The following is a 144,179-nucleotide window of genomic DNA, read 5'->3' as shown; positions in this document are numbered from 1 at the left end:
CTGGCTCAGAAGTTCATGCCACCCACACTTCAAAGGGCCAACACCTGCAACTTTCTGCCTGAGAGCTTTTTGAAGTTTCTGGTAGCTGCTCTGCATACATACACGACACACCAGAAGTATCAGGAAATTAATGCCCCCAGAAAAAAGCTCTTAGCCAATGATGAGAGGAGTTGGTCATCCTCCTGTCCTATTGATCCTCAAATATGACAGTTCTGAGGCATAGTCTACACTGTTTCCCTGCACCTCTTTACCCTGAAAGGATTGGGCACTGTTTACCTACAACGGGTCACTCACTTGATGATTCATTTTTATTGTTTTCTTACCTTCCCCTGCCTCACTTTCTTGTTCCTCTGCTAATATTTCCTGGGATTATCACCTAAAACAGCTACCTGCCCTCAAATCTTTGTTTTGGGGCAAGTTTCCCAGGAAGTCTGAAGTGAGACACTGCTCCTTCAAAACCCCATTCAAACTCCTCCTTCCTCAGAAAGACTTCTCCACTCTCCCTCACAGTTGGCTGCTCCCTCCTCTGCCCATAGTCTGGGGCACACTCCTTGAAGTTCATATGGCTCATATTGCCAGGCTGTGGTCAGTTTACACATCGGGTGTATAGGGTTTCTATTGCCGCTGTAATGAATGACCACACAGAGGCTTAAAGCAACACCCACTTCTTATCTCACAGTTCTGTAGGTCAGAAGTCCAGGCAGAGCATGGCTCAGCTGGATCCCTTGCTTCAAGTCTCACAAAGCTGCAATCAAGGCACTGGCAGGTCTTTATTCCCTTCTGGAGAGCCCGGGGATAGATTGACGTCTAAGTCCAATCAGGTTGTTGGCCAAGTTGTTTCTCATGGTGGTAGGACTGGGGTCCCAGTTTCCTTTCTGGTCATCACCCAAGAGCCAGTCTTTGCTCCTTTGAGAGACTTCTTGGGTTACTCAGGCTTTCCAACTACCCCACCTCGTCCCCCCCAGTGCAGTAAAGTAGGTCAGATCTTCCTTACAGCTTCAACCTCTCCTACTTCTTCTGCTATGTCTCTCTGATTCCAGTGAGAGAAAGTTCCCTGCTTATAAGGCTTTACATGATTAGATTAGGCTCAGATGATCCAAGACAATCCTGTTTCAAGATCCTTACCCTTAATTCCATCCACAGTCTCTTTCGTCTTGAAATGTAACATATTTACAAATTGCAGGGATTTGGAAGTGGACATCTTTGGGGGCCGTTCTGCTTACCACATCGTCTTCCCCCACTCTGTCAGTTACCTTCTTCTTAAAGAAAATTCAGTGGCTTAAACCAATAACTATTTTGTGTCCTTATGATTCCATAGCTGGGACTGGGTTAGGCTCAACATTTCTTCTGCTGCGGTGCCAGTGAGACAAAGCCTCAGAGTCCCACAACAGGAAGCCATGCTGAAAAGTCTTCCTCTCCTCCCTCCCTGCCTCACCTTCCCTACTTCCTCCTTTGGGCTTTCTGTGATCTCCTCTCAAAGAAAAGGCTTAAACTTGTGTCTTTATCTTAGGGCTTAGACCTAATGCTTTCCTTATTGTTCCTGTTACTTGCTGGCGTTGTCTTCTCACCATGTTTCTCCCTGCTCTCAATCTATCTGGAAGTATGTCACCTTTGCAAAATGTTTTCTGTTCTCATCCAAAACACAATCAGATCCCATTCCTGCCTTACCTGATGGCCCAGACCCCAGGCCTTCTTATGATCAAAAGTCAGTCTTTCTAACTACATCTGTCCTGCTTCAGCCGTGTGTGTCCTCACAGTTTGAGAAAAATAGTCCAATCACCTAAATAAACTTTATGCTAGGCTATAGACTTTCATTTCCTACTTTTTTCTATTACATTCTGTAACTTCCTTTCCCACCCCCACCCCCAAACTCCTGGCCTGAGCCTGAAAGGACTGGCTGGTAATTTCTGTTCCTTGATGAAGAAAGCCCTGTTTACAGCCAGAGTTTCCTCTTCTGTTACGTAAGGATCCAGCAGCCATTTCTTCCTGATGCTGTACAAGCAGTTTACATCAAGCTGTGTCTACATACAGCGAAAGAACAATTGCAGAAAGCTTAACCACTGAGCCACCCAGGAGCCCTTACAAGTTTGGGTTTTGTTTTGCTTTTTGGCACGTAGAAGTGAGGACATTCTGTGTTTAGACTATGGCTGTGCAGAGGGACTCTGATCCTAAGCTTTCTGCAATTGTAGATCTTACCATAGAAATGGTAACTATGTTGGGACTGTTGTGCCCAAGATTGCGAATCTGAGAAACCACCAAGGAGCCGACACCTATGCAAGCGCATGAGGGTTTATTAGCAAGCTCGAGCTTGGGTCCAAGTATACCCGACACAGCGGTGCAGGGACTTGGACCCCCAAGGTGGGTTACAGCTGGGTTTTTTATAGGCTGGTCTAGGGGATTTTCAGAAGGGGTGGAGGAATTTCTCAAGTTCTGTTTACATTCTGATATGGGGCTTAAGGGCATTGAGCTCTGTTCTCATTCTAATATGGGACTTTCTACCACGGGCTTAGGCTCTGTTGTCTTTCTGATATGGGATTCCTTGCGAGGACATTGAGGACATTCTGCAGTTTTTCCTATAAAGTTCAGCTCTTATTCACAGGGGCCTAAGATGGCTGTACTTATGCTAATGCTACACCTGAGGTGGAATGGCCTTGATTTTTCTCGGCCTCCACAGGGACACCTGGTTAAGCATCTGCCTTTGGCTCAGGTCATGATCCTGGGATACTGGGATCAAGTCTCAGATTAGAAAAAGAGATCAGATTTGTGGTCCCTAGAGGCTGGGACTGGAGAGTGAGAAAATTGGAAGAAGGTGGTCAAACCGTACACATTTCCGGTTATAAGATAAGTCAGTACTGAGGATGTAATGTACAACATGATGACTGTACTTACCACTGCTGTAGGATACATGGGAAAGCTCATAAGAGACTAAATCTGTAAAAATTCTCATCAAGAGCAAAAAAAAATTTTTTATAACTATATGAAATGAGTGGGTGTTAGCAAAACTTTCTTGGTAATTATTTCACAATATATGTAAATCAAGTTATTATGTTGTACTCCTTAAAGTTGCACAGTGTTATATGTTAATTATATCTCAATAAAACACAAAGTTAGGATTAAAGAGCCATGATTTAAAACCTTAAGGGGGGGATGAGTGAAATAGGTGATGGGGATTAAGTAGTGCACTTGTCATAATGAGAACTGGGTGTGATGTATGGAAGTGCTGAATCACTATATTGTACAAGTGAGACCAATATAAAAGTATATGTTGACTAGATTGGAATTAAATTTTTAAAATAAATAAATAGGGGCGCCTGAGTGGCTCAGTCAGTTGAGCAGCCAACTCCAGATTTCGGCTCAGGGCATGATCTCAGGGTCAGGGGATCAAGCCCCACATCAGGCTCTGCACTCACCAGGGAGTCTGCTTGAGATTCTTTCTCTCTGCCCCCTAAAATAAATAAATAAATCTTTTTAATAAATAAACAAATAAATAAAATCCTTAAAATAGTAATAATAATAAATCACTGAGGAGAGAATTATGGTTGGTTAATTTTTTTCTTTGTATTTTCTTTTATTTCTTGGAATTTTACAATGGTCATGTTTTACCTTTATGATCAGAGGAACAATAAGGGGATTTCTTTAAAAGATTAATTGTCCAATCAGCCTGTTTAATACCTAATATGGAATAAAAATCCTATCTTAGATTAATCAGCCTCTTCCCTTTCCAAAGTGGTTAACCTGAGGCCATCTGGTTATTTAGTGGCTGACTAGGGCGTCTAATTCCTGGGATGACCCAATACATTGGTCATTCTTAACGTGGAAACCCCAGAAACTAACTCTGAGAGGAAGACTCAGAGTAATAGTTATGTGGGAGGTGATCCCAGGAAGCCCAGGGGGAGGACAGGGGGAGGAAATGGGAAACCGCCAATCAAGTGAATTACCAAGGGACTACCATTGGGAGAGACAGAGTTATGTCTGCAGGGGAGTAAATGGATGAACTTTTTTTTTAAAAGATTTTATTTATTTATTTTTAATTTTTAAAAAATTTTATTTATTTATTCATGAGAGACACAGAGAGAGAGAGGTAGAGACACAGGCAGAGGGAGAAGCAGGCTCCATGCAGGGAGCTCGTCGTGGGAGTCGATCACGAGACTCCAGGATCACGCCATGAGCCAAAGGCAGGCACTTAACCACTGAGCCACTCAGGCGTCCCTTAAGATTTTATTTTAAACTAATCTCTACACCTGTTAAGGGGCTCAAACTTACAACCCTGCATGGTTTTCTGCATGGATTTTGTTTTGTTTTTTTAAGTTTTCATTTATCTTTTTGAGGGAGAGTGAAAGCGAGATCACAGATTGAGAGGGAGAACCAGATACCTTGCTGAGCGGAAAGCCTGATGCGGGGCTCGATCCCAGGACTCTGAGATCATGACCTGAGCCAAAGGCAGAGGCTCAACCGACTGAACCATCCAGGTGCCCTTCTGCATGGATTTTGATTTTCAAATTGTCCTTCAAGGTCCAAAAGAACTTGTTATACAGGAAGAAGGGGAGGAAGTTTGTGAAACTTCTTTCAAATATTAAATACTCTATAAAGTATTGTATAATTCTGTCTTTAAGTATACTAAAATAGTGTATAAAATAATAATCGTAACTAGTATACCTACTATTATAACTAGTATATCTACTATTATAAGAACTCTTTTTCTTACTTCATTTCCCATAAAACCAATTAGCCAAAATACAACTTACTCCCAAATCAAAACAACTTTTTTGGGTATTGGCTGATTAAAAAAAATTTTTTTTAAATATTCAGTAGAAATGCTTTATTTGAGCCTGTGGGAAAAGACATTTGATTGATCTAGATCGTTGCCTTGCTCTGAGGAAAATGTTGTCACTCATCCAGAAAGTGTGTGTCTCTTCTCTGGGGACCAGGGCTCCACCAGGGCAGAGGCCTGAAGCACCACAAAGGGGTTGCCTTAAGGCAGCATCAGAGGATAAAGTAGTTACAGGTGAGGGCAACCAGGATGACAAAACAACTTGCTGTCTACGTAAATGTGTCGGAGATAGGAATGTACAGTGGAATCTTTTCTCAAGTAAAAAAATAAATAAATGTCAACATAGCACAATCACATCGTTACCTGTCTTATAGATGGAAAAGCAAATGTCACATTTCTCTGACATAAAAACATGAAACTGGCCTAAAGTTTTCTGAGTAGTTTTGCAACACTGCCAGGTGTTTGCCCTTCTTCCAGGATATTAAACTGGCCCCCATCCATTACTGACCTTTAAACTGAAAGCATAATGTGGACTGTTTGTTAGAAATTGGTGATAGTGAAAATACAACATCGAAGTGGTGACATTTCTGTTTTACAATTTTAGGGGGGTGATTTCCCTTTCATATAGCTCTGTATTTCATAATCAATTTAATGGCAAGTTAAAATTATTTGGAATGAAAAAGTCATAAATTTGTATTTTAATTTTTTTTAAAGATTTTTATTTATTTATTTGGCAGAGAGAGAGTGTGCACGCATAAGCAGGGGGAGGGGCAGAGGGAGAGGGAGAAGCAGGCTTCCTGAGAAGTAGAGAGCCCAATGTGGGTCTCAATCCCAGGACCCTGGGATCATGACCTGAGCCCAAGGCAGGCACTTAACAGACTGAGCCGCCCAGGTGCTGCCAAATTTGGATTTTAATCAGATCATATTCTCTGATTTTTTGGGGGTGGTAAAACAAATGCCAAGAATGCCAAGAGTCTATAATGTATTTTAGATTTTTTTTTTTTTTTTTTTTTTAGCAATCTCTACACCCAACATGGGGCTTGAACTCACAATCCCAAGATCAAGAGTTGCATGCCCTTCCAACTGAGCCTGCTCAGTGCCCTAAGAATGCCAAGAGTTCTATAATAGAAACTGAATCTATTTCTCACCCCAAGTCTGAAATTCTCAGTCTTCTCCCCAAGAGGTAACCATTTCTTGTTTTAGACTATGGTCTCTAAAATATCCCATGAGCACATAAGCATGCTATAGCTTCAAAAATTTTAAACAAACACAAACTTTCTAACACCTGTGGTTTCAGAGTATCTTTTTTTCCAAATATTCTCTTTTTTCCTTCTTTTTAAAAATATCCATTCTTTCTTATGTAGAAGAAAAATCTTGGAACTCATTTTCTAAATGACTTGCATTTCAATACACTCTCTTGAAAGTGACAAGGAAACATGGGAAACCAAGACTGGTTTTAGATGTTTTATTATGAATAAATAAGTTAGCAAGTGTTTGTTCATGAAAGCACCTACATGTGCTCCGGCCTTCATGAGCTGTATGTGTAGAAAACTCAAGGAACGGAAGATGTGAGGAATCAACAAAAGGCATATTTTGTAATGACTGCTATGAACATTGGTAGCATTAACATGTGCCTCTTAGTAATAATATTCTGTTGGGACTTCAATGACACTATTGGGGATTATGAGGCATAACAATGTAAATAGTGCTCTTTAACAGGGAAATGCAAATTAAAATAACAAGGAACTATGATTTCAGAGCCATTAGGTTGGCAAAGTTTTCTAGTCCAATCATCTGTGGTAAGAGTGGGGAATTCAGGGGCATCTGGGTGGCTCAGTGGTTGAGCGTTTGCCTTTGGCTCAGGCCATGATCCCAGGGTTCTGGGATCAAGTCCCGCATCAGGTTCCCTGCAGGGAGCCTGCTTCTCCCTCTGCCTGTGTCTCTGCCTCTCTCTCTCTCTATGTCTCTCATGAATAAATAAATAAAATCTTAAAAAAAAAAAAAAAAGAGTGGAGAATCAGAAATGGGGGCTTTCATCTCTGGCCTATGGAAGTGAAAATTGGAATAATTATAATAGGGGGCAATTTTGTAATACTTTAGTAATGTTAATGTGTACATCACCTCAACTCAACAAACACACTTTTATGTATATACCCAAGCGAGTTTTTCACCAATGTGGGTCAGCCATCTCTAAGTAAGCCTGTTCATTGATTGCAGTATTGCTTATGATTGTAAAGTGATGGGATACTATAGAGCAGTTAAGGAATTAATGTATGAATTGGAGCTACATTTTTTCCAGCATGGATAAAGTATCAAAAATATAATGGTGAATGAAAAAAATCAAGCTGCAAAAACACATGTAAAAATCTAACACCATTTAAGTACATTTGTGAGCCATACAATCAATGCTTTGTTTTGTTTTGGATACATATGCTCCACTGTCAGATCCACCCTCCAGCCTTCTCCACCACGCTCTGGCCCTGGGACACTTTGAGAACTTCATTAGGGGGGCACTTGGGTAGTTCAGTCGGGTAAGTAATCAAATAAAATATTAAGTTCCTTTGGCTCAGGTCATGATCCCAAGGTCCTGGGATTGAGTCCCACATCGGGCTCCCTGCTCAGCGTGGAGTCTGCCTCTGTCTTTCCCTCTGCCCCTCCCTTTGCTTGTTCTCTCCCTCACTCTCAAATAAATAAAATCTTGAAAAACAAAAAAACAGTTCTTTAGGGAGCTCTCTTCCTGTTGCTTTAGTTGGGTTCATCCAATTGGAGGCACCAATAGGAGTCTGAGGGGAGGAGGAGAAGGAGGCTGGGGATTAACTCTGTCGACCTACTGCCTGCTGCCTCCTTAGCAGGCTGCATTTGTTCACTGAACACCAGAGCTGCCATCAGGTAGCCAGCTCCTGGGACGGCAGGTCTATCTCGGTACTTCTACAAGTCCCTCCAAGTCTTTTTTTTTTTTTTTTTAATTTTATTTATGATAGTCACACACAGAGAGAGAGGCAGAGACACAGGCAGAGGGAGAAGCAGGCTCCATGCACCGGGAGCCCGACGTGGGATTCGATCCCGGGTCTCCAGGATCATGCCCTGGGCCAAAGGCAGGCACCAAACCACTGCGCCACCCAGGGATCACCCCCCCCCCAAGTCTTAACATGATGATGACTCCCTTCAGTTGCTACCCCCGAGGTACTTCACCATCCCATGTGAGTTTTCTCATCACAGTCTACACATTTGCCAATAGAACCTTTATTAGACTACCTCAGTTAGCTTATTGCATGTGCCTGCCACGGTCCTGAATGAGGCACGTATTTATGTGGAAAGATTTAAAACTATGCCTGCTAATGTTATACACTCAGTTCAGGAGACAGGTCTACTCTGCAAAGGGAAGTAAAATTAAGGATGGAGGAGTAGAGGAGGGGAGAACTTTAGCTCTACAAAGTTTTTTTAAAATAAAATTTAAAAAATCACAGCAAAAGCTATTATGTGTAAGTACTTTATATCAGTGAAATCTGGGTGATTAATACATGAGTGTTGTATGACATTTTGACCTAAGTATTTCTAAAGATGTTTTCTTTTTTCTTTTTTTAAAGATTTTATTTATTTATTCATGAGACACAGAGAGAGGCAGAAATACAGGCAGAGGGAGAAGCAGGGCCCATGCAGGGAGCCTGAAGCAGGACTTGATCCCGGGTCCCCCGGGATCATGCCCTGGGCCCAAGGCGGCGCTAAACCGCTGAGCCACCCGCACTGCCCCAAGATATTTTCTTTTAATAACAAGCTTTAGAAAATGAGATGCTTCTTCAAAGAGATCTACACAAGAGCGTTAACATGAGGTTCATGCTGAACCTGATGGGACATTCTTCTCCCTCACCCTGGAATCTCTCTTCTCCAGTATTTCTTCCAAAGACTCAAGAAAAATTCTGCACAATTGGATGAGAACATTCCATCCTCTTTGCTTGAAGGTTATGAGACAGTGCAGAAGTGCAATTAAAATGAACACACATGACGAAAACAAGATAAAATCAGCCCCCGTTCAACTCTGGAAGGCATCATGGTGGGTGACAGCCAGTGTGTTAACACGACATCATTTAGGGATGCCTGGCTGGCTCAGTGGGTAGAGCATCTGAGGGTTGTGAGTTCCAGCCCCAGGTTGAGTGTAGAGATTACTTAATAAAGTCTTGGGGATCCCTGGGTGGCTCAGCGGTTTAGCATCTGCCTTTGGCCCAGGGCGTGATCCTGGAGTCCCGGGATCGAGTCCCACATCGGGCTCCCTGCATGGAGCCTGCTTCTCCCTCTGCCTGTGTCTCTGCCTCTCTCTCTGTGTGTCTCTCATGGATAAATAAATAAATAAAATATTTAAAAATACATAAAAATTAAAAAAAATAAAGTCTTAAGGGGCACCTGGGTGGCTCAGTCAATTGAGCATCTGCCTTTTAATTTCAGCTCAGGCCACGGTCTCAGGGTTGTGAGATGGAGCCCTGAGAGATGTGGAATGTGAGATGGAGAAGCAGGAGTCTGCTTCTCCCTTTTCTTCTGTCTCTCTGACCTTCCCTATCCCTTGTGTGTACTCTCTCTCGCTCTCTAAAAATAAATAAATAAAATCTTTTAAAAAATAAAATAAAATCTTTAAAAAAAGACAGATCATTTGTATTGTCTGATCTCTACAAAGTAGTCCTAACCACAGCCTGAACTCATGTTGCTAAGGAAGTTGCTTGTATAGCCAAAATAGACACAAAACAATATCGAAAGTTACACAATTGGTCAACTTCCCTGAGAAAAACATTTATAACTCTCAAAAATTTAGAGCTCAGAGTCAAAGGCTGTGTTGCCTTGCCTTTAAGTACGCGTGGTTGTAGTTTTAAGGTTTTTAAATATTTGTATTGCTTTCCATAGTATTTACGCAAGTTAATTTATTGCTGTGAAAAAGTAAACAACGCGAAGTGTAGAGTTGACAGGACAAGTCCTCTTGTCTGTTCCAGTCCCACCCAAGCCTCTCCCTTCCTCAGAAATAAACACTGCAAAAAAAAAAAAAAAAAAAAAGAAAGAAAGAAAGAGAAAGAAAGAAAGAAGAAAGAAAGAAAGGAAGAAAGAAAGAAAGAAAGAAAGAAAGAAAGAAAGAAAGAAAGAAAGAAAGAAGGAAAGAAAGAATCACTGCTATTAACGTGGTGTGTTTTTTTCCTGGGCCATTTTCCATGTGTGTATATTATCTCTAATATTAAAGCTTTGGTATCACTCTTGGTCTTTTACAACTTGATTTTCTCATCTAATATATAAGAGCTAGTGGCACTGGTTGATACATGAGACGAGTGTAATTCAAATGCCTTACTTAATTCCCATTAAAAACAAAAAACAAACAAACAAAAACCTCTAAGAGGCATACACCATCATTTCCCCCATTTTACAAAAGGGGAAGTGGAAACATAGAAAACCTACCTGAGGGCAGCCCTGGTGGCTCAGCGGGTTTGGCACCGCCTTCGGTCCAGGGCGCGATCCTGGAGACCCTGGATGGGGTCCCCACGTCGGGCTCCCGGTGCATGGAGCCTGCTTCTCCCTCTGCCTGTGTCTCTGCCTCTCTCTCTGTGTGTGTGTCTCTATGAACAAATAAATAAAATGTTTAAAAAAAAAAAAGAAGAAGAAGAAAAAGAAAACCTACCTGAGCCCAGACAGCCAGGCAATGTGAGCGCCATAATTTGAGTCCAGGCAGGCAGTGTTAAAGCCCTCATTGGGTACCTCTGTGCTATACTGCCTTTATCTTTATAAGATCTTGTTATGTCACTCCACCTAGGTCTTCCTAAGTCTTTTTAGTTTTTTTAATTTATTTATGATAGTCACAGAAAGAGAGAGGCAGAGACACAGGCAGAGGGAGAAGCAGGCTCCATGCACCGGGAGCCCGACGTGGGATTCAATCCCGGGTCTCCAGGATCGTGCCCTGGGCCAAAGGCAGGCACCAAACCGCTGCGCCACCCAGGGATCCCCCTAAGTCTTTTTAGATACTGCATGGTTTCCAATGGAATGGATTAACCATAGTTTATCTAACCATTCTCTGATGCCAAAGATTTGTGTTCTTTCCAGTATTTTGTGACTCTTGCCTTTTCTTGTACATACATGGGTAACTATTTCTTCAGGCTAAAATCGGAATGCAGAGTACGTCTACTTAATGTTTTGACATATGCCACCAAATTGTCTTCAGAAAGTGCTCTGCCAATTTTATTTTATTATTTATTTACTTACTTACTTATTTTTATTGTGACAAGTATACTCTTTAATCCCCAGTACCTATTTCATCTATCCCCCAGTCCACTTTCCGTTTGGTAAACATCAGTTTGTTCTCTATAGTTAAGAATCTATTTATTGGTTTGTCTCTCTTTCTTTTTTCCCTTTGTTTTATTTCCTAAATTCCACAGATGAGTGAAATCATATGGTATTTATCTTTCTCTTATTTTGCATAGCATTATACTCTCTAGCTTTATCCATGTTATTGCAAATGGCAAGACTTTATTCTTTTTATGGCTGGATAATATTCCTTTTTTTTTAAAAAAGATTTTATTCATTTATTCATGAAAGACACAGAAAGAGAGAGGCAGAGACACAGACAGAGGGAGAAGCAGACTCCATGCAGGAAGCCCGATATGGGATCAATACTAGGACTCCAGGATCACTCCCTGAGCCAAAGGCAGACACTTAACTGCTGAGCCACCCAGGCATCCCTGGATAATATTCTAAAGAAGATGTGAATATTATCCAATATATATATTTCCCACATCTTTTTTACTTATTCATCTATCGATGGACACTTAGACTGCTTCCATAATTTGGCTATTGTAAGTAATGCTGCTATAAACATAGGGGTGCATGTATTCTTTTGAATTAGTTTTTTTGTATTCTTTGGGTAAATACTTGGTAGTGGGACTGCTGGATCATAGGGTAGTTCTATTTTTAGCTTCTTGAGGAACCTCCATACTATTTTCACAGTAGCTGTACCATTTTGCATTTCCCACAACAGTGCACAAGGGTTCCTTTTTCTCCACATCCTTACCAACTCTTGTTGTTTCTTGTGTTTTCTATTTTAGCCATTCTGACAGATATGAGGTAATATCTCATTGTAGTGGTTTTGATTTGTATTTCCCTGGTGATGAATGATGTTGAACATCTTTTCATGTGTCTGTTGGCCATGGTAACGTCCTCTTTGGAGAAATGTCTGTTCATAACATCTGTCCATTTTTTAACTGTATTATTTGTTTTTTGGGTGTTGAGTTGTATAAGTTCCTTATATATTTTGGATATTAACCCTTTATCAGATCTCATTTGCAAATATCTTCTCCCATTTAGTAGATTATCTTTTAGCTTTGTTGACTATTTCCTTTGCTGTGCAGAAGCTTTTTATTTTGATGTAGTCCCAATGGTTTATTTTTGTTTTGTTCCCCTTACCTCAGGAGACATATCTAGAAAAATGTTGCTATAGCCAATATCAGGACAAATTACTGCCTGTGATCTCCTATAGGATTTTTTATGGTTCCAGATCTCACACTAAAGTCTTTAATCCATTTTGAGTTGTTTTTTTTTTTTTTGTATAGTAAGAAAGTGGTATAGTTTCATTCTTTTGCATATAGCTATCCAGTTTTCCCAGCACCATTTGAAGAGGAACTGCCAATTTTACAAGTACATATCCACATAGGTACTCTACCAATTTTACAAGTATTTATCCTCACAGACCCTGGGCACTATTAGCCTTCTACAATTTTTAAGAGAATTCATACCTTCACAAAGTCTGGATATTACCAATATTAATATTAGTAGTTTCCTAAACTGTTAGACAATAATAAAATTTCATTAGTGGTCGTAGTTTTTATTTTCTTCATTTTTAGTGACATTAAGATCTTTTTATATGTTTATTGAACATTTTAATTTTGACTTTCTATAAGTTGCTGTTATCTTTTTTTAAAGATGTTTTTATTTATTTTAGAGAGAAAGAGAGCACAGTGGGGAGGGGCAAAGGAAGAGGAGAGAGAGAATGTTAAGCAGGTTCCACACTCAGCTTAGAGCCTGACGTGGGGCTCAATCTCAAGACCCTGAGAACAGGATCTGTGCCAAAATCAAGAATTGGACACTTAACTGACTGTGCCACCCAGGCACCCCTGCCGTTATCTTTGTCCACCTTTTTATTAGATTGTTTTCTTTTTCTAATTGATTTGTGTGATATACATAACAATCAAAATTTTTGTCCTACTATACGTACTGCAATTTTTTTCTCCCAGTCTATCCTTTGCCTTTTACATTTATTTTTGGTATCTTTTGACTCAAGAAGTATTTCATATTTATAAAGACAAGTTCATCAGTCTTCTTTTAGTTTCTGAGGTCTTCCTCACTCTCGACTTTTAGTATATGTGCTGCCGAAGCAAGCACTACTTTCGACTTTTAGAAAAAAAGAAAGGAAAAAGAAAAAAATAATAAACATGTAATATGTGGTTATTGCACTATGGATAAGGCAAAAGTAAAAACAAAGTTATAATCCTATCCTCCAGATACAAACCAAAAAATGTTAATGTTTTGGGTATTTCCTATTAATATTATAAATTAGGGGCACCTGGGTGGCTCAGTGGTTGAGACTGTGCCTTTGGCTCAGGTTGTGATCTTGGGGTCCTGGGATTGAGTCTCTCATTGGGCTCCCCTATAGGGAGTCTTAAATAAAATCTTTAAAAATCTTTAAAAAAAAATCTAAACATTTAAAACAAAATATTTAATTAATTATTTAAAAAAAAAGATTTTATTTATTTATTCATGAGAGACACAGAGGGAGAAGCAGAGACATAGGCAGAGGGAGAAGCAGGCTCCATGCAGGAAGCTCGATGTGGGACTCGATCCCAGGACTGCAGGATCACGCCCTGGGCCGAAGGCAGACGCTCAACCACTGAGCCACCCAGGGATCCCAAATGTTTAGATATTTTAAATTAATACCCCATTAACATTATAAATTATTTTTTTATAAAGAAAAACGGGTTTTTTAAATAAAAATGTTCTGGTGTTACTATCTTTTAATGTTTAATGTTTTAAGATACTCAAGACTGTAGGGTAACTAATATATATCAAGGAAAACACTGAGTCCTTGCCAATCTGGGCTGGAGAAATATAAAGGGGACATTTTTAAGCCATTGGTAGAATTTACCTTTTCAATTTCAAGGTGAGAGGGAGAATCTTGAGGAACATAGGCAACTACATTTGTTGGAAAGATGCCTTTGCCTCCATTAGGACCCTCTACCCCCAGACATCTCCGTTACCCTTAGTGTTGTAAGTGGGTAACCAAGGCCCCTAAACTCCACCCGCCACCCCTCCATCACAGGCTCCATCTGAGCACTTATGCCTCATACATCATCTGGAACTGTCTGAGCCCCCAATTCTCCTGAGTCTCATTTGCTGTCTTGCTTCAGGCACTAAGGAGGCTGGGCATAGTTTCCATTGTTTTCAGAGGGGACTTGCACTGAGTTCCTGAGGCTGTTAGAAAAATATATGACTTTGTAGCACTAAGAGATGGGGGACATTTTTAGGGGGAAAATGTATTTTAGAAGTATCTTCTCTCTCAAGTCCAATCAGCACACAAACCTCATTATGACAAAGTAAACATTCATTGCTCCATTACCACATGTTTTCACATTCTTGATGCCTTCCAACAAAAGCAGTATGTTTAAAAGAACAGCTTAATTTCCTTCTTTTCACCTAAAATCACTTATAGTACAGGACAACTTCTCTGCTGGTGAATTTCACTGGCGTGTGTTAAGCACTACTATTCCAATACACATGTGTTCACTTCTGTCTCTGCATGTGATCTCTCTCTGGCTATTACGTCAGCCATGCTTTAATTCATGTATGCTGCCAATTCATTGGGAAGTCTAGGTAGAGGGGTACTGAAAATTCTATTTTCAGGGCTCAGTTCTTTGAGTGGCCAACTCTTGATTCTGGCTCAAGTCATGATCTCAGAGTCCTGGAACTGAGCCCCATGTTGGGCTCTGTGCTCAGTACCGAGTCGGCTTGGGTCTCTTGCTTCCTCTCCCTTTGCCCCTCCCCCTCCTGCTTGCATTCTTTCTCTCTAAATTTTTAAAAATTTTTAAAAAGAGAGAGAATTCTATTTTATCCAATCAGATTTTCAACCATGCTTTTTTGAGTGTCCTTCTCCCTTCCTGAATGATACCTACAGCAAAAGCTATTAGTACCTTGATCCTATGGCTCTCACCTTTCACACCAAGTGCTTTTTGATGCAAGCACTTGGAATTTCCATCTGAGCTAACTCCTAGGAGGGCACGTCTGAAGGCAGCCCTCAACCAGTGACAGATGGGAATTGGTGGATGAATATCCCAGGGGTCTTCCTCCTCAGTAGGACAACTCTGAGGTATGCTCTTCATGCTCCCCCAGAAGTCCCTGTGGGAATGAGCGCCAGTTTCCCGTTCTTTACTAACATATCCATGGCTTCCCTCCTTTCTACGTGTTGCTTCCCTACTCCCGTACAGGGGCTTCCTGGGATCCTCTCCCAAATAAATTGTGTGCATGTCCTTGTGTTTTGGTCTGCTTCTATTGGAAGCCTACAGCAATACTTATAAATTCATACTCAGCATTTAACCATAGCTGGCTGGGTGGGCACCTGACTATGCCACTTGGATTCTCTTTATGGGATTTTCATATTGGAACACAGAGGCTATTGTTTAGTGTTTGTAAGAGGCTGGGGCTCTCACATGTGAATTCAGGAGCTCTGCGGGGTCATGGTGTGCACAAGTGTGCAGACGCAAAGAAAACCAGTCTGGGGAGTGGGAGTGAGGGGGGTGAGAGAGATAAGAGGTTGCGCAAGAGAATCAGAGATGAGAGATGGCTTCCTGTTCTGGGCTCCCTCCCTTTCCTGTAGCCCTCCTACATCCACTCCTGGTCTGTGAATTATGTCTATAGAAGTATAAGAAATTCCCCCTCTTCTCTCAAAATAGCTTAAATAACTTGTTACAAACTATCAAACAATGGGTTAACATAGAAGTTCATCAAAAAGTTAGACACACCCTCTCACAGAGCTGGAAATCTACACCTAGAACTCTCCCACTCCTCACACCCTCCACCCTTCCCAGCCTCCTTCTCTGCTATTGGGACTTCTGAGGAGTCTCTGCCTTTTGACCTCCTCTTGTGTTACTGGCTTCCTGGGAGGGCTCCTTCAGGTAAGGTCTGCCACTGGTGGGCCCCCAGAGTTGGGGGGCTTTGTTGATAGGGTACATGTGATAATTTTGGAGTGCTGCGTAATTTCATCTGAACACTTTATGCCATGGAAGACTGACTTAAGGCAGGGGCAATCATGTTTCCCTTCAGCCTCCAGGCCCTACGCTCTCTCTGGGTGAAGCATCTCCTTGTTAGACACCTACTTGGGAAGCCCTTGGTATAGACCTCTACCATATTTTGGGCTCTCTCATAAGAGAGATCCCTTGAGGTTCTCTTTCATGCCCTCAGGCTAAGGGAAACGGGGATAAGTAAAAGTCTTCCTACCCTCTCCTTTTGAGGCATGCTACAGTATGGTCACTGCTTATATAGTATAGTCTGCCTTGTGAAGCCTCCCTGTTTCAGAATTGTCAATTCAAGAAGCACTGATCTCTAAGTTCATGAGAACTCTCAAATTCCAGGGGTCATATCTTAACTCTCCCAAGAGTCATAAACGACCACACCGATTGTTTGATACCCACCCCACCCCACCCTCCACCCAACCTGTTCCTCTTCTCATCTCAGCTAATGGCAATTCCATCATTCCAATTGCTTGGACCAAAACCCTTCTTGACTCTTCTCTTTTCCCATAACCCATATCCAATATGAGAGCAAATCTTGTCACTCCCACCTTCAAGATATATCCAGAATCCAGCCACTTCTAACTACCTTTGCTGTTATCATCATCTCCTAAGTCACTGTAATGTCCTTCTAACACATCTTCCTTACTCCTGTATCAGTTATCCATTGTCATCATGAAGATGCATGAAGAAACAGCCATAAAACCTTAGTGGCATACAACAATGATGCATCTGGAGTTAACTAGGGATCAGCTAGGTGGCTCTTATTCATGCCTGGTGGTTAGCTGGTTGGGTTGACTGCCATTACTTTGGACTCATTCAATCAGCCAAAGCAAGTAATAGGATTAAGCTCAGAGTCAGAGTGCGTGATCTATTCCAAGTTACCTGGCTGAAATCAAACCAAATGGCAGGGAAATGCATGCTACCTCTTGCTGGGAGTAGCAGCAATGTGACATGGCAAAGAATGTGTGGATAAGAGAAATGAGGAACTGGGGCCTCTAATGCAAGCAGCCTCCCACATCTCTGTCTTGTGACTATTCCATTGGCATATCACTTCTCTGCTTAAAACCTTCCCACAGTTATAAAACTCTTGGGAAAAAATCAGAGGAAAAGCTTCAGGCACTGGGTTTGGTAATGATTTCTTAAATATAACACCAAAAGCACAGCCAATAAAAGTAAAAATAGACAAATTGAACTCCATTAAGATTAAAGACTTCTGGGCACCAAAGGATACCATCAACAGCAGTGAAAAGGCAACCTATGGAATGAGAGAAAATATTTGCAAATCATATATATCTGGCAAGAGGCTAATATTCCATAATATATAAAGAATCCCTGAAACTCAACAAGAAAACAAACAACCCAACTCAAAAATGGGCAAAGGACTTGAATAAACATTTCTCCAAAGAAAATATACAAATGACCAACAAGAACATGAAAAAGATGTTCAACATCAGCAATCCCTAGGGAAATGCAAATCAAACCACTGTGAGATACCACCTTATAACCATTAGGATGGCTACAAAACAAAACCAAACCCCAGAAAATAGCAAGTATTGACAAGGATGTAGAGAAACTGGAACACTTATGCATTGTTAGTGGGAATGTAAAATAATGCAGTCACTGTGGAAAACAGTATAGTGATTTCTAAAACAAATTAAATAGAATTACCATGTGATCTAGCAATTCCACTTCTGGATATATAGCCAAAATTTTTTTAAAAATAACTGTATATTCATCTTCATAGCAGTACTATTCACAATAGCCAAAAGATGGAAGCAACCTAAATGTCTATCAATGGATGAAGAGATAAACCTTAGTGTGGTCTACCCATACAATGGAATGATATTCTGCCTTAAAAAGAAAGGAAATTCAGATATATGCTACAATGTATAAAAATAAGTCTGGAGGATATTATGCTCAGTGAAATAAGCAGTCACAAAAAAAAAGATAAATACTATCTGATTCCACTTATATGAGGTACCTAGAGTAGCCAAAATTATAAAAACATAAAGTAGAAGGGTGGTTGCCAGGGGCTGGAGGAGCAGGGCCAGTGGGGAATGTAGAGTTTCATTTTTACAACACAAAAGAGTTCTGGGAGTTGGTTACTCAACACTGTGACTGGGCTTCACACTATTGAACTGTACATTTGAAAATGGTTACAAGGTAAATGTTGTGTTATGTATATTTTACCACAATGAAAACCAAACCTTCCTTTGACACCCAGAACCTTTTCCTTATCCTCCCTCTATCACCTGCGCCATCTCCTCCAACACTGCTTTCCCACATTACCTCCTCTCGGTTCCTAGGCTGTACCAGGCAGTCCAGAGGCAGGCATGTGCCTGGAAGGTTCTTGCCTGGAATGCTCTTGCTTTAGAGAGCTGCATGCTCACTCCTTCACCTACTTCAGGTCTTCTCAAGTGTCACCTTCTCCGTGAGTCTTACCTGCAAATGTTTATCTAAAATGTCAGCCCCTGCCTTCTCCTGCTTTAGTTGTTCCCACCAAGCTTTATCTCCATCTTACATTCCACACATTTTACTTACTGTCTTATCTTATTTTCTGTTTTCCCAGTAGACTTCCAGTTAGGCAAGAGATTCCCAGAGGGCAGGGATTATTGTCTGGGTTTTGTTTTGTTTTGCTTTGTTTTTCCTGTTGAATTCCCAGAGTTTAAAGCATTGTATCATGCACCGGTAGGAACCTGTGTGTGTTCAACGTTCTCCAAAGAAATAGAATATATAAAATCTACATAATTGCAGGGCACCTGGGTAGCTCAGTGGGTGAGCATCTGCCTTTGACTTGGGTAGTGACCTTGGGGTCCGGGAATCAAGTCCCGCATCAGGCTATACCTTTATCTGTGTCTATAGCTATCTTAGTCCATTGGGACTGCTGCTATAACAAACTACTTAGACTGGGTGACTTAGAAACAACAGACATTCATTTCTCACACTTCTAGAGGCTGGGAAGTCCAGAATTAAGGTGCTGGCAGATTTGGTGACTGATGAGAACCCACTTCCTGGTTCATAGGCAGCTGTCTTCTCACTGTGTCCCAACAAGGCACAAGGGGCAAGGGAGCTTCCTAAGGCTCTCTTTTATAAGGACGCATGAAGGTTCTACCCTCATGACCTAATCACTTCCCAAAAGCCCCACCTCCTTAAAACCATCATTTTGAGGGCTAGGATTTCAGCATATGACTTTTGGAGGGATGCAAAGATTCAGCAAGACAGCCTCACACGTGGTCTTTCATTTGTCCTTTTTTTTTTAAGATTTTATTTACTTATTTATGAGAGACACACACACACAGAGAGGCAGAGACACAGGCAGAGGGAGAAGCAGGCCCCATGCAGGGAGCCCGACGTGGGACTCGATCCTGGATCTCCAGGATCATGCCCTGGGCCAAAGGTGGCGCCAAACCACTGAGCCATCCCGGCTGCCCCTCATTTGTCCTTAAATCAAGGAGTGATCTGCCAAAGTCAGGACAATTACTGGACCCAGTGTGGCTCATTCCAGTACAGGACGGTACCCAAACTTATGACACATTGGACTAGGATACTTGGCTCTTTGGCTAGCAGGGCAAATGCAACAGCTCTTGGACAGCAAGGTCCCCAAATGTCCCAGATGCAAAGCACTTGGCATCCCCAGACAACTTCACACAACAGCTGACATCCCAAGTCCAGACCACTTGGCACCAATCGATGCCATAGGAGGGAGGGGTGTTTCTCCATTTGATTAGAATCTATGGCATGTCCACAAAAGCTCTGGACCTAGCATACCTTCCTTGAGCTATGAAAGGAAAGGAGGACTGCCCGCCTTTCTGTTTGCTAGTTTTTCCTTTCCCTAATAAGGCTGATTCCTTAGCCCATTCTGTATGAGATTGTAGAATTGGTTCCTACCCTTTATATGACAGATGTCAACCCTGCAAGATCCCACCCTGGCAAGGTAGTAGCTTTGTAAACATGTACAGCTGCTTTTATCACTCAAGATCAACTAAATAGGCCCAAACACTAGAAATTTTTACACGCTGCGGACCTCGTTATATTAGGGGAAACCTATGAGCTCCTTCTCAGAATAGCATTTTTATAAGCGTAAAATGAAATGCATACATTTACAAAGGAACTCTCATAGTGGAAGAGCGAAATCAAAATATTAAGAAAACAAGTCTGTGATATAATAATGTATTTGTTTCCATGTTAATACATTCAACAACAAGATATGGCAATGGGTCTAATGACCACAGTAATCCAAAATAGTAACAAGAGTAATCTTTTCCTCCAGATTTTGCTCTCTCCCAGTCCTCACCTTTATGATCTCTAATGGTTTTCTCAGAAAAGAATCCCTTTACCTGGTTTCTCATGTTTGAAAAGAGTCTGTCTTCTCTAGTAACAGCAATAGTTCGTTTTCCCATTACCAGAATGCAAATAGTTTAAAACCCATTGTTAGGGCCACTAGGAAGTCATCGAATTCCCACGGCCCTATACTGGAACGACCATATGAGCAAATGCTAGCTAAGATGTTAGATGGTAGCACCGTAAGTTATATCCTTCTCAGAGGCATTGACATTGTACTAGAGTTGTTTCTACGTGTATTTAGAATGGAGATTTATTTCTTTTTTCTTTTTTTTTTTAATTTTTTATTTATTTATGATAGTCACAGAGAGAGAGAGAGAGGCAGAGACACAGGCAGAGGGAGAAGCAGGCTCCATGCACCAGGAGCCCGACGTGGGATTCGATCCCGGGTCTCCAGGATCGCGCCCTGGGCTAAAGGCAGGCGCCAAACCACTGCGCCACCCAGGGATCCCTGGAGATTTATTTCTAAATTTTATTCCATACATGTTCACTAGAATAGCTAAGATCACAAAGGTTGACAAAACCAATTGTTGACAAGGATGTAAAGCAATTGGAACTCTTGTACATTGCTGGTAGGAATGCAAAACGGAAGAGCTGCTTTAGAAAATAGTGGGGCAGCTTTTCATACAGTTGAATGAAAACTTACCATGGTGAAACATACCTACCCTATGATTTATATTCCTATTCCTAGATAATAACTCAAGAGGAAGAAGATGTGTTCACATTAAGACCTATGTGGGAATGCTTCTAGCAGCACAATTTTAAAGAGCTAAAAACTAGAAACAAACCAAATGTCAACTAACTAATAAGTGAATAGTATGGTATATCCTTCTTATGGAGCAACACTCAGCCATAAAAAGGAATGAACTGCTAATAAAACGTAAATGAATCTCAAAAGCATTATGCTAAATGAATAAACTAAGACGTAAAATAGCATACACAGTCTGAATCCACTTATTAGAAATTCTAGAAGAGGCAAAACTGTATAGACAGAAAACTAATCAGTAGTTGATGAAGGGTCAGAATGTTTTGGGGTAGTGGAAATGTTCTACATCTTGATTGTGGTGCAGTTAAACTCTTTGTCAGACAGTTGAGCTACATTGCACAACGATGTGGGGTAGAATCGGAGTGGAGGTGTTAATTCTGAAAATTGATAAGAAGAGTTTATAGATCTGCAGAGATAGGGCCTCTATGTGGGATGGCTACAAGTATGTGATGGGTTTGGGCCCCTAGGTGCTACCAAGGGACCTTGGCAAAGAGCCCCCACCCAAATGAAGGGAGAAAACAATAGAGGAATTAAGTAGAATTTAATTCATTTCTTCCAACAGATCAGATGGCAAGATATCTTTCTGAGTTCTGAGTACACCCTGGGTATTGTTACTATCCTTAGGGAGCGAGGAGGGAACTGTTCACCAAAAGTCTGGGATTGGACTTCTCCACTCCTGAAGCCAATACAGATTGAATCCAATTTAATTTCATTTAGGAGTGTAAAGGAAGGTGACAGTTCTTGAGTTTGATTCACATGGAACAAATTCATACAGATTTATATATATGAACATAAAATCATATTAATAGAGGGCTATTAGGGAAAATGGGATATCCAAAGAAAAGGACACAACTAAAGGTGGTTTTGACACTGAGGAGGGTGGTGGGAGAATGCCCTGGCAGTAACAGGGCTCCTAGCTCCCCTGGGAGCTTACTAAAGGCTGGTGCTTCTCACCCTGCTTTCTTAAAAAAGACTCATTTCCTTGGGTTTAGAGACTTTTCAGGGAAGCGTACTTTGGTGGTCTGTCGTGTAGGAAATGGAAAGTCAGCTTGAGCATCATGTCCAAATTTGCAAAGACCATCATTTGCCAATGTGTTTGGAAGAGTTGCCTTATCTATGAAAGGCAGCCAGGGGAAGATAACAGTGTATTACATCAATATAAATAAAGGCTCTCCTCTTCTAAATAAATGCCCTAAATTCCATTTGCAGCTCACCCAATCTTGGGAGTTAGCAGTTGCATGCTAATGTGATGATTGAGAGCATCCAATTAGGAAGGAACCCTACCAACCCAAAAAGTGTCTTTTCAAGGTAAACCAGAGAGATGGACGATTATGTTAACATCAGTTTACTATACATGTTTATGACATCAGTAGAACCATCTCCTTACATAATAGCATGGCTTCATGACAGCTGAGGAAGGCACTTGCATATATAAACATGGAACTGTGAGGATAATAAGAGTATAATGTTGAGGATCTTTAATGATCAATTAAGAATGGATTAAGAGTTTCTGAAGTGTCTAAGGTTTGTTCTAGCCCAGGATAATCTATCCGGATGGAGGGGGACTTAGAAGAATGTCTTAGTCTGCTTGGGCTGTCATAACAAAATACCATAGACTGGGTGGCTCAAACAACAGAAATCTGTTTTCTCACAGTTCTTGAGTCTGGAAGTCTGAGATCAGGATCCTAACATGGTCAAGTTCTGGTGATAACTCTCTTCCTGGCTTACAGATGGCCGCCTTCTCACTGTGTCCTGACAGTGTCTTTCCTCGGTGCTTGTGTATGGACAGAAAGGCATCCTTCTTCCTCTTCTTATAATTCTATTAGATCAGGATCAATTCCATGAGATCAGGACTCCACCCTTTTGACCTCACTTAACTTATTTGCCTCCTAAAACCCTACCTCTATGGCTATCTCTACAGCCATATAAGGAGTCAAGACTCCTTTAGGCATTTGTGGGGGGACACATCACTCCTAGCAAAGAACACACAGTCTGTCCCTCCCCTCGCCTTGGAACTTTCAGTTTAACCACCATAGAATGTGTTATGCATGCAGCGGTGGCAATTGGTAAGGAGGATGGGATCTATAGCTCAGAAAGAGAAGGGCTAAAGAACTCAACATAAGCTTTCTGGAGTTGGGACTCTCTTGGGACTGTCGAGCCTATCTGCAAATTTTCTAAACCCTGAATCCAATCTGGTACTTTCTTGCTCAATGGCTTCCAGTTGCTCTGAAGATGTCCAGAAAGCAGACCCCCAAATCCACTTCCAAGCCTCTTCTCTTGCCACAGTGTGATGGAATCCTACTGAGCTTCTTTCAGAGGACACTCTTTCATCTCCAACCTATGCCCATGCAGTTCCTTCTACCTGAAAGATTTACCCACCCAATACCTCATTCTCATCCCCTTACCTTCTGCTTATGCCTGTTAGCTCCTCCCATCTTTGAGATCTCAGTTTAGAAGACACTTCCTCCAGAAAACTTCAGACTATCCTCCCCAGGGCTGGCTATGTGGTTTTCATGTTTATTGTACACCATGGTAGAGAAAACAATACCATGAACTCCCTCTCACCCATCATCACTCAACTTCATTGGATGATGGAATATCATCAAATATTCCATCAGGGCTCAAATGCCCTTCATTGTCTCATAAATAATTTAAATAGTTTGTTTGAATCAAGATCCAGAGTTCACACTTGGCAAAATAATACTGAAATTTTGTACCAAATTAAGATACATGATATGCATTGACTGCTCACCCCTTACCACATTGATCAAACCACATGCTTTCATACACCCCAGGCCACACACCTGAAATGCAAACTCACAGTTCACATTCATATTTGCACAGCTAACCCCAACCACAAACTATTACTTTGTCCCCTCAAAACTAACTCACCCAAAAATATTGACAGCCCAGACGTACCACCAATGTGGTCATAATCAGCACAAATTGGCCACATCATAGAACTCTCCAAGAGCAGGAAAATAGCGTGCTTTAAAGGAAAAGATTGTGCGATGCTGCAGTTGGCTACTCCAGGCTCATCCAGCAGAGCCTTTAAGTGCATCTCAGGCAGTTTAAAATAAACCAGATGAAATGTGAAAGTGTTCCCTGTGAGACATACCAAACCATAGGCTGGATCTAAGTTTAGGTGGATTCCAAGATCTTCCTCCTCTGAAGATCCTCCAAAATTAGCTTCTCTGTTACTTAGGAAATCTGTCTTGCTCCTGAGCACAAATACGCTTTGATATGATTCCAACAGAAAAAGGCATTACTGCCTGAAAGAAAACAAAAACAAGAACAGGGCTCTTAGTGAGGGACATGGGTAATATACTATCTGGAATTACTTTCTTTGCTTTTTAGAATATATGCAATGCTCCACTACCCCCATTTCTGTGTTCCTTGCTGAAAACACAGAGGATGGGGGCTTCACCACTGCAAACTGGGGAGTGTTAGGAGGAGGGAGTACAAGCCATGTTCCCTGTTCTGCTTTGTAACACAGAATGTGTCACAGAAAGAAATGCTGGGAAACAGAGAGGAAATAGAGGAGGATTTATATTTCCATGCTGGCAGTTGATCACATTCGGTCTTATTCAGCAAGGCTGCTTCGGTGCCTGTTGCCATGGAAACCAGACATGATTAAGTAGTTTATTGAATGCAGCTTCCATGGACCAACATTCTAAAGCTGGGGCAGGTTTTCATCCTCATGCCAGGTGTTATAAAGCTACCAGGGTGTTTTCTTCTGATAGGTGTGTTTTTAATTGCACTGCCCATGAACATCCAAAACATTTGAAATAAAATAGCCAAGTGCACAAATCTAATATTTGCAGTATTTCAATTATTTTGTCGGGAATGAGATAACTTGGTATATTGGCCAGCAGACAGCTGGAATTGTAAAATTTTAGATGTGTACATGTTGCATTTTGCATCACAATGTAAAGAACCCTGCAAGATCACCAAAGCTATTCCTGATTCGCCATCTTCTCTTAATCCTAATGGTCCTGGTTCAGAAAAACATTCATTATGATAGTGGTTTCTTTGTAACCTTTCCAAATGCTTCACACTCCTCACTTGTTCAAACTGGATAAGTTCTCTGGTGCAAGTCTGGCCAGACATTTTGTCTCCCTAACCACCCAATGAGGTGTAGCAACACTGGTTTCCTCCTCACATCCTGCCTGCTTAGTTACTCATATGACACACATGGATGGGAAGCACACAGTTAGATCCTGTGTATCTGGGATTCTTTCCAGAAATACTCAGCAGCGGTCAGTTGTGTAGAAATCAGCACACAGTGAACAACAAGGTAAGAGCTGGGGCAAGGCCATCTCAAAGGCCTGCGTGCAAATCTGGGCTTTGCCTCTAGAAGTTGGGTGACTGGTTTCCCTTCCCATAACTGCGTCGTGATTACTGGAATGCATGGCCTAGATTCCTCCTCGGGCCAAAGGACTCTCCCAGCTGCTGGAAGCGTTATCAGCTGACAGCCAAATCTCTCTCCAGGAACTATCTTCTCCTGAAAAGGGCCAGCTCTCACAGAGCCCTCCTTCCTCCCTGGGCATTCCACAAATAATGTCTCCTTTTCCGGGGGTGAAGAACGGGATTGGTATGAAGGCCTGGTCATCTCATTCCCACTCACCTTACTCCAACTCAAGATATTCTGAAGAGTCCTCCCAGCAACAGACTCTCCCACAGAGTTGGCCAAAACTCTTGTTGAAATGTCTTTGTAGTCCAGCTCTTCCCTCTCCTTGACCTTACCTCCTTCCCTTCCCATCCAATGGTGCTGCTCACAAGGATACTCACTCATAAGTGGGCATGTGAATGTCTATCTCAGAATCTGCTTCTGAAATAAAAATCTGCAACAAACCCAAATTTCCTTTGAGAAGTTCCTTCTCTTACTTTTGTGGTGCAATTTGGGAGTGATTTATTCCATACTCAACATTGGGCTTAAGGCATTTGGAAAAGCCCATCTGCTCCTCCATTCCCAGGCCACACTGATGTCTGAATTAGAGCAATGAAACCGTGAGAAGAGGTCTGATGAAGACACCTGAAAATGAAGATTTCCTAATTTTCTGGAAGGTCTACCAGAAGACATGTGAATGAGGAAGTGCGTGGTCTTTGAGTTGTCGACAAGCATCTAAAGATGAGAGATGCTTGCTGAGATTACAGCCAACATGGGAAAGTGGAGCTGAGAAATAATGACAAGATTTGAACCACTGGCTCAAACCACATCTGCACCAGGTCACATCTAAAGTCAGCCTACCTGTGCATTTCTCAACCTGCAAACCAAAGAATTCACTCTATTGTCTAAGTCAGTTTCAAGTTCCCCAACTATAAAATGGCACTAATGACTCTAGAACCTTCCTCAAGTAGTTTTGGAGAATAAATTATCAATGGACCCAGCACATCGGAAGTGTCCCATGGATGTTAGTGATTCATATGGATTTCCAAACCCAGAGCTGATTTACCTGATGGAAGCATGGGTTCCTCAAAGGAACAAAGGTCTTTACTGGACAATGTGTGGGGCTTCCTTTCAACCAGTTCAAAGCTTAATCCAGAGCTAAGATTTTTGACTTACATAATGGCATTTTTAAAAACTGAAATCTCAGGGGAAATCATAGATACATACATACACAATAATCCTCAAAATGTACAGGGCACTTGCTGTGTGCCAGGTACCATGATCAGCACTTTACTTTTAGGTTATATGTGTACTTGTATTATGTATGAATTCACTGATACCTCCCAACAACCCTATTATTATCACTTGTACAATTCTTCCTGGGAAACCTCTTGAATAAATTCACAATAGCCCAGAGAATAGTAGGATTTGATGCATATCACTATTTACTCTGAATGATGGACATTGTGAAGGCAGTTGAGGGTCACAAGACTTTTTAATTTTTATTTATTTATTTATTTACTTATTTATATAGATTGTATTTATTTTTATTTATTTATTCATGAGAGACACAGAGAGGCAGAGACACAGGCAGAGGAAGAAGCAGGCTCCTTGTGGGGAGCCCAAAGCAGGACTTGATTCCAAGACCCCGGGGTCATAACCTGAGCTGAAGGCAGACACTGAACCACTGGGCCACTGAGCCCTGCTTTTTTTTAAAAAACAGGAAATAGAATATATGTAGCAGAAATAGCCTAAAGTAATAGCTACTCGTGCACATGCACACACACACACACACACACACACACAAACACTTATTTCAGAGCTTTAGCTGGGTCTCTGTGGGACTGAGAGCAGTTGTTGAGAAATATAGCAGCTCAGTCATAGACCTCTTTCATATTCCAAACAAGCCTGAGAAAACAATTTGAAAGAGGGAAGGGGAAGGGAAGGCAGATTAAGAAAAGGAAGGAAGAAATGTAACCTTATATAGAAATATGAAATTTTATATTCACTGGGGAGAGAGAAATATGCCAATTATAGGGTGTGTAGGAAAATATTTTATTTCCTTCTTTTGGGTTTACACTAAGAATTTACATAGGTCATTGGGAGACTCTGTGTTTGTGAGTGTATGCGCCTTCAGGTCCCTGATGGGCAATTAGGGAATAAAGAGTTCTATCTACAACTACACTGGTAGGGAGATTTGGAGTTCAGCATTAGGACTTAAGGACCCCTGTCCCTGCTGGACTCTTGGAAGGGACTTAGAATACCAATACCTTCAAGAACCATCCTGACCCAGCACCGGGGTGGCTCAGTGGTTAAACAACTGCCTTCAGCTCAGGTTGTGATCCCAGGGTCCTGGGATCAAGTCCTGCATCGGGCTCCCTGCAGGGAACCTACTTCCCCTTCTGTCTGTGTCTCTGCCTCTCTCTCTGTGTCTCTCATGAATGAATAAATAAAATCTTAAAACAAAAAAAAAAGAACCATTCTGACAGCCATGCCCCCAAAGTATTGACCCAGACGCAATAAATCGGTCTCAGAAACATCAACCACTCATGGAGGGACAATGATGAGGACCCAAGACTAAGTCAAGTTTGAGCAGAAGAGCTATGCATGGCAGTGAAAGAGTCTTTCACAGAGTGGAAGTTGATTTGGTGGGTACAGATTTCAGAACTGGGGTGTGCCAACAAGAAGTCTCAGTGAAGAACTGAACTCTTGCTAAAGTTCTTCCTTGAACAATTCTTGCACAGCTTCATCCGAAATCACGTCTTTCCTGTCATCTGGGAATGACAGGAAAGCTTTCCTTTCCTATCACTCAGTTTTCCCCAACATTGTGGTGAGATTTGACATACCTGCGGATCTTGTAAACTGCGGCAATCAGGGGACACGGGACCTGGGGAGACCTGTACAAGAGCGTGATAGTCCAAAGCAGAGAAAGAAAGGAAGGGCACCTCAAGACTGGGGTGGGGGGTGTTGGTAGGGTCCATGATGGATGTCAGGAAACTTTTATGTGCTCAAAGAACATTCTGGTTGTTACAGGTCCAGAAAACTGACCCTTGAGTTGCAAATGGGGTCAAATAAACTTTTTCCTTAATAGAGAGTAGTCAAAATCCATTCCAAATATTTCTCTACAGAATTGAAAATATTTGTTCAATATTTCCTGTGGTGCAAATGTGAAATCATGTTAGTGGTTGATCAAGGTTGTCAGAACTATGTATTTCTTAGAGAAATTCAGTAACAATGGACCACTATCTGTGGAGGATTCCTTATGCAAGTACCTAAGGTCCATGAAATACAAGCACATTTTCTGGTGGATGCTGCTGCATGGCAGGACATCTGGGTAGCAAGAAAAGAGAGTGGAGTGGGATGGGAAGCCAAGAGCTTCAACCAGCAGAGTAACCTCTGGCCCATCTCCTTGGCCTTCTTGGAGCCTCAGATCTCTCTTTAAAAGGAGAGGTTTGCAAATTCCACAATTAGAGATCCATTCTTTTGACTTAAAATGTTTCCTCTTACTAAAATACACGTACCCCTAAGAGTGTTGTCAGAAACCAGAATCAGGTATTTAGGCTAACATGAATTTATCCTAGAATAGGCATCAGTAGATGAGAAGGGAGAATTGGAGGAGGTCACCAAGTTTGAGAAAGACCACCTTAAGGGGAGGGCAGACAGGCCAGCATACGGTTTTGACAAAAGCTAAGAGGAGAAAAATGAAGTTTTGACAGTGTCACTTTGTCAAAGTGAGAGGAAAGTAGAATCTGTACACATGCCACCACATTATGAGTTGAGTTTTACTAAATATTTGTTCCACTGATAAACAGCTGCTAGCTGAGCTGGTTAAAACCCCAGAGTGCCAAATCATCATCCAGGGAGAATTAATTCCTTTCTTTCAGTTTCCCCACTTAAAATGTGTGTCGGTCGATTTTTTTTTTTTAAGATTTTATTTATTTGACACAGAGAGAGAGAGAGCACAAGCAGGGGAAGCAGCAAGCAGCAGGTAGAGGGGAAACCAAGCCCCACCCTGAGCAAGAAGATTCCAGGACCCTGAGGACATGCCTTGAGCAGAGGCAGACCGTTAACCAGCCGAGCCACCCAGGCACCCTGGTGATCACTTTCTAATTACATCATTTATTGAGAATGCAAGAAACTTCTACTCTGTTTTATCAACTCCAAAATAAAAGATTAATCAATGACTAAAAAAAGAAAAGGCGACATCAGAGGAGATAAAAAAAATCCCTTCGGTTCCTTCCAGCTCTGATTTTGGTTGTGTGTCTTGCCTTGCATCCAGAAAGTGGAGGTATTTCAAAGAGGCCCATACCCACAGAAACCAATTAAAGGAGAAGGAATGCACCGTGCTCAGGGCTAACCGATTTGGCTGACTCATTGAGAGCAGAAAATGCACTGTATCACTATTTGTTGAGCAGTAAAAGGAGAGCTGTAAAATAAATAAATACATAAATAAAAATAAGTTTAAAAAAGAGCTGTGTCTTGTCACTTGAGGAATCACAAAATTTCTCCCAGAAGTTCAGCAAACACTGTTAAATCAAGATGAAACTCTTATTTTCTACATACAAGTTCAGCTGGTCAGTTCAGCGAGGGCTCAGTATAAACAACTCCCTTCAGAAGCAGCCAACAAAATAGTCTTAACAAATATAGCATGCTTGGATAGTTTAGGACAATCTCTTAATCCAATCATCTGATCCTTACAGTTCACAAAACAAAACAAAAATGCTTCTTTTGATATTACTGAAGATTTTTAATTGGGTCTTGGGGCGCCTGGGTGGCTAAGTTGGTTAAGTGGCCAACTCTTGATTTTGGCTCAAGTTGTGATCTTGAGGTCCTGGGCTCGAGCCCTATGTCAGGCTCCATGCTTAGTATACAGTCCTCTTGAAATTCTCTCCCTCTCCCTCTGTCCCTCCTTGTGCTCACGTGAGCTCAATATCTTTCTTTTTCTCTCTTAGATATATGAATAAATCTTTAAAAATCCTTCTTTAAAATTGACTTCTAAAAACATAGGGACTGTAATAAAGTGGCAGGAGAAAATACAAAAGTGGTGTTTTTGTCCTGAAATAAGCTTTCTTCCTCAAAGAAACAAATATAAACAACTGGGCACATTTCCTCCTCAGGGTTTCCTGAAGGACAGATGGACCTAGGACCTTTGACCCTTATGTATCTGGTGACTCACTCTCTATATGTAAAAACTTTTCAGTTGTTGAAAGAAGATTGGCCAATACAGCCCTATTCTCTGCAAAATAGGTTTCTTCCCAGAGAATTTTATCTATCCACTCACTTTTCTATGATTTATTTTGAAGCACTTGAAACAATTTTTGGCTCCTTGGGGAGATGATCTGAATTCACTTAACAGAGAAGAGGCTACACTTTCCAGATCTGTAACTTGACAAAGGGGATTTATGGCTTTTATGAATGCTGGAAAGTAGGAGCTTCCGTGGGTTAAATTCCACTGATAACTTGCTGGTGATTTGTATCCAACATTTAGTGATTTATTAACAAAACAGAAGAGGAGCTGTTTAAGGTATTAGAACAGAATTCAAATCCTGAGTCAGTCCTAGCAAAGGACAACTCCCGGTTGCGTAATTTTTAGATCTGTTGTCAGTTCAGTGCCTATAACACAGTCTTGCTGTAGACATAAAAGTAAGACAGACACTGTGCTTTAAAAGGTCTATTTCCTTAATGCTAATGTTCTCTATGGATGTAAGAATGTTAAAGTGCCAGAAGCTCATCTGGAGTTTCACTCATGCACTCACCCAGAAGAGGTTAAGCCAAGTTGAAACCTTCTCGTACCCCCATTTCACAAGACTTCGGTCTTAGAGGAGGAAAAAGAGAACAGTAAACTCCAATGAGAAACACAGGAAATGAGACTTGTGAGAAAATTCTCCCAGTCTCTGCATGTTAAGTTGAATGCAGCTGTGTCGTTGAAGGCCAAGACCGCAGCAAAACAGGAACTGCTTAGCTAAACACTTTCCACTGAAGTGGTCTCAAGAATGCCCTTATTTTTGGTTTCAGACACTGATTCACATTATGAATTTTTAGCTATGGATACTGTTGGATGTGATTGGTCACATCCAGCAGGAACCTGGTTAGGATAGAAGTACTTCATTGCTTATGTTGCCTTTGATTTCTTTCAAATCTAAAAAGGTTCCAGGGTGCCTGGGTCGCTCAGTTGGTTAAGCACCTGCCTTCAGCTCAGATCATGATCCCAGGATCCTGGAATCGAGCCTTCCTGCCACCCTGGGTGTTGGGCTCCTGCTCAGTGGGGAGTCTGCTTCTCCCTCTCTCCCTGCCCTTCCCCCTGCTGGTGCTCTCCCCCTGTCTCTCAAATAAATAAATAAAATCTTTTAAGAAATCTAACAAGATTCCTTAAAAGTTTCTCAATGTCATTATTTGTGGGAAAATTGGCAGTTTAACCATGGGAATAACTGTAATGATGGTGGGGGAAGAGGACAGAGCTAAGAGAATAAGAGGAACAAAGAGGCTTATTTCGGATAGAATGATTCAGGAGGCTTCTCTGAGTGAACAATAATTTAGCTAAGATCCAAAGGAAGAAACAAAAGAGCTAGCATAAGAGTATGGGAAGAGCTTTCATGAAGCAGGAGCAGCATGTACAAAGGCCTTGAGGCTGGACAGGCGGGTGTAGTGAGCTGGAGAGAGTGGTATGAAACAAGCTCAGGGAGGTAGGTGGGTCCTATAGCAGCTTAAAGGGCACAACAAGTTTTTATTTAATTCTAAGTGTGGTAGAAATCCACTGAAGGATGTTAAACAGATCTGATATATAAGATCAACCTATTTTCTGTGTAGAGAATGGGTTTCATAGGACAAGGAGATTGGGTGGTAATGGAAGTGGGCAGGTTTGAAATGGGCTTTAGAGATAAAATCAATAGCCCTTTTGATGAATTGGATACAGAGAGGGAAAGCATGAATCAAGATGTACTAAAGTTTCTCACCAGGAAGACTAAAGGAGTGGTACCATTTACAAAACAGGTAAGGCTTAGGGGTGGGGCAACAGGTTTGGGAAGTGAGGAGCCAAGAGCTGCAGGAGACACCGTGATATCTGTAAGATTCTCTAGTGGGAATTTCAGGGATGCAGTTGATATAGGAGTCTTGAGTTCCAGAAAGAGATCAAGGCTGGAGGTATTAACATGGACATTGTTGGTATCCACATGGTATCAGAGCCATGGGATTGGATAGGGTTATGTGGAAAGACAAGAGAGAAGATTACCAAATGTAGAGGTTGGAGAGTGGAAAAAGAACTTACATAGATGGCAAACAAGGAGAAATCTATCTCCCAGGGACCAGGAGGAGAGTATTTCCGGAAACCGTGGGGTGGTCAACTGGCTCAGTGATGCTTAGAGATCAGTAAATACAAAAACAGAAAAATATCCATCAGATTGGGCAACAAGGAGGTTGTTGTTAACCGTGATGAAAGCAGGTTCGATGAAATGATGGGGGCAAAAGCCAGGCCGGAGGGAATGGGGGCGGGGAAGACATTAAGACAGCATGTGGAGGGCGTTCTTCCAAGAAATTTGGCTCTGATGAAAGTAGTTGAAAAGATCTTTGCTTCCATACATGTTGTGCAAAAACAAAGCTCTAAGATTCTTTTCATATTAGTCTGGTTTTCCCTTCCTGTTTTGATTGCAAAGTCCTCTTTGCTTCAATTTTCAATTAGCACTAACTGGAAAATCACCTCCTTTCATCCCAGCACGAAACCTGGACATTATTGTCCTGTAAAGTAACTACTAATTACATTGGCAAAAGTAAACTTCCTGAAGGACTGTGCCCTTGCTGAATAAAGATATCATTTAGGCAGCCCTGATTTCTTGTTGGAAGCTGAAAATATTTATCTTCATAAAACCAAATAATTATTCAGAAGAAATAGTTCCTTTTATAGTTCAGCCAAGAAATTGAAAATGACCTTTAAGGGCAGAGACAGCTTGTCTCCTATTGTTAGTGCAATAATAACTTTGGAAGAGGAGGAATTGGTCTGTCATGCTCACTTCTGTCTCACCCCTTTACTTCGGCAAGATGTGTCAGGGACTATCAGCCCTCAAATCTCTCTACACCTTTCCCAGCTCCTAGACAGAAATTATTGTTCGAGTTTTCCTTAAAATGCTCCTGGCTTCAATATTATATACATCCTTTGTGTCTTCTTTTCCTCTCTCAACTATCTTTTCCTTAGTTCAACTGAGCTCAGTTTCCAAGATGGCTCCCAATGATCCTGCCTCCTAGCACTTATCCCCTCTCTCACTGAAAAGGGCTGATGTCTGTGACCAATAGGATATTACAGAAATGACAGAGGATGCCTTCTGTAGCTAGGTCACAAAAAGCAGTATGGCCTCCACCTGGCTCCCTCTTGGACTGCCTACTCTGGGAAAAGGCAGCCACCGTGTCATAACTATAAAGCAATTCATTGAGAAGTCTTCATGGGAGAATCTGAAGGTTCCTGTCCACAACCAGGGCTATGTGAGTGTGCCGTCTTGGAAATGGATCTTCCAGCCCAATTCAAGCCTTCAGAGGACGAAAGCCCCAGCTATACCCTGCTGTAGCCTTCAGCAAGACCTGAGGCCAGAATCACTCAGCTAATTACTGACCCATGGAAACTATGACATGAAATGCTTATTGTTTTACAACACTAAATTTGGAAGTTATATAGCAATAGGTAACTAGCATATCACTGAGATTGAAAGAGGGAACAGCTCCACAACCTTCCAGAAGAATTTACATATATATGTTTGTTGTTTTTTTTTTAAGATTTCATTTATTTAACTGACAGAGAGAGAACACAAGTAGGCAGAGTGGTAGGCAGGAGAGGGAGAGGCAGGCTCCTGGCCACACAGGGTTTGATGTGGGGCTCTATCCCAGGACCCTGGGATCATGACCTGAGCTGAGGGCAGATGTTTAACCAACTGAGCCACCCAGGTGCCCCAAGTTTCTATATTCTAAAGAAGATTGTTTTAAAGTCAAATCTGTAAGTGATAAATTTCTGAAAACAGGAAAAAAAGCAGTGAAAGATTCAAGGCAGGAGTAAGGAGATAATTTTTCTGTGCATTTGTGTATTTTGAAAGGTAGGAGAGAGTATAAAATGCTAATATACAGTTAAGTAGGTCCTATATAACCCACCTTCAGATCAAACCTCTCCTAAGTCTGTACTTCTTGTCAGTACTTATTTAAAAAAATATTCACTGAAGCAGACTATCATGTTAGATTAAAAATAGCCACTTCTGGGGAAAGCCAGTTAGGCCATAGACCACCAGGTGGGGAGGAAGCCCAAGGTAGCCATCTGGTAAAGTACTGGAAAAGAGAGAGATGCCTGACGAGCCCTTAGCTGTTCCAGCCAGCTGAGGTGCTGGACATGCAAGTAGGCAAGCCATCTTGGACATCCGGTCCAGTCAATCCTTCAGCCAACTCCAGCCTCAGCTGCCATTTCATTGCAACTATATAAGAAACCTGAGAGGTGCCTGGGTAGCTCAGTGGTTGAGCGTCTGCCTTTGGCTCAGGTCATGATCCTGAGGTACTGGGATTGAGACCCGCATCAGGCTACCCACAGGGAACCTGCTCCCTCTGACTATGTCTCTACTTTTCTCTGTGTCTCTCATGAATAAATTAAAAAATATTTAAAAAATAAATAAATAAACCTGAGCAAGATCCTTTCCTCTGAGCTCAGCCAGCCAACAGAACTGAGGGAGATAATGAAACAGCTGCTTTAAGTCACTAAATTGTGGAATGGTTTGTTCTGCAGGAAAAGAATTGGAACAATTAAAGAGGGAATTGAGGGCACCTGGGTGGCTCAGTGGTTGAGCATCTGCCTTAGGCTCAGAGTGATATTAGGGTCCTGGGGTGGAGTCTGGCATCGGGCTCCCTGCAGGAAGCCAGCTTCTCCCTCTGCCTGTGTCTCTCTCTGCCTCTCTTTCTGTGTCTCTCATGAATAAATAAATAAAATCTTAAAAAGAAAAAGAGGGAATTGATCAGGGAACACTAGGTTATATTAATGCAGGTAATCATTAGTTTGTAATGGAGCCACTTCTGGTGGTATGACTTTCTCTAGCTCAGCTTCTCAGGTTCAGGAGTAGGTGAATAAATGGTAGGGCTGGGAAAGATTATTGTTTTGCCACAGGGCACGAAGAGACAGCAAACACCCATGGGATGATAAATGGGCATGTAATGCAACTGAATTTGGTTTAAAAAGGAGACAAGGATTCCAGAACATGGAGATGTAGCTCCCAAAGTCTTGTTGTCTAGGGCCAGAGTTGCCCAAAGAATTATTAAAAAAAAAAACAAACCCAAAGCTAATGGTTGACTACTAGCATTTTCTCCTGTGAACTCTTGGCCACCTCATTTCATGCATGTTTCTGTCTTCCACTGTAATAGCTTAGGGACTGAGTTATTCCAATGACGTTTAATAGGGCAATGGCCATCTTGCTCTTTTGAACATCCTGCCTTATGCTTCAAACAGGTCTTCAATAAAAGTTTGTAGTTCTGGGGAACCTGGGTGGCACAGTCAGTCAAGTGTCTGACTCTTGGTTTTGGCTCAAGTCTGTCCTCGAGGTGATGAGATGGAGCCCCACATTGGCCTCTGCACTCAGCATGGAGTCAGCTTGAGATTTTCTCTGCCTTTCTTTCTCTGCCCCTCTCACCACACCACACCACACCCTGAGCTCGCTCCTTAAAATAAATAAATGAATCTTAATAAATACAGAAAATCTGTAGTGCTGTAAATTTAGTTTTTATTTATTTTTTTTAAGATTTTATTTATTTATTAATGAGAAACAGAAAGATAGAGAGGCAGAGACACAGACACAGCAGGCTCCATGCAGGAGCCCGACGTGGGACTCGATCCCAGGTCTCCAGGATCACACCCTGGGCTGAAGGCGGCGCTAAACCGCTGAGCCACCTAGTCTGCCCAAACTGAGTTTTTAAAAAGAAACATCAAATCCTCTTATCTTAACATTTTTCTTGATCATGAAGCAGAGTGCTGGAAGCATTTAAGACGACTTGAGGAGCACCTAGCTGGCTCAGTCAGTGGAGCCTGTGACTCTTGATCTCAGGGTCGTGAGTTTGAGCCCCACTTTGGGTGTGGTGTCTACTTAAACAAACAAACGATCAAACAAAAAAACACTGGAAATATGCTTCCTATCACTGTCTTTGTTCTTTTTGATGATTTCTTTTGGTCAGGTCAATCTCTTCATTCTTGGGGTAGCTCTTGACCTGGTAAGGCTTCCAATAGCAGGTACTTCAGACTCAGATATTAGGTATTGTCCATTTAATAATGAAAATGCTTATTCTTCAGGGATGTAGGATAAGGCAGGATGGTTTTTTGTTTTGTTTTGTTTTGTTTTTCCAATACAAGCTTTTGGCAGGGCCTGTGGTTGGCAACAAAATGATATTTCAGACATTAGAGAAAGGACTTAGGAACTGAGTGTTCCCTAGGCTTATCAAGTGAATGGTTTCTGCTACACAGTCAAGAAAGGATTTATTTTCAGAAAGCAGGTACATGCTATTAAGAGAGTTAATAGGACAAAAGTTTATTCTCCTGACTTATACCACCTGCTATTTTGAGGCTATTCTACTTGGAGGACAAAATGTGAGACACATTGTCTGGAGTTTCCATAGAAGCAGTCTCAGTGTTTGCTGATAAGTTATAAATGCTACTACAACCACTCCCAAACCATTAAAACAGGCCTGAACCCATCCTGTCTGGTAAGTAGCTGATATTTCACAAAACAAAAGTGAGAAAAGCAAATGCAGATAGAACCCAAGATTTCAACCCATGACTATATCGACTGGGCATAGAATAGGAAACACCGATGTCTACACAGTTGGTTTTTAACCTCAATATCTAGAAACTCTCAAAAGATTTTGAGCAGAAACAATCAAGTGTGAATACCCTACTATGTCTACCAAAGCCCAAGAATTTAGGGATAGGAAAACTGGCTTTCATTTCCCTAAAAAGGTAAAAGAAAAGGTTATTTACTACATACCTTGAAAAAATGTTTAGATGACTTAGTATCTTGAAAACTGAAGCAGCTATAATCCTATAATCTCATATAAAATAAATATGTAGGATATTTTATGAATTTATCATTAAACTTAAAAGACTTTTTTTTTTTAAGATTTTGTTTATTAATTCATGAGAGACACAGAGAGAGGCAGAGACATAGGCAGAGAGAGAAGCAAGCTCCCCACAAAGAGTATGATGTGGGACTCTAACCTGGATCCCAGGATCTCCCCAGAGCCAGAGGCAGATACTCAACTGAGTATCCCCGCTGAGCCACTCAGGCGGCCTGAAGACATTTTTTTTTTTTTTTTTAAGAACACTTCAGGGGTGGTTGGTTGGCTCAGTGGGTAGAGTCTGTAATCCTTGGTCACAAGGTTGTGAGTTTAAGCCTTGTGTTGGGCATGGAGCAAATTAAAAAAATAAAAATAAAAAAATAACACCTTAAAGAGGGACCATATATCTTCCACATGTATTTCCTGAATAGCTTTAATCCTTTTGTTATTGAAGAAAGTGGCATTGTGAAGTTAAAATGGGTAGATTTTTATACTAATAAACATAATATAGATAACTATCTTTGGAAGGTAAAAATCTTTATTAAGTTAAATAAATTTTAAAAGTTATGAACTAGGACGCCTAGGTGGCTCAGCGATCGAATGCCTGCCTTTGGCTCAGGGCATGATCCCGGGATCCAGGATCCAGTCCCACATTGGGCTCCCCGCTTGGAGCCTGCTTCTGTCTCTGCCTATGTCTCTGCTTCTCTCTGTGTGTGTCTCTCATGAATAAATAAATAAAATCTTTTAAAAAATAAAAATAAATAAAAGGTTTTTTTATTTTATTTATTCATGATAGTCACAAAGAGAGAGGCAGAGACACAGGCATAGGGAGAAGCAGGCTCCATGCACCGGGAGCCTGACGTGGGATTCGATTCTGGGTCTCCAGGATCGCGCCCTGGGCCAAAGGCAGGCGCCAAACCGCTGCGCCACCCAGAGATCCCTAAACAAGAGTTTTGAACTAAGTGTAGGGATTCCTGAGTAGCTCAGTCGGTTAAGCATTGGACTCTTGGTTTCAGCTTAGATCTTGATCTCAGGGTCCTGGAATCAAGCCCCACTCACCCCCACGCTGGGCCTGCGGACAACTTAAAAAAAAAGTTATGGACCAAGTATTCAAATAAACTCTTACCTAATTACCTTTCCATTTATTTGATCAATAGCATTTTTAATACATCATGTTGCAATTGTTTAAATTCTAAGCTGTGATTAATATTTAATACAAATAGCTATTCTTTGAGCAACTGAGCCTGGTAATGGGAGGACATTATTCCCAGATAATCAAGTCGTATAGAATCTGTAAGTCCAAAAGAAAGATTTGTGTACAGTGAGAATGGGGAAAATTAACAAGGCAGGAAACAACACATGCTGGAGAGGATGTGGAGAAAGGGGAACCCTCTTACACTGTTGGTGGGAATGTGAACTGGTGCAGCCACTCTGGAAAACTGTGTGGAGGTTCCTCAAAGAGTTAAAAATAGACCTGCCCTACGACCCAGCAATTGCACTGTTGGGGATTTACCCCAAAGATTCAGATGCAATGAAACGCCGGGACACCTGTACCCGGATGTTTCTAGCAGCAATGTCCACAATAGCCAGCCTGTGGAAGGAGCCTCGGTGTCCATCGAAAGATGAATGGGTAAAGCAGATGTGGTCTATGTATACAATGGAATATTCCTCAGCCATTAGAAACGACAAATACCCACCATTTGCTTCAACGTGGATGGAACTGGAGGGTATTATGCTGAGTGAAGTCAGTCAGTCGGAGAAGGACAAACAGTGTATGTTCTCATTCATTTGGAGAATATAAATAACAGTGAAAGGGAATATAAGGGAAGGGAGAAGAAAAAGACTCCTAACTCGGGGAAACGAACTAGGGGAGGTGGAAGGGGAGGAGGGCGGGGGTGGGGGTGAATGGGTGACGGGCACTGAGGGGGGCACCAATAAAAAATTAATTTATTAAAAAAATAAAATTAAAAAATAAAAAAAGAAAGATTTGTGTAGGTGAAAATGACATGATAAAATTTAACCTAACTTCTCCTTGACTTGTGAAATTTATTTCTGCACCCAGCTTTTATTTTCTTTTTTATTTTTAAGATTTTATTTATTTATTCATGAGAGACACAGAGACAGAGAAGCTCCATGCAGGAGCCCAATGCGGGACTCATCCCGGGACTCCAGGATCACGCTCTGGGCCGAAAGCAGACGCCCAACCGCTGAGCCACCCAGGTGTCCCTATTTCTAATTTTTTTAAAAGATTTTATTTGAGAGACAGTAAGAGAGAGCACAAGCAGGGAGGAGGGGCAGAAGGAAGAAGCAGACCCCGAGGAGTAGGGAGCCCAATGCAGCGTTTCATCCCAGGACCCTGAGACCTTACCAGAGCGGAAGGCAGACACTTAACCAACTGAGCTTCCTAGGCTCCCCTGCATTCAGCTTTTAGCAATTTTTTAGAGAGATCACCAAACCCACATTTTCACAACATCGCTGGTGGGTTGTAAATATTACTGTCACTGCTTGCTAGCTGTGGAAATTGTGTAAGAAGTTCTCAGGGATTTATCAAAGTTCTTTGCAAATGTGGTGCGAGAAAAAGTAAATGAAATTGGAACCAAAGATGTTGAATATAGTGTTGGTGTTTGTTATTTACCTTCTATGCATATAGTTTCCCGCTTTTGGTTTGCTTTCCTGAGTCATTATGAAAAGCAACCACACAGGGGGTGGATTATCAGCTGGCCTCTGCCGTGGGGGCAGGGGGCAGAGGTGCGGCAATGAAAGAATTCACCCAAAGCAGAGCAAAGGAGATAAGATAGAGGTTTATTGAATACACTGCAAGAGGCCGGGGGGGGGGGGGGGGGGGGGGGGTCTGGACAGCAAAGGAGAGATCTGCTAGGAGGCAGTGGTGAGAATGTTTTGAGGTGGGTCGCCTTATGGGCCTGTTATATTCAGTCCGAGGGTCACTATGGGCCCTTCTATCTCACCTAGGTCTCCGTTGCTCAGGCTTGTTGCCTAAAATTGCCCCTCTACAGGGGAAGCAATTTATTTAAGAGACAACCCTATGATTTTAGGTGTCCATGTCATTTTTTGATGACTCCTATTGGCACCACCTCAAAGTCTAGTTGGTGTTTCACCATCTAGAGCTCCTGAAAATACATGATCTAATCCAAGAACAAGAGATGAATCACAGACACTGAAGGCCTACAAAATGACATATTCCTTGAGTTTTAGTCCACCCTGGCTAGACTGCGGTGAGCCTTGCTATTCAAAGCCTTACAACTCAAAGAGCACTTGCTTACTCAAAAAGATTGGTAGCATCAGCATCCACCTTCCCCCTTAGTTTGTTCGAAATTCAGAATTTCAGGCCCCAGAGCTACTGTATCAGAATCTGCACTTTATCAAGATCCTTGGCGATTCAATTCGCGTTTGAGAGTCCCTGATCTAGGTTCTAGATTCTAGGGCACCCCATTATTGTATTTGATTTCCACGAATTATCCAAAAGACCCAGGACACCTCTCTCCCTCTTCCTTCTACCCATTTCTCTTCTGTTCTCTTTCTCTTCCTTCTGGTTCTTAGTCTCTCTCTCTCTCTCTCTCTCTCTTTTCCTCCCAGTTTTCCTCTCCTTTTTCTCCTCTCTCTCGTCTATAGAACATATGCAAGGAAAACAGAGACTTCCAACTCATACATTTTTATGTATATTTGCAAAGCCAAATGACTCCGCCCACACAGAGCATAAATCTGTAAGTAGCTGAAAGTGGGTCACAGAAAGTTGGTGGTGATCCTTTTCTCTGCTGAGTTGGAGCAGAGCCAGGAGGGGGGATACAGGTGGATGTGGGAAGGTGTGGATGGCCTCCCTCCTCTGCTAGCCTGAGGTCAGTCACTGAGTTCTCATAACTTGCTACATTTACTGAACAGGAGGCAAAGCATCAGGACTCTGCCCCTTACTTTCTTTCGTTACTATTTTATTTTGAAATAATTTCAAACTTAAAGAAAATTGCAGAAATAATGCAATGAACTTCTATATATCCTTTATCCAGATTCCGTTTTTTTAAAAGTAAGCTCTACACCCCCTCCTGAACTTGGGGCTTGAATTTACAATCCCAAGATTAAGAGTCATATCTCTACCAACTGAGCCAGCCAGGTGCCCCCAGATTCACCCTTTTTACCATTTTACAACATTTGCTATGCTTTCTCTCTTTCTCTTTGTACATGCACACACAACACACATGAATTATTACCTCAGTAGGCTGTATCTATTATCCCTTATGCCCACCTCCCCCCTCCCCTTCTTTTTACTGTTGGGTTGGTGAGGATCACATCATATTTTCTCAAACTTGTGATTTGAATTTTATAATTTTTAAATTTTTTTAAATTTTTATTTATTTATCATAGTCACACAGAGAGAGAGAGAGGCAGAGAGAGACACAGGCAGAGGGAGAAGCAGGCTCCATGCACCGGGAGCCCGACATGGGATTCGATCCCGGATCTCCAGGATCGCGCCCTGGGCCAAAGGCAGGCGCTAAACCGCTGCGCCACCCAGGGATCCCTGAATTTTATAAATTTTTTGGAGATTATTTATATTGATTGCCTAACAAGATAAAAGAAATTCAAAGTTTGTGATATTAAAAAGCTTGCCTTATTCATGAATTCCACTCTTAAGAGTTCATTAGAGTTTTTCTTCTATCCCTGCTTAAATACTCCATCATCCTTGAGAACATATAGCCACATTTAAGCTATCTTTCCAATCATTTTTTATATGTAATTTTGTTTTATATGTCTGTGGGGAGAACTGACATGGGCAACCACCTTTTGGGTTTAAGTACATGTGGGGTTTTTCTTCCAGCTGTATTGAGATAACTGACATATAACCTTGTGTATATGTAAGGTGTACAACTTGTTGATTTGATACACATCTATATTGCAAAATGATTCTCACCAGTCACCATGGAATTAGCTATAACACCTCCATCCCATCACATAATTACCATTTCTTTTTTTTTTAAGATTTATTTATTTATTCATGAGAGATACAGAAGCAGAGACATAGGCAGAAGGAGAAGCAGGCTGCCTGTGGGGAGCCTGATTCAGTACTTGATCCCAGGACCCCAGGATCAAGACCTGAGCTGAAGGCAGATGCTCAATTACTGAGTCACCCAGGTGTCCCAACATAATTGTCATTTCTATGGTAGGATCTACTCTCTTAGCCACTTTCAAATACACAATACAGTACTGTTAGTTTGATTCACCCTGCTGCACATTAGGTCCCCTTGTGCATTCGATCTTATAAGTGGAAGTTTATTCCCTTTGACTAATACCTCCCCATTTCCCACATCCCCTAGCCCCTGGTAACCACCATCCTATTCTGTTTCTCTACTCCTAATACTTTAGCATACATTTCCTAAAAACAAGAATATTATCTTATGAAATCACAGAAATTTAACATTGGTAGAATACTATTACCTAATCTACAGTCCATATTCCAGTTTTATTAATTGTCCCCAACCCCAAATGTCCTGTATAGGAATTTTTTTCTGGAGCAGGATCCAGCCCAGGAGCACATGTTACATTTGATAGTTGTATCTCTGCAATTTCCTTTAGTTTGTAACATTTCCTCAGCTTTTCTTGGTCTGCCAAAGACAAAGAAAGATAAAATGACATTCTGGAACAGTATAAACCAATAATGACTTTTTCATCATAAGATTCAGATTATACATTTTAGGCTTGAATACTCCACAGGTTATTATGCTTTTCTGTCTGTGTTTTTTTTTTCTAAACTACAATTGGTGAATTTTAGCAAGCTCATACAAGAAATGTTTTAACAGGATGGAGACCAAGGACTTGGTATAAAAATTTAAGATTCTCCATCCCAATACTCCTTCCCCTGTAGGCTAAAATATTTTCCATACCTTGGGTGGAAAAGCTAAAATGTTCTATGCAGTAGTGGAAATAGTCTGCCTGTTAGGTATCATCATGGACTTGGGAAATGCAAAAAATGCATGGGACCAAACTCTCAACAGACATGATTCAGCAGGGCCATGGCCCAGCACTGGCCTCTTAGGAGGTGTCTTGGGGAAGGGAATGTGAAGATTGATCAGAAACAGTAGGTATTAGTTAATATTCTTTGGGCTGCTAATAACAGAAAACGGATTCTCCTTACCTTGTAATAAAGGGACTATATAGAAATATACTAATTGGAATATACTAGAGCCTCCCTTCTCAGAAGTGTGATCCCTTGACCAATCACATGAGCATCACCTGGCAGCTTGTCAGAACTGTGGAATCTCGGGGCACCTGGCTGGTTCAATCAGTGAAGCATGCAACTCTTAATCTCAGTGTTGTGAGCTCAAGCCCCACGTTGAGTGTGGAGCCTACTTTTAAAAACATTTAAAAAAAAGAACTACAGGGATGCCTGGGTGGCTCAGTGGTTGAGCGTCTGCCTTTGGCTCAGGGCGTGATCATGGAGTTCAGGGATCGAGTCCCACGTCGGGCTTCCTGCATGGAGCCTGCTTCTCCCCCCTCTGCCTGTGTCTCTGCCTCTCTCTCTCTCTGTCTCTCATGAATAAATAAATAAAATCTTTAAAAAAAAAAATAAAAAGAAAGAACTACAGATTCTCAAGCCCTACCTTGGGACCATAAAACGGTAGTCTGCAATTTAACAATCTTGTTAAATCCAGGTGATTTACCTGCGTGTTAAAGTGAGAGGCACTGACATGGGGTAGGGCTAGAGACGCAAGGAGCTGTCAATAGCTGCAAACAAAGCCTCAAGATGCAAGAACCAGGGAAACTCTGGAGCTGTAGGAGCACATGACTCTTCCTGTTAGAGTTAAGAAGACATAGCACAAAGTCACAGAGATGAAAAGAACAGCATAGTCAATAATACTGTAATAATGTTGTACAGTGACAGACGGTGACTACACTTATTATGGTAAGCAGTAACATATAGAACTGTCAGATCAACATGTTGTACACCTGTAACTAATATAATGCTGTATGTCAACTATACTTCAATAATAATTTTTTTTAATTAAAAAAAAAAGATGCAGCACAAGTGCTCCCCCACTCTGGTCTCTGAGTTCAAAATTCCCAGTTCCCAGTGAAGTATTTTCTGTTGGTGCCCCAACCATGGCCCTCTGCCTGCCCCAATGATCACCTGTGCACCATTCCCCTATATAATTACACCCTTCCATACCTTCTCTTTGTCCAGAGTTGTTCTCTGACCACTGTCTCAAGCAAGTAAGCCAGCAGGCATACAAAGTTCATGCCCCCAGAAGTAGTCCTTGTAAAATAAGAGATGAACTTGGTGGGTACATGCCTCAGCCTCCTCACACCTCAGCAGGACAGTGTGGGGTTCTACATGGCCTCTTGGGCATCTCAGGAGGATTGAGCCCCAGCTGCACACAGTGGTCACTCCTATGTAACATGCTGGAGTCATGTATTGGCTCACAAGAGCCAATTGTTAAATTTTCAGAAATTGTGCTAGGTCAGAGTCATTATTAAAATAAATTATATTGAAAAAAAAAATAAATAAAATAAATTATATTGGGACACCTGGGTAGCTCAGCAGTTGAGCATCTGCCTTTGGCTCAGGTTGTGATCCCACAGTACCAGGATTGAATCCCACATCGGGCTCCCTGCATGGAGCCTGCTTCTCTCTCTGCCTCTGTCTCTGCCTCTCTCATGAGTAAATAAATAAAATCTTTAAAAAAATAAAAATAAAATAAATTATATTAGACACAAAGGTAAGGGACTCCTGGGTACCTCAGTTGGTTAAGCCTTTGGTTCAGGTCATGATCTCAGGGTCCTGGGATGGAGCCCTGCCTTGGCTCCTGGCTCAGCAAGGAGTCTGCTTTTCCCTCTCCCTCTGCCCCTCCCCTCATTTGTGTTCTCTCTCTCTCTCAAGTGAATAAATAAAATCTTAAAAATAAAAATAATTAAAAAAAATTTTTAAGTAATACTATTCAAAATCACTTCCTAATTGCTCTTGAGGCTACTTACACTTGTTGTATTTGTATGGTGGAAAGGCTGTATAATGGTGTGCAATTGTGCATTTCATCCCAGTTCAGCATTCAGTGATATATGTTAGTAGTTGAAAAATGGCCATGGTGGGAATATTGATTCCATGGAAATTGGCAAATGCTGCAAATTAGTTTTTTTTTTTTTTTTTCTGGGAGATCCAGTTATTAAACATTTACCATCATACCATGGATTCAACACATTCTTTATTGGCTCTTTTCTGTTCCTTGTCTCCTTCCTCACTCCTTCCTAATACTTTCTGAGGTCACCATGCAAATAAATTACTTGCATACATATCTTAGTCTTAGATATTAGAGTTTCCTTTTGGAGAAATGCAAACTAAAATGACAGGAGAGAAAAATCTGATTTTTCCAAGCTGATACTGCTGCTCACTTCTAGACCCATTAGCTACAGTGAGGGAGTTTGAGCCTCTTAGTGTAAAGCTGCTGCCAAGTATCTACCCTTATAGACTGCAGTTTCCAAGCAATGAAGAATTGCTGTGAGCCCTGTAGTTGCTGCAAGGGAGGCCTGATGGAACTCTCAGCCTGGTGAGAATTTATTTCTAAGGAGACATTTGGGGGAAAGAAACAGATGTGGAATTCATTAAAGAAAGGAATTGAATCTCTTACTCAGAGGGGCTCGTGTCATGCATGTGAAATTTGTGGGTTTCGGCATAGGTCAGTAGTTAGCAGACTTTTAGAAATTTTAATCCAACAAACTCGATTTTTTAAAAATTCTGGATCTAGACATAGGATTGCCAACTTTTAACATTGCCAAATAGAACAGATAAAACATACAAAATATATATAAAAACATATAAAAAATATATAAATGTTTTAAAAGTGCCGTTTACTAGTCTTGTGAACTTGATCTCGCTATGCCTTAGTTTCCACAGTACTAAATGGTAGTTACAATCTACCATTGGTATAAGACAGAAAAAAAAAATTATAAAACAAAACAGACTACTGTCATTTCAATTTTCATGGTTATTTTAATCTTTAAAAAGTAGAAAACATAGTATTTATTATGGGGTATCTTTTATGTGATAAATTTGGCTTCATGGAGAATTTATGACATTTTATTGTATTTCTCATTTCTCTTCTGGCTTGTGAACATATCTCTAAGGAATCATTACTCGTCCACGTTGACTTTGGGGAAATCACTCTTCTGGGCAGAGTTCTAATGTTTCATAGTATACAAAGAGGCAGTCTCTGAGGTAAACAAAAATAAAGAAGAAAATGAATGTTTTCATGGCAGGGATGCAATGGAGATCACACTGTCCATTTTTCAGAGACTGTTCTTTCTGCTTCCCTCTGTACATCTCTTCTGCTTGTTTCTTCCTCTTCCTACTGCCTTCCCCTGTTGACTCATCTTAGACTTGCCCTGATTATTTACAACCTCCTGGCCGAAATATATAGCACTCCCCAAGGACTTCCTTCTCAGTGGCTGTTATGGGATGAACTGTGTCCCAAAAAAGATAGTTCAAGTCCAACTCTCATATCCGTGAATGTGACCTTACTTGGAAATAAGGGTCTTTGCAGATATAATCAAGTTAGAATGAGATCATGAAGTTGGCATGAATCCAATATGACCGGAGTCCTCAGAAAAAAGAGAAAAAGGAACACCGAAACAGACACACCCAGAGGGAGAATGCTATGTGAGGATGGAGGCAGAGACTGGAGTGATCCATCTACAAGTCAAGGAATGTTGAGGATTGCCGGCAACACCAGAAGCGAAGAGAAAAACATGGGACAGAATCTCCCAGTGTCTTCAGAGACAGTATGATTCTGCTGGCACCTTGACTTTGTTCTTCCAGCTTTTAGAACTGTAACAGAATAAATTTCTGACTTTGTAGTGCTTTGTTACAGGAGTCCAAGGAAACGATTACAATATCCCAGCTAAAGTTGCTGAGAGAGAAGTGTCTAACCCTGGTCCAGCTTTGTTTGCTTCCCAGCCTGAGGATCTATGAGTTACGTCTAATAGAGGGAAGCTGGCAGTTTAGGACCTACTGCAGAAAAGCCAGTGATTTGAAGACACAGACAGGGAAGCAGGACTCTTACCTTGAATCTTTATTGGCTTGCAACTTGGCTTTCAAGAGGGGGACAATGAACCTCAAGTTTCCCATTTCTGCAGCCATAATGAGAAGCTCTCAATATTTTATCATGGAAGAAAGGAAAGCTTTCCAGGGTTGGATGTCAATCACTAAAATAGTATTGACAAATACTGTCTTATTTTGATAAAATATCTTAATTTCTCCATGCCAGGCATTCTTGCAAGATATGGTTCCATGAGAGAAGAAACATGGTCTGATTAATGAACTTGCTATTTATTCCAAGGCACAAGGATGCCAAACAAAATGGGCTATTCATAAAATATATTAATCTGGGCCCTTTATGGCAGCAACAAGCAGGATAGAGATTCAAAAAGGAAAAAAAAAAAAAAAGCCCACATCAACACCCAAAGATATTGTATGTGGTGTATTGTTTCTCTAATCAGATTGAAATAGCTGAAATAGGAAAAATCTTTTTCTGGGGCTTTTTTCCCATTCTTGAGATTCCTTCACATTACACTGGGAAAATAGACCTCATGACATGCAGAGCCAAGTGATGAATCATTCCCTCCAAATAAATAAATAAAACCCGAATTTGAGCCAAACCAGTAAATCCATTATCTTTCAATCTAGGAGTGTGGTGTGCTGGTAAATATCCAACAACCAACTCTCCAGTGGGAAAGGCTCTGATTTGCAGTGCTTGCTGGTTTCTGACTCCCACCATTGGCTTATATCAAGTCACCAACCTAAAGACAATGAACTTGAAGTTGGGAAGAGGTGTGCACAACCCACTCATGAGCTAGCTACTGCCCACTAATACCTGGGAGTTTGTGTTTATTTATTTATTTATTTATTTATTTATTTATTTATTTATTTATTTATTTTATTATTTTTATTATTTTTTTATTATTTTATTTTATTTATTATTTATTTTATATTATTTTTTTAATAGTTATGCTTGACATCTGTAGAGAACTTCAAAAAAAAAATGTTTTCTTTATACCAGGTGTTTCACATAAGAACATCTTCACAATTGACATTCTGTTTTAATCTTTACACTTGATGAGGTCCATAAAATTGAGAGCCTTAAAGAATAAGGGGTTTGTATAAGGCCAGGTATTGGAGCTGAACTCAGCAAGTTATTTCAACTCAATAGCCTTTGTTTCCTTTGCTGCAAAGTGGGTTCATAAGAGTATCTCAAAGATGGTTGGGAGGACTTGATAAAATAATGCATGCAAAATTCTTAGCACATTGCCTGGTCTGCAGTTCTTCCCTGTTTCGTATGCAATAAATATTCATTGTGGATCTTTCAAAAGTACCAATTGGAAAAAAAAGAAAAAAATTTAAAATACTAACCGCTAACAATGTTGGTTCCGAATTCTGGTTCTGGCTTAATTTGACTTAGGAAGGGCAGGCTAAGCATATGAAATGCTTTTTCAGTGATGAAGCACTTGAGCAATTGTTGAGTGCAATTCTGTTTGGATCATGATGGGATGGGAGCTTAGGTTGCATACCGATGTATGCAAATTACTTTTTAAAATAAATTAGGGCAGGAATAATAATGTCATTGTCACTTGAGTGTGCTATCTCTCTGGAGTGGGAATCCTAAGAAAGGAGATGCAGCCAAGGCCCAGGGTCGGGACCCCAGGGGCACACATGGTGGCTGTAAACTATACGCCCCTTGAATGTTGCAAGAGAGATGGGGAGAGAACAGAGTCAGACAAATTCATAGTTAGGGAAAGATGATGTGTTTCTTCCAAAGCCCAGTGATTGGTAAGCATTCCCTACACTGTACGCTATACTGCAAAGGACAGCAGGGCCTCTCCTCTGAGGAGTACAGCAGGGTTGTGTGTGTATCATACTTACCATGAACAGAGGAGGAGGAGCTGTGGTTTGCATGCCAAGCATATGCTATTTTTGGTAGATGGCATTTCTCCACCTTATTTGAATGAGGATTTTCGGTAGAAACAAGAAGTGATACTTTTGTTTCCCAAATTTTACATTTTCTTGTTTTATTTTTGTTTCCTTTGTTACCATAATTCAGTATTTAGAATTGTAGGGCACCTGGGTGGCTCAGTCGGTTAAACATCCAACTCTTGATTTCCTCTCAGGTCATGATCTCAAGAGTCTTGAGATCGAGTCCTGCATTGGGCTCCACGCTCAGTGTGGAGTTTGCTTGGAATTCTCTCTCCTTCTCCCTCTATTCCCTTATCCCTCCCCCCAGCCCCCTGCCAGCTGCTCATGTGCTTACTCTCTCTCTCTCAAATAAATAAATAAAATCTTAAAAGAAAAAAAAAAAGATGGGCTTGTAGTTTATTGTAGTTTAGAGTTCTTGTATATGAGAAATCTTTCCTTTTGTTCTCAGGCACAATAAAAAATTAACACATTTACATCGAATATTTGAAAAACTGAAAAACATGCAAAAAAGCAACAATATCACATAGCCCCACTATCTTTTTGTGCATTTCTTCAGCCTTTTAAAAAGTATTATAGTTCCCTGTACATCCCATCTCCTTGAGCACTAGGTATTTAATCACCAGCTTCACACAGCAAAAGTGCAGCTCTTTCTGCCCATAGGCCCAGTCCTTGTGCTATAATAAAAGCACTTTTTTGCACCAAAAAAAGATATAGCAATATCTATTGCTATAAATATACACATATATCAATATACACTTTTTAAAAAATGGGATCATATCATACACTCTACCACTTGCTTTTTTTTTTAACTTAAAAATAGACTGAAAATCTTTCCAAGTGGGTACATAAGGAGTTATCACATTCATTCAATGACTGTGTATTTCATGTATAAATAAATGAGAATTACTACTTATCCATTGCCACACTTCCCATTGAGGGGTATTTACATTGCTTTACTTTTTGCTTTTGTTTTTTGTTTCTAGTTTTTTTGTGTGTGGGGGGGGGGAGTATTTTAGACAATTTCAACTATGCTACATGAATGTTCTTGGTATATCTTTATGTACCTATATTAGTATTTCTGTAAATATACATTTGTAGAACTACATTTTTGGGGTTTAAAGCTATGCACACTTAAGTTTTTCATAGTTGTGATCCAAACATTCTCAAAAAAAGTGTTAACAATTAATTCAATAAAGACTAATGTGCCAGAGCACCCATTTCCCCCCTTCCTTCCAATAATGGGTGCTACAAACCCTTAACACAGAAACAGATTAAGTTTCTACGATTTCCTTTTAAAAAAGGATTCTTGAAGGGGCACCTGGGTGGCTCAGTGGTTAAGTGTCTGCCTTCAGCTCTGGCATAATCCAAGGGTCCTGGGATTGAGTCCCACATTGGGCTCCCACATGGAGCCTGCTTCTCCCTCTGCCTATGTCTCTGCTGCTCTCTGTGTGTCTCACACGAATAAATAAATAAATAAATAAATAAATAAATAAATAAATAAAATCTTAAAAAAAAAAAAAAAAAAAAAGGATTCTAGGAAACTGAGGTGGTTGAAGGCCAGAGAACTAGAGACAGGATGTAACTGATTGCTCCAAGGGTTGCTAGGAAAGGTCTTTGGACCACCCTATCCTGGGATCCAGGAGGAAGAGACTTGTGCTTGCCTTCAAACTTCAAAGACCAAAGCACTGCACACAGTGTAAGCCTGTGGTGGCAATAGGGTGGCATAGTAAGGCGGTAGATCCCTTCATTTTGGCTCGAGGCATCTCTTGTACTGAAAACAGCGCTAAATAGTTTAGCGCTCAACCCTGTGGCAATTTAAATAGTCCAGTGAAATTCAAGATTTGTGATTCTAAAATCCTTTTAAACTCTACTAAAGATTAGATGATCCTTTAAGTGGCTGAGTCTAATTACAAGATATGGTGGGTTTTAAAAGTCAATCCTTTATTTCCTCAGGCAAAAGAATTCATCAAGGCCATCCATAGGCATTATTTTAGGCACTGAGACTTCAAAATAGAAATAAGATAAGGTTCCTGACTTCAAGGAGTTTACAGTCTTATGGGGAAGGGCAGAGGAAATTGAAAACCAGAAACCAACACCTTCCATAAAGTTCAATCCAGATGCGAGGGACATTTGCTTATGCAAATTTATTCACATCAATTTTTGTCACACTCACAAAGGAATAACTAAGAAGAAAGGAGGGTGTTTATAAGAAAATGCTTCCAGGGGGATCCCTGGGTGGCGCAGCCGTTTGGCGCCTGCCTTTGGCCCAGGGCGCGATCCTGGAGACCTGGGATCGAGTCCCACGTTGGGCTCCCGGTGCATGGAGCCTGTTTCTCCCTCTGCCTATGTCTCTGGCTCTGTCTCTCCTTCTATCTCTCAAAGAATAAATAAAAAATAAAATCTTTAAAAAAAAAAAAAAAAGAAAAGAAAATGCTTCCAGGATGAGTTGCAGATCACTTGATTGCTCCCTGGAGTTAATTTTACATTGGTTCAAGTGGGTGGGTTGGTGGGTGGCCAGTGAAGAAGGGTCTTCTAAGAGATCTTTTCAAACTTTGTGTTCATATGAATCCCCAGAGTTCCTGTTAAAATGCAGGTTTTGAATCAGCAGGTCTATGGTAAGGCCTGAGATTCAGCATTTCTTAACAAGTGCTCAGGGAACGTCAGTGCTGCTGGTTCAAGAACCACACCTTGAATGCCAAAGAGATTGAGGAGGCCCTGAATTCTTTAGAATGACTGGGAAGGAAAAGAGGTGGCTTGGGTCAGAAATAAAGCTCGAGGTAGGTAGGAGCTAGCTAAATAATAATTATCTAATGCTAGAGAGCCATTGGGATACTGAAAAGAGGAGGGATAAATTGGGTAAAGTGGTGAAATCTAATTCAGAGAAGCAGGTTATGGAGAGTAAATCTCTTACCTACTCTCTTCTTCTTAGTCATTTTCTTCTAAGAATTCTTCTTCCTCTCCTTGTCCTCTTTCTCCTTTTTTCCTTCCTCCTCCTCCTTACCATCATCATCATCATCATCTTGCATTTAGGTCATATAACTGGAGAATTACTTGAAGCAAGCAAGGGGAAAGACTTCTAAAACCATAGACTCATAATAATAAAAATTATTTCACAAACTTGGCCTATAGAACACAGACAACATATGCCAACATTTAAATAGAGGTGAATAGGTAGCCTGGAGGGAATCTTGGTTTGGCTGAGTTTGGCACACAGTGACATCAGTACTATTTTGAGGATAAAAAGAGGTTTTTGATCATTACAGGATTCTTTTTTTTTTTTTAATTAATTATTTATTTATTTATTTATGATAGTCACAGAGAGAGAGAGAGAGAGAGGCAGAGACACAGGCAGAGGGAGAAGCAGGCTCCATGCACCGGGAGCCCGACGTGGGATTCGATCCCGGTTCTCCAGGATCGCGCCCTGGGCCAAAGGCAGGCGCTAAACCGCTGCGCCACCCAGGGATCCCTCATTACAGGATTCTTAAGTCTCTGAATATCTTAAAATTTCCCAGATGAGTTTTTATCTACAAAACAACTTTGGGCTGTTTGTCTTACACAGTGGGTGCCTGCTTTGGCCATAATTCTATGATTTGAATCATGAATTGATGAGTTGGCAGTGGCTTCTCTGGGCTGTGATCTGATACCTAGGGAAATAACCACTGATTTTAATGATAAGTTTTATCAGGCTCTGAGGCCATTTTCCTACAGAGCTTTTCTGTAATAAACTCCCTATTTGGAATTTGTCTCCCTAGACTCAGTAAAATAAACATCTCTAAACCAAATAGTTGAATTTATCAGTGCTCATTTCTGATGTTAGCTGGGCAATAAAATCATATGGGAGACAATTCTCATTTCTGATGGACTTTGGCTGACTATATACACTAGAATTTAGTTTTCTAACCATGAATCATAGATATGATGTCTGTATTAAGTAATGGAAGGCTACTTTTTCAGATTTTTAAAATCCCAGCCTAGTAGTTAGTTATATTTGGGGGGGGGGGAAAAAGCCCCAAATTCTAACTGCCATCACTTTCATAGGTCCTTGGTGTTTTCCTCCTTTCCTTTAGGAAAATATTTTGATTATTTTAATTTTTGATGGTTTAGCTTTTTATGTATAGTATTAATTTATTGCATGGTAAGGTGGCTGAATCCCAAGTGGTTTGGATGATTTTCACCCTCTCTCCATGCCCCTTGGGTTGGGAATTACAATTAATTTTTTAGGAGGAATATGCAATAAGGAACATAGCTATAGCATACACTTATTTTCATGAAAAGAAGACAAGGGGGACGCCTGAGTGGCTCAGAGGTTAAGTGTCTACCTTCGGCTCAGCACATGATCCTGGAGTCCCTTGATCAAGTCCCATATCGGGCTCCCTGCATGGAGCCTGTTTCTCCCTCTGCCTATGCCTCTGTCCGCCTCCCTCTCTGTGTCTCTCATGAATAAATAAATAAAATCTAAAAACAAAACAAAACCAAAAAAGAAAGAAAGAAAAAAAAAAAGAAAAGAAGACAAGGTTCTCTTTAGCCTAGCTGGACTAGGATAATCAGTTTGTTCTGTTGCCTTCGAATCCAAATTCAGAGGCCTATCTGGTGCAAGAAGGACATGTGAAATGTATGATTAGGACAATGGATGAGTAACAGGGAGTGATGGGGTCTGGGTTGGGTTAGGGTGTGCATTCAAAATTAAACTTAAAACAACAACCACACCATGTGAACCATATGTCCATTGCTCTGGGTCAGATTGTCATCTAATACAATGTAAGTGTTGACAATCAGAGCAGTATTCCTGTAAGACAAAGTGAGATAAGCGCAAGGGGAGGCCATACCATGGAACCCATAGCAGCTGAATCCCTGCTTCTCCAATTGGTATTCACAACATTGCTTAATATTTAATGCTGACATATAGAAATGACTAACTTACTTAATACTTTCTCCTGAAATTTCCAGTGATTTCTGTTAGCATATTTATATCTGCTCTGTGCCAAACACTGTGCTGGGATGTAAAGATCAATAAAACATAATCCTTGCCCTTGAGAGCCTGATTATAGGAAGGCAAAGTAAGATATAATAGATAAAAGCAAGCATTAGTTCCCTCATTTTCGTTTTATAGGAAAAATAACAATGGTGTGATGTAAACCAGCAAGTCAGGAGTACAGCAAAGAGAAGAATCATTGCTTCTAATCTCCCCCATCTAAATCATTCACATAATAAATGCACCACTATTGCCAAGAACCTCTGCCTTCCTGACTTCAAGCCGAGCTCATTGGCGAGCTGCCAGCCTGGAGTGAGCAGCTGGGATTTTGAGGCTGCTGTGTGGTAGTAGTGCTGTTAGAGTCCTTTTGTTCAAGACTAAGGATATGCCCAGAAAACAACAGCTCATTCTGCAGACAGTCATCAATATTTTTACTAAAATGATAAAATGATAGCCGGTCAACTGTTGAACAATTTGAGCAGTAAAGGGAATTCCCTCGGGGAATCCATTTTAATGCAGAATGCACCAGACTGAGAGGCATCTGGAGAGACAAAAAATGATAAGCAGAAGAGGCTAAAAACAAAATGGCTCAGTACAGCATTTTCTTATATAAATTGCGCTCCTTAGTTTTACAATGTCTTGATTCCTAGAGTTCATAAGAGAGATACCTTCCAGAGTTGTAATTATGTTTACTTTATATGTGACAATTTGTCTGTAGAAACTGTTACATGATAATCAGTTTTACCAATGTATCGGTCATTTACAATTGGTATCCTACTACTTTAAATATGAAAATTTGAGCTAACATCTATAAGGGCCTGGTTAATGGCCCACAATGAAGCCCACAAATGACTTATCTATGGATGAAAAGTTACTTTAGTCAAAATCATATTGACGATGTTCCCAGTTATAAAAAATGGTCATTTATTCTCAATGGTTTATACTTAAAATGGTGAGGGGTAGGATTCAAGTCTAGGTTTGGCCCCTAAATCTAGAGCTTTTCCTTCAATATCATTACTGTAACCAAGCCAATGTCAATTAGCTCCTTGGTGAGTTGCAGAAACTATACCAAGTGAGTTTTCACACAAAGAAAAAAAAACCCTTTATTTGCAGCAAATAAACAGATCACAGAGAATAGCTTCTTTTTTTTTTTTTTTAAGATTTTATTTATTTATTCACAAGAGACAGACAGAGAGAGAGAAAGAGGCAGAGACACAGGCAGAGGGAGAAGTAGACTCCATGCAAGGAGACTGATGTGGGACTCAGTCCCGGGACTCTCCATCTGGAGACTCTCGATCCAGGGACTCTCGATCCAGGATCAAGCCCTGGGCCAAAGGCAGGCGCTAAAAACCGCTGAGCCACCCAGGGATCCCCCAGAGATTAGCTTCTAAAACCACGACTACCTGAGAATGGTTGAATGTGTACCTCTTGTTCAGGGTTAGGATGAATATTTAGATAGGGAAGTTTTGTCAGCTTGTAAGGGCAAACATAAGGTAGCGCATCTGCCTTAAGGAAACATGTTAATATGTTGCATGTTATGTAAATGAGGCTGAGGCTCCTCCTTGGCAGAGATTTTAATATTATAATGGGGTAAAGGCAATGGTAGGTCGTTCCAGAGGTCACTCCATGGTCCCTCTGCAGAAGCTCAAGTTGGGGTTTAGCTCAAAGGGTCTAGGTGGTCTGGGCCAGAGAGGTTTTATTAAAGCAGTTGCTATCACCTGAGGAGTGGTTTTGGGTTTAATTTGCCTGAATTAAGAGGAAAGCCAGAAAGAAGAGCTTTAGGAAAAATATGCGAGTACAGTTAGTGAGTACAAGCAGGTAGGCGATAAAGGTCAAGTCTTGGGGTCTAACTGGTGACATTACTACCTTAAAAAAAGTAAGGTGTAAAGTGAGATTGAGGCAAAAGAGCGAGGTTCTTGTCTCATGAAGTTGAGAAATGAATCTTGAAGACAAGGGAGAGGAAAGCAATAGGGTTTTGTCAAGTAAGGATACAGAAAAAGCTCTCAGGAATGACAGTGGTCCTGATATGGTTGCCACTGAGGGCGTTTAGGGTTAGTCTTTTTTTGAAGGCTAACCAGAGAACTTAAATCCCTTTAAACATCTCTATTGATAGCACATTGAGTAAGGATTAGTGATAACATGTTTAGTAGTTTACTTCCTTTTTAGGGTACAGTAATTTTTTGTTGGTAGTAAGTAGCTGTTATAACAAGACCCAACCCCTGACACCTAGGACAGGATGGTCTGGCTTGTTTCTTTATCTCTGGTTTACTTTCACCTCCACATTTTTGGGATTTTTATGAACCTCATCCTGCAGCCCCCTACCTATCTCTTCCTACCTAACCCTGCCTGTCCCTTATTCATGATCATACAGTGTTGATTTTAGACAAATGAGATAACATATTTCATTATGTAATCAAATAAGATGTTAATATTTTGTAAAATTCAATACATATGGAGCCCTTCTGGGAATCATATGTAAATTAATCTCATTAACCATGTTTTTTGAAAAATTATACCATTCCACAGAAATGGCAGGAGGAAATATTGTCTATATTCTATTTCAATATCCCAGTCAGAATGGGGTATATATGCTGTAATCTAAATATGTTGCACTATTAGAGTTTCTAAGCAAGGTTTTGTAAAATGGCATCTCCAGGAGTACCTTCTTCCCCTATGTGGTTCCAAATTTCTCTGTTCTCCAATCATCTAATGCTACTGGCTTATTTTAGATCTTGAAGTGCCTCAACTTCCAACCTACTGATGGCATCTTTCAAATATGTATAATTCTTCTATAATTTCAATAGGAATTAAGGAGGAACATGGATTGGGTACATCAGCTTGGACAATGAACACCAAATAATAGCTTGACTAAGTGATGATCACAGGAAAATAAAGATCTATTATAAATATTTAAAGGAAGCAAACTCGAAGGGAAAAAATCCATCACTGAAATATGACTAACAACACAGAAATGAAACTCCAAAGCTATTAAGAAATGTACAATTGCAGACTTTTGCAGATAATGGTACATAACTGGAAAGAAATTTTAAATCTTTATGAAATTTGGGATTAAAATAAGTACCATCAAAAAACCATTGCATCCTGTGACTAACACAAAGCATGCACTTAATAATTATTTGGTAACTGAATGGGTGACATTGTTAGAAATGCTCCGGGATCTCATCCAAGCTGAAATATCAAATGTGGCTGTGAGCACTTTAATTTATAAAACTAAAAATTCTTTCTAAGGCTAGAGTTTATCTAATACAAATGCTTTTTTTTTAGTAGGTGCATTCCAACCACCTTGCAACTCGGAGCTATGCCTTACTGCAAGTGTTCTTCAATATCCACACACACACACACACACACACACACACACACACACACACACACAAAGTGGTTCTTTAATTTTCGGTATCTCACTTGATTTAAACGAAATATTGCTAATGTAATTTTATATAAGAGATTAACTAGAGGTTAGCTTTGACGCTGGAAAGGTAACCATTTAAGTTAGGTAAGTGGCAAATGCTGATTAATGTTTCTGGGAGTTTCAAAAGAGAGAAAAAAAAACTTTGCCCTTTTTTTTTTTTTGGTAGGGCTGATTTTTCAAAAAATGAGAAAGTACATTTGCAGAGAGGGTCTATCTTGCTTTCGGAAAAGTTCCTTTACATTTTAATATGCATACAAATAACCTGGGAATATTGTTAAACGCAGATTAGATTAGGCGGGCCTGAAACGGCCCGAGAGCAAGTCTGAGAGCTCCAGGTGATGCTGGCGCCTTCCAAGACGGTGTAGCTAGGGCACAAACGCTCGAACGTCTCCGGTCGCTCAGCTCTCGTTTTCAACTTTAAGATCAGATCCAAATGTGTTTGCTGTTGGGTAACGGAAGAAAGTTTCCAGAAAGCACTAGGCCTGCTCATTTCCCCGTTTTTAACGGCAAAAACTGCGATTCGGAACTGCAGCTCCGGCCTCCGCGTTTGGTCGTCGTAAGGCGGCCTTGGAGGCCGATGGACGCGCCTGACAGCTCAGTCCGGCGGTGGGCGCCGCACCCACCCGCGCCTCCAGCTCCGCGGAAGAGCCGCAGCCGGGGGACCCCGGGGATGCCCCGCCGATGCCCCGCCCCCGCCCCGCCCCCGGCCGCCGCCGCGAAGCCCTTTCCAGGAACGCGCGGGCCCGCCCCCCGCGCGCGGCCGCCGATTGGCCAGGGCGGCGCCGGCGTGACGTCAGGCCCCGCCCCGCCGCCCTCCGGCCCCGCCCCGCGGGGTGGCCTGGCGGTTTGGTCTGGAGCAGCTGAAACCGGTTTGAGCGGAGCCGCTTCCTGCCGCTCGGCGCCGCCGCGGGCTGCCTGGGGGAGCGCTGGCGAGGCGCTGACGGCGGGTGCCCGCTCCTCGGCCCGCGGCCCCGGCTCTGCGGCGCGGACGCGCGGACCCGCGGACCCGCGGCCCCGCGGCCCCGGCAGGTGAGGCGGGCCGCCAGGCCTGGCCCGGAGCTCGCTGCGGGGGCGGCTCACGTGGCGGCGGAGCTGTCAGGGCGGCCGGGCCGGGCCGGGCGGGGGACGCGGCGGGGCGCGGGGCGGGGGACGCGGCGGGGCGCGGGGCGGGCGGGCGTCCCGGTCCCCCCCCCCGCCCCGGGGCGGCCGCGGCCTGGAAGTTCGCGGTTCCACTCGTATTGTTTGCTGCCCACGGTTCCGCTGGCTGCCGGAGCTTGGTCCAGGGCAGCATCGTGCAGGTCCCGGGATGCGTGGGGCGCGCGGCCCCCTCGAGCGCGCCAGCTCGGGGGCGAGGACCCCGGCATTGCCCGGAGGCCGCGCGCGCCCCTGGCCCGCCGCCCGCGAAGAACTCGTGGCGTCTGGGCAGCCGCTTACTCTCTGAAGGCTCTGAAGGCGTGTGCTTGTAGGATTCGGCTGTTGCAGAGCCCCGGAGCGCCCGTAATCCGAGGAGGGGTCGGGGCAGCGGCGTCTCCCCAGCGCGGCGTGCGTGCTCGGCCTGGCGGCTGCGGGGCCACCTCGCCTGCGCTCGTCCGCCGCTGCCCCGCCGTGACGGACCGCCCCTGCCTGCGGCCGGGAATCGTAGGGACTGACCTGGTCTCGAGGCGGCGGTGCAGTCCGAAGCGGTGCCAGCGTGGAAGGGAAGGGGATGGGACCAAGCAGGATGTCTAGACCCGACGCTGTTTTCTTTATACGCTCCGCGCCCGGGAACGACCCCCCCCCCCCCTCCGTGCCACATTTCTGACAGTTGTGACTTACGTAAAAATACACTAGAAATACACGCTGTCAGTCCTCTCGGCTCCTGGTGGTCTGGATACGAGTGATTCAGGGTAGAGCAAGTAGGCACAGCTGCACTTGGCCTAGTCCGTTCTGGACCTGAGAACCAGGGGGAACCAATATTCTAGGCAGGATAAAACTTAGGAAAGTTCTGTCCAGAGAAATAATGACCACGAGAGAAATCTCCCCGTGGCAGAGTTAGTGAAATTTGAGAACTACAAAAAAGCAGATTAGTGAATCCGAATCTTTGTATGTAATCCTAGCCAGGGAAGGCATATGAACTATGCATGAAAGACTATCAAGACAAAGTGAGATGGAAAATATTTGAAAACTTCTACTGCATTGTTTAGAAAGTTGAACAAGGAATAAACCTGGCTTAGCGAAATCTCCAGAAGCGCTTTCTTTATGAAAATCCACTCGTGTCTGCATACATTTGTTTAAAATGTTGGCTCAAGTATACTGAGGTTGGAATAGTGGAATCATATTCCGACAGGATGAACAGAAGTTAACTCAGGAAAACTTAGGCATTTCATATATTTTTTGTAGCCAGTTATGAGGATCAAAGCTGCTGGAATCTAGGAAAGAGTAAGACGTGGAAATAGCTTTTTTTTGGGGGGGGGGGGAAATGTTTTTAAAGATTTTGTTTATTGAGTGAGAGTGCGCGCGCGCGCACACACACACACACACACACACACACACACACAAGCTGGAGGGAGGAGGAGAAGGAGAAGCAGACTCTTTGCTGGGCGGGGAGCCTAATGTGGGGCTCCCGTCTCAGAACCCTGGGATCATGACCTGGGCTGAAGGCAGACTCTTAACCCACTGAGTCACCCAGGCATCCCTCTTTGAAAAAATTTGAAGGACAGAGATGGTCTTTTTGGCTAGAAAAACACATTTTAGCTAAAAATATCTGTGATCTCAATTTAACTCTAAACTAAATGTTCCTGCACCTTGTTTTGCTTGAATATCCCCTTTGTTCCCCTAGCTGGTAAACCAGTAAGGTCATGTGTTGGGATAGTTTCTTTGACCAAAAAAATAGAGTAGGATTTATTTTGGCAGGTAGTGTAAACTCTGAAATACTTCTTGAATGTAAATTACAATGTCATAGCTGTACTAATTTCTTGAGTCTTCAAAAAACTGTTAGATGCTACTCAAAATCTCAGATGAGAATACTGTTTGATATTTATCTTCAAAAAGCACAAAATGGAAGTTATATGTAAAACAAATGGAGTTGGTTAAATTACATTTACAGTCAGCTCAAGTATATAAAAATGACTAGATTTTTCTTCTTACTCTTGTATATATCTGGAACACATCCCCTGTCCAAGTAGGGATGGTTTTTTTGCTTGTTTGGAAGAAGAGGAAGTATTGGTAGGTGTGTAAATCTTGCATTCCACAACAGGTCAATATTTTACTTTGTCACTACTGTTTTGGTGGTAGCTGGGTGCCAAAATTGTGCAGGCCAATCCTGTACCAGAATTTTGGCCTCTGTCCACGATCAAGTAAACTGGTGTAGGAGCAGCTTCCCCGGCTTTATTTTGGTGTGTTATTAAATTGTGGAAGGAGGGAGAGAGGAAATTAAACCAGACTATAGGACTTTTTGGCAATCCAAGTGGAAAATGAGGCTTTGTTGACATCAGGGAGGTTTTTTGGGAGGGTAATTTTGTGCTTATGTATATAGTTTTGTACAGTACACTTACTGCAGCTGTTTATAGCCAAGTTACTACAGCCACTTTTATAAGCAACCTTAAGAACGAAAGTCAATTTTAATAATTAGTTGAATTCTCTTTTATTAAGTTGATCTATGTAATTTTCCCATTTAATGCAGTAGAAATTTAAAGGTAATGTTGTGCCAGTTGATTTTGATATATAGGAATAATTATTTTTGCTTTCCCTAAAATTAGCTAGAATAGATATTTAAAATTGGTAAAAAAAAATAGTTGAGCAGCAACTGTGTAATTATGTAGATGAGATTGTGTAGTCCTTTTTTGAAAACTGACAGTAAACACTGGGTGAAAGTAGAAGTTAAAGTTTGAGATTAAGGTTGGTTATTCAGCAGTTTTGGTGGATGATGGGGCTTTTTGCTGTGTCTTAAAATTAATTCAGTTATGTAAAAGCCAAGCTCTTTTGCTTGTCTGAGGTTTCTTTATGACATAAATTAAATGTAAGAGTTTGGTGTTTCAGTCAACTATTTAATTATTAGAAAAGGAAATATTCCAAGAGTTAGTACTCAGATTCGTATCAGATGTCATGTTAAAGGAGAGCTAATAAGATACTTGGATAATGATTGCTTAATGAGGGGATTATCAATCTACAGCTATTTTTAGATTTAGAACGTTCTTTAGCAGTGTTAGAACTGGATGTATATGCTTTAAATAGATCATGTTTATTCTTAGACACAGAAATCATTTTGATTAAGGTTTTTCTCCAGTGCATAACGGATTTTCTAAGTGAAATGGTGGAATTATCAAATAGAGAATTCTGTATTCAGGTGATATGAAACCACATTGACTGGTGGTTTTTCTCAATATGAATATTCAACATTTACGTTTTATCACTGATGTAAGTGGGATGGTAGTTTGTAGCTAACTTTGAGTCTGGATTCTTGACCTTCAGAGCAGCCCCCTGTGGCTCAGGTTTCTCAGCCTTAGCCCTATTGATATTTGGAGCTGGACAATTACTTATGGAGAGCTGTTCTGTGCATTACATGGTGTTTAGCAGCACTATTGGCCTCTACCCACTAGATGCCAGCAGTATCACTCCCAGTTGCGACAACCAAAAATATGTCCTGACATTGCCAAACATCTCTTGGAGGGCAGAATTGTCCCTCGTGAGAACTGCTGCTTTATATCTACCTTGACTTGGAAGTGTAGTTACCTGAGCAGCAGTGTCCACTGAATGGGCATTACAGAGTTGGGCATGTGTTCATGGGGAGGGAAAGGGAGCAAAGGGGAAATAGAAGAATGAATAGCTATGAAACTTACTTTATGATTTTTAAAATAATGTATAAGTACAAATAACATTTAAGCTGATAAATTAATGAAATGACGCACAGTAAAGAAATTGGAATTCTTTTAGGAACATTGGTGAATTGGGGTTCAAAATTTAGGGGAGTATTGGAGAAGTTATGTAGACTATGATCTGCCCTTTTGTAGAGTGTGTTCTTTCTATATATGAATTAAATAGCCTTCTTTAGAATTGATACTGTATATGTTTTTAAAAAAATCTATTTGTTGTCTTCCTTTAGTACTTGATTTTTTTTTAAAGATTTTTTAAAAAAATTTATTCATGAGAGTCATAGATAGAGAGGTAGAGACAGGGAGAGAGGGAGAAACAGGTTCGCTGCAGGGAGCTCCATGTGGGACTTGATCCCAAAACTCTGGGATCATGCCCTGAGCTAGAGTCAAGACACTCAACTGTTGAGCCACCCAGGCATTCCCCACCCTTAGGTACTTAAATTAGGGGGTTATAAACAGATTGGTTTGGCTGGGAAAAAACAACCAAGAAATGAAAAATCAGAAAATGTGAATAGGACGTTGAAGGATTAGGGGTTTAGATTTCTGTAAGTAATCGAAGTAATTCTAAGTCAAGGTCATGAGGAAGAATATTCTAACTGACGTAAAATGTATTATTTTATGGAAGACATTTAGAAGCCAAAACACGGGTTAGTATACTTAGGATTTTGATTGAAGTTCACACAGTAGAAAGAATGGCATGTATGTAAGATCAGTTAGAATCAGCAGGGTTGGGCCGCCTGGATGGCTCAGCGGTTTAGCGCCGCCTTCAGCCCAGAGCGTGATCCTGGACACCTGGGATCGAGTCCCGCGTTGGGCTCCCTGCATGGAGCCTGCTTCTTCCTCTGCTGGTGTCTCTGCTTCTCTCTTTCTCTCTCTCTCTCTCTCTCATGAATAAATAAATAAGATCTTAAAAAAAAAAAAAAGATTAGAATCAACAGGGTTTGGTAATAGATTGCAGAGTTGAGGCTCTAAATTTGAGTCTACAGGGATCCCTGGGTGGCGCAGCGGTTTGGCGCCTGCCTTTGGCCCAGGGCGCGATCCTGGAGACCCGGGATCGAATCCCACGTCGGGCTCCCGGTGCATGGGGCCTGCTTCTCCCTCTGCCTGTGTCTCTGCCTCTCTCTCTCTCTCTCTCTCTCTGTGACTATCATAAATAAATAAAAATTTAAAAAAATTTAAAAATAAATAAATAAATAAATAAATTTGAGTCTACAGAATAAGAGTAATAACAGTCCAGTGGTTAATACAGAGAAAATCTGGAAAGAATGGTTTATAGGGGAGGTTTTTTTTTAAAGATATTGGTTACATTACTTAGAAGCAGAATCTGCATCTTGTTGCAGAACATAGTTTTGTTTCAGTGAATGGTACTTCAGTTTCCTTGTTAGTAAAGTTGAAACCTTATTGAAGTAGAAATCCTCTCGTGAGCCAACTTTTTTTCTATATGTGGTTGTTTTTTGTTTTTGTTTTGCTTTTTATTCTCCATCATAGCATGAGCCTGGTCAGGAAAGATAGGTTGAGTTCAGAGCAGCTGCTTATCAGAAGAGAAAGTTTGTAACATAACAACCTTGAATCCTTAAAAAAAAAAAAAAAAAAAAATGGACACACTTGTTTCGTAGTTTTCTGGTCCATACACACAGAATAGGTTTCAACATTAGACACTAAAAATTACTAGGTACTTACTAAAGAATTCAGTCTTTATATATAAGTTTTCTGAAATCTTTTGCTCACAGTTTTGATCTATTTTTGTTTTTTAATTTGTTTCTTGGTGGTGGCTATCTACAGCTAAGCTTTTTGTATATTTCACATGACATCTTCTCTTTTTCTTCCTAGCTCAACATTCTAAAATAAATCCATCAGAATGACACCTTCTCAGGTTACCTTTGAAATAAGAGGAACTCTTTTACCAGGTATTGTAAAGTTTCACTCTAAAACAAAATTTTAAATTAAATGAGTATTTTTCTTGATTATCTAAATATGGAGTTTCTTGTTATAATGGGCTTAATTTTTAGATGAAACTATCTTTAGGGCTCGCCTGATTTCAGAAATGTGCTTGTAGTATAGTAAACTTAAGGAAAAAAAAAATACTTCCCCAAATAGTAAATGTCTTAATCTCATATTTTCCAAGAAAGCTGTGAATTTATTTTATTTTGCCCAGAACAAGGATAGTTGGACTATGATTTTTAATTACCACGGAAATGAGGGAAATTTTGCTAGTGTAAGAAGTTAGTGAAGTGTTTGGTTAAGATAACTGTGTTCTGTATTTGTAAATGTTTTTTTTGGCTTACTGTATTTTTTGCTCTCTACTAAAGCAGTGTGAAGTAATTTTAGGGTAAATAGCTTATCAAAATAGTATCATACCCGGGGTTGTATCTCTTTATTTAATATACTCTCACTAAATTGGCAAGTTCCTCAAAGCTGTTACAGTCTTTCCCCCTTTTGGGCCTTTCTCAAATTGTTTCCTCTGTCTTGATCTGTGGCCTCCCTTCTTCTTTAACTCTCCTTACTCTAACCCCACATTTAGCTACCCCTATTAAATTCAAAGTTCTAGGACTTTTTTGTAGTACTTACAGATTTTATGGAATTATTTGAGTAATTTTATGAATAGATTGTAAGCTCTGTGAAAATGTGACTTTGTCTTGTCATATTAATGCATGTACCTAACAGTGCTGGCTCAGAGCAGGGGTAAATATGCATTCAAAGAATAAGTAAATAATTCACTCTGTATATCCATCATCTTTGGTCTAGCAGCCATCAGAGCAGTTGACAGAGTATATGATTGTCCAAGTTCAGATTCTTAGCCAAGATGATCTGGTAGAGGGACGCCTGGTGGCTCAGTGGTTGAGTGTCTGTCTTCAGCTCAGGTCGTGATCCTGGGGTCCTGGAATCCAGTCCCACATCAGGCTCCTCACAGGAAGCCTGCTTCTCCCTCTGCCTGTGTCTCTGCCTCTCTGCGTGTCTCTCATGAATAAATAAATGAAGCCTTTAAAAAAAAAAAAAAAAAGATCTGGTACAGCTCCCATCTCTGGGCAGAACTCTGTAGGTTGAAGATTGCTTGTCAGCTGATAGGGTGGTTTGCTTGGGTCAAGAGCTTGCCTCTAGTCCAGCGTGAGCCTTCTTTGCAGAGGGAAGACAAAACTATATTGTACCCTTTCAGGGAATTGTATGAAGCCAGTTTAAGCTAGAAGGAGCTGGCCATGTCAGGCAAATGGACCGGGCACAGAATTAGCCATAGAAGGGTGAGCTTGATAAGGATCTTATTCTCGAGGACCAGAGGGAAGATGATGATGCATATGAATGTAGATGAATCTGTGGGTGCAAAGGAGAAGACTGTGTGCACAGCAACGTGTATGACTTTGGGAATGAATATTTATATTTAGCAACAGTGTTTTTCTTTATAATCAGTGAAGACAGTGATAACCTAAGTTTATTACAAAACAAAATCTGGTTACTCTAAAGGATTGGTGAATGTTTTGACAAATCTCTATATGTAACCACTCTGTTTGACAAACCCCAAAAACTCCTGAATGACTGTCACACTTGAAATATTAGTTAAGTTTTAGATAGTCCAAGCTTACAGAATGCTCATGTAGGTGGCTAAAGCCAACTATAGTCTGGCTCTACTAAAATAGTGTCTAAAAGCTACTCAGAATGTAGAGGAGTTTGTACTGAACTTTGGTCACTTGGCTCAGTTCATTATCTTTTTCTTTAGGAATTTTAGTTAGAGTAACTCAGAATGTATTGATATATAAGTCAAAGATTTCGCCATGCTTATATTCAAGAAATTGTTTTGTTTGTTTTAAGGATTTATTCATTTTATTTTATTATTATTAATTTTTTAAGATTTTATTTATTTATTCATGAGAGACAGAAAGAGAGAGGCTGACATAGGCAGAGGGAGAAGTAGGCTCCACACAGGGAGCCCGATGCTCTGTCAAACAGAGCAGGACTCAATCCTAGGACCCCAGGACCATGCTCTGAGCTGTAGGCAGACACTTAACTGCTGAGCTACCCAGGCATTCCAGATTTATTCATTTTAGAGAGCGCACATGCAAGCCGGGGGTTGAGGGGGTGGTGCACCGAGGGAGAGGGCACAAGAGAATCTCAAGCAGACTCCCTGCTCAGCATGGAGTCCAAGGCAGGGCTTGATCCCACAGTCTAAGTTCATGACCCAGGCTGAAACCAAGAGTCAGATGCTCAACTGACTAAGCCACATGGGCACCCTGAAATTGTAGACTTTTGCTGAATATACATAATTTAGTATATATAGGTGACAGCTATATTGTTTGTTGATGAGGAATGTTCAGGTAAAAAACAATAGTCCTTGTTTTAGTAAGGGAAACTAGATTTTTCACTATGTAAGTCTTTGTTTTGAGGATTTTTTTTTATTGTTAAATTGCTCCTGTCCCATTGATAATTTTCCTAGTCTTTAGCCTATTAATGCCACTGTTTGAGTTCCTAGAAAATATTGGTTATTATTTCTCTAGAATACTTACATGCATTTAGTGTGTGCCTTTTTAAATTGGAAGCTGCCTTGCAGGCAGGAACTGTGCTATGATCACTTTGTTTTCTTGATGCTTGTTATTGGCTTAATTAAGTGGTTGAACAAATGAAGAATAGTTCATTCCTACACATCTCTCCTTTTCTTTCATTTTAATTCTGTAGAGGTAGGTCAAGTTAATGCAGGTATTAGTATGGTGCCTGAGTCCAATACATGTTTCCAGTGAGGCTTCTTCTCCATCTAATCTAAAGGTGACTGTGCATCCAGGTGAACTGTTGCAACTGACTGCCCTTTCTTGCTTCCTAAAACTAAAATTTGATACCTTCTTCCTTAGCCTACTATAACTGGTTGTCCTGTTTCTTTAGGAGAAGTTTTTGCCATATGTGGAAGCTGTGATGCTTTGGGAAACTGGAGTCCTCAGAATGCTGTGGCTCTTCTTCCAGAAAATGAGACAGGTGAAAGGTAAGAAAGGCAATAACAGGATACAGAATAATTGTGACATTCAAATTAGAAACTTGGGTGGTTTCTAAGATAACTTCTTATAGTTTTTGTCTTTTTTTTTTTTTTTTTTTGTAAGATTTTTTGTTTATTCATGAGAGATATGGGGGAGGGGGTGGGGTAGGCAGAGAGGAAGAGACACAGGCAGAGGGAAAAGCAGGCTCCATCTATGCAGGGAGCCTGATGTGTGGGACTTGATCCCAGGTCTCCAGGATCAGGCCCTGGGGTGAAGGTGGAGCTAAACTGCTGAGCCACCCGGGCTGCCCTGTTTTTTCTTTTGTTTGTTTGTTTTTTTAATGAGAGTTATTGCATGTACATAACGAATGAAGTGATTGTACCAGGTTAGTTGTGTGTTAAAAAAAAAAAAAAAGTTTCTCTGTTTCTAAATTTCCCACCTCAGCCATTTTCAACTTTTGGCTGTTTTTTTTTTGTTGTTGTTTGTTTGTTTGTTTGTTTTTAAGATTTTATTTATTTATTCATGAGAGACACACACACAGAGAGAGAGAGAGAGAGAGAGAGAGGCAGAGACATGGGCAGAGGGAGAAGCAGGCTCCATGCAGGAAGCCAGATGTGGGACTCCATCCTGGAACCTCGTGATCACGCCCTGAGCCAAAGGCAGATGCTCAACCGCTGAGCTACCCAGGTGTCCCTTTTGGCTCGTTCTTTTGGTAGTTAACCACCATATTTCTAAATAATAGGCTCATATTGCCTTTTTTTAAAACTTATTTTTAGGTATTGTCTTTTGGCTCCCAATATGTATTCTTGATAAAAGATTTGGTTTTTGCTTTAGCCTATAAAATAATTTTCTGTAGCAGAGAGTGGAACAAATATTTTAGCTAGTGTACTGGAATGAGTTCGCAAACAACATTATGTAGATCTTGGGCAGATCTAATTTCTCTAGGACTAGATTTTTTCATCTGCATGGTAAAGGGATTAGGATAGAATCAGTAAATGTTGACAAAGATGGTACTTCTTCACTTAGGGATATTTGGAAGTGTTATAGGTTATCAAGGTGTATGTGTGGGAGGTAAGGTAAGAGGAGATCTTAAATAGTATTATAAACACATGCAGTGGCCCTAGGGAGAAACACCAGATTACGTGATTATTAAGCTCACATTGTTTTCCTGTAGAGCAGTGTTATTGAAAATGTAATTTGTGGGCCAGTGCTAGAGGAAAAAAACTTTTGAAAAAAAAAAACTTATCTAATAATCAGTGCATTATGTGAGAAATACAATATTAAGAGCAAGCATTTAGAAATGTTTATAACAATTTGACATTGCTGGGACATTCAAGCATGAGTGCATGTGGACTCATCTCTGTTGTACTGGATACATAGACCAGGAGTTTTAGTTACAGGACAGACAAGCAAACAGAAACTGGTCCTTCATAGCAGATAGTTTGAGGAGCATGGATGGCAAAGCAAAAGAAGATAACAGTACAGTACCATGATGCAAGTTAATGAAAAGAAAAACAAATTGTATATAAAACAGCCTTTTCTACTTGTCATTAGTGTGACATTTTCTCAGCCAGTTCTGAACTGTTTTCATAAATAACATTTTATTGGCAAATAATATTGGGACCACAGAGGAACAAAATGTTTATTCTCATCAAGTGGTCATGTTTTCCCTCCATTTTCAGATCAGCCACTCCTGTCTGAAGTAAAACCTTATGTCTTTCTGAACTTGTTCTTAAAACACACCTTGCTCTGAATACTTGAGCTGCCCTGTCACCTGTCTTAAGTCCATTTCAGCCAACCTGGGCAAAGTTAGATGAACAGATGAGATAACACTTAACCACGTAATTTTAAGGGACCAGCCACTTTTACCTTGCTGATGCACACTGAAATATAATTGATTCACATATGGCAGATAAAGTGTTTCACATGGAGAGAGGAAGTAGATGATACAAGAGGATACAAAAAGCATTTGCCTTGGACACCATTCTTGTGTTTTAGAATTGTATTTATTTGGATTTCAGTGTGCTTTGCATCTAAGTCCTTTGTACCTCCTTTTCAGAGTCTCAAGCCTCTCCATACCTACAGGCTTATAATGACAAGACCCCTTTAGGATACTATCAAAATAGTATCATACCCATATGATATGAAAGTTGTGTTGTATTTGAAAGTTGTATTGTTCCTAATAATGCGGAAAATGTGGGTCACTTGTGGTTATATTTGCTTTTCTTGTAGATTTTATGGTATTTTGGGGGAGGATATGCAGGCAATTCAAAATCGAGCCTCATTGCCCATCTGGCTGATATTTCTTGAATTTCATCAGATTATGTTCATTTTTGATGTCACTGAACAGTTCTGGTTCATTTTTAACTTTGCAATATTTACTTAGGGAAGTGGAATAAAAAACCCATTGCTTTGCTGTATCTCTTTTTTCTGTTTTTCTTTTTTTTTTCTTTTTTTATTTATTTATTCATGAGAGACACACAGAGAGACACAGAGAGGCAGAGACACAGGCAGAAGGAGAAGCAGGCTCCATGCAGGGAGCCTGACATGGGACTCGATCCCAGGTTTCCAGGATCACATCCTGGGCTGAAGGCGGCGCTGAGCCACCCAGGCTACCCTATCTCTTTTTTCATTTAGTGGTTCTTAACCAGGGGTGCATGTTAGACTTACTTGTGAGGGCTTTAAAAAATACGCATGTTTAGATTCTACCCCTGGAGAATGAGGAATAGTGCATGGGAGAGGGGCCCCAGCACATTTTTCAGAGTTCTCTGCTAATTCTATTGTACACCACATCTGGGGCTGGTTTCATATACTCTGTTTTATAAATGAAATAGTACTAGAACATTGCCACTTTTGTAACAGAGATGGAAAATAATTTCACCTCAGAGTTGGTAGAGTGTGTTGAAAAGGATTCTGAGGCTTATCAGGGAAAAGTAGTACGGATACATGTGCCAAGCATTTGCTGTTATTGCTGTACAGCAGTAGTTCTCAACCAACCTTATATATTCAGATATCCTGTGAAGTTTTATCAAATTCCACATGAACAGGCTCCACCCAGACCTATGAAATCAGTCTCCCAGAGTGGAGCCAGGGCATATGTATTTTATTACTACCAGATTAATCTAATTGTTGACCATGGGTGACAGGTGGTTGTGGATATTTTGTTAGGAACCCAGGATTGAGTCAGAGTAAGGATAATGCCCTAAAGACTGCCTTGGCAGAGCCAGGTGGGGAGCAGTGCTAGCCATCTGGTATCATGGAAGAACATTTGGAGCTGCTGTTTATTTTCTAAACTATTCATGCTGAATTAATGCTTAGGTAATGGTCTATGATAGTGGCTCTCAAACTTAAGTGTTCATCATCAGAGTCACCTGGAGACTCGTTAAATTACAGATTGCTGGACTCCTCCCCTTTCCAGAGTTTCTAATTCAGTAGGTCTAGGTGTGGCCTGAAAATTTGCATTTCTAACAAGCTCCAAGGTGATTGTGGATCACACTTTGGATACCACTGGTCTGTGATTGGAAGGTAAAAAAATCAGTTATAATCATAAATTGTAGTGACTGCTCTTACTGTTGAGTCAAAGCTTTAGAATAGCAGTAGACTGTTAGCATAGTATATATAGTTCAGAGGAAGACAGTGAGTTGCAACATGTAAGATACAAATCCCAGTTGCTTGGCTAAGGGAATAACCAGAGGCTGGACAGGACAGTCAGGACCAGGGACATTTGGGAACAGGAGTATAGCTTACCTGCCTCAGCCCCAAAGCCTCTTAGCAGCCCTGTCATATCTCTTTTTTTTTTTATTTTTTTAAAAAATTTATTTATGATAGTCACAGAGAGAGAGAGAGAGAGAGGCAGAGACACAGGCAGAGGGAGAAGCAGGCTCCATGCACCGGGAGCCCGATGTGGGATTCGATCCCGGGTCTCCAGGATCGCGCCCTGGGCCAAAGGCAGGCACCAAACCACTGCGCCACCCAGGGATCCCTATATCTTGAACTAAATGGGAAGTCAGAGAAGACTCGGACTCTCACTTTAACCTTTGTGCTACTTTTTCTGTTTGGAATACTTCTCGACTTTGTATGGCTGGTTCCTTCTCATTATGTAGGACTTCTCTCAGTTCTTCCTCCTTGAGGGCTCTCCTCCAAAGCTTCCTGTCATGTCAGCAAGGTTAAGTAGCCTTTACACTGTATGTTTGGTTATTTGTCCTCACCAGAAAGCAATCTGCTTGAAGATAGGGCACACTTACTCATCACAGTGTTCCCAGCACCTGATGTAGTAGGCCTGGAGTATAATTTTGTGTAGGAATAAAGAAATAGTATTGATCACAGACCTTGCTTGAGGGGTTTTATGAATTTTGAAGTCTTTATGCATTTTAGTTTGATATTAATAGTTGCTCTAATTCTTTTTCTTCACAGCATGTTATGGAAAGCAACCATTGTACTCACTAGAGGAGTATCAGTTCAGTATCGCTACTTCAAAGGGTGCTTTTTAGAACCAAAGGTATGTTTTCTTTATCTAGTTTCCAGTGTCTTTAACAGACTCAATCCTTTCAAAAGCAACGAATTTTAAGTTTGGAAACATTTAAAATAATACAAGTTTGTTTTGATCAAATAAGGACAACAGAACTCTAGAGTAATAATATTTTAGTGCTAAAAAGCAAGGATGTAGCCCTTCAGATGCAGACAGTGTCTGCAGTGGAATGTTTAAAAGACTACTAGTAAGTATACTCTGCAGTATTCTTGTTAAGAAATGGGTTTTAAGGATAAACGAGTGTTCGCAGTAGCTGTGCTTTTTCTGCAACTTTTGTAATCCTGCTAGTAACCAGTTAAAAGGGTTTTCTTTTTGTTTCATTTTTTAATCCTTATGTGGTATCAATACATTTGAAGGAGTGTATAGCCAGCTTTAAGTGAGTAATTATTTTTAAAAATTATTTCACGACAGCCATCTCTTAGTGGCTGCATTGTTTTAACTCCTTTCAAAACTGAAGTCATTCCTCTTAGATTTTTTTCAACAATGATGTTGATAGATAGGATCTTTGCTGAAGGCCTTTGGAGTATCTGTTTAATCTGCTTGCTCACAATGATTTATTATTTTGGGATTGTTTTCATATTTAGAAAAGGAAAAAAGTTGATTCTTTCCCTCTTATTTTAAAGATGCTTATTTCCTGAAAGGATTCTTTTCCTTCAGATTTTTATCTTTGAGCACACTTGGGCTGCATATGAGCAGGGGTTTAGGCAGGAGTCTAGGAAGCAAAACATGGATTAAACCGGTTTAAAAATTTTATTTCCCTTTGGGATCACTGAATACTTGTTACTTGTGAAAAATGCAAGCAGCCACTGTTCATTCTCTTAGCCACCATTGTAGAAAAGAAAAAAACTGACAAAGCCACTTCAGCTGTCTTTTGCACCTATTACGTTTCTTATTCCAAGAATATATTGTAAATACTCAGTAATTAAATTTCATTATGGTTGATCGTTGTGTTGGCTTATCTTGACAATAGTCTCATTTTAATGATTTAAGGAAAGATCATTTGTTTGGCATAAGGGTTAATGCATTGTGGCAGGTTTTCAGTATAAATTGAACAGTTGTGAAGCAATAAGTAGGTCCTAGCACTCATGACATTGAAAATTTTTTTGAGGATCCTGGTATATGAAATTTGTAATTTGTGAAGTCAACCTAATTTGGGCATTTGGATAAGAAAAATCATAATGAGTCCTTTGGGCATAATTTTCTAAAGTAAGACTATTGTCAACATAGATCAAATTAAGCCAACCTACAGTATTTTCCCTCCTCATTGAAAATGTAACCAAAAGCAGCAAATCAGTCCAAACTGCCTTTCTGAAAAAATTGGCGAGAAGTCTGCTTACAGTAAAAAACAAGTTTTTCCCCTTGTAATACTTGCAAAAGTTTACAGTATATGTTGGTGAGTGTGTTTCTTTAAGTAGGTGCTCTGTATCGTGTACACATGTACCGTGTGATGCAGGGGCTGCCATGGTAAGTATGTTTTTCATGGACTAGAGTAAATAGCTACATAAAATCCCATGCATATAGCTAGAGGGTTTTTTTTTCCACGTGCCAGCTTAAAGTGACACTTCTTTTCTTTTAAAAGTAGGTGGCGCTTTTTAAATGAAACATAATTTTAAATAGAAATAATTATGAAACTTTGTCTCAAATGTGCATTGTCAAATGATAAAACTAATGTACAAAGAATCTGAAGTTGTAAAGTGTAAAATATTGAAATATATATTTTATGAAAATAAAGAATGCTAGGAAAGCAAAGTAATTTTGAAACATTGAAAAGCTGAAATGAGTAGTAGTTAAGATTAATTTTGCTGGGTCAAAAGTTTTAGAGGAGGTAGTCTACCCAAGCATTTCTAGAGCCTAAGCTAAAAATCTGTGGTCTTGTCACTTGGCCTTCATATTTCAGTTTTCTTATCTATAAAATGAAGGGCTTGGACTATAGATTTCTTAGGTCCCTTTCATTGCTAAAATTTTATTGCAAATAAAATTTTACCATTCATATTTTCTCTTCCATTTTTGCTCTTCCTGGCATATTCTTTGTAGTTTAGGAAAGTCTTGAAGTCCTTTTTCTCTCAACTCTCCATAGCTGCCTATTGTCTTTGTAGAATTAGAATGAGGTGTTGAATGTTGAATTTTAAAATAATTTTATAGGTGACAAATCAAAATACTGTCTTGAACATAGCAAACAAAGGTTGTAGATATTCTTGGAATGAAGACACAGGTGTGAGTCTGCAGATGGTCCATTAATTTCACATCTTCCCCGGAGTTAATTTTTCAATGAACATTTATGTAAACATTTTTTTAATCTATGCTCGTCCTGCCAGAATTAGTGATATAACCTGATACTGAAACGTTAGCCAATTTTTAATAATGTTGTCTGTGATTTTCCCTTCATTTAAATGGAAATAGCTCTTTATTTTTTGGTAACTTCTCTGTTTCTAATTTTTATAGGTCTTCACATTCACTCATAATTAGATTCATTACAAACCCTTACTTTGTTCTTAATCTCCCTTGATTTTTGTTTAAATCCTTTAGCAAAAGAATCAATCATCTGTGATAGGCACATAGAATAGCCTAGGTTCTTATTTTGTACAGTGGTTTTCTTAATAAAATTCTTCTGGAATTTTAGCTGTTAACTTCAGACTTGAACCATCTCATAGATGTTTGTCTGCCTCGCTTTCTTCCTCTCACGCTTATCCCAAGTGACCATTTTTTTTATTGGTCTTATAAAAAATTAGATTTTTAGTGAGTGTCCTCTGCCATCATAGATAAAAACTTCTCAGAGCCCCTTTTTTTGTTTGTTTGTTTTTTGTTTTTTGTTTTTTTTTTTGTTTTTTTTTTCAGAGCCCCTTTTACATGTACCCTTTTTTCCCCCTGAAAATGTGGAAAGACAGCAGTCAATAACATTTTAGAAGTTTATAATACATTTTCATGGGGTGATAATTTTGCTACATGGTTTGTTCAGAACAAAACAGACCAAAAACCTCAGTCTATGTGTTTTTTCTCTCAATGCTTAATGCAGCACAGTGATGTCTGTCACTATTTAAGAAAACAGTCATTATGCTTTTTTTTCTTTGTAGAAATAGATTATTTTTATTTTTATTAATATGCTCACTTGGAAACATTTCAGCAGTCATTTGATTTAATATATGCTAAATTATGAAACAACTATCAGTACTATTAATGGAATAATGTCTTGGACTGATAATGTTATTTTTTTCTTCAAAGATCAAAGCACTTGACTCCAAAGTACTTAAAATTGTGGCAGCCTTTTATAGAATGGAACTGTTCTTTTTTTCTAAGATCTTGAAGAATGAGTTTATTAATTACATTTAGCATATTAAAAAAGGATTGCATGTTTTGAAGTCATTCCTGAGATTTTAATTTACCAGTGCTCAGGGCTTAAATCGTTTTTAAGAAGTTCAGTAAGCTGAAATTTAAGATCACCTTCTAAAGTTTAATAAAGTTGTGGTAACAATTTTGAAAGTTCACTGCATTTTAAAGCTTGGTGAATTTTTGTTCTATATTGTAACACTTTGTACCAACAAACATGGATTTGTAGTGTGAACTCTTAGTATACACGATTAGAAGTCCTCTTAAATCAGCTCTTTGGACTGCTCCTCAAATGCTCTATTCTGTTCAAGCCTAGGTGGTTTTTTGCAGTGAGTAGTGGATTTGCTACTGAAGCAGATGAGGGTGGAGTTATTATTACTAAAATATATTTTCTACCAAATATTTTATCTACAGGGCATTCTTACATGATTAAATGTAGATAATGTAGTCAGCACTTTGTAAAATTCCCCTGACACCTGAATTGATATGAAAACAAAAACCAAACTTTCCTTTCTTCTGTCCACTTCTTATCCCTGCTGATATTTAATAATATGTGCCTGGCACCCTTTGAAGTCACTTTTGGTCAGTAACTTAATAAAAATGTAGATCTGTACCATCTTTGTAGCAAAGGGGATTTTTTTGGTGTGCAGGGGACATGAGAGGAACGGGGGAAGGGTATAGGTTAGATCTCTCTGGTTACTGTCTATGCCTAAGAAATGTTCCTTTTTTAATGTATATATTTACATCCTTAGAGGATCAGAAACTTTGATGTTAAAAAAACAAATTTGAAAGAATGTAACAGGGAAAAGTCATAGTAAAAAACATCTAGCAGATGTGGGATTAAATGTATCTCTCTCTCTTTTTTTTTTTTTTTTTTTTTTTTTTTTAGTGTAAAGGAAATGAAATTCGCTATATTTAAGATGAGGAATTTCACATTAAAAAAATGTTAGGAACGTCTGGCGAGTCTACCAATTCATAGTGAATGCTTAAAACAAGGAGGTGTTCAGCTAGAGAAAATGTGGATTTGCTTATATTATCCCAGGGTCAGTGATTTGAATGAATGCTCCTTTTAGTTTTCAAAGTTCAAAAATTTGCAAGTTTTAAGAAAGATTTCAACCTCTGGTTATTTTGAAATAACAGAATATCTCTTGCATTTGATTACTTAATGTGCCTAATTGGTCTGGTCTCATACTCATTTGTTACCATTTGGCACATTTATTATTAATCAATATTGAAACCATGTAAAATGATAGAGTACCTGATGCCATCTAAAGGGTGCAATATATAGAGAGAAGTTTATATAGTTTGCACTTCTTAAGAGTATGTAACATATGCCTAGAAAAGGGCTTGAATATTATATATGAAAATATCAGCGATTATCCCTAAGTGATGTGATCATGAATGATTTTTGTTTTCTTTTTGCTTCTTTGTATTTTATTAAATGTCTTCTGAAGATGTGAAGAGAAATGTAAAATATCTTGTAAAGTTATGGTTTGAAATTTTACTTCTAAAATGTGTATTAGGAGTTTTATTTTGGCACGTAAATTTAGTCAAATTTTTTTTAAAGATTCTATTTATTTATTCATAAGAGACACAGAGGCAGAGACATAGGAAGAGGGAGGAGAAGCAGGCTCCATGCAGAGAGCCTGATGTGGGACTCGATCCTGGGACTCCAGGATCATGCCCTGAGCCAAAGGCTCAATTGCTGAGCCACCCAAGCGTCCCAGTCAATTTTTTTTTTTAATAATTAAAGTAAAATTAGGAAGCATTGAGTAAGTGCTGTAGTCCTTTAGGTGTATGTAGGGAATCTTTGTTGATAGTTTATTTTTGTTTTTAAATTGCTGTAGATGTTAAAACATAAAGTTTTATTTTCCCTTTTAGTAAGAGAATTGATAACAGAAGACAGTATTAGACCTTTTCTCACTGTATGAGTTTTTTTTTAATTTTTTTTAAATTTTTTTATTTATGATAGTCACAGAGAGAGAGAGAGAGAGGCAGAGACACAGGCAGAGGGAGAAGCAGGCTCCATGCACTGGGAGCCCGACGTGGGACTCGGTCCCGGGTCTCCAGGATCGCACCCTGGGCCAAAGGCAGGCACTAAACCACTGTGCCACCCAGGGTTCCCACTGTATGAGTTTTATAAACCGTAAGGTATAAAGACTAAAACTAGATGTTCCCTTTTTGTCAAACTTATCCTTCAAATTTACTCATGCACATGTCCTTTTTTTAAGGGTTTTCCTGTGCTTTTCAGAAACATTGATTACTATGATACAAGAAATATGTTCTTCCTGTTATTAACTATAACAAAGAACTTTGTTATGCTCTCTAGTTCCTTGAGTAACTTAGGATCATTGATCTTGAAGTATTTGTGCTTACTATTCCTACTTCATAGAGTTTAGGCTTTTTCCCCAAACACTTGGAGAATTACTTGAGATACTTTATTCAGTAATACCTCATTGACTGCTGATATAATCAAGCATAAAGTGTATTTGGTGTTAGCTTTAACTTAGGACAGAACATCAGCTAAAGGTTAAAATTTCTTAAATTTTTTTTAGTACTGTACGCAGATTTAAGGATGGGTTTAAGATGGTTTTATGTGCCAATTTCATCTCATTTTTCTCTGTTTACTGCCTCACCATCATTTTCTTCTAGCACTCATCGTGTTTTGTGACCTGGTACATTCCTGATTTTTGGCATATAATATTGATAAATAACAGATGAATCTTTTGGTTTCATATTTAGTATAAGACTTAGGCCACAAACATCTAATGGAGTCATGGGTAGAAAATAAGATATAAGAAATTATTGCAGACGTTTAACTTTTAAATTGCAGACTATCGGTGGTCCATGCCAAGTCATAGTTCACAAGTGGGAGACTCATCTACAACCACGATCAATAACCCCTTTAGGTATGGGCATTAACTGCATCTGTTTGAGGCATATGCATAAAGTTACTAATATGCTGCACAATGGCTTAGTGGGATTTAATAAATTTTTATTCTAAAGTATAAAGTCAATGCATTGTCAGTACTGCAAATTTCACTTAGCATATCATGGATCTTTTGAAACTAAACAGTTCTTAATTGCTTTCTTTATAAACTTTGTTAGAAATGCTTGCCAAGTTTATTTGGGGGGATTTGATTAATTTATTGTGGAATATTTATTTTCATTTGGAATAGTTACAAAGTTTGTAAAATAACCTTCTTCTTAACTGAGCATCCATGGCTTTATTTGATTACTTGCTCAGAGAGCTGAGGACATTTGAGGAAAGAATCCAAAACAAAGATTCTTAAAATTTTGACTTGAATAGTAAGAGCAATAGAAAAAGTTATCCTATTCTGTGTTTTTTGTTTTTTGTTTTTGTTTTTGTTTTTTTAACTAGTAAATACTTGAATAAACTTGTATGAATGCATTCAAATTTCTTGGTTGTAGCAGACATATTTTTCTCTTGATTTACTTAAATACTTGCTGGCTGTGTTAAGATTGATACTCAGTTGCTTTTGTTTTTGTTTTTGTTTTTGTTTTTTTCACTGAAACATCATTCAGTTTTCTTGTGCCTAAAAATGGTATTTCTCTTCATACAAGTATTTTTGAATTTCCTTTTCCATACTGAGATTAAAATTTGAAGTTCATTTCCTATATATAAATTACCCACTTGGATTCATCTGTAAATTGACTCAGTGCTAAGAACTGTATCTTCTAGTTTCTAGAGAAAATTAGAATTTAAAGATTAGAATTTAAATGGCTTGCTAGTAGCTATCTTAGATTAGAAAGTAGTGAGAGAACCTGCTTTAACCTGTGGCAAGAACATATCTTTTTTAAACAGATATTTCATTCCATCCTCTTTATTGGATTTTCTTTTTTTATGTTTTAATACATTTCTAATAGTATATTTAGAATTTTCATGATAGTGTACTCTAGAATTATAATAGTCCCATACTGAGGTTGTAAATTATTAGGTATTAAACATTTAAAAAATAATTTGCATTTGGAAGCATCTTACAGTTAAATATATTTTCTTACTGTGAGAAATGGGATGTTTGTTTCTGGTCTTTTAAAAATTAATATTATACTTTTGGAAAACATAACTTCTAAACTTAAGAGCTGCGTGAAATCTACCAAGAATCTTTACTGGGAATTCTCACAGTTATTTTGACAAATATTTCAGACTTAGGTTTAAAGTTAAACTGGGAAAGGAAGTAGCAGGGAAGATAATTAGTGTTTTACTCAAGAGGGTGGGGCTTATCAGCTTTTCTTACGTAGCTGAACTTCTGTTCGAAGGGATTGTACTAGCATTTACTCTTTTGGTAGTTCCTCACAGCTCTGTACATGCAGGTAAGTTTGTGCTGTTTGTAAAGCTTGTAGCTGGCTATAGAGAATAGTTGGGATTCTAGGAGAATTACGTTTTAAGTTCAGAATATGCACTTCATAAGAATAAGCATTTTAATTGTGCCAAGACCTTTGGTTTAAAAAATCAACCAGAAGATATTGTTGTCCAGCAGCCTGTCTCAGAAACTGGTGGGTGTAGACATTTATTCCAGTGCCTCTAGAGCACCTCTCTGAGGATTTTCTCTCCCTTCTTGTAACACTACAAATCATCACCAAGTTTGTAAGAACTTTTACTGTTTGATAACCTGCTCAAAAGGGAATTCTTGATTGAGGGCTACAATAAATATGCTTATTCACTTTGGGCTGCTTTAAAATTTTAGATTTCATATTTTAAAAATCCTTAAGGTGGGTAATTTCTCAGTTCATTCTGTATACATCATGAATTTTAACTAGGTTTTTTTATTTTCCTTCAATTCTAGAAAGTGAAATTATTATTGACGATGGACAATTTGGAATCCACAGTAAGTGAGACTGAGTTTTGACAATCTTTACTGATAGAATTGGGATGTTACCTTACATTTGATTAGAAACAGCACAGGGAAATATGACATAGTGTGATACTGAAAATAGAGACTAGATCCAAGGAACAAGTACATTTCTTTTTAAATAATAGTTTGCAATATAATTCTTAAGCTTTAAAATTGTATCCTTTTGTTTTTTTATTTGATGACTTCAGGTGAATGACTTAATATACTTAAGTATTATACTTAACTGTTAACATATCATTTTTTTACACTTATATTGAGTATTAATGTTTCTAAACATTCTGAACTCTTAAGCTAAGTTTGTGCATTTTGTGCATATATGCATTTACAGTAAAATCTAGGTTAAACAGATGTTCCAGTAATTCTCCTGAGACTTTAACATTAATTTACAGTAGAATGGACAATTCTTCTGAATATGTTGAAAATGTCATGCATTCATTATGTTTTTCTACTTCACTAAATAATTTTTTCTGTGGATTCAAGTTGTCTTCAGTGACTGTAGTTCTCACAGTATAGTAGCATTATCAAGCTAAACTGAATTCTTAGTTTAGATCCTATACTATAGAAATCAAAGATACAAAGAGGGTGAGCAGAATGTGTGCTTACACTGTGAACCGGCAATAAATTGCTGATGGCTAGGTTGCTTATGTTTATGTACTTGAAAAATGTACATGCTTTTGCAGTATTTGGATAGAAATTTTAACTTTTCCTTAATTTTATTTGGGGTTATTTATATTACATATAAGGTACTTGCATAGCTTTAGTTTCAGTGTTTTATAGTCTTGTCCTCTTTATCTTTTAAAAAATGATATTTATGCTACCTGTTTGGATGGAGGAGTAGCTTTCTCATGTCCTTAACTGTAAGGCATGACGTGTCCCTCTATTGTAGGTTAATATCTATGTGTAGTTACAACTACAGGCATTTCTTTCCTTTTTTAGTTCTCTTAAACTTAGCTTCAGTTAGCTCTTAGGATAGAAAACCATCTCTCCAACTTTGTCCATTTCTGAGAACAGTTTAAAGTTAGGAGAGGATAGTGGTTTCTCTTTATTTTTAAAATTTGGTAGCTACTAAACATTTTAAAGTTATACCTAAGAGAAAAGCTTCTGGGTTTTTTTTAAGTCCTTTTGATAAAATTGGGTATAAACGGTTGACAGCTCTCTGGTATTTATGATAATTTTATGACATCTGTTAGCAGGAAATTTCAAGTTAAATAATGCTAACACAGTGTTATCACAGTCATGCAATTTATTTATGGCAGAATTTATAAATGCAAGCATAGAAAGTTGATTCACAGTTTTGTTCTTACCTTCTCCTGTCTCAGGCTGCAGCTCTAGTGGTAGAACTAGTTTTAGCTGAATAGCTCATGTAATGCTTTGGAAATGTGATAGTGATCCCCCATGAAACAGCTGCTATGTTAGAGCCTGTGAGGAATGTATTCTTTCAGGCATAGATTGGTATTACTTCGATAATAGATTCAATAAGAATATTTTAATATACTTAAGTTGTTAAATATGGCTAATTGTTAACATTTAACTTTCCCCCCTACTTCGTATAAAAGTTTTTTCAGTGATAAATTTAAGACTACCTGTGTGTTTGCTTTGTAGAGAAGTTCCAGTGATATATATAAACTGAGTGATTAAAATGTGAACATGAACTAGAATTGTCATAGGTTTGTTGTACTTAACAAATTGTTTCAAAAAGTATGTGTAATAATTACTGTTTGTTGTATTTACTCCGCCAGATGGTGTTGAAACTTTGGATTCTGGATGGTTGACATGTCAGACTGAGATAAGATTGCGTTTGCATTATTCTGAAAAACCTCCTGTCTCAATAACAAAGAAGAAATTAAAAAAATCTAGATTTAGGTATGATCATGTGTATTTGTCATTTAGGCTGTTTATTTTTACTAATGCTGTAGATTTCTGCCCTATTTGGTTTTTAGCCTTTAAGTGTATAAACTAAGAATATAGCACACTTACGGATAATGTTACATTTTCTAATTGAAGGGTCTTGTGGGAATAAACAGCTTCCCTAACTCAGATTGTTATAGTTAAACATGCTTCTCATAGTATTAATTGCTAAATTTGAAATCAGAAAATTTTGTTTCTATATAGGTAAGTGATTTTCAAGCATATATATCTTTGCAGTTTCTACCATTCAAGTTTCTTTTTTCTTTTTTTTAAGGATTTTATTTATTTATTTGAGAGAGTGAGCCTGCGTGAGCACAGGCACAAGCTAGAGGAGGAGCAGGAGAGGGACAAGCAGACTCTGTGCTGAGCTCACAGCCCGATGACCCTGAGATCATGACCTGAGCAGAAACCAAGAGTTGGACACTTAACCAGCTGAGCCACATACATGCCCCCATTTAAAATTTCTTAGTGTAGCAATAGTTTGTTTTAAAATTGACATTAAAAAAATAAATAAATAAATTAATTAATTAATTAAATAAAATAAAATAAAATAAAATTGACATTGACAGAAATGAATTTGTGCTAAATGAGGGGATGGTGTAAACAGAAAAATATGATTATTAGAAATATCCTTTAGTGTTCTAAACTCCTTGTGGCTTGAAAATGAAAACTTTTTCATGAAGAAAGGTAGCAGAGATCACAGCAGTTCCAGATTAGTTTCTTCTTACTCCTATATTAAGAATAGATGTCAAGCTTTGTGTAAATAGCTAGATAGGGAGTAACTATTTTTCTTTAATGTCATCATACATACCTTTAAGTGAGCTGGCTTCTCAATGACCCAGGCAGCGCTATCATTTTGAGTTTTTATATCTTAAGGACTGAGAGTTGTGAGTTCTGGTATATAACGCATCCTTCTCTGAAATAATGTTAGCTGAGTTGCAGCGGCCATTTTCAGCAACTGAAGTAATTAATAATACAATACTGTCTTCATAACAAAACTTAAAAGATACTGAAGTTTATAACCCATAAATGTTTTGTGATAACTTCTTAAATACTGTAGTGTTTACCCCAGTCATAAAAAAGGGAAAGTGTGGGTAGCACTTTACAGTCTTTTGCTTTGGCTATTCTATTCTGAGAGGAAACAAAAGGTTTTGGGTGTACCTTGTCTTTGTACATAGCATTTCTAGGCCTTTCGCATAAGTAACTGAATCTTTTAGACTTTTTTTAAAGCTTATTTTAATTTAATTTTATTTTTTTGAGTGAGAGAGAGAGAGAGAGGAGCGCCCTTTTCCCCAGCTAGGAGGGAGGAGGGGAGGGGGAACAGAAGGGCAGCCTGGGTGACTCAGTCAGCTAAGTGTCCAACTTTAGAGTTTGGCTCATGTGTTGATCTCAGGGTGATGGATCTGGTTCCGCGCTGGGGGCAGAGCATGCTTACTTAACATAATTGAATCTTGTATTTACATGTGAAAAGAAGCAAATAAATTGTATTACAGCTATAAAGTATCTTTTTAGAATAAGACCCTGAAATAAGGATAACTGTAAAAGATAAACATGATGGTTGGTTGGGTTTATGAGAATTTTCTTCTTTCCTTGATTTTAGTTAAGAAATTAATAGATAATTAATGGTTGGTGTTCCGCTTACAAATTTCTGAGTGTAAATGCATACTGAGTCCTATATCATTCTTGCTTATGTAGAAGTTGTTTTGAGTGTTAGTATATATTATTGTGTTAACCAGGCTTAAATTGGAATAATTTTGTATAACCATACTTTGCTTTGATAGGCTCTGCAAATTAAGTAACTGATTCCTACTGAAATAATTGTGTATAGGGTGCCTTTCTGGCTCAGTCTGAAGATCACAATTCTTGATCTCAGGATTGTGAGTTTGAGCTCCACTTTGGATGTAGAGATTACTGAAAAAATAATAATAATAAAGTTTAGTTAAAAAATTGTATAACTAGAAATTTGTGTTCTGGCCACCTTTTCCTCCCAAATTTGTATTAGTGATAAACTAAACATTCATGGGGTAGGAAATAAGTTTATCTGCAAGAATATCAGGACTTTAAAAACTTTGCAACAGCTTATATGTTTTATTTTTTAATTTTTATTTTTTTTTTAAAGATCTATTTATTTATGATAGACATAGAGAAGCAGAGACACAGGAGGAGGGAGAAGCAGGCTCCATGGCCGGAGCCTGACATGGGACTCGATCCCACGACTCCAGGATCGCGCCCTGGGCCAAAGGCAGGTGCTAAACCGCTGAGCCACCCAGGGATCCCCCAGCTTATGTGTTTTAAATAAAATACTAGACATGCTGTTCTATTCCATTATCAGCAAGTTTTATTTTTAATTTTTTCATTACCACCAGGGTTTAACACAAGTTTTTCTTTCAGTTGACTCTCAGTAAGTGGAAAGCACTGTCTCATTATGATAGATTATAACCTTTATAGAGCTGTTTGAAGAAAACCTTTTTTTTTTTTCTAAGATTTTGTTTATTTATTCATGAGAGACAGAGAGAGACAGAGACATAGGCAGAGGGAGAAGCAGGCTCCATGCAGAGAGCCCTATGTGGGACTTGATCCCGGGCATCCCTAAATGACTAAAACTTTTTTCATTGATCTCTTTAAACTTGAATTTTTGTTTGTTTGTTTGTTTTGTAAATGCACATTCTGTTAGCAGAATAGTTATTTTTATCTTCGTGCCTTTCTTGTGTCCCAATTGTGGTCTCTTTTCACGTATCCTGGTAGAGAGTGTTCCTTCAGACTCATTAGTAGAATCAGTATTGATCCAGAACTATTCTTTTTTTTTTAATTTTACTTTTTTATTTTTTTAAGTATTTATTTGAGAGAGAGATGGTGGAGGATGAGCACGTATGCGCATGTGAGAGTGGGGTGGTGGGGCAGAGGGAGAGGAAGAAGCAAACTCCAGATGAGCAGGGAGCCTGCTTCAGGGCTCCATTCCAGGACCCTGAGATCATGGCCTGAATGAAGGCAGACGCTTAACTGACTGAGCCATGCAGGCATTCTGTTTGTTTCATTTTAAAAGTACATACATGTAAAAAGTGTACATGCATATAAATAAATGTTTAATACAATAATTTCTTTAATAATGTATTTTTCAGAGTATCTGGGCTCACTGTGGTAAGGTAGAAGAAAGGGGCAGAAAATTTTTTTTTTTAAAGATTTTATCTATCTGGAATGCCTGGGTGGCTCAGCAGTTTGGCATCTGCCTTCAGCCCAGGGCGTGATCCTGGAGTGCCGGGATCGAGTCCCACATCAGCCTCCCTGAGGTGAGCCTGCTTCTCCCTCTGTTTATGTCTCTGCCTCTCTCTCTCTCTCTCTCTCTCTCTCTCTGTCTCTCATGAATAAATAAATAAAATCTTTAAAAAAAAAAAAGATTTTATTTATCCATTCATGAGAGACATAGAGAGGTAGAGACATAGGCAGAGGAAGGAGAAGCAGACTTCATGCAGAAGCCTGATGAGGGATTCTATTCCAGAACCCTGAGCCGAAGGCAGACGCTCAACCACTGAGCCACCCAGGCATCCCAAAAAATTTTAATTTATAGCCTCCAACTTTAGTCTTTTAATATATACTAACAATATGGCTCAATTTTGTGCTTGTTTGATACGTATAGTCCTTTGTGAGACTTTTCAAAAGAAGTTGTAAGATAAGATAGCCAGTTACAAATGAGATAATAGTAAATACTTCTATAGATTCATTTTTTAAAAAAGAATTACTGAAAACAACCTTAAGCATAATGAGCATTTATCTTGTTTTACTTCTTTGCAGAAATACGTAGATAAAAACATCAGTATTTTATAAAACATAACTAGTGCTTTAGTTGGTATTATGTGTGTAGTCTTATATAATACTGTATTTTTGTTACTTGAAGAATTAGCATATTCAGGAAGCACTTCTAAATTTAGCATTAACGTAACATTTGTATGATTTTTCCTTTTGTTCCATGTTTTTGCATTTCATTATTTTTTCCATTTGTGTAGAGTAAAGCTGACACTAGAGGGCTTGGAAGAGGATGATGATGATAGGGTGTCTCCCACCGTTCTTCACAAAATGTCCAACAGCCTAGAGATATCCTTAATAAGCGACAATGAGTTCAAATGCAGGCATTCACAGCCAGAGTGTGGGTATGGCTTACAGCCCGATCGTTGGACAGAGTACAGCATACAGACAATGGAACCAGATAACCTGGAATTAATATTTGATTTTTTTGAGGTGAGTAATTACTGCACAGAGGGAGTTGAGAAAGAATGCAGGCGTGGAAAAAAAATTTTTTTAAAAATGCAGGCATGGGCTTATTTTTATGTTTTGATTTTTATTTTAGTCTGTGTATAAATCCATGATTCATACATCTTTATAGATGTTTATTTTCCTATACATTTTAGCAGACTTAGAAAACTTGGAGTTGGGATCCCTGGGTGGCGCAGTGGTTTAGCACCTGCCTTTGGCCCAGGGCGCGATCCTGGAGACCCGGGATCGAATCCCACGTCAGGCTCCCGGTGCATGGAGCCTACTTCTCCCTCTGCCTATGTCTCTGCCTCTCTCTCTCTCTGTGACTATCATAAATAAAAAATAAAAATTAAAAAAAGAAAAAGAAAACTTGGAGTTGATAGACTCAAGTACTATAAAAAAATTTCAGCTGAGTTGATGTATTACATCAAGATCAGATGTCTTGATGTCTGTACCTGTTCTTTTTTTTTACGATTTTTTTAAAAAAAATTTTATAACCAGTGTGAAGCTTGAACTCACAACCCCAAGATCAAGAGTTTTGTACTCTACCAACTGAGCCAGGAGCCTTCAAGGATAAATAGAGGGAAGATCATCAGATTGTTTAACTGTTGGTGGGCAACCCAGTGTAACTCACATCATTGAATCCTCCTCATGACTGAAGTTTGTGGTTTATTGAGGCATTTTATTATAAGAAATCCTAACAGCAGACTCATTTTCACAACTTTACTTGATACATATTTGTAGTAAAAAAGGGTTGCTATGGAAACTGTGCTGGGTTATTCAGAATCTGCTGCCAGCTTTCCAGAGCTGGGACTCTTACACTAAACTCTTCTTCACAAGTCATGCTGGGTCCCTGGCCAAGGTCCTTGCTTTATTGTACCCAGCTATTGGTCATGTGTACTACTTTCCCTCGACTCTTGCTCTTTGGCACTTCCACTTCCATTTCCATTAGATTAGAGCACCTAGCCACAGTTTTGTGAAAATAGCATCCTACAGAATGGATTTAAATCCACAAGTAACATTTGTTACACTTTTTAAAATCATTATAGTATTTGAATTGTTTAATTTGATGAAGCCTTTATGCAATAGCCTTTACAACTGGCTTTTTGGCTACTTTGTAGGAAATTGAAAGTGTTTCCCTCTAAAAAAAAAACTGTAACAAAGGATTTTATTTTTAAAAAACCTGTCATTCAATCTTACCGAAGTAAAGACCTCTGTGGGACTTTATTATAAAAATGTGAGGTTTTGGTTGAATATTTCCTTATATCTTAAGGAACTACCTTTTTTTTTTTTTTAAGATTTTATTCATTCATTGACAGAGAGAGGCACAGACATAGATAGAGGGAGAAGCAGGCTCCCTGTGGGGAGCCTGATGTAGGACTGAATCCCACGACCCTGGGATCACGACCTGAACCAAAGGCAGATGCTCAACCACTGAGCTACTCTGGTGCCCCAAGCAACTACCTTTTATTTTTTATTTTTATTTTTTTAAAGATTTTATTTATTTATTCATGAGAGACACAGAGAGAGAGAGAGGCAGAGATACAGGCTCCATGCAGGGAGCCCGACGCGGGACTCGATCCCAGGTCTCCAGGATCAGGCCCTGGGCTAAAGGTGGCACTAAACCACTGAGCCACCCGGGCTGCCCCGCAGCTACCTTTTAATACTCTTTCAAATGCCCTAACTTGCTTTTCATTTGGTTAGCAATTTTGAAAGTACTATTTTATTTATAGAACAGGCTAATAAAATATCCAGTGTAATATCCAAGTGAGTATTCAGTTTCCTAGAGAGTTAACTGTCCCTTTGTCATCTGTGTGGATGCACTTTTAGAGAATACAGTACACATTTGCAGCTCACTACAGGTGTTTGTTAGCCTTTGAATATAAAAATACTTAGAAAATTTGTCAATGTTTTAAATTCATCTGATTCATGTTAGAGGATCAGCAGTGCCAATCAACAGAATTATGACTAATAAAGTATCCTATAAAATCTTAAAATATATACTAAAAGAAAAGGTATCTTTTTTATTTATTTTTTTACAAAGAATCTATCTAAATTACTGGAATATGAATTTGATTCATATTATTGATCTTCCTTAGATTATGAATTAATTTTAAGGGAGTATTTTTATCTTTGAGTGGAAAATACTGAAGTATAAGAATTTGGATTATTTTAAACCTCATTTTTCATTTCAGGAAGATCTCAGTGAACATGTAGTTCAGGGTGATGCCCTTCCTGGACATGTAGGGACAGCATGCCTCTTATCATCCACCATTGCTGAGAGTGGGAAGAGCGCTGGAATTCTCACTCTTCCCATCATGAGCAGAAATTCCAGAAAAACAATAGGCAAAGTGAGAGGTAAGCCAGTAGAAGCAGAGTGGCCCTTTACAAATGAACAAAGGTTAGGTTCAAATGTTAGTTTCAAAGTGAGCTTTTGAGAATGGGGTGTTAAGTTAATAATTTGTTTTTAGAATGTTTACTATGATAACAATAAGGGACATCTGTGAAATTTTCTGGAAGCTTTACTTTGAATCAGTTTTGACTTGTGATTTATTTTCTGTTTGATAGAGATTGATAAACTTGACTGGAGTGGCATTTAAATGTAATACCATTTCATTGTTCACCATGGCCCTTTTAATCAGGTTTATCTTTGTTTCTCCTCTCTTTTTTTCCTTGAAAGTTGACTATATAATTATTAAGCCATTACCAGGATACAATTGTGACATGAAGTCTTCATTTTCCAAGTATTGGAAGCCAAGAACACCATTGGATGTTGGACATCGAGGTGCAGGGAATTCTACAACAACTGCTCAGTGGGTTGAATATTTGAGTGGTATTAGCATTTGGTAGCTCATGCATGATAAGGTTCCATTGGTTTGGCCCACTAAAGGTCAAAGGATCTTTTATTATTGACTGGGATTTAATGTAGTTCAGTGATTGGGGTTCCCAATTAAAATTAAGTAGAGACTAACTCTTTTGTAAGACTCTGGTCAGTCTCTAATATCTACTGAACTGATGCCAAGAGGGACATTAAAAAAGAAAGCCAGGAAGGAAAGCTTGATGCAGGGGAGGCACCCTGAACCTCAGTATTTGTGTTATGGTCCCAACTTTTAGCATGCTCCCCTCTCTGGGTCTTGGTTTCCTCACCCATTTTTGATATCGTTTCCATACTGGTGTCCTGCTTGTTGTCATTTAGCCTTTTTTAGTTCCTCTGGTCTGCCAGCATTAAGTCATCTGAGACACCATTGCAAGGAGCAAGTCTCTTGTGTCTCTTCTATTTCATGCCATTGCAAAAGATTGTTTTCCTTGACTGATCACCTCACTTGGGGGGAGGTATGTGTGGGTGTGGGATTTATTTATATTATGCTTGTAAATACCTATAATCATTAGAACTTGCATTTATTCCGTAATGCATATACTCACCAAGTGATGGTCAGTCTTAATTTGGGGATGGCAGAAGTAGCTTCAGAATAGGTAATATTGAACTGCTTTCATTGTTATAATTGGCTTTTTAAATTTAAGATTTTATTTATTTATTTGTTTATTTGAGAGAGAGGGAGAGAGTGTGCACGAGTGGGGGAGGGATGGAGAGAGAGGGACAAGTAGACTCCCTGCCAAGCACAGAACTCGACTCAGGGCTCAGTCCCAGGACCCTGAGATCCTGACCTGAGCTGAAGTCAGGATTTTCTACTTAGTGACTGAGCCACGCAGGCGCCCCAGTTGGCCTCCTCTTTATTACATTTGTTTTTTTTATCTTTTCTATAGTGGATGATAACTATATATATTTCTTCTCTTTCAGGCTTGCTAAAGTTCAAGAAAATACTATTGCTTCTTTAAGAAATGCTGCTAGTCATGTACGTGATCCTCTTTTTTAAAAGATTTTGGGACTGTTGGTCCAAGGGTGGCAAAGTAGAGAAATGTGGGCCTGGGGAGTCTTTTCCATTAGCTTATAGAAGTTAAGTAGGTCAAAATGCATGCTTCTTCTGAATATGATTCTAAGTGACAAGAAAGTATCTCTGAGCATTTGATTTTAGATTCTTGGTGGAGATTGGGATGAAAACTATAGAATCATTAGCATTTTTGTTTGAGATTACAAATTTTGAGTTATTGGGGCAAGAAGAACATTCCCAATTAAGCATTGATTTTCATTAACTGAATATTGTCCTCATTCAGATACTTTGGAAATAATGCTTATGGAAGGATTTGATGGTGGTTTTATGTAATATTTAAGTGAGTCTATATCTTGCATACCAACTTGATTATGTTAAATTTCTTAATTCCTTTTATCCATTTATAAAAGGTTAGAGTCCATTTTTTAGCTTTTAGTTTTTTTCAGCAACTTGACATTTTTAATCAAGAATCTGAGATTCCCCGTCTCCCCCTGCTGCCTTGTACCTGACTGAAAAACCTCATGCTCCATAGTTGTTGTTGTTGTTGTTTTTTTTTAAATATTTTATTTATTTATTCGGGTGGGGGGGGGCAGAGACACAGGCAGAGGGAGAAGCAGGCTCCATGCAGGGAGCCCAACATGGGACTTGATCCCGGGTCTCCAGGATCACACACCAGGCTGCAGGCGGTGCTAAACCGCTGCACCACCAGGGCTGTCCTCATGCTCCATAGTTAAACTAGGGAAAAAATGAAGGAACAGCTCTTTTTTTTTTTTTTCCTATTTTTTTCCGCAGTGTCCTCCACATGCCTTAAACTTAGTTCAACAAGTAAACTTGATTAGTGTGATGTTTAGCTTTATCATTTATATGAGCAAACATCTAGTCTAAGACATACTTTTTCTGTATTTCAGCATTGCTAAAATTGGTAAGGATTTTACAGCTTTTTTTTTTAAGATTTTATTTATTTATTCATGAGAGGCACAGAGAGAGAGAGGCAGAGACTTAGGCAGGAGGAGAGGCAAGCTCCATGCAAGGAGCCCGATGTGGGATTCGATCCCGGGACTCTGGGATCACTCCCTGAGCCGAAGACAGATGCTCAACTGCTGAGCCACCCAGGCATCCTATTTTACAACTTTCTAAGCCTTGCATCATGGTGTCATGGGCAGCATTTTTTCCCCTTTTAGTGGTATATAAAGTATCTTGTAACTCATGACATCTTACATTAATTAGTGTTTAAAAATATTAATAGCACATACTTTTGTCTTTGTGTTGGAAGGATAATATTAAATCTATGAGTATGTTGGAGTCTGGTTCAGTATTTGGAACCAATTTTAGTTCATTGTAGCTAACTATTCTAAACATTGTCTTATTAGGTGTAAACATGAAGATCCTGTTAAGGAACTTTCAGTGTCTCCATGCCTTTTTTTTTTTTTTTTTTTTTTTTTTTAAGTGTGGGACAGAGGGAGAGGGAGAGAGAGAATCTTAGGTAGGATCCACACCCAACGCAGAGCCTAATGTGGGGTTTGATCTCACAACCTGAGCTGAACACAAAAGTCGGTTGCTAAACTGAGCCACCTAGGTGCCACTCTGCTTTTTGAGAGAGCATTTCATTAAGCTTTTGTTCTTCCATGTTCTGTTGAGTTCCTTAAAACTCATGGATCACATTTTAGAATACTATATGCTAGTTTTTAATGGCTTGTTTGTTTTAATGTTAAAACCTGTCCTTGAGGTTCTGGTATGTTACTGGCTTCTTTCTTTCTTTCTTTTTTTTTTAAGGTTGTTTCTTTTTTTAATATTTTATTTTTTTATTTATGAAAGATGGGAGGCAGAGAGACAGGCAGAGGGAGAAGCAGGCTCCATGCAGGGAGCCCAATGCGGGACTCAATCCCGGGTCTCCAGGATCACACCCTGGGCTGAAGGCGGTGCTAAACCGCTGAGCCACCCGGGCTGCCCTACTGGCTTATTTCTTAAAGCTCACACTTGGATTTTGGAATTAAGTTTTATCTCTCGGTAAAATTATCTTCCTAAAGGGTGGTGATCATGTAAAGTTCGTTTAAACTAAGCTATAATTTGTTTAATTATTATTACTCTTTAAGGATGTTAGGGTTTGTTCTTAGTAGAAATGCTTTGTGTTATTTGTCCTGTTTTTAGCACTATAGGGAGCTAAACTTATTTCCTGCTTCAGAAGTCATCAAGGAAATAGGCTTCTTGGATACTAGTCTATGGTCACATGTGCTCACAAAATTAGATTCCCCACTCCCCACCAAAAGTTCAGGAAGGGCTGGAAGTGTGTCATCCGTCTTGACACAAGCATTTCTCTGGTCTGCAGTAACATATAGGATTCTTAGATCTTGTTTCCTTTGATCCCAACCGGCTTTCTTTCAGTGAAGGCACACCTTTGTGGGTCATTTATGTTCTCAGCTTTATTTGGATTAATTTCTATGTCAGAATGGGTTTGACTTAGAAAAATGCTTCCTTAACTTACTCTTGTCATTCTCCCTCCCATTGAAGCTTCTTAAAGAGATGGGGCTCGTGTGACACTACTCTTGACCTCCCCTGCCCTTGCTGCTTCTGTCTCAACAGTCCTCATCCTTTTCTCTTTACTCCACTTGTGGGATTTTGCCAAGGGAGGCTGGAAGGTATGCTGCTCGAGTGCACCAGGGTGCAGAGCTGAGGCACTCCAGCTGCTGCTTTTCCCTGCTCATCTTGGAGGGTCAGCTGTCTGGCTGTGGTACTTGTGGCCCTCTGCACCCAGTTCCTGGGAGGCTCCATTTCTGCTGATAGCAGTAGCAGAGGTGACAGGCTGGCCACTGCCACAGAGTATCCCTGGGGTGTGTTTGGGTGGATAGTTGCCCTTGTTTTTGCCCGGATGAAATTGCTGTGCTATCACAGGGAAGAGCAATTCTTAAAATTGTTGTAAGTGAAGAAATTACTTCTTAGAAAAAGCTTGCAGCATAACATTAATTCATGAGGAAGCTCTTTGTTTTGTGTACAGATCTGTGGATTTATTGTGAACAGTAAATTTCTTATATCCTTGTAGTTTTAGATGTATTGTGGGCCAGACAATGCTTTTCAAATATTTGTTTCCTTTATTTCTGTTAGGGTGCAGCCTTTGTAGAATTTGATGTACATCTTTCAAAAGATTTTGTGCCTGTGGTGTATCATGATCTCACCTGTTGTTTGACAATGAAAAAGGTATGTTGACATTCCTTCATTTTATTTTATGTTATTTTACTTAATTTTTAAGAGAGGGAGGTGGGGAGGGGCAGATGGAGATGGAGAAAGAACTTTTTTTTTTTTTTTTTTTTTACATTTTATTTATTTATGAGAGACACACAGAAAGAGGCAGAGACAGAGGCAGAGGGAGACGCAGGCTCCACTCAGGGAGCCTGATGTGGGACTCGATCCTGGGTTTCCAGGATCAGACCGTGGGCTAAAGGTGGCGCTAAACCGCTGAGCCACCCGGGCTGCCCTGGAGAAAGAATGTTAAAGCTGGCTCCATGCCTAGGGCAAAGCCGACATGGGGCTTGATCTCAGAACCCTGTGATCATGACCTGAGCCGAAATCAAGTCAGAGGCTAAACCTACTGAGCCACTCTGATGTCCCCCAATTCCTTAATTTTTAAAGTCTTACAGTTGGGGATAGGTTTAAACACTAGGAAGTTTGTTTTTACATATATGTGTATTGTTATTTATTAAAGTTGATCAGTTCATGGTTTTTGGTCAATTACTGCCAATTCATTCCTTTGTCAAGTTCTTGCATCATTGAGAGAGTGGGGAAACAGGAGTAATAAAGTAGGGTCTCTGTATTGCTGAATTTGCTTTCTTCTGTTATCTGACAAAAGGACATTCCAGGTGGCTTCTGTATCAGTTTGCTGCTGTTCTGTATTGAAGCAAGAGAGGAAGCTATCATAGTATCTGTTTTCTAGGCTCCCTTCTATTTCTAGCTCAAGGTTTTCCTCAAATTAATGGATTAGTATGATTTGGCCAAAATGAGAAGAGCCACAGTAGAAAGGACTTTGGAGCTGGATAGTGGAGTAAGGGGAATTTAAGAGGACAGAGGCTCGAGGCAAGGGGAGTAGTACCGTGGCCAAAGGTACAGTATGTACGATAAGCCTGGACAGGAGTAGAGAATGGCACAACGGAGAAGAAAGTCCAGAAGGAGATTTGAAAATGCATGTAGTTTCTTGAAAATTATTATAATTGTTGTGCAAACGTCATTATGATAATTGCAGAGTGTTTAACCTTTACTATACAAATTCACAAAGTGATTTCTTAAGGACCTAAGCTAGGAGGGTTTGTTTGGTATTTTCTATGAAACTGCTGGGTAGTCCTTTTCCTTTGAGATGATTTAAAGTTAAGGCAGTTTGCTAACAAGTATGACATTCTACCAGACACGAGTGTTGTGGTATACATACACGGCGAGGTACTTGGATCTGCCTGCTTGTGGATTTGAGTAAGTCATGGGGCTTTGGATTACTATGATATATGGAAAAGCACGCTTCCGTTTCTAGAAGGGTACCCCACTGATTTTGCATACATGAAGGGGCTAGGCTATGTCTTTGTTGATAGACCATGGGGGCTGACCCTTCTCATCTATAGTCTTCAGAAAGGGAGGGAAGAAGATGCACCAACTTAGGTAGTAGAGGTAAAATAACAGTAGAAAGGAGCAGATTGTTTTGCTCTGGGGAAAAAAATCCAAAGTGGAACAGGAAGGAATGGAGGAGTAAGGATCTTTGTAAGATTGAGCTTAATGAATTGAGGTGTAATTCCCAAAAATCTGTGAGACTTAATTGAAGAGTGTTACTGATCCCATTTTCACCAGACTTTGTCTTGCTCTTAAATTGAATCTGGATAAATTAGAGAATTTTACTTATTTTTAGTTTTACTTTCTAAGCTAGTATTTTCCTTACAAAACCAATTTGTGTTCATTATAAAACTATCGAAGATCATAAAATGAAAAATAAGTCTTCTTTTCCCCTTTCTCCTTGGTCACACTCCCTTACTCTTAAGAGTTTCTTGTATATCCTTTAGAAGAGTTTGATGGATACATGGGTTTATATCATATTTATGTGAATGAATGTAAATGTAATGCATTTTAGCATATTTGTTGGATTGATGATTTATTGGTGGTCTATTAACTCATTTCCTTAAGGTAGAGGTGCCTAAGCAGTGTAACATTTGATATGGTAATAAAATCTAATAAAAAAGACTTTCTCATAGGAAAACCATTTATAGTAGATTAGATTTCCTGTTAAGTATTACTGATTAAAGCTAATCAGACTTTTTTTCCCCCATGACCTTTGATTTCTGTGGCTATTTTAAACCAAACTTAGGTTTAAAAGGTTTAGAAAAGTTTAGAAACTATTGACAGAAATTAATCGTTCTATAGCATATTGATTGCATAGTCATGTACAGTCTGGATATAGATGTCAAATAAATTGTGAACAGCATGACAGGAAGTAGGGGAAATTACTGATTTCTGGCTTTGTTCTCAGTATATCTTCAGGGCCCTATCCTCCTCCCACCTATTTTTTTCTTTCAGGCACTCCCACACATTAAAAACTAAAATTAGGGGATACCTGGGTGGCTCAGCGGTTTAGCACCTGCCTTCGGCCCAGGGCATGATGCTGGAGTCCCGGGATCAAGTCCCACATTGGGCTCCCTGCATGGAGCCTGCTTCTCCCTCTGCCTGTCTCTCTCTCTCTCTCCCTCTCATAAATAAATAAAATCTTAAAAAAAAAAAAATTAAAACTAGAATATAAGAGCTGGAAGATGGTATTAAAAAAAAAAAAAAGAGGGCCTCCCCTGCATGGACTCCCTGTGGCCTCCAAACAACTGTCCTCATCATTCACTAAGTTGGGATGTTGGACCTGTCTAGGGTTTAAACATTCAGTAATAATTTGAAGCCTGTTTTTCTCTTTATTTTCTTTGTAGAAATTTGATGCTGATCCAGTTGAATTATTTGAAATTCCAGTAAAGGAATTAACATTTGACCAACTCCAGTTGTTAAAGGTAGTAATGATAACATAAAATGTGATTGTTCTTTAGTTTTAAAATGATTTAGACTTGTTTATGGTATTATTCTCTTTGTGCATGGAGATGACCGTATATTCAGCATGAGTAGAGTATATGCTTTAGTTTTATATTAGGAAGAATGGGTTTGCACTAATCCATCTGTCTTCTCTAACAGTTCCTCCACCCCCACTCCACTGTTTTGCATATGTGAAGGCTATAAGTCTTTGTTAGAAGACACAGGGGCTGACCCCTCTCATTCATAGTCTTAGGTTGCCCTCTGGTCGCTTTTGCCCTTCTTTATATAACTGTCACTATTTTACCACTGGCCTTGTATGCTGTCCTTGGTTTTTAAACTTCTCTCACTATCTAAGATCTTTGTATATTTTATTTTTTATGCCATGTAATTTTATATGATCATTCTTCCTGTTCTCATTAGATACCTATATAAATGATTATGAACAGTTTCTTAAGAATTTTTATATTCTTTCCTACTTGGGTATTTGATCATGATCTTATGTGTATGTATGCAGTTAGTGTTATTCTTACTGAATTGATAATTCTACATTTTACAGTTTTAACTTGCTAGCTTTTCAAGTTACGGTTCTGTTAACCATAACTTCATAAACTAAGGCTTTTTTTCTGATTGCATTTTGTGTGTGTGTGTGTGTGTGTGTTTTCTAGCTTGCTCATGTGACTGCCCTAAAATCTAAAGATCTGAAAGGTATGTACCAATATGGAAGCACTATTTTCATTTCATAGTTAACGTATATATAATATATATTTAACACACTCTTGGTCATTTTAACGAATGTAGTATTGGGCTCGCTAAATGATTCTTAGGAGTTTTTACTTTTACGAGTTTTCTTACCTTGATGATCAAGTTCTTTGTAATTTTGTACCTATCATTTTTTTCCAAACATTCTTAACCAAAGAACAAAGTGGAGGCTATATCAAGTATGAAAGCTGGCTCCAGAGCCAGGAATATGAATCCAACTCTAACAGTTAGGTATGACGTGGGGTAGGTTACTTTAACAATTCTGTCCCTCAGTTTCCCCAAACTTGTCCCTGTAAAATCCCTTTGTAATTCTACTTTACTTGGCACTCTCAGAACTTCATAGTTTGTGCCATTTGTTTGAAGTTTAGTGTATCCTTTTTTTAACCCTTTATTCTGTATATGTCCTGTCTCTTCAATTATACTATAAGTCTCTCTAAGGTAGAAAACATGTTTTTGTATTCCCTGAGATACTTAAAATGTTCTGTATGTAGTAGATTACTTATGAGATATTTATCTGCAGTTGTGATAACTGAAATGATTTTTTGAAGATATTGTAAAGTGTTAGAGACTCCAGAGGTTATCCCCAGAGCATTGATACGACTTTGTAGGCTTTGTAGCTATTTCATGACTTTTAATAATAAAAATAAATTTATTTTTGTTTTTAGTATTTTTTATTTTTATTTTTTAATTTATATGACTTTAGTCTTTGTAATATAGTTTTCTTTTTAAGAAAAGTTTATTTAGTTTGATATTTTTTTTTTCCTCTTAGAAAACCATTCTTGTGTATCTTGAGATATAATCTATTTTGGATTTAATGGTAGTGGTAACAAAAGCACAATGGTAGCTTTAAATTCTCTTAATTTCTATTTTCTGAGCTGATTTTGATATTTCAAATAGTAGCCTTAACAAGAGGACACAGCTCTTAATTCCATTGACAAATAACAAATTACTGCTGGTGACTGCTTTGTAAAAAACTAATATTAAAGTGTTTATGAGAAGATACTTTTGGGGCCTCAGGCTTGATGTTTCTGTGAAAAATGTTGCAAACTAGTTTTCATTAAAGATGCTTATTTCAAAATGGAGGTTTTAATGGTTAAACATGTAAGAGTCTTCAAAAAATACTGCATATTAAAAGGATCCTCTGTAATTACCTCTGGATCTTTTTTTTTTTTTTTTTTCATCCTAAAAATTCAGGTTAAGATCTTAGGGATAAAATGGCATTTTGTATAAGTTTTTATAATTTAAAATTTCAGAATCTGTGATTGAGGAAGAAAATTCTTTTTCTGAAAATCAGCCATTTCCTTCTCTTAAAATGGTAAGTTCTTAGGAAAACTAGCACGAAACTATCTCATTAATTCTGTTAAAACCATATAATTTATTTTGGTCTCTTAAATGGGCACTAAAAAGACTGTCAAAGATAGCATTTATATAAACTTGTCATTGATTCTTTTTAGAGAAAATATATTTTTTACGGTGTAGTTATGCTTTTTTTTAAAGAGTAACTTAACTGCTCAAATGAGTAAAAATTCCCACTTCAATGGGTTAATTTGATAAGAATTTGGTAAGAACAGGAAAGTCACATATTTCTGTATATAAATAGGAAATAGAAGGCTACAGAAAAAGGGGTGGGAGGAACATGTGGGAGAGCATTTTTACAATATTTAAAACTATTTCTGGGGCTCCTGGCTGGCTTACTTGGAGGATCATGGGACTCTTGATTTCAGGGTCATGAGTTCTAGCTCCATGATGGATGTAGAGATTATCTAAATAAATAAAAACTTGAGAAAGAAACACCAAACCATTCCTTAGCTTTTAGAGAGAAATGAGATTCTCCAACTGAAGAAAGTAAGTACCCAGGTTACTCAAAATGAAACACAAATTTCAAAAATTCACCTGAAAAAATATAACAAATACTAGCATGAAGATTTAAAAACTAGACCTAATTCATACAGGAATCCCTTTAACAGTATCAGGCAAGCCTCTGTGGATGCCAGGCACTCCTTAGTCATGCTAAGTCTGCTTTTTTTCCTACTGGCTCCATTTCATAATTTCTGTTCTTCTCCATTGTCTTTCTGGTGATGTTAGGTACAGTAGATGTCTTAGGTAACAGTAGGTCATTTCAGTTTGTCATGATTACTCATACGACAGAAAAGATATGAGAGAGCCTTTCCAGATATTTATGAAGCCTGGCCAAGTAACGTCATTCCTTCTGACTCAAAAATCTGAAATCATTTGGTTCTGAGAAATCTCATGCTTCCTAGATTTGTGATTAAAAACAGTTTTTAAAAAATTGTATGTAAATGGTTTAACATTAACTTAGCCAAATAAGTTGAGCACACTTTTTACTCACTTTGCACTGTCACTATAATTTAATCACAATTTTATTTTATTATTATTATTTTTAAAGATTTTATTTATTTATTTATGAGAGACACACAGAGAGAGGGTGTGGGGGGCAGAGACACACGCAGAGGGAGAAGCAGGCTCCATACAGGGAGCCTGACATGGGATTCCATCCCAGGACTCCAGGATCGTGCTCTGGGCTGAAGACAGGCGCTCAACCACTGAGCCACCCAGGGATCCCCTAATCACAATTTTAAAACCAACAAAGGCCAAATAAAATCACAGTTTGTTTGTTTTTAAGAAAGGAAAGGAGAGCTTGCGTGGGAATGGGTGAGGTGCAGAGGGGAGAGAATTCTTAAAGCAGGCTCCATGCTCAGTGGGGCTTGATTTCATCACCCTGAGATCATGACTAGAGCTGAAACCAAGAGTCGGGTACTTAACCCACTGAGCCACCCAGGCACTCCTAATATCTCAATTTGAAAGAGAATCTTTGTAAATTTGATGTTTAGTAGTCTCAACACTAACATATATTATTGTCCTTATTTTTCTAATTTTGCATTAGCCCAGTAAAAATGTGATAGATACATTAAATAAAGCTAAAGACAGAGAAGAAAGTCAAAAAGCCCCACATGAAATTGAGTAACACTGTTTTAGGCACTGTACTTCCATGTACCTGGTTAATATAGACCTGAGACCTATGGTGGTGAAAGAGTTTGAGGTTAAGAATGCATTGTTGTGGTAGTGGTGCATCTGCCATCACAGATGTTGCCTAAGACTCCTACTTTTGCTGTTTAATTTCTTTTGACTTCCTTATTTAACTTAATCATCAACAACATTGTTAGTTTGGGTATAAGAAAATACGCTGAAGGCACAAAACATGTTATCCTTACTTAGTGGTATGTTTTACCATAGGTTGCTTTTTGTAATAATTCTGTTTTCCTTTTTTTCTTCTCTTATTCTGCCACTCATCTTGCCAAAAAACAAAATACAATTCACCTCCAACAAACAAAACTCTAGGTTTTAGAGTCTTTGCCAGAAGATGTAGGGTTTAACATAGAGATAAAATGGATCTGCCAACAGAGGGTAAGTAATCCTTGATGTAACACATTCCCCCCTCCCCGGTTTTTTAAAATGCATTTGTTTCCATTTCCTTGTTTTAATGGAAAAGTGAAGCTGAAATCTTAATGTGGCTTCTTCTAACATTATTAATTTAACCTTTTTGATAAAGCATATTTTATCCTTATACTATATGTGAGTACTTAAAATTAATGATGAATGTATAATAGTATAAATTTGAATTTACATGTGTCTCGTGCACATTAACATGGATGGTTTCTGGACATACTTATAAAATGAACAGTGGAAACTGGACAGTTAGAACTTTATAACTGATTAGTTTTTGCTTTCTGTGACCTTGGGCAGATTACTTTAACAACTCTGTCCCTCAGTTTCCCCAAAACTTGTCCTGCCTACAAAATCCCTTTGTAATTCTACTTTACTTGGCACTCTCAGAACTTCTAGTTTGTGCCATTTTTTTGAAGTTTAGTGGATCCTTTTTTTTTAACCTTTTATTCTGTATATGTCTTGTCTCTTCAACTAATCATATATTTTAAATAATTCCTTAAGCAGTTTTATATTAAGTGGCAGTAGTAGCTAGTAATAGTTAACCAAGAAAAGAAATTTCTGCAGGTATGTTTTAAATCATTCCCAAATTTAGTCATTCTTTTGTTCAATAGTTCTATATTGAAAAGCTGCTGTGGGCGAGGCATCTTGTGGCTGCTTGGTTTGAGTAGTAAACAGAATAAACCTTGTTTTCTTGGAATGTATAGTCTAGTTGAGGAAAACAATTAACTATTGAATATATCAGGTAGGGATATGTGTAAATGGTTGGGATGCATTGCTAAGAGGTTGTTGGGGCTGGGGCCCTGGAAGTGGGTAATTAAGGTATGTTGGGCAATCAGAGCAGTATCTTGGAAATTGTTTTCATAAGAATAATTTATACCTGCCCTCAAATCTTGCCTTCTAAGTAGCTGTTTATGATAAGCTGGTCCTGGTTAACATAGTAAGTTTTTCTTAAGGGATTATTTTAGTTTTCTGAGCTTTTAGGATTATTTTAATGACTGATATACAAAACGTCTAATATTTGAGTATCTACAGGGCTCTCAGTATCTTAATTGTATTTAGAAAATATTTTTATTACTTGCTGAGGGTATTTGATATGTCTAAGAGCCAAAGAATGAGATTTTTAATTAATAAAAATTACTTGGGTTTTTTGCTGGGAGGCACTTGGGTGGCTCAGTTGTTTGGGCATCCATCTGTTGATTGATCTCAGCTCAGGTCTTGATCTCAGGGTCATGACTTGAAGCCCCACCCTGGGCATGGAGCCTACCTGAAAAATAAATTACCTGGGTTTTTTTAGCTGCAAGTGAGTTAGTAAATGAAGTGAAGTTCTTTTGTCTAACAGTTCATAAAGATTATATAAATTTTTTTAAAAGATTTTATTTATTTGAAGGGGGCACATGAGTTAGGGGGGTGGTAGAGAAGCAAACTTCTCCCTGAGCATGGAGCCAGATGCAGGGCTCAATCCCAGGACCCTGAGATCATGATCTGAGCCAAAGTCAGACGTTTAACCAACTGAGCCAGCCAAGTGCCCCTATATAAAAATATTTTAAAGTCACTAGAGTGCAGATTTCCAGAGTTTTAACTTTTATTTTGCAAACTTTATTAAAGCAAAAGTTTATTGATGGTGTAATTGCTTTATACATAAATGTCTCTACCTGAATTATGACAGCTGCACCATCACTAAGTAGCTGTATGGTCTTCGACAAGTTCTTAATCTTTTTAGACCTTTGTTTTCCTCATGTAAAATAAGAGTTGGATTAGATGTTCCCAAGATTTTTTTCTGGTACTGAGATTCTAGGATATTTAATGGCTTTTATTTTCCTGTTTATTTCTTCCACATAGGATGGAATATGGGATGGTAATTTATCAACATATTTTGACATGAATCTATTTTTGGATATAATTTTAAAAACTGTCTTAGAAAATTCTGGGAAGAGGAGAATAGTGTTTTCTTCATTTGATGCAGATATTTGCACAATGTGAGTAATAATTTTTTTTCACCTATACTCTTAGATAGTAGCTGGGACTTAGGGTACAAAGATTGTGGTTGGAGGTGGCCCACACTTTACCTTTGATTTGACCTCTCAGTCAGGTTATATATATTTTCACATCCCTTCAGGACTACCTGCAGGATGCCCTCCCCACTCCCTCAGTGAACGCTATACCTACTGGATCCTAGTGCCTCACACCTTATGTTTTGTTTTATAGGCATGGAACATCCTCCTAACCAAATTGTAAGCCCTCAAGGGCTTCTTCATTGCCCATTTCTTTGTTTCTTTTTTTTTTTTTTTTTTTGAGATTTTATTTATTTATTCATGAGAGATACAGAGGGAGGCAGAGACATAGGCAGAGGGAGGAGGAGCAGGCTCCATACAGGAGCCTGATGTGGGACTCGATCCCGGAACTCCAGGATCACGTCTGGATCTGAAGGCAGATCCTCAACTGCTGAGCCACCCAGGCATCCCTCATTGCCCATTTCTGAAAATATTTTAGTTCTTGTGTAGAATGATTTAAAATTTCTCTTTTTTTGATTAAAAGATACATGGTAATGGTGATCATATCTCAGTAATGAGATTAAGCTCTTTCAGAAGGTGATTTCTTTATATTTTTAGAGTTTCCTAAAATTCCTATATTAGAATTATCTCCCTAATGAGAATATTTTTTAATTGTCTTTTTTAGGGTTCGGCAGAAGCAGAACAAGTACCCCATATTATTTTTGACTCAAGGAAAATCTGATATTTACCCTGAACTCATGGACCTCAGATCTCGGACAACCCCCATTGCAATGAGCTTTGCACAATTTGAAAACCTACTGGTATGTTATGCTTGATTTTTAAATTATTTTAATTTTTAAAGATGTCTTAGAGTAGTAAAGTTTTCATTTTATTTACACATCCCATTGCTTAGTTTTGACACATTTATAACAAGCTGATAGCTATACTTAAGTAAGGATATTAGATCTCAATGAAAAGCAGTAAATGAACAATAAAGTATTTTCTTGCAGGCCTAGGTTAAGTAAGTTTTTGTAGTTTTCTGAGTGGATTTTATGAATCATCTAAAATGGCTAGATAAAATTTGTAAACTTGTCTGATAAAATAACTTGGAAGAAAAAGTTCTAACATTTTTTCTCTCTCCCCACTCTACCTTGGGGAACACTGATGTAGAGTATGACCATTTAGCACTTGCAGCTAATAATTTACTTTTTCGTGAATAATTTTTCTTTTAGGGGATAAATGCACACACTGAAGACCTTCTCAGAAACCCATCCTATATCCAGGAGGCAAAAGCTAAGGGACTAGTCATATTTTGCTGGGGTGATGATACCAACGATCCGGAAAACAGAAAGAAACTGAAGGAACTTGGAGTTAATGGTCTAATTTACGATAGGTATTTGTTTTTCATAAAAAGTTTTCTTGGATTGTTAAAAAAGAAATAGTTATTTTATAAAAAATAATATTAAACTTAGTTAAGTTAAAATTCTGTAGTTCAGCCTGAGGTTTATCTTAACATTTATCAGTAGATTAAGTCTGGAGTATAGTACAAACACTTGGGAAGCTTATTAAACATTTGGATATGTGGGCTCTAAACTGGATATACTGTCATGGGGTGGGGACGCTGTCTCCCCTAGACTTCTCTGCACCAACTTTCTTGGGGATCTCAATCCAGTTCTATGGCTTTTCTTACCTTTATTCTTCCATATTTGTATCTTCAGCCTTTCTGTCCCTTTCTCCTGACCGCTGAAACTTTTATATCAGCTACCAAAACCTGTTCTTTTCTGTAGACTTTCTGATTTCAGTATAATTGACAACTCATGTCTTTCTGGTTTCTCATTCTAAATCCTTGGTGTCTTTGTAGCTCTGTTCCTAAACTCATACTCCAAAACCAGTCAGACAGAATCTTGTTGATGCTGTCTTCAGAATATATCCTGAATGTATCCACTCACCAGGTTTACTACTGTCATCTCCTTAGACACCTCATTTCTCATGAGGCTTATTGAAGTCCATCTGCTGTCTATTTTCAGCACAGCAGCCGTAGGGAGCCTATTCTAACTGAAGTCAGATCCTGTTACTGCTTTAAACTCTCCCACAATTCTCTTTGTCACCTAAACTAAAATCCAAGGACCTTCCAAGGCCCTATGAGAGCTGATTCCCATCTTCCTCCAGCCCCCACCCCAACATACCTACACAAACAAGCTCCACAAGGACAGGCTCTTTACCTGTTTTGTTCACTCCTCTATCTCCAAAAGTTAGAACAATGTGTGACACACAGTAGGGGTTAAATATTTGTTGAACAAAATGTTTTTCATTTTTCTTACAAGCTCCCTTGACGTTTATGATACAAGTTTGAGAGCCACCAATCTGAGACGAAAAGATTGCTTAATATAAAGAAATTTTGGGTTAGAAGGGATATGATTTAGTCTGCTGAGGGGTTACCAGGCTCACTAATACTTGAGCCGTAACATTAAAGAGTAAGTGATGGGACAGCCCGGGTGGCTCAGTGGTTTAGCACTGCCTTCAGCCCAGGGCCTGATCCTGGAGACCCCGGATCGAGTCCCACATCAGGCTCCCTGAACGGAGCCTGCTTCTGTCTCTGTGTCTCTGCCTGTCTCTCACTCACTCTCTCTCTCTCTCCCCCTCTCCCTGTGTGTATCTCTCATGAATAAATAAATAAAATCTTAAAAAAAAAAAAAAAAAAAGTAAGTGATGAAATTCTTACCAAGCCTGTTTTAAAAAATACCTTTCCTTGGATTTAGTTCACTTTATTGTTTGTCTTGTCCCATATAGTTAGATGACTTATAATAAACAATTCCAACTAATTAAAGGAAAATAAAATTTTTACATTAACTGTTTAAAAAATGCTGAGTTTAGCAAAATTTTGAAGAATGTTTTTTTGAGGAAGAGAAAAGGAATGATTGCAAATGTTTTCAGGCAAGAAAATGTATTGTGAGACATACTATGTATGACTTTGTAGAGTATACATATTTTAGGCAGATTCTTCATCTGAAGGACCTTACTTTGTTAAAGCCGAATTGTTACAATGTGATGGAGAACAGGAAGATACTTTGTGATATAAAAGATCTGAAGAAAGTGAGTTCTTTCTGACCTGGGATCAAAAAGAGTAATTTTAAAGAGGAAGCATTGAGTTGGTTTTTGGGAGTGGCTAAGTTTGCTTTGACGGTATCTGAGTTTTAGGCAGAAGCAATAGCAGGACTCAGGGCAAGACTATGTTTTGAAGGTGTGGAAGATATGGAGGAGACAATTCAGGAAGGGGCTCCTATTAGGGTCTGTTAGAGTTGTTGCTTACCCTTGAAAGTTTTTATGTTTTATTTATTTATCTTTTCTTTTTAAAGATTTTATTTATTTACTCATGAGAGACCCATAGAGGCAGAGACACAGGTAGAAGGAGAAGCAGGCTCCATGCAGGGAACCTGATGTGGAACTCGATCCCAGGACTCTGGGACCACACCCTGAGCCGAAGGCAGACCTTTAACTGCTGAGCCACCCAGGCGATCCAAGTTTTTATGTTTTAAAGAACTACGTGTGTGTGTATGCAAGGTTTACAATAAAAGCCAGGAATCCCCTATGCCTGTCCCTTTTATTGTTTTTAGCAGAGTGAGGTCCTGTGCCTGAGTTTTGTTTTGTTTTGTTTTTTGTTTGTTTGTTTGTTTGTTTTTTTGAGAAAGAAAGCATGTGCACATGTAAAACAGGGTGAGGGGCAGAGAGAGAGGGAGAGGATCTTAAGCAAACTCCGTGCCCAGTGTGGAACATGACTTGGGGCTCAGTCTCATGAACCTGAGATCATAACCTTAAACCAAAATCACACTTAACAGAGCCACCCAGATGCCCCACCCTAATGTTTTTCTAGCTTTTTCTTCTGCTATATAATATGCTTATGCTGTTATTTTTTTTGTTATTATTACAAATTTAGACATAAAGGTTTTGAATGACTAATAATTTGGGGAGCCTTTGATTTATTTTACATTGGTGAAGAATTGTTGAGAGTGGGTGTTTTAGTTGATCAAAAATGATTCTCTTCTTTTACAAAGGCAATAACACATTGTAGATTTTACATTTAATCATGGTTTTGTAGTGCATTATTTCATATAAAGAACTATCTTGATTTCCTGATACTTTGGATTTTTGCATTTGTGAAAATTGAGTAAGATGACCTTTAATTTACCTTTCTCAGCTGGTTGTTGTCTCATTTTGGTATGGGGAAAATGCTTGCCTCATAGAGTAATTACACAATGTTTCCTCTTTTTATAAAAAAAAGAATTACTGTGGTCAAATGATTGAAAATAAATCCAATAACAGATATTCATGTTTAAAGAACAGTATCATTAGATTTGAGGTCTCCCATGTGCCTCTGTCTAATTCAATTTCCTTATCTCCTCCCTCAGGTATAACTGCTTATCAAATTATTATTCTCTTAAAAAAATTTTTTTAAGATTTTATTTATTTATTCATAAGAGAGCCCAACATGGGACTTGATCCCGGGTCTCCAGGATCAGGCCCCGGGCTGAAGGCGGCGCTAAACCGCTGAACCACCCAGGCTGCCCCCCCCAAATTTTTTTTTAAAGATTTTATTTATTTTTTCATGAGAGACACAGAGAGGCAGAGACAGGAGAAGCAGGCTCCATGCAAGGAGCCTGATGTGGGACTCAATCCCGGGACTCCGGGATCACGCCCTAAGCCTAAGGCAGACCGCTCAACCACTGAGCCACCCAGGCATCCCTCTTTTTAAAAAATTTAAATTCTTATTTCTGTCACTAAATAATATACCATTTGGTTTCTCGTGGCTTTAAACTTCATTTGTATTTTTTCTCCTGCTTGTTGTAACAACTTTCTAAAAGTTAATGTATTTGTTCTATATAGCTATAATTTATTCATCTTCATGGCTATATAATATTCATGGCTATGCCTCTACTACACTTTATTCTGTATGAGAACATTTAGGTAGTTGCCACGTTTTTATTTTGCAGTGTTTGCTGTAAACATTGTTGAGCCAGGCCCTCTAGAATATATGTGTATTTCTAGGGCAATGACTTTTCAAACCTTTTTGACCCAACCCAATTAGAAATTCATTCTACATTGTGACCAAGTACGCACATTGGTACAATATCTACAAGTATGTACCTGAAACAGAATTTTAAAAATAACGGCCCTTGGATATTTTCTATTTGTATGTGTACTTTTGAAATGCTAGTTCATTTTGCCACTTGCCTTCACCTTTTTAAATTCTAGTCTTAACTTGCCAAACTTATTTTGCAATCCATTGTAATGCATCTATTTGTCAGGTATTGGAAGTACATCAGGAATATGGTCCTCTGGAGTGGGTGGTTCTATATTCCTTGGTTCTGTACCCATTGTAGCCTGCTCACAGTTCTCAGGAGTAGGCCAGTGCATAATAAACTGTCAGGTAGAGTGGCTACTTCAGCACATAGTTAAGACAAGCTATATGTAAATAAGATTCAGTTTCGGGCTCACTAGGGCACTCTGTCCTTAGGTTACAGTGCTGGTAGAATGGCAGTGGCCCTTTTGGAGTGATAGCCCTTAACACACCTTCCTTTTTGCTCAGACTGCTCTAGTATAGACTCACTGACGACTTTGGGTTACAGCTGTCATCCTGAGTGAAGACTGCTCCTGGACCCTTCCTGTGTCAGAACTCCCATTTCCTATTGTCCAGATCTTTTTTGCTTTCCTGTCATTTTTATGGAACACATCCTTCAGTATCTTCTTGAGAAAGGAAGACGTGGAAAGTAAATGTTTGATCTTGCATGCCTGGAAGTACTATATGGCTGGGCATAAAATTTCATGTTAGAAATCATTTCTTTTGGGATTTTAAAAGCCTTTCTCCAGTCACATTCACAGTTTCAGTGTTAGTGTTGAGCAGTGTGAAACCATATTGATTCTTGTTCCTACACATGTGATTTCTTTGTTTCCTATCTTGAAGCTTGGAGAGTCTTGTCACCAGTGTTGTAAAATTTCATAGAGGCAGATCTTGGTGTGGATCTGGTTTCATCCCCTGTGCTGGGCACATGACAGCCCATCTAATCTAACATGTCCTTGAAGATGCAGAGAATTTTGCGAATTATTCTTTGATTTTTATCTTTTCCATTTTTCTGGGTTCCCCCCTCCCTTTGTAGAAATTCTTCAGTTTACATAGTATTCACTCTTGGACCAAACTTATGTTTTCTCCTATTTTCTATTTTTGTCTTTTTGCTCTGCTTTGAAAGATTTCGCCAACCTTATCATCCACCGGTCTATTGAGGTTTTTGTGTCTTTGATTTTAAGAACTGTCTTTTTTTCTCTGAGTGCTCTATTCTCCCTTGTGTATATCATCCTGTTTTGGTTCAGTGAACTATTCTATGAAGGCATCAAGGACTTTTTTTTTGGTCTGTGGAGTTTTCTTCTCTTTGACTCCCTACCTTACATGTTAGAAGCTTTTCTCAGTTGTTTGGAAATCCTTGGCTGCTTCTCATGGTAAGAAATTGGGATCTAGGAAGCTTGTTAGAGGCTCTTAGTGTGTGAATGGGGCTTGTTGGATTTCACTGTGGGGTGATCTGGGTGGCCTGTTTGGTCATACTGCTGATGTCAGTAGATTTAGAACTGTACTTTTTGGCTGACCAGATTCCTCACAGAAGAATCTATATAAACTACCTAGAGGATCCAGATCTGGCTCCCAGGGTTCTTGGGATTCAGGTAAGGGAAGAGAGCTGGGGAAGGGAGGGCATGTCTCTGAATTTTGCATGTGTTATATGTATGGACTGTCTAATTCCCCTGGTGCTGGTGGCTTTATAAAATGCCTGGTCTTCTAGTCATCCATTCCAAGAGATTTCCTGTTAAGTTCTCAAAATCAACAGAAGGGTGGGTGGTGTGTGATGTGGGGCAGCCTCTGTGGCAGGAAGTTAGGAAGAAGGGGGGAGATGCTCACTGCTACTCAGCCTTCACTTATCCTCCCTGTTTTAGCTGCTGTCACCCTCCCCAGTGCTAGGGGAATCTGGTGCTGCTTTTAACTCAGCCTTCTCATATTTTCCACTACTGGCTTGTGATTTGCCCTTTTCTGTTCTGCTAACTGAAACACTTTGTTATTACTTGTGCATCTGTTTTCCAGCTTCCAAAATTTTGTTGCTATGTATTTTTTTCTCCATACGCATGGATTCTTTTTTAATCCTTTTATTTTCTCTTTAATGGGATATACAGGGAAAGTATAGTTGCTTCTGTTTTCAGTCTGATATCTTGACCCAGAGGTCACTTCTCATTCTCTTAGAAATTCTTTCCTACTAAGATGTCACAGAGACCTCTGTTGTAGTACCTTACGTGAGTTGCCTGGCCATCCTCTCTCTGCTGATGGGCAGTGCAGTGCTGCCATTGTCACATGGGGCTTTTTCTGGCCTCTTAACTATGGGTACCTGGACAGTTCACATAGTGCAGATCTTCAGTGCTTTGAAGTCCCAACTGGGTATGAATTCCAGCTCTGCCTCTTAATAGCTTCCCATCTATCTGTAAAATACAGCATTGCCGATTGGCTTTGAGAGAAGATACGTGAAGAATTGATCACTAGTAAACTTCAGGTTTATTTCATTTTCTGATTCAGTTGCTTTGTAACCGTTCTTTTTCATTATGAGCACAAAAGGAAATGCTGCTATTCTGCATTTTTGGAAAGATGGAGAAGAAGTATTTTTAAATTGAACTGATAATTACATCTTTTAAAAAGTTGAGGGGGGAGGCCTTTTGTACTATGGATGTTCCAGGCTTTCTGTAATCAGATACTCCTGAAAAGGTTAAGTCAGATCTTAAGTAAACCATAAAATTATACTATTTTATGTGTTTTGTGTTTGTTTCATCATAGGATATATGATTGGATGCCTGAACAGCCAAATATATTCCAAGTGGAGCAGTTGGAACGCCTGAAGCAAGAATTGCCAGAGCTTAAGAGCTGTTTGTGTCCTACTGTTAGCCGCTTTGTCCCCTCATCTTTGTGTGGGGAGCCTGACATCCACGTGGATGCTAATGGCATCGATAACGTGGAGAGTGCTTAGTTTTTATTGGGCAGAGGCCATTTTGGGGCATGCACTGATGTTCTGGGTATTCACTTGTCATCATTGAGCATTGTTTATCTATGCCTTCTAGCTCAGTCCAATGAAGCAATAATGAAGTATTTTACTCTTTCACTACAATTCTTGCTAGAATTTCAAGTATGCTATTTAAATCACTTGGCCAGGTATAATTACCAGTCAGTCTCTTTACAATGAAAAAATTTATTGGTTGGCAAGCATATTAAACTAAATATATAAACATATAATGTTAAATGTTCAGTAAAAGCATAGTGCTTTGAAATTAACTATATAAATATATTTACAGTTCTTAACAACTTTCATTTGATCAGGTCTGAAATATTTAGCACTTGAGGAACATGACTGTGCATAATTATACCTGACCACGGAAAAAATAAGTACCTCAAATGCATGCATTTGCACTGGTGATTCCAACTGCACAAATCTTTGTGCCATCTATGTATATATGTATTTTTTACATGGATTGACATGCACAGACACCATTTTCATTCAGTATGAACCTTGAGGCTGCTGCCATTCTCCCTCTTAACCAAACCAATGCCTGTGTAAACAGCCTGGAGGTAATCCTTGAAAAATTGTTTCATAAGTCTTTCAAAAGTTGTTTTGCATAAATGTTAAATTTCAAAATGCTGCAGGGTAATTTAATGTATAAAATATTAGAAGTATGTACTGCATACTTAATAGATCATAATGTATAAATTCTATTCAGTGCATGCTTTAGGTTTTAAGCATGAGATTGTATACGTTTACTGTAAGTCCTTGCATCTGTGGTGCTAGGTGAGTGTGAGAAGGTGTCAAGGACTGAAAATATTTTGTTGCCTAAAAAAAAAAGCCTGTTTGTAGGTATTTTCAATATGCTTATTTTAAGTGTCTCTCACTACCTATTACACACCATTGCTTTGTGAGTTTGTTTTGTGTTGTGTGTGTGTGTGTGTGTGTGTTGTACAGTAGTTAAATCTCCACGCAGAAAAATAAATGTCCTGAATTCTCATATTGGTATTCTTTATTGGTTAATGTATATCAGGCATGTAATTTATTCAGAAGTGTAGAAGATGTTTCTAAATGTAAATGTGGGTTTTTTTTAAGGATTATACTAAGGTTTCTTTAATTAGATGCTGATTGTTTAGGCATAACTGTAACTTAAGAATGAATGTTAAATAAAATATACAGGTTTATTTTCTTCCTTATAGAAAAAAATTTCAAGAAGGTATTTTATAGAATTGATTCTATATTATTATTATGAGAAATTGGAATTTAGGAATTGGAATCCTACCCTAAAATGATGGTTTATTGCATCTACCTTTGCATGTTCTTCACCAGGCAATCTCTTTATGCATTGACAAATTTTAGTACTAGCTAAGAACCTAAGACTTGGAATTACATATTGTGTCTTTTTGTTTTTTAAGCCAAACAATGCAATTGTGGTTCAATCTTAATTGTGTGAAGATAGGCTTTGAACTGCTATGGTATTGTGCTGTAACACCAATATTTAATGGAAAAGAGTTTAGGAAATACAGTCTTCGGCAAGGGTTTTATATACTTTTCCCACATTGAATGAGATTTTCCAACACGTTGGTGTGAGTTAGGCAGTTTTAGAAAACTTCTGAAAAAGAACTCATTTTCTTTGTCTACAGAACTTTGTACAATACAGTGACTGTTACCTTACGGTAACTTGATTAGCCATAGGTGTGCATTTCTGGTCCTGTTCAGTTTGCTCTCCTCCCCTATGCCTTTCTAGTCTAGTGGCAGTGCAGCTCCATGTTGAAGACTCAACAGATCATTAAGGGAAAGGAGAGGTAATGGGGAGAGGTGGAGTTTCCTAACAGTGTAATTTGTGCGAAGAGTTCACAAAGACTGCTTATGACCCAGACAGAACCTCACTGCTTCCTTTCTTTCCTGTCCCTTCCCAACCTTAGAAACCAGGATTAGCAGACAGTTCAGTCATAGCAAGCATGAGCTCTCCATTTTATAGGACTAAATCCAGGCTTCCATATCACTCTGCTTCGGCCACACTATACCCATGGTAGGCCCTGGCCATGCCATGCTCCTACACTATTCCATGTCTGTAGCCATGTACCCTCTGCCTGGAAGCCCTCTCCCCACATTTTCTCCCTGCCAAACTCCCTTCCCCTGAGCCATCAGCCTGTGTCCTCTGAGTCCATGCTGAAACTGCTTTTACTTCATAGCCGTATGTTCATAACCTTGATCGTGCCATGCATCTTAGTACATTGTAGGTAGGCATAGTTGTTTGTCTCACCTACCAGGCTGCAGGCTCTTTCAAAGGCAGGGGACTTGTCTTACTCTTTTTATTTCCACAGTGTGTGGAACATAGTAGAAAATAAATGTTGGAATTGTTGGGATAATATAATTTGTATCAAATGTCCTTTTAAATTAAGAGATTAATTATGTTTACTAAGAGTGTAAACTTTGGTTTACATTTTGACAGTTGGAAGTTTGTTGATGTCAATTTTAAATGTAGAAGTATAATGTTAAAATCACTTTATATTTTCTGGAAATTGAGTGCAATGTTTGATAAAACACCGCCATTGTTCTCTGGTGTTTTCTACTCTCTGGAATTCTGTACTGTAACTGACTGGATGTAAATGGGAGGAATATAGTTCATTCATGCGTCAGTAGTGCCTGAGGGCTACCACAGCCACCCATTACCTCACTCCCATCGTTCCTTGTGTCTTCTCCGCTCCCAACTCCACGCTTATGCCTACCTCAGTACCCCTTTCCTTGTCTGAAATGCCTTCTCTGTCCTCCTTCTGTGTCCAGCTCAGGTGCCACCTCCTCCATAAAACTTTGCTCAGCTTTTGATCAGAATCATGATGCAAACAAATGCATACAGCCTTTAAATCTCACTACTTCATTTTATAGCTGGGCTCATAAACCCAGAGAAGTTAACTGACCAGGTTGGTACTAGAACTGGGTTTTGTGATTCCTAATCCCATGTTCTTAAACTATGCTGCCTTCTGAATTCTTGTGGCGTTTGTTAGCATGTGCTTTCTTACAGTCTTTTTATGTGCCTGTTCTATTTCCCTAAGATTGTAAGCCCCTTAAGGGCAGGGACTTCTTTGCATTTCTAGCACTACTATAGTGTTCTCTACTTAGTTATAAACTAGGCAAATAAATGGCGGTGGCAATGATCCTAGTTTCCTAACTCAGATTGTTTCACAGTGTACATTCAGTGTTGTATGGCATGCTTGGCTATGTTGTCTGGAGTGCGTGTGCTTGTGTGTATGCGTGTGCATGTGTGTTTGCATGTATACTCATGGAGTTCTCCATGCTGCCCCAGTTGTTTGGGGTCACAGATGGGTTACCACAAACCAATTTTCTACTCTGTGCTGAATGAGAACAAGGTCTAAACAGGAAGATGAGGTCCAGTTTTTCCCCCAGGCCTGGCTGGCCTTTCCTGCAGTGATACACCTAAATCCTGGGGCTGGTAGTCTGGTAGTGCAGAATGTGCTGCCATGGGTAGGACTTGGGTGACCTGTGGGGTGGCTGTCTGATTAGTCCTGGTGGAGTGTCTTTGCCCTTTGTGCCTTGGCCCTTCACACTGTGATTACATTCTGTCCTTCACACTTTTACTGGTTTGGCACTCTAGGTTGGCGGTGGAGTCCTATTAGTTTAGATTTGAATATAACTTATTTGCATTTTAGGTTTGAATTGTGTATTTTGGGGGTAGGAAGCAAAGTATACATATGAAGAATATTGCATTATTCTTGAGTGGAAATTTATTCACATATAATCTTAGTTTATATGGTTTCAGAAATGGATTTGAAAGGTTTAAAATGCAAGAGTGTATGATTAAGACTATCCAAGTATGTGTCAGAGATAAGAGAAAGACCCCGGGTGGCTCAGCAGTTTAGCACCTGCCTTCGGCCCAGGGTGTGATCCTGGAGTCCCAGGATGAAGTCCCACATCGGGCTCCCTGCATGGAGCCTGCTTCTCCCTCTGCCTGTGTCTCTGCCTCTCTCTGTGTGTATCTCTCATTAATTAATAAATAAAATCTTAAAAAATAGTTTGAAACAAAGCTCCTGAGCCCTTGCAGAATGGGGTAGAGATCAGGGTTTGTGAAGCCACTTTGGGCCACAGCTTTTTTTTTTTTCTTTTAAAAAGATTTTATTTATTCATAAGAGACATAGGCAGAGACATAGGCAGAGGGAGAAGCAGGCTTCTTGCAAGGAGCCCTATGCAGGACTTGATCCCTGGACCTGGGATCACCCTCTGAGCCAAAGGCAGATGGTCAATTAAGGAGCTACTCAGGCATCCCTGGGCACAGCCTTTATAAACTTAGAGGCCAGGGTAGCATTTGTGGTGTGTTCAGAGAATGAAGGAGCTATCCCGAAAGTGGAGAAGATAGGTTTTTTTAACTGATTTTAAAGGGAAGTGATAGAAATGCATTTTAAAATAATGAAGAAAGTAGTAGTAGTACAGGAATAATAAAATAAGTGCAGAGATTAATTTGTCTAATCCTCTACTAAATTGGTCCAAGCATACATCTTCTCCAAGCAAAAACAGAAATGCAGACAGGAAAAGTGAACTTCTGAAACTTACTTGCATATTTGCAAAGCTAAACTGTGTAATGTCACAGGAAGAAAACTAAAAGTTTAGCAGAAGTCTGTCCCATGGTTTCAAGTGTGTCTCTTTGCAGCCCAGACTTCACCTGTAAGCCCAGATTCACACATCCAGCTGTCTGTCTGCATTTCCACATGGAGGTGTAATGGGCACCTCACATGTAATGTGCCTCCGAGAAACCCTTCTTCTTCCGCCAAAACTGTTCCCATTCCTCCTCCGGTGATCTGTGTCACAATAAGTGGCACCCAAGAGTATTACACTAAGCACAAGTTACCAGAAAGAAATCAAAACTTTATATTATATGTGATAGGTCAGTTGCACATTTGTTTTAAGTAAAAAAACGTTTAATAGCATAGAATTATCTTACCAAGTGCTGAATAGTCCCTGTGGGATTTTTGAGCAGTAATGATTTTCTAGATTAATGTGTAGGGGAAGGATTAATGTTTTAAAAATATGAAGTCTTTCCAGAACACAGAGCATGTTTCCCATTTTTCTCAGAATTTCTACATCTTCCAGTAAAATTTTTTTCATTTACATGTATATTTTTTAAAGTTTATTCTTACATTTAAAAAAACTACTTACGAATTTGTTTTAATTCCTATTTTCCTAAAATATATTCTTCAATAATCTGTTAATTTTTGTTTTTTGTTTTTTTTATCTCATCTGTAGCTATACTGCTGAATTTAGCTAGTCAGAGTACTTTGTTATTTAGATGTCTGGGATTTTCTAGTTAGTTGGTCATATCTGCAAATGCGTTTTTATAATTTTAAGGATGGCTTTTTTCTTTTTATTTCAGTAGCTAATAATTGTAGGTATCCTTGTTTCTTTACTGACTGTAATGGGAAATAGCATGGTGGCTGCTGAGGTTTCTAGTAGATGACCTTTATCAAATTAAGGACATTTCTTTTTCTTCTTGATTTGCTAAAAGATCTCTTCCCCCATCCACCCACCTCTGCTGCCAACCTCCCCCCCCCCAAGGGATAGGTGTGGAATTTATTCAGTGAGTTTTTAAGGAGTTAAAAAACAATCATAGTTTTTTACTTACCTGTTAATTTATTTTTTTAAAGATGTAATTTATTCATGAGAGACATGGGGGGAGAGAGAGAGACAGGCAGAGGGAGAAACGGGCTCCATTCCATGCAGGGAGCCTGATGTGGGATTTGATCCTAGGTCTCCAGGACCACACCCTGGGCTGAAGGCAGCGCTAAACTGCTGAGCCACCTGGGCTGCCCGTCTGTTTATTTTATTTTTTAAAGGTTTTATTTATGTATTTATTTATTTATTTATTTATTTATTTATTTAATTTTTTTTAATTTTTATTTATTTATGATAGTCACAGAGAGAGAGAGAGAGAGGCAGAGACACAGGCAGAGGGAGAAGCAGGCTCCATGCACCGAGAGCCCGATGTGGGATTCGATCCTGGGTCTCCAGGATCGCGCCCTGGGCCAAAGGCAGGCGCCAAACCGCTGTGCCACCCAGGGATCCCCCAAGGTTTTATTTATTAATGAGAGACACAGAGCGGGGGACGGGCAGAGACACAGGCAGAGGGAGAAGCAGGCTCCATGCAGGGAGCCTGATGTGGGACTTGATCCCGGGACTCCAGGATCAGGCCCTGGGCTGAAGGCAGGCTCCATACCGCTGAGCCACCCGGGCTGCCCCCATCTGTTAATTTTAATGGAGTGAATGATGCTAATATTCTCTGAATTACCCTCCAATAATTGGTATAAAACCAGTTAATGTTCTTTTAAGAGTGAGTGATTCGTTTAGGTTTGTTTGTTTGTTTATTTATTTATTTATAAGATTTTTATTTATTTATTCATGAGAGACACAGACCGGCAGAAACAGGCAGAGGGAGAAACAGGCTCCACACAGGGAGCCCGACGTGGGACTCGATCCTGGGTCTCCAGGATCAGGCCCTGGGCTCAAGGTGGCGCTAAACCGCTGAGCCACTCGGGCTGCCCCTAGGATTTATTATTTATATTCATAAATGAAATTGACTTCATTTTCTTCTGTTTATGTCTAGTTTTAGAAACCATTAGGATAACCTTATAAAGTCAGTTGAATTAGCCTTTCAGGTTTTTCTGTCTTGTGGAACAGTGTATATAATGGTAGTATCCTCTGTTTATTGACAGTCTGGTAAGTGCTCCTATAAAACTGTGTATATTTTCAAGTGTTTTCCTGCCCTCACAGTTTCTTCTTTAGTTATTATCTATTCATGTTCTCTACTTTTTATTAAATTCATATTTTTGGAGAAAACCAGCCAGTTTTCCTAGATTTAAAAAAATTACTTTTCTGTCCAGCTATGCTCTGTTTAGTGTGTATATAATGTATAATATTTATATACACATTCTAAATACTGGATATCATACATAAAATCTTCTGAGATGCAACCACTTTTTTATTCTTAATACTTTCTTTGGCATGAAGTGGGGAGTTATCCTTGATTTAGATTGCGCAAGATCTTTTTTTTTAAAACTAGACTTTAGTAGTATTGAGCAATGTTTTCGCTATTTCATTAATTACTGTTCTTAAATTTAGTGTGTAAAATTCTACCTAATTTGGATTTATTTTGTACCTAAGAGCTTCTTGAGTTGAATCTACCTCAATACTAAGTACATTCCTGGTTCTATAATAATAATAATAGGGTTGACCTTAGAAAAATACTATTTTAGTAGAGGTGGAACAAGAACTTTTTTTCCCAAGATTTTTATTTAACTTATTTGAGAGTGAGAGCATGAGCAAGCAACAGAAGGAAAGTCTCTAAGCTTTAGCCTGATATTAGCTCATTTGATGACAGATAAGTCCTATCACTTCCACTTCAGCCAAAATGGCTCTGCTTTGACCTGGTTTGGTTCTCCTAACTGAATGTGATTTGAAAGTAGGGATCCTTGGCTAAAACCACTTGAGATGCCTGTTGAATTTTAAATATTAAATAATCTGTGGTGGGTTTTTTTTAATCCTTTTATCTCTTTAAACATTCTCAACCTATTTCATTTTATCCTATACTTTTTAGGCTTTTCTGGAATTCTTGTTCTGATTTTGTTGGCTATCTTTCTTAGCATTGAATTTCCTTGTGTGTTGTTGGAGTTTTGGTATGCAGGCTCATGGGGTTTTTTTTGTTTGTTTCCCTTTTCCATCCTCTCTGGTGTTTGCCTCCCTTAGGAACTTCAGGATCTCAGTCTAAATCCAGGTATCTGATCACACCTGGTTATTAATAACCCTAAAGACAGTGGGAACATTTGTACCCCATCCCAGAGTCACCTGGTAGCATCATTTTGATTTCCAGTCCAAGGAGGTTTTGCTCTTTTATTTTTATTTTCTTTCTTTTATGATTTCCTCATTCTACCTGTGTATTTGGAGCAAAGATTTGTTTAGTGTTTTGTTTTGGTACAGACTTACAAATCATCCTGTAGTATTAAAAATTCCCACCATCCCAGGGGATTGTGGTATAGGTTCCTCATCCTCAGAGGTCACCAGAGTTAATACGTGTGGTGTGTGTGGTGGTTTATGGTTGTCTAGCTGTCCAGTGACCGCATACTTTTGGGAGCAGTATTTTGGTGGGGGCAGGGGATGTTCTCTCTTCCCTGTTGAGTACAGTCTTTTGAGACCTGTAAAATAAAGCAGCATCCTATCGCCTAGCCAAGGGCTAGGTGTATGAATAAAACCAGACCAGCTGAGCCCTGGACTGTTTCCTGGATCACTTAGACCGTTTCCCTTCTAGAACAATTTTAGTTCCTGCAATGAAACCCATAGGATCTTCCTGCCTACTCCTTTGGACCTATGCTAAGGTCTTTCCCTTCAATTCTGTGAGATCATCTACATCCCTCTAGTAATTCCTCTTTTCTAATATTAGAGGCAAATTTTGTTGCTTAACACCCAGGAAAACATGACTGATGGACCATACACTCTTAGAGATGTGTATGCACCTACAGCCATGTAAATGCTCAAATATGATTTTTACGTAACTATGCTTTACAGTAGCTTGTGTTTTCTTCACACATTTCAGACACTTTGTGTACTTGGCATTAAACAGAATTAATTCAAGTAGGCTCTAATCTGACTTAGTATGGGGATAAATGAATGACAGATAGGCCATATCTCAGTTAACCAGGCAAGTGTCTTGGTGAATCAGGACCCCAGCTTGTGCTGTTGCTGCCCTGTGAACAGTGTGGCACTCCTAGAGTGGCTTCTGTCCATTCTCTTGGATGCTCTATTTCCCCTGTCATCTCCCAGCCTTGTCTCTGGCCATCCTGAACCAAGCCCTCATCTCCTGTTACACCGCTCTACTCACTGTCTCAGAATGCACACTCTCTTCTTGGTGTCTGCTTTTCCTGTTGTTTATTTCCCTTTTCCTTCCTGCAAGACCAGCTCAATGACCTGAAGCCTTTCTGAATAGCCTACAGGGCAGTGCCTGTCCTCCCACCCCATAAATTCCCAGAGTAGCTGACATTTGTTCGTTGCTTGCCAAGTTACTTGTGTGTTTGAGTCAGGATATAAAGAACACTGACATTCCTTTGACAGCATGTCAGAGAGGCTTATTGCCATGCTTGATACTCATATACTTGCCTTCTGTCTTCTGAGTGCCCATCATGGCATTATATTCTCACTGTTTCATCCATTAAGTGAGCAGATCCCATACTCATGCAGGATACTTAGTTCGTTACCCAACACCAAAGGTAAGGAGGAAGCCAGCTGCCCAAAAAATAAACTTTTGCCTCAGAAACATTCTGAAGCTAATTTTTTCCATGGCTGGTTCTAGTTGTTTAAGGAGCTGTCAGAAACTGTGAGTTGTGAATTGGAGAGACCAAGATCTTGCATGTCCTCAAGGACGGGGGCCTGGACCTCTGGTTACAGGTCTGGCCCTATAGGTGCTCTAAGGTGGCAAAGTATATATTTTGACTCTGAAGAGTATTCATCGTGTTCATAAAGGGAGGTGAGGTTGCTCATGTTTGTCTTGGCTGGCCAGCCAGCTTACAAGCGTTATTTGCTCATGGTGGCAATCACAGAGGGCCTTTGCCCAAGATACCAGTTTTTCTCCCCTCTGGCTTCATTGCTTCCCTTGGGCAGAAAGAACCCAGAAGATCTGTTCCTGGAAAGTAGGGGCCAGTATGTATCCTGTGAACTATCAACTTATTTAGGAGTTTAAAAAGCATACTAAAATAGGGATCCAAATACTATTTGGCTTCAGTAGTTTGGAACCTATACTCTCACATAACAAAAGTGAAGAAAATCTGGCAGTTTTTTTTTTTTAAGATTTTATTTATTCATAGAGACACACATAGAGAGAGGCAGAGACACAGGCAGAGGGAGAAGCAGGCTCCATGCAGGGAGCCCAACACAGGACTCGATCCAGGGTCTTAAGGATCACACCCTGGGCTACAGGTGGCACTAAACCGCTGCGCCACCGGGGCTACCCAAAATCTGGCAGTTTCATGTGAAGGGAAGACACTAGTTGAAATAGACTTGTAGTAAAACAATTTTTTTCTTTCCAGAGTGATACATGTTCATTATTTTAAAATAGAAAATAAAAAAAATAAAATAAAATAAAATAAAATAGAAAATAGAGTTAAACAAAAAATACAAATATCCACAAGTCTCCCCAAATATTGCCCTTATTATATTTTGGTATACTATGTATTTCTAGTCTTTATCTATGCAAGTAGTACATTTTAGTTTTAGTAAAATTGTAGCTCTTTTTTTTTTCTCATTTTTGACTTCATATAGTGAAAAATTGGACTCCTTCCAGAAAGATGGAATAGACAGATTTCCCATATTTCTGCTGCTAGTACAACTAAAAAACCCTGAACATTATATGTAAAGTAAACATAAGACTCAAAGGCAGAGAGAAGATAGATTGATTAGGGGACCTAAGGACTCAAGGAACTACATGGTTGTGAGTTCCCCAGGTTTTCTTTTTGCCTCATCTATCCCAGATAATACTGGAGAAGCTGGCAACCAGGAAAAACAACTGTAGAAAGAAAAAAAAAAACAAAACATCAAAGTCTACTCTCTCTTGCCAAAGAATCAGGAAAAGGGCAGGCTATCAAGACAAATTTTTTCAGGCAGTAACTGCTCTATTCCTATCAAATGCCATCAGAAAGGCTGTAATAGCTCCATCCTCCCCCACCCCAGCCAGTAAAGACCAAGTGGAAAGCCTGGATCCCACCCCTGCCAGGCTGAAACTGGCACCCCAACCCCCTGACAGAATGACGTCTAGAGAAGGTCTAGTGGGGAACCTGTACTCTGCCCCACTTGCAATAATGAGACACCACTTTTTTTCCCTTCTGGGATGGAGGCAGAAGAGATCCAGGAGAATCAGGGTTTTTACCACCATACAGTGCTAATGAGGCTGCTCTGGCCACAGTGGAACACTAAAAGGGGAAATATATATGATGATATATAATGATATATGTACGTGAAAAAGAGAAACCATGCAAAAGCTAATCAAATGAAAGGCAGGAATGGCTCTATTAATATTGGATAAAGTAGAGGTGTTTGGGTCACTCAGTCAGTTAGGTATCTGATATGTCTTGATTTCAGCTCAGTTCATGGCCTTGAGGTCATGGGATCAAGCCCCACATAAGGCTTGGCGCTCAGCGTGGAGTCTGAGATTCTCTCTTCCTCTCTTTCCATGCTCTCTCTCTCAAATAAATAAAATCTTTAAAAAATATATGTATATATTGGGTAAAGTAGACATCAGAGCAAAGTTGACCAGAGACAAAGGGATGTTTACAAAATGAGAAAATGGTCGATCCACCCAGAAAACTCAGCCATCCCAAAGACTGTATATATCAAACAACAGAGCTACCAAATATGTGAAGCAAAAACGGATAGAACAGAAAAAGGAAATAGATACACAGTTATACTTGGAGACAATATCCTTCTTTCAACAATTGATAGGGCAACTAAACAAAATGGCAGGATAGGAAGAAGTCAACAGCACCATCAGCCAACAGGATCTTGCTGTCATTTACAAAGCATTCCATTGAACAGTGGAACATCTATTCATCTAAGTGCCCAGAGAGACCACATCCTGGACCATAAAACAAACCTTAACAAAGTTAAGTGAATTGAAATCCTACAGAACAGGTTGCCTGACTCCAATGCAGTCACACTAGAAGCCAGTAGTAACAAGATAACAGGAAAGTCTTCCAACACTTGCAAACTAAACACATTTCTAAATAATCCATGGATCAACGAAGTTTCAAGTCAACATCTTAAAAATACTTTGAACTGAATGAAAATGAAGCTGCTACATGTCAAAATTGTGTGGAACACAATAAAAATAGGAAAGGGGAGCCCACAGCATCTGCATGCATCTCTTAGAACAAGGGAGCATCTCAGATCAATAACCACAGCTTCCATCTCAAGAAACTAGAAAGAAGATTCCAATAAACCCAAAGCAAGCAGGAAGAAGGAAGTAATAACAAGTAGAATGAGTAGCCTGAAAATAGAAGGATAGAGAAAAACCAAAAAAAAACCCCAAAAGTTGGTTATTTTAAATGGGCAATAACCTTGGCAGTCCTCTAACAAGACTAACAAAAAAAAGACATAAATTATTAATATCAAAAATGAAACAAGTCCTATGGACATCTAAAGGATAACAGGCAATTATGAGAAACTTCACACATACATTTGAGAACTTAAGATGAAATGGGCCAATCCCTCCCTATTAGACACAAACTACCAGAACTCACCCAAAATGAAATAGTTTGAATAGCCCCATAACTGTTAAGGAAATGAAGTTTTAAAACCTCCTGAAAAGCTCTGGGCCCATATGTTTCCAATGAAGAAGTCCACCAAAAATTTAAAGTAGAATTAGAACCAACTCTACAAAATCTCTTCTGGAAAATGGGGTAACTGGGTGGAAGGTATGAAGGACTTCTCTTTGCAATATCTTGTGACACAATAATTATTTTGAAATAAAAAGTTAAAAAATATACATCTATGCAATAACAAATTCACATGTCACTTTCTAATATCATACAACTTCATTTTTAATGGCTGCTTAGGGACTGTGACACTTCAGATCGTTATTTTAAAACATTTTAAGTGTTTTACTACCTTTTAAATATCTTGGTAGCATTAGCCAGCAGTTCATCTCAGGAAAAGCTGGGCTATGAGGTGTTCCCTCTTTGGGGCTTCTAGGGAGAAGACTATCCCCCACATCCTAAGTTCTCCTGGAGCTGGGAGGGCAGCTTTTCCTCAGTCACTTAGGGCCCTGGATGGCTTAGCCCAGGCTTTTATTCCTGGGAAGGTGTCCTGTAGAGGTTAAGAACATGAGAGCCCCATCCATGGCCAAGAATATAGTCGGTAGGTGGAATGATTAAATAGAAAAAAAAAAGGTATTTAAATTTTCATTCATAGAAATAAAATAAATTGTAATTAAAATATAAACTTCAGCTGGGGCATCTGGCTGGCTCAGTCAGGAGAGCACATGACTCTTGATCTCAGGGTTGTGAGTTTGAGGCCCATGTTGGGTGTAGAGATTATTTTAAAATCTTTAAAAATTAATTAATTAAAAAGATAAACTTTGGAGACCTAAAAAATGAAAATGATTAAAAATGTGCACACATGAATGAATTTTATAGGGCACGTAGTCAGCTCCATGGGCAGATAATGTTTGAAAAAACGAACAATACACTGAAGTCACTTATTTCCTCTCTCTTGCTGCTTCTCTTGAGTCAATGCCCCAGTGTTCATGGGGTTGTCTTCTAGAAAATATTGAATGAGTGGGAAAGGACAAAACTTTGGGACTGCCTCCGTCCACCCTGGAACACATTCTTTTTCAGTCTTTGCTGATATCAGTTACAAAACACTAGTAATTCTAAAATAAGGAGGAAAATGTTTGTCTTTGTCCCTCTCCTGTCCCTTAATACTTTACCTCCTCCCTATTCATTGAATTAATGGCAAATGTCATGGTAGCTGATTAGCTGTCACTGAGTCAAACCTGCTGCTTTTGGAGGGACCCAGAGCTCTGAGCTGTGGTGATCCCTGCTGCCTTTGTTGCTGGTGAGAATGGCCACTGCACACCACCCAGAGTGGCAGTGCCATCACCACCCCCTCCAACCAGCTGACAGCCCTGGGCTGTCTATTCAGAGTCCAAGCTTAGCAGGTACCATTGTCTTCTGAGGGGGAGAAAAGAGCTAATTGCATTTCACCAGAGCTCCACAACCATTTGCCCTGCACTGTGGCACATCAGATCCTGTGCCGAGCTAAGGATTAACAGTGGACACAAGCCAGCCCCAGAGCAGGACATACTCCAGGCTCCTTAAAACTGAGTACGGACTGCTCTGAGCCCAGTGCCCAGCCTTGGAATGAAGCGGTCTAGTCTGATGTCAGAGATGCCTGAAGCCACAGATGTCCCTTCCTGCAGCCGTGAGAAATAATTGTTTTTGCTTATTTGATTTAGGCAAACCAGGTTCACACACACAAAATATTAATAAAAACGATAAAGCACTCTGGGCCAAAAAAGAAGTAAGTGCGTATTAATTTGCTAGAAGTAAGTAAATAAGTTTAATATATCAAATTTTTCTAAAGGACATGACATTGCTGTGAATTCTAAAGTTTGTGTTTTCCCTGAAATTTTTTTTCTGATGTTTTTGGGAAAGAGCAATATTCACATACCACAGAAAACAAACTATGCAAAGTTTGTAATAGGAAAAGAGTTTGCAATTTTAAAGCTAGATATTTTCCTTTGCCTCACAGATCACCTTAGGCAAGGAGATGAGAAGGAGGGGAAGGCGGGGAAGTCCCTTACCCACAAGAAAGGGAAAGGAGAGAAGGCACCGCCCTGCCAGCCAAGAGTGGGAAAAAGGGAGAGTGAGTACCCACCATTTGCTTCGACATGAATAGAACTGGAAGATATTATGCTGAGTGAAATCAATCAGCAAAAGACAATCATGGTTTCACTCATACGTGGAATATAAGAAATAGTGAAAGGGATTATAAGGGAAAGGAGGGGAACTGAGTGGGAAAAATTAGAGAGGGAGACAAATCATGAAAGACTCTTAACTCTGGGAAACGAACAAAAGGTTGCAGAAGGGGAGATGAGTGGGGGGATGGGGTAACTGGGTGATGGGCACTGAGGAGGGCACTTGATGGGATGAGCACTGGGTGTTATACTATATGTTGGCAAGTTGAATTTAAATTAAAAAAACGTAAAAAAAAAAAAAAAAGTTAAAATCCAAAAAAATTTTTAAAAGGGAGAGTGAACGTGAGCAGGTAAGATTCCAGGATCTTTGTCTCCCATTTGCTCCCCCCGAGGCAGAGTGAGGAGGACTACTGAACAAACCTCAGAGAGGTTGGGAGAACAGTAGAACCCTAGAGGCCCCATTGCTGCACAGAAATAGGGTTAGGGGCAGGTTGCACATCTCCAGTCCAGGGGAACTTGGTAGAAGTAGGCACTTCCATAGACGGCTGCTGGCTGGTGAGGGAGTAGTGCGGCCCAGGGAGCAGCAGAAGCCTAGTCTGTAGAAGGTGGCCAGTGATGGAGGGGACCTCGTCAGCAAGCTGCCTCCCATTAGTGGTTCCCAACCCAGAGGCCCCACAGAGCACACGCGCAAGGACCAATTCCTAGGAATGGAATTCTAAGTCAAAAGCCACATGAATCCTGGGGCTGTGTCTGAAAAGTTCTTGCCTATTAGGAATAGGTGATGATGTAATTATAGGTAAAATGATATTCTGCTGTGGATTTGCTTTAAAATAATCATCTAGCCAAAAATAAGTGGATTTGGGATCTTGGTGATATGAGACAAATGTTACTCATTGTTGAAGTTGACTGAGGGGTACTATATTCCTTTGTTAGAGCCATCACAGTAGGGCCCCACAGAGATTTATTTTCTCAGTTCTAGAGGCTGAAAGTCCAAGATCAAGGTTTGGTTTGGTTTGGTTTGGTTTGTTGATTAAGTGAGTGATTTCTCAGAGGGAAACTTCCATTTCCAGCAATGTGGCAAATTGGATATACTGAAACGGCTTCTCGCCACAAAGCAAATACTTATTAAAATAATAGGCAAACTCTTGAGAAAGTAAGAAAAATCCTCAAAACACAAAACCAAAATGGAGACCACAGCTACCCTTCAGAAAACTACAGACTGGATTTCAGAGGCCACAGGGGACCAAAGGTCATATCCATGGCCCATTCAAGGTGGAGGAATGGGACCTTCCAACTGGCCAGGAGAGCTGAAAGCCTGCAGTTTGAGTGGAAGGGTGAGCAAGAGAAAAAGTAGCTACCAGCAAATGGCTATCAGAGTATTTCTCAGACCTGCTCAAAGTGATCCTCACACAGGTTCCAGGTTTGAATTTATACCAGCACATGATCAGAAAAAAGCCAGGCCCAGAAATGATTTTTGAATGCTTCCTGGTTGGTTGTACATGCAGAAGCAAATGCAAATTCAGTTTGGAAGGAGCCACTCATCCAGCCCCTGTGAAGTCCTTTAAGGTAAGCCAAATATTAGTACACAATAAAAAGTCACCTAATGTACAAACAGGCCACCATGAGTAAGTCAACAGAGATGTCAAACAGCAGTTTGGTATGGACCTGCACCAGGAAAGAGACCGCCAAGGACTCCAGACATAGATTTACTCTTCCAGTTGTATCACAGAGTAGGTCAAACAGAGGAACCAAGATGGAAGAAGCAGGAAACTGGCCCTTGCTTCGCTGCAGGAGGTGTGCACCACAGTGTAAGACCAAGCTGTTGACTGCTTGACAGCTGTGATTCTCAGGTCCCCCTCTGTCCTCCATGAACTCCTTCCCAGTTCTGTTGGATTGAATCTGCCACTTGCTTCCTCCCTTGTGTCTCCATCCCATGGTCCCCACATGTACGTTAATTTCAGGACCTCAGAAACTCTCCCTGTCACTTTTCATCCGACCATCAACCCTTCAAGTGCACAGTAAATATCTCCTCCATTTGTGGCCTTAGCACCACGCAGTGCCCTGGAATGATGATGCACGCACATAAGAAACATTACCAGGTGGGTGACCTTTTAATAAAAGTGAGAGGAGATTATGGTTTCATGTTTGTAAAGGTGTTTTTTCTTCATAGTCACGCAGTGAGGCAGTTACTATTATTATTGCCATTGTCCAGAGAAGATGAGACTGCTGGTCAGTCCGGAGGGAAGTAATGCAGCCCTTGACACCAGCATGGCAGGAAGGATGGGGCAGATGGGAAAGCCACGGAGCAACAGGATCTGCAGGACTCCATGTGGGGGCGCTGTGGGAGGGAAGGATGGTGATGCAGACTCCAAGGTTTCTAGTTCGGGCAGTTGGGTGGATGCTATGACATGTGCTGACATGAGGGCATGTAAGGACTTCACCTTTGGGCCTGGCCGGTCTGAAGTGTCCGGGAACACCCAAAGGGAAAGTCCCATTGGCAGCTGGGCATATTGATCTGGAACAGAGCAGGATAATCAGGAAGAAATCAGAGTTATTGCCGTGGATCTGCTCCCCATTGTGTCCCTGCTACACACACACACACACAAACACACACACACACGAGCCAGGAAAGTTCCTTTACATTTTGTTACACAGTCATTCCAACACTTAGTTTATTAGAGTCATAGGCCTATTTCAAAAATGCAAAAACTTCAGGACAAGGTTACCATAGTGTGTGTGATGGTATCCTGCAGCCAAAGGTAGAGGTAAGAGGTATTATACAGGGCTTTTCAGGTGAAAGCTTAGGGAGACGTTCCTACTCTCTACCTGTGGAAATTCTGACCAAAAACATATCAGAAATTCTGGGGCATCAATAGTCCAGAAATCAGTAATAACAAAATAAAGGAATTAGTGATGCAAAAATATAGTTAACTTAAAAAACATTTGTTTGTAGTCTTTTTCTTGGAAACACAGCTATAGGAAGATTTGGATCCAGTGGGTCCTTTACCTGAGTGTGGATCAATTTCCGGGTGCAAGTGCTGGGGAGTGTTCTCATCAACAAGGAGGACAGGCTGAGAATTTTGGAGCACAGGATATTTGGGCCTTGTCCTGCTTTCCAGAATACAGGTATTCAAGATGGTATGGGAGACCAGGGCCCAGGTAAAGAGATAAAGGATGTAGAGGAGGGTGTGGGAGCCCATCAAAGAAAAAAGAAACTAATACACAGCATTTTGCCTGGTATGGCCCTGAACAAGGAAAGAGACAAGCCTCTTGTCTACCTCTCTCTTCTTGTCCCCATGACCAGAAATTCAGACAACAAGACGTACGCTGTGGTTCAGCCACATTCATCTGTGGTGGGCTAGCCTGGGACTCTCCACTGCCTCATAGAACATGCCCAATGGGTAAATGGTATCCAAGTTTCTAAAAACCAACCTTTAAGCAATCTTCAGCAACACAGTTTCTTGTGTCAAGAGTCTCTATTCAAGATGGAACTGGAGGTCCGTCTGCATTGACTTTTAACAAGGCTGTTCTAAGAGGGAAGGACCAAGGTTTCAGGAAGGAGTGTGATGAAGGTATTCCTGGCTTGGTTTTGGGAGGAGCTGGGGGATGGAGAGAGAGGAGTCCAGGCTCCAGGCATGTTTTGAGGGCTCTACTGAAAGGACAAGATTTGTGTATCATGACTCAACCTACTCCTGCCTTGGGGAATCAGCAAGGACTCACCCATTCCAGGGAGGAGCCACCATCTTCCCCTCTGAAGGTATTTCATGGTTGTCTCAAAAGTGTTTGGAGTCTGGACCAACAACTCTATCAACATATTGATTAGGCTTGAGAACCAATGCCTTTGGCTGAAGAGGAGTCCCCCAAATGTTTTCACCTCTCACAATTTTTTTTTCAGATTTTATTTATTCATGAGAGAGACAGAGACACAGGCAGAGGGAGAAGCAGGCCTGTGGGGGAGCCTGATGTGGGACTCCATCTCAGAACCTCGGGATCATGACTGAGCCAAAGGCAGATGCTCAACCACTGAGCCACCCAGGTGTCCCACTCTTGCATTTATTTTTAAGTCTAGGAAACATTAAGAGAGAAGGAAGCCAAAGGCTGGTGATGCCAAAAATGCAGAAGCAGTGACTGCTTTGGTCCTTGTGATATATCCTGTGATGGAATAATTGGTCAAGTATACACAGGGGTCAGTGCCCCAGCTTCTGCTGTCAAGTCCTCAGTTTCCCTGCAGGGTACTATCTGAGGTGTGGGGAATGCTCATGATTTTACATAATCCAGAGACACTCACAAGCTATCTTTCGCCCAGTTAATGCTGGCAGTATGCCAGGCACAGGAGCATCAACAGTGAGCAACGGTTACCCTCTCATGAGGCTCACTATCTACAACATCTAATGCGCTGGAATCCTGGTTCCATCTGTGTGAATCTATCTGTCTGAGCCTCAGTCTCTTTATCTGAGTCCCAAGCTAGCAGAGTTAGAGATAAGTGTACAGCACCTCACCTAGTGTGAGATAGGTGCTTGGTTCTTTCAAGATCCAAGGTAGAGGTATCATCAGCTGGTGACTCCTGTGGATTCCTGGTGATGCCCTGCCAGAGAGAACCCCAGGGATGAGCACCAGATGGTCCTGCTGCTACTCAGACTCCAATCACTGCTCATGCAGGCCCTGGGGCCAGCGTGCCCTGGGAAAAGGGCTGGTGGGGGAGGGGTGTCCCTTCTTCACTCTCTAAGAACAATAGCCTTGAATTATTCTCATCCTCATTTTACTCAGACCAGTCCCCTTAAGCTAAACGAACCTCCTTGTCCAGCTACATTGCACATGTGCTGGTGAAAATGTAGCTGGTGCCAAGAATGATCAAAACCCTACACACAAGGGACCCCTGGGTGGCTCAGTGATTGAGCGTCTGTTTTTGGCTCAGGGCATGATCCCGGGGTCCAGGGATCGAGTCCCACATCTGGCTCCCCACAGGGAGCCTGCTTCTTCCTCCACCTGTGTCTCTGCCTTTCTCTGTGTCTCTAATGAATAAATAAATAAAATCTTTATAAAACAAAACGCTAACACACAAAAGCTCCTTCCCCTTCCACCCTGTATCTATGCCCAGTTTCTGGGCATCTCCCCTGTACTTTCAGGACATGGAGCAGCCTGTAGATGAGGAGGAGCTTATCCAGAACTTTCTGGCCTCATTACCCCACCCATGGTACTCAACACATTGAGTTGTACTTTTGATTTATGAGTTCTTTGTCTTATTCTGCTTGGGCTGCTATAACAAAACACCACAGGCTGGGTGGTGGTTTAAACAACAGAAACTGATTTCTCACAGTTCTGGAGACTGGAAGTGCAAGAGCAAGGTGTCAGCATGGTTTATTCCTGGTGAAAGCTGCCTTGCTGTGTCCTCAGATGGCCTTTTCCTCAGTGTGAGCGCAAGGAAAGAGAGCAATCTTTCTCTCTCCCTTTTCTGGTAAAGGTGCCAATCCCATCATAAGAGTCCCACCCTCATGAGCTTATCTCAACCTAACTACCTCCCAGAAGTCCCATCTCCAAATACCATCACAGTGGGAGTTAGGGCTTCAATCTGTGAATTTTGAGAGGATGCAATTTAGTCCCAATAGATACTTGGACAAATAAAAATGACCTAAGTATAGCACTTCAGGTCTGTACCCTGACACTGGAGTCATACCAGGTCCCTCATGTTCCTGAATGCCTGGAGTGTGTCCCAGAGAACCTGGCAAGGCAGAGTCTTGGAACAGCCTTGGTTCAGGGCTTCCTTCCAGACTTTGTCAGAAAAACACCTCCAAACATATACCCTGGGATGGGTGGATGGTCCATTACATGGTATAGTCTCACTTTCTTTCTCCTAAAAATATTTTTCGATTGCAACTTTATTACCTTAAGGAAATTTAGAATATAAATAGGCAAAAGTCTAAAAAAAATAAAGCCACAATAATGCCTGAGAGATAATACTAATTTGGGTAGGCTAGTTCAGACCTGCCTTCAACTTAAGCGTGTGTGTGCTCACACGATATATATTACTTATACTCTGCTTTTCTCCACTGAATTGTACATCTTGGGAAAAATTCAACCTCTTGGGTAGCCTTTTCAGCACCATTTAAAAAGGATACTTAGTACTCAGTCTTTGTTGTTTCAGGGAGACAGCTTCCCCCAAGGGCCAGCTGAGGACATGGACTCAGATTGCGGCTAAGGATGTTGTCCTTGGGGAGCTGAACGTGTGGCTGGGGCCCTGGGCGACCATGCTGGGAGAAGTGAAGAGCAAGAAGAGGGGAGCTGGGTGACACTGTCCCTGCTGTCTTCTACTCCAAGAGAGGGGCAGAATCAGCCTGGGACTCCCTAGGCCACTCGAGGCTCTGTAACCTGGAAAGAGATGCTTTCCCTCCTGGGAACAGGAAGGATGGCTCTCTGCATCGTGGCAGATGCCCACTGGAGTCGTGATGTCATTCCAGAGCATGAAGGAGGAAGCCTCCTTCTGGGGAAGGCAACAAAGGAAGGAGGGGACAGCCTACTTCTCTGTCTCTTTTGTCTGAACACTTGAGACTAGGTTGCAGGCACTTGGAAGCCATGTGGGTGGGAGAAGCCATTCTATCTGGGCTCTCTTAAAGCACAGAGGGGGTGATGGGGAGATGGGATGCTTAGGATAAACTCAAGGTTCCAGGGACACTGTCCTGACACACCAGGAAAGACTGTTTCTGGTAACTGCTTCTCCCAAGAAAAGACATTGTTCCTCCATTTATTCATTTGTTCTACAAGCCTTTATTGAGTTCCTGCCATGTGACCAGCACCACAGAGTAAGCACATTTCATCTGTATTTTAAGAGGCCTTAATCATCAGAACAGTTTAAAGTTGAGCTGTATTAGGGGTAGTGAGGGCCCCTTGCTCATCCTGAGATCGTTTGGTCACCAAGGACCTTCCTCAATGAGATAACTTGTAAAGCTAATATTGAAATTGAATGAATATTTGTTGCAAACAGTCACTGGCATGTTGTGACCCCATAATCTAGCCAGCTTCCCCCATGGTGTCCCAACAAGTTCTGGGCTTCCCTCCAAAGTTGGGTGAGGGCTCTTGGCTGACAATGGGAGGGAGGGAGAAATAAACTTACCAGTCTGGAACCAGATGCTTCCTAGATGGTCTGGCATGCACAGCCTTGCTCCAGGCCTCACGGAGAACCTGCCCCTGTGCTGACTCACAATTGGAATATCCCAGTCCTGGCCTCTGGGCAGTCAGGGGCCACAGCCACATACCCTCTGTCTAAATCCAAGATCTACCCATCCTTTTATGCTGAGTCTTCCATCCCTCCATGGGGAGCTGGTCATGGCCCCTTCTGTTACACTGAACAGGATGAGTGATGGTCTCATCCCATTTGGAAGTATGGATATTTTGATATGCAAATGACAAAGGATGTAATTGTTGACCTGAGCAATCTCAGGACAAAATTGTTTTGCAACCTCTTTGCCATGCTAAACAAACAAAGCATTGGACTTCCAGTTTATTCCACTGGACTTTTAGCTTAGTATGTGAGCACTGGGTAATTTCACTCCATCTTCATGCCTCACCCCGCCCCCCCATGGCCTCCCCTCTCTTCTTCATCCTCCCTGATTCCTCCACATCCCTGAGTCTCACCTCCAGCTCTGAGCTTCATTCCCTCCTGCTTCTGCAGCTCCTACATCTGCTGTCTGTCCCTTATCTCTGATCCTCAGAAATGGAGGAAGAGTCAGAAGTGGATAGCAGTAGGTGGAAATTTGTTCTTTGGATATTGGATGTCAAAATGTCCATTCCAGAACCTGCCTCAACTGAGCTTATCTTCCTTGGGCCAAGGGGACTGGTGTTTGGAAAGGAAGGGATAAAGGAACGCCTGAATTGAAACTGGATTCTTCCAAGGGCTCACCTGAATCTCCAGAATGTTCTGATTTCTTCTCTTTCTCCCTGTTTCTGCCTATGTGGTTATGAAGCAGCCATGTTAAAACCAAAAGCAAAATAAAAAGCAAAGCAAAGCATGAGATCTGGGCATGCAAAGGACTTCCAAGGCCTAAAAAGCAAAGTGGCATATAAACTCACAAAGTATAACTCTCAAGGTACTTTGCCAAGCATAGAGATGTTTAAGACTAGCATCTAATGACCACGACTGTTAGCTGGAGGAAAGGGCCAGACAAGCTCAAAGGAATAAGAGGTATCAAGAGAGGCAGTAGAATGTCACACAAGTCCCTCCAGACCAGCAGACAATAGATTTTAACATTTTAACAGGTCTAGGGCAGGGCATGAAGGAGACATGCATGGCATCTCACTCTGCCAAAAGCAAGGAAGGTGTCAAAGGCTAATGGAATGAAGTCAAAGGAACACACAATCCATCTGAAGGGACCTTCATTTGCCTAAGATTGAACAGTTCAGGCACCAAAATGGATAATGTCTACAATGGACTGAAACATCATAATCATACAAAAACAAAATGAAACAACAGAAAACCCTGCATTTGTCACCATTAGAAGTCACCCAATTCTCTGACAATTGGTAAATAAATGGACAGATTCAAGCGTTTATCCTCCCTTTACTGGATCAGCTATATATCAGGAAAACCTAATAGTTGCTAAGGAAGTCTTCCTTTATAGAAGAATTCCAGCTGATAGAAGCAAAAAGAATGATAGAATCAGAAAATTCATCAAATGCAAGCACCATGAAACAGCGAATGCAGGCATGATCATCATGAGATGCTGGAACAACAGTGTTAAAGTTGATGGAGTGCTTTACAATGGAGGGATCAGGCCAGTGCCAGATGTACCTGTAGAATGGTCTTAGCACCACCAGACATGGCCAGGAGCTATTATATGGCCCCCAATGGGTAGCTACAGCAAATTTTATTTTCCTTTTTAAAAACATTTATTTATTCATGAGAGACACAGAGAGAGAGAGAGAGAGAGAGACAGGGACAAAGACAGAAGGAGAAGCAGGCTCCTTTCAGGGAGCCCAATGTGGGACTCGATCCCAGGACCCTGGGATCACACCCTGAACCGAAGGCACTCAACCGCTGAGCTACCCAGGCGTCCCAGCCACAGCAAATTTCCAGTTTGCCTCCTCCCTGTTCTTCTTGCCTCAAAAGCTGAATCTGAATCTTTGCAAGCTTCTACACCTGACTTCCAGTGTACAGGAAATACAGAGAGGGCACCATGGGACATGGATGACACCATAGGAAGTAAGAAAACCAAACATAGAATATTCTAAAGACAATTGATCCACTTTCTCTAAGAAATCAATGGCATTAAAACAAAAAGAGAACTAAGACTGCTGTAAACCAATAGGGACTTAAGAAACATACAACCAAATGCAATGTGTGGGATTTTAAATCCTGATTCAAACAATCCAGCTATAAAGACACCTTTGAGATAAATGGGGAAGTGAATACCGACAGCTGGATGCAGGGCTGGATTGCACAACCCAGGGATTGCACAACCTGAGCCAAAATCAAGTCAGACATTCAACCAACTGAGCTACACAGGTGCCCAGGTTTTTATTTTTTTTAATATTCTTATATGATTTAGAGAAGCATGTTAAAGTAGTACAAGAGAAGTGATGTACCTTGGATTTGCTCTGAAACAATCCAGTACAAAAAGAAGGGGGGATGGATAGAACAACACTGGCAAAATGCTGCTCATTGTAGCTGAGTGAGGAGTATCTGCGAGTTCATTATGCTTTTCTACTTTTGTATCCACTTGAAATTTTCTGTAACAAAAAGTTAAGAGAAGGCAAAAACTGACCAGTTCTAAACTTGAGCAAGTCAGCTCACCTTTCTGGACTTTGGTTTCCTTATCGATGAAATCAGTTCGTTAAAATAACCAACCCCTGGGGCACCTGAGTGGCTCAGTGGGTTTAGCGTCTGCCTTTGGCTCAGGTCATGATCTCAGGGTCCTGGCATGGAGCCCTGCATCGGGCTCCCTGATCAGTGGAGAGTCTGCTTCTCCCTCTCCCTTTGCCTCTCCTCCACTCCACTCATGTTCTCTCTTGCTTGCTTTGCTCTCTCTCAAAAAAGTAAATAAATAATCTTAAAAAAAAAAAAAAAAACAACCGCTTCCAGCCCCTGACTTCTGTGGTTCTTTATCCCCTCTTTGATTTGGGAGCCACTTTTAAATGCCTTTCCAGTTATGTCCATGCAAAGAGGCATCTGTAGTACTGGTTGCATGGGCCGTGTAGGGGCTCTGAGGGAAGGAAGTAGAATGCAGAACTATCTTAGGGTTAAAGGTGATAAACAAGAGTTTATTGGTGTTTTTGTGTTAGCTAGCCAAGGAACTGCAGAAGAGAAGACAGATTCATCTGATGCAACTTCCTTCTTTTTGAATTTTGTTTTTGTTTTTCAGTACATGCTGTTGGTTAATTTCTATGTGGGAACCTCTCTGCTGAAAGTCTGGACAGGAGGACTGCTTGTTTACCAGTTGGTTTAACAAGGAATAAATGGCTTTCTTTAGCTGGGGTGATGGGGCTGGTTCAACCCCCAAAATTCTTACCCAGTGTTTTTATTTTTTGTTACAAAATCCAAGTGTGTGTGGCGGGGAATGTTTGCAATGAGGCAAGAGCATCTTGTAAGCAGGGGCAAGCAGAGGGTAAAAAAGTTCTTGATGAGAAGCTATAGATTCTTTATGTTATAAAATGTAGAAATACCAATCTGGCTTCTGGACCTTGTACTTTCTATCAGCTGCTTTGGGTTCGGGGTAATACTAGATTGGGCCAAATGTCAATGGAAGGTACATTTGTAAAAAAAAAAAAAAAAGTCACCCTACAAAATAAATTGGGAGTTATTTATATCATGATTACTCAGCAAGCTATAAGGAGATAACTGGATGATCTAGAATTCTTTGATCTTAGAATTCACAACAAAGAGCTTTTTAACTACAACCTAGATGCAAAGACCCTCAGATTTATATCTCTAGCTTCATCTCTCATGTGAATTGCAGATCCCTGTAGCCAATTGCTCCTTCAAGATTTCTACTTGGAGGTCCGACAGGGTCCTCAAATCTCACATACCCCCATATGAAGTCATGATGTCCACTACCACCCCTCAACATCCCACTTGTGGTCTCCCCTTTTTGATAGAAGGCAATTTCAGGGGCACCTCGGTAGTTCAGCAGTTGAGCATCTGCCTTCAGCTCCAGTCATGATCCTGGGGTCCTGGCATTGAGTCCTGCATCAGGCTCCCCATGGGGAGCCTGCCACTCCCTCTGCCTATGTCTCTGCCTCTCTCTGGTGTCTCTCATGAATAAATATTATTATTATTTTTTTAAAAAGGCAACTCCATTCTTTCAGTTGCTCAGGCCAAATCTTAGAGTGACACCTTGACACCTCTTACACTTCCATGCCCCATGTCCAATCCATCAGCAAATCCTGTTGGATGCTTCCTTCAAAGTATTTCTGTTTTCCCTACCTCCTTTGACAGAGTGAATGGGAGTCCCTGACTAGAACTGGATCACTCCCTTGCCTTTAAAGTCACGGCCTCACCATCAGTATCTACCTTGAGAAAATCAGGACCTATCTCTTTCTGACCTTGGTGTCTGCTTTTTCTTGGAACCACAAGTATCTCAGGGCTCCCTAGACATCTCTCAGCCCTGCGACACTCGTCCTCATGTGACTAGCCATTGGCCTTACTGACATTTTCCGGCAGCCCAGCCAACCCCTGAAACCTTTCCACCATGCCTTCTGGAACACTTGGGCAGGTGTCAGCTAAGTGCCCTGTGTCTTCTAACTCTTTTCTAGCTGTCCCTTCATCATCATTCTTTAATCTAGCACTGCCCAATGAAATATAATGTGAGCCACAGGTGTAATTCTAAATTTTCTAGTAGTCACATTAAAATAAGTAGAAAAAAAGCAGGTAAAACTAATATAACATTATATGTCAATTATACTGCCATAATAAAAAAGCAGATAAAATTAATTTAATAATATATTTTATTAGGATGCCCGGGTGGCTCAGTGGTTGAGTGTCTGCCTTTGGCCTAGTCGTGATCCCAGAGTCCCAGGATCGAGTCCCACATCAGGCTCCCTGCATGGAGCCTGCTTCTCTCTCTGCCTGTGTCTCTGCCTCTCTCTCTCTGTCTCTCATAATAAATAAATAAAATATTTTTTAAAAATTTATTTCATCAAACACAATAGATCTAAAATGCAAAAATATATTTTATGTAGTCCAATATATTTCAACAAGAAAAAAGTATAGAAATATTAATGAGATATTTTATATCTTTTTTCCATACTGTCTGAAATCTGGTGTGTATTTTACACTTAGGGTATATTTAAATTTGGCTTTTTGATGGTTAAAGTGAAATTTAGTCCTGCCAGAACATTAAAGCTGTGTTTAACAGAAAAAATATTATAGTGCTTCAATTTTAACTTAATTGGAATTCAATTAAATATTCAGTTGCTCATTTCAAAGTGCTCTGTAGCCATGTGTGGCTGGCATCTGCCATATTAGACTGTGCAGATCTGAGTGAAACCTCCTTTTCCCTGCTGCCCTCTCAAGCTTTGGGTCTTTTCTAGACTTTTCGTGTATCTATGGGCCTGAAGGTGGATGAGTATCTTCCTCAACACTCACTGTCCTGGGACATCCTCCCTCGTTTTTACCGCAAAGCCTGGGTAGATGCCTCTCTTCCTTGAAGACTTCCCTTCCTGGCTCACTGTCACTTTCTATAACACTCTCCAGTCATGAGCCTTGGAAATATCAACATCTTTCAATAATATTTCCAACATAAGGGCTTTCAGTTCTCCACCAATGATCTTGTCTGCTCAGCCATTCATTCCCACGGTCAATACCCTAGACCTGTTCTGCCCACTGTGGACACCCCTTCAGAACAGAACATGCATCCCTCACTCCTATCACTGTTCCACCTCCTTGTGTGTCCTCCTCTCAACAAGACCACCAGTGCATTGATTCATCCTTAACTACAGCACGCCTCCTGCCTTGTCCAGCTTTTGACAGTCAGTTGTTGAACTCCCTTCCTCACCTGTGCCCCCAGGCCCCACCCTGTCTTGCTTCATCACACCCCTCTGATTACATCCACTTCACTTCCAAGTCTGCATCTTGACCCACACAACTGAACATGCTGGAGAAGGGCAAGCAGCACTTCTACCCAGCTTCCACCACATTCAGCCACTAGCCAGCCTCAGTGGGTCTGCAGGGCTGGCCCGATATCTAACAGTTCTTCATGCATTTAATCCCTGATTCTCTTAGATGATATTTCACTCTCCTTAGCAAGGTGCAAAAGACTTCCACTTAAATAAATTCATTTTTTTCCCAGATAGATCACTTAGGAAAGTTACACGATTCCACATTCTCCTGATTTGGAGAAAGAGTTAATGCCCAACCTACAGGGTTAATATGAAGGCTTTATATAGCTTATATAAGCCACATATACCAAGAGTGTGCTATATCAGAAATCAGAGACATTATTTCTAGTGGAAACCCATATGCCAAATACATTCTGATAGGATTTGGCTTTTTTTTTTTTTTTTTTTTTTTTGCTAATTGTGACATATGACATGTGTGAGTTTTAGGTGTACAATGTGTTGATGTGATACACTTAAATATCCCCAAATGATTACCAGCATAGTGTTAGCTATTACTTCCATCATGTTACATAATTATATTTCTTTTTTTTTAAAGAGATTAAAAAAAGAGAGATTTTTATTCATTTATTCATGACACACACACACACACACACACACACAGAGAAAGACAGAGACCCAGGCAGAAGGAGAAGCAGGCTCCATGCAGGGAACCGGACGCGGAACTCAATCCCAGGTCTCCAGGATCACGCCCTGGGCCAAAGGCAGGCACCAAACCCCTGAGCCACCCAGGCTACCCTATATTTCTTTTTTGTATGAGAACATTTAAGATCTAATCTCTTAGCAACATTCAAGTACATAACATAATACCGTTAACTATACACACACAATGCTATGCATTAGATGGGTTTGGCATTTTCAATAATAATAATAATAAGACACGGACTTCTGATTTCCTATTTATCCTGAACTGAATTTTGTTTCCTTCCCCCAAATGTGCCTGGTGCCTGAGTGCCTGAGTCAGGTGGGTGGGTATTAACTGCCAGGCTTGGAGTGGCCATGGGGAAGCAGGATTCCCCATGGATGTTCTCTATGCAGGTGAGGTAAAAGTGCATCAAACAGACCTCACTTGTCTCCCTCCTACCTGCCTGCCTACCTGTCTTTTCATCCATTCACCATCCAGTTACTTAAGTACAATGTGTTGTCGAGTATCTTGATCTCATCCAATCATGGTCATAAATAGGAATTGAAAAAGGCCAACTTTCCAAAGTTTAAAAGAAGGATGTAACCATTCACACCCAGCCACCTCTCCTGCCCCTGCCCAACACCAAAGTAGTCCTGTGTCTGGATGTGGCCCATGCAAAACGAGCTGTATGTGCTTACCTGAGATCTGCACTTCTAGCAATCTTTTGCCAACCGATGGCACTTTGGGTGTCAATGTCATTTTAGTCCTACAATTACTGAAGTGGAAAAAAAAAACACCCATCAGGTGTCCATGTAATGTTATGAAACTTTTTTTTAAATAGGTTTCATGCCCAGTGTGGGGCCCAACACTGGGCCCATCATGGAGCTTGAACTCACAACCCTGAGACCAAGACCCAGACTGAGATCAAGAGTCAGGGGCTTAACCCGCTGAAGCTTTTTTTTTTTTTTTTTTTTTTTTTTTGACAATAAGTTGCTAGTTACTATTCTCACTCTTCCAAACTAAGGGCTATTCTCAATCAGTGTTAGATCGAACATGTCAATGATCATATTAATAGCAAAATATTCTTGATGAAAGAAGAAAGACCCCTTCAGTTGAATCATTCCTTCTAGACTTCAGGGAATCATGAATCAGTAAAAGCCTAGACATGAGCGTCACCTAGAGGACTCCTCGTGTACTGGGGCCATTGGGAGTCAGGTTGGTTGGGCTCAGAGGGCACCTCAAGGGCTTCGATAGCTCTGGGCTGTTACCAAAGTTCCTAATGGCTCCAGTCCTTACTTTTCCCGTCGGTAAAACTAAGCTATTAATAATCGCCCCTCCAAACGGCTGCAGTAAATTTTAAAGCATAATCCATGTAAGGCATCACCAATAGGTCCAGCATCTGGCTAAATTCTCAACAAATGAGATGCAGGGAAAGTGTCCAGCACAGCTAGTCTCAAGCCATGAACCAAAGCAGTTAAGTTGTGATTAAGAAATTCTTTTATCATATATGGTTAATTTCTGACTTCAGGTGCAAGACACATATTCTTTACCAAGAGGTAAAGAAGTCTAATGACATGATCTATGGTCATCCTTTGAATCTATGTATCTGCCTAAAGAAATTCTTCATGCATTTGCAATACATTAGCATGAAAACGTGCTTCGTTGTAAACCTTTAAGTGTGGGGTTTTCCAGAGGGCAGAGGCATTGCAGGTCTGTTTAATAGCGACCTAATGAGTGGGTGAAAGAGCTCCAAATGCTGTGTGCATGTGCTGCCATCTCGTGGTACTTAGGGGAACACATTTCTGATGCATTCTGGAGCTGTTGCTGACTTGGCGAGTCCTCTTTCTGAGAAGGATTACATACTGCCTATTACACACACATCTACGTATATGTATTCTAGACACCCATACCTCTGCACACACAAAAAATGGGTTTCACAATGTGGGTCACTTTGCCATGAAGTTATTCAAGGTTGTTCTAAATATAGGAGAACAGACGGCAAGATATTTTTATTCATTTTACTCTATTTTTGAAATTTCTCGAGATTTCCATTTTGATTCCTAGATTACTTGGAACGTGTGGATTAGTTCTCAAGTGTTTTGGAGATTTTCTCATTATCTTTCCATTATGGATTTCTAGTTTGATTGCTGGGCAACTAGCCTTTTACTCCCTTCTGTGCCCTCCTGGCCAATCTAAGCTCCCCTCGTGGTGTGAGGGTAGGGGCTGCAAAAGGACCTTCCCTCATGACCTCAGACTACTCCCCTCAGTCCAACTTGATTCTGAGATTCTTGCTTGCCCCAGCTCAGGTCCCAGTCTCAGAGGGACCTATCAGCAGCTGTTCTTCCCCACTTCTAGCTCCTAGTTCTCTCTCTCCTCACCTCATCTGTCCACAGTGAAGTCAATTATACATCTCAGGTTTGCACTAGAAAGAAATATCTTTTATTTATTTTTTAAAGATTTATTTATTCCTGAGAGAAACAGAGAGGGAGGCAGAGACATAGGCAGAGGGAGAAGTAGGCTCTCTGCAGGGAGCCCAGTGTGGAACTCCATCCCAGGACCCCGGGATCATGGCCTGCGCCAAAGGCAGACGCTCAACACTGAGCCACCCAGGCGCTCTGAAACATATATACACTTTTAAAAGATTTTATTTATTTATTTGAGAGAGCGAGAAATAGTGAGTGAGAGCCGGAGCAGGGGGTGGGGATGGAGAAGCAGACTCCCTCCCTGAGCAGAGACCCAAATTGGGGCTTGATCCCAGGACCCCGGGATCATGACCTAAGCTGAAGGTAGACACTTAACTGGATGAGCCATCCAGGCGCCCTGAAAAAAAATATCTTGAGGTTCCAAGAGAGTAGCATTGCCACAGGTTAACAGCCCAGATGCTGATCTGTGTGCAGATGCCATGAGCAGGAACAGAGAGAAGCAGAGTCCCCAGGTGAGTGGCCAGGTTTTGGGAACTCAGGGAAAGGTGAGGTGCTATAGCCTGGGGCTCTGGACCTGGGGAGCAGTGTGGCAGCAACAGGGAGCACAGGAAACCAGGGTCTCAGCAACTTAAGTTGGGGTATAGGGGCAGAGGTTTGACTGAGGGAGCCCATCTGTTTCTGTGTCCTTGGTAGCCAGCAGTGGGACCAGCCTGAGGAGGACAGACACTGGCGGGTAAGAGGGGCTGTGTTTATGGAGGGCCTCGATGACGGTGGGATTGCCCGGGAAGGGAGCCAGCGCTTTGCCAGCAGAGGCCTGCGACTCCTCCAGGGGACAGCGACTCTGGTCAGTGCTAGCTCATGGCCAAAGAAAGGCCCCCTTTCTATTATTTTCTGGGGCTCATTTTATTTTTATTTATTTATCTTTTCAGATTTTATTTATTTATTTTGAGAGAGCGAGAAAGATCACAGAGGGAGAGGGAGAGGCAGACTCCCGCTGAGTGGGGAGCCCAACATGGGGCTCGATCTCAGGACCTCGGCCGGCATCATGACCTGAGCCGAAGGCTACCGACTGAGCCACCCAGGTGCCCTCTTTTCTGTTTTTTAAAAATCAAACTTATTCATTCCCCTAAATAGAATAACTTCAAAGAGGTTTTTATTTCAGGAAACCTCCTCCCCTGACCGGTCCCCATAGCCCGACCCTCAGAAAGCCATTCTTTCCTCTTGGAGCTGAGTCACCAAGATCTTCTATCCTAGTGCCTCCTTGTCCCCACCGCCCCTGCTCAGCCAGCTCCAGGTCACAGCATCTCACTGTCTCCCCTTCTGTTCTGGGAGCTGTTAGATCTCACCGTGGCTGCGTGGGGATTTGTGCCAACCATTTGGGTCAGAGTTGTCTTTGTTCTAACCTTCTGGTGCACATTCTCAGTGGGTCTTGCTTTGCCTTTTCTTTTCTTTTTTTTTTTTTCTTCTCAATTATTTTATTTTGTTGTACTTCTCTCCAGCTCTTACCTTGCATACTCTTGAATGAGGTAAGCTCCCAAATCACTTTTTAGCAGGAAGTCTGTCCAGAGGAGGATTGAGCCCTGTGGTCCAGATGCTCAGCAATTTCACTGAAACTAAGATTTTTTGCGTGTGGGTGTTTTACTCCATCTTGAAAAACGAAATGTAGTAGCCAAACTCGAAAGAACACATACACTGCATCCATGAGGCAGAAAGAGAACTAATCACATAATCTCTCCCTGTGTAGCCACCCCTTGGCTCCAGAAACAGGCCCGCTGTGTGCTCACCACCAGCCACATCCTTGGAAACCAAGATCCAGAATCCTGGTTCTCAATCTATTGCCTTGCTTTGTAGCTTGAGTACAATTCTTTGTATATTTGCAAAGAATGCATTGAAGTGTTTTGTGCATCTCTTTACACCGTGTCATTCTTCTGGACTCCTTGGCTGCCCCACCATGTTTGTGACTTTCTTGCATACTGAAGTGTAGAGAGCTTGTTTGCATGTTTTTACCTCTATGGAGTATTCCATGGCAGTGGCCCTACCACAATTTATTCCTCCATTCTTCTGTTCATGCACATTTGGATTGTTTTTAGTTTTGTTCCTTTGAATAAGATTTACCTGTCCTCTGGGACAGAGGTGTGAAGTTTCAGCTAGTGGCGGAATTGGCAGGGTCCAAGTTACACGCTCAACTTCATTGGATAAGACCACGCTGACTTCCAAAGTGGCTGTACAAAACCCAGTGTAAATTAGTTCCTCCCATTCTACTTCCCTACAAATACATTCATGTTTGCTTTAATACCTTTCACTTTTCACCCAGCTGACAGGGGCAGCTAGCTGTAAGGCTGCTCACAGGAAGTCTCCCTTTCCTCCTCCATTTTTAAGATTTTATTTATTTATTCATGAGAGACAGAGAGAGAGGCAGAGACACAGGTAGAGGGAGAAGCAGGCTCCATGTGGGGAGCCCAAAGTGGGACTCGATCCCTAACGTGGGGATCAGGACCTGAGCCGAAGGCAGAGGCTCAACCGCTGAGCCACCCAGGTGTCCCCACATCAGTGTTTTTAATCTCAGCAATCTCCCCGCCCCATATCACTCTCTCTGTATTTATTTGTTGCTTCTTCCTGTGCTCCTTCTCAAAATATAAGTTCCAGGGGGCAGGGGTTTCAGTTGCCTTTTTAAAGC

General features: G+C 40.1%; 1 protein-coding gene across 4 annotated transcripts; it reads left to right on the top strand.

Moving 5' to 3' along the window:
- Nucleotides 1–58,806: 58,806 nt before the first annotated feature.
- GPCPD1 (glycerophosphocholine phosphodiesterase 1) lies at nucleotides 58,807–114,044 on the top strand. Of its 4 annotated transcripts, XM_072736342.1 has the most exons (21): nucleotides 58,807–59,015; nucleotides 64,667–64,743; nucleotides 67,700–67,796; nucleotides 72,202–72,286; nucleotides 78,474–78,549; nucleotides 80,449–80,490; nucleotides 82,257–82,380; nucleotides 86,427–86,658; nucleotides 88,869–89,031; nucleotides 89,354–89,486; nucleotides 90,473–90,527; nucleotides 93,663–93,755; nucleotides 96,497–96,574; nucleotides 97,259–97,298; nucleotides 98,606–98,667; nucleotides 100,713–100,778; nucleotides 102,660–102,796; nucleotides 103,497–103,632; nucleotides 104,044–104,204; nucleotides 109,448–109,519; nucleotides 110,670–114,044. In XM_072736342.1, exons 2-20 carry the CDS (start codon nucleotides 64,695–64,697, stop codon nucleotides 109,470–109,472), a joined length of 1,854 nt encoding a protein of 617 aa, XP_072592443.1. In that variant the 5' UTR covers nucleotides 58,807–59,015; nucleotides 64,667–64,694; the 3' UTR covers nucleotides 109,473–109,519; nucleotides 110,670–114,044. The 4 variants fall into 4 exon arrangements, with proteins under 4 accessions (XP_072592443.1, XP_072592440.1, XP_072592441.1 ...); XM_072736339.1 differs by lacking the exon at nucleotides 109,448–109,519 and having other exon boundaries at nucleotides 58,817–59,015; XM_072736340.1 differs by lacking the exons at nucleotides 93,663–93,755; nucleotides 109,448–109,519 and having other exon boundaries at nucleotides 58,817–59,015.
- Nucleotides 114,045–144,179: the final 30,135 nt, after the last annotated feature.

Source organism: Vulpes vulpes, chromosome 14 (assembly GCF_048418805.1).
Source record: "Vulpes vulpes isolate BD-2025 chromosome 14, VulVul3, whole genome shotgun sequence".
Classification (NCBI taxonomy): domain Eukaryota; kingdom Metazoa; phylum Chordata; class Mammalia; order Carnivora; family Canidae; genus Vulpes; species Vulpes vulpes.
The sequence above is the reverse complement of the archived record's forward strand: the minus strand, read 5'-3'. Positions and strand labels throughout refer to the sequence as shown.

Coding starts and splice junctions, on each gene's coding strand:
- GPCPD1 (XM_072736339.1), top strand. CDS start 64,695: ATGACACCTTCTCAGGTTACCTTTGAAATAAGAGGAACTCTTTTACCA. Junction 90,528..93,662: donor TAAGAAATGCTGCTAGTCAT/GTACGTGATCCT, acceptor TATTTCTGTTAG/GGTGCAGCCTTTGTAGAATT. Junction 98,668..100,712: donor CATTTCCTTCTCTTAAAATG/GTAAGTTCTTAG, acceptor ACAAAACTCTAG/GTTTTAGAGTCTTTGCCAGA.